General features: G+C 43.6%; 3 protein-coding genes and 1 pseudogene across 4 annotated transcripts; 2 read left to right on the plus strand and 2 right to left on the minus strand.

The window, feature by feature from the left end:
- Nucleotides 1-5,284: 5,284 nt before the first annotated feature.
- LOC306779819 (dynein axonemal assembly factor 4-like) lies at nucleotides 5,285-29,593 on the minus strand (annotated as a pseudogene). Its single transcript has 9 exons — nucleotides 29,468-29,593; nucleotides 12,211-12,407; nucleotides 10,508-10,655; nucleotides 8,565-8,695; nucleotides 8,026-8,451; nucleotides 6,368-6,451; nucleotides 6,143-6,296; nucleotides 5,651-5,756; nucleotides 5,285-5,447 (listed from the first exon to the last, which is right to left on the minus strand). The product of its transcript is annotated as a dynein axonemal assembly factor 4-like (transcript).
- On the plus strand, nucleotides 17,157-39,778 carry LOC306779811 (aminopeptidase N-like; the record flags this gene model as incomplete). Its single annotated transcript, XM_079271825.1, has 21 exons — nucleotides 17,157-17,457; nucleotides 18,899-19,205; nucleotides 20,569-20,711; nucleotides 20,972-21,108; nucleotides 24,442-24,568; nucleotides 25,301-25,455; nucleotides 25,848-25,961; nucleotides 26,052-26,195; nucleotides 26,334-26,399; nucleotides 26,860-26,925; nucleotides 27,051-27,223; nucleotides 27,617-27,693; nucleotides 32,069-32,202; nucleotides 32,278-32,333; nucleotides 32,557-32,704; nucleotides 32,835-32,926; nucleotides 36,833-36,940; nucleotides 37,058-37,225; nucleotides 37,337-37,477; nucleotides 38,442-38,523; nucleotides 39,487-39,778. 21 exons carry the CDS (start codon nucleotides 17,157-17,159, stop codon nucleotides 39,634-39,636), a joined length of 2,889 nt encoding a protein of 962 aa, XP_079127951.1. The 3' UTR covers nucleotides 39,637-39,778.
- A 3,584-nt stretch (nucleotides 39,779-43,362) lies between these two features.
- Nucleotides 43,363-63,004, plus strand: LOC306779801 (aminopeptidase N-like). The gene is made up of 23 exons (XM_079271811.1): nucleotides 43,363-43,573; nucleotides 45,323-45,420; nucleotides 46,425-46,541; nucleotides 47,711-47,897; nucleotides 48,011-48,153; nucleotides 50,734-50,870; nucleotides 52,693-52,819; nucleotides 53,525-53,679; nucleotides 53,759-53,872; nucleotides 53,978-54,121; nucleotides 54,283-54,348; nucleotides 54,466-54,531; nucleotides 55,439-55,611; nucleotides 55,782-55,861; nucleotides 55,998-56,128; nucleotides 56,266-56,321; nucleotides 56,649-56,796; nucleotides 56,934-57,025; nucleotides 58,648-58,758; nucleotides 58,841-59,008; nucleotides 60,042-60,182; nucleotides 61,957-62,038; nucleotides 62,115-63,004. The coding sequence occupies exons 1-23, from the start codon at nucleotides 43,431-43,433 to the stop codon at nucleotides 62,268-62,270; spliced, it is 2,835 nt and encodes a 944-aa protein (XP_079127937.1). The 5' UTR covers nucleotides 43,363-43,430; the 3' UTR covers nucleotides 62,271-63,004.
- A 3,650-nt stretch (nucleotides 63,005-66,654) lies between these two features.
- Nucleotides 66,655-100,675, minus strand: LOC306790402 (synaptic vesicle glycoprotein 2B-like; the record flags this gene model as incomplete). The annotated part of the gene is made up of 15 exons (XM_079286641.1): nucleotides 100,571-100,675; nucleotides 88,728-89,380; nucleotides 87,728-87,954; nucleotides 81,765-81,945; nucleotides 80,439-80,590; nucleotides 75,285-75,418; nucleotides 74,785-74,874; nucleotides 74,233-74,346; nucleotides 73,812-73,900; nucleotides 73,497-73,572; nucleotides 73,291-73,379; nucleotides 69,738-69,871; nucleotides 68,176-68,373; nucleotides 67,038-67,197; nucleotides 66,655-66,838 (listed from the first exon to the last, which is right to left on the minus strand). Exons 2-15 carry the CDS (start codon nucleotides 88,961-88,963, stop codon nucleotides 66,655-66,657), a joined length of 2,064 nt encoding a protein of 687 aa, XP_079142767.1. The 5' UTR covers nucleotides 88,964-89,380; nucleotides 100,571-100,675.
- Nucleotides 100,676-123,608: the final 22,933 nt, after the last annotated feature.

The following is a 123,608-nucleotide window of genomic DNA, read 5'->3' on the forward strand; positions in this document are numbered from 1 at the left end:
ACATTAACGTGAGACAACATCCGGTTTCTTCAGACGAACATAAGGTTTTCAGAAAAAGATGCCAACAAAGTATGAATTATATTCACATTAAGTATGAAACATGCTACCTGCATCTCGTGAACCAAATGTTATTGCCCTTTTGTTCATATAGCAGTACTTTAAAATAAAAGTGCGCAATACACTACTTTATAATTCATTGTTGAACTTTGCCATAACAATGCAATTAATCACAAAAAATCCATGCGATTAATCGCGATTAAATATTTTAAACGTTGCCCAGCACTAATATATATATATAATGATTTAGATATGCACTTGTGGTTCGGGACTATGCTAATATATGCTTTATAAACGCATATTAACACTGCAATTCATGATTAATTCAGGTAGATACTAGTCATTAGTTCACACCCACTCACACACTGCAGGAACAGCCTGTGTGAGACATGTGGGGTTAAGTCCAACTGGACACATGGACATGGACTAGAGGAGCCGGGGATTGGAGCACCGATCCTTTGACTAAAGGACGACCCGCTCAACCACCGAGTCACAGTAATGGAGTCAAACCTGCATAAATACAAATTTGTAAATATTATATAAAAAGAAGAAGAAATGTTTTGGTGTGGTGCCTCTGAGGGTAAAATACCACAGATAAGTCTTCTAGTAGATTCCCAGCATGCGCTCCATTCCAAAGACTTGCATTCATCTTTTGTCATAACACTTCAACGCTGTTGCTAGTCTGTGCCGGAATTGTGTTTATCCTTACAAACGCTCAGCCGAGCGATTCACGGACAGTCATTCACTGACTGCTCTGCCACAATGCAGCTCCACTACACATCACAGCCGCTCAATGATGCCGTTCTTTTGATGCTGAATTCTAACCATTCGTAATTCTTCGAGAAGCTTTTGGCACATTTGATTAGGAGATTAGAAAAAACAGAGCATTTTTGGAATAAGAAAAGCGGCTTTGCGGGGTGTTTACAGATTACAATTGTGTCCGCTGACAGAGGGCAGGGTGTGTGGTCGAGGTCCTCAAGTGCTACTTCACAGTCACACTCGCATGTTTGGCAGGATTGGAGCTCTGATCTTCTTGGATCAGTGGACTGACAAAAAACTCTTCTGTGGAGCCACATTTTTAAGATGGTAAATTCTGTTTTGTGGACTACTAACCTGCATTAAGTTATCAGTCTGTATCATTACATGTGACAGGAATTTAAAAAGGCTAGCATGTTAGAACCAGCAGCTAATAACAGAGCTAATATAGCATAAAACCACCGCTTCTTCCAGAATCATCTGGTGACTCACACCAGCCCTTCCATGACCCAGCAGCACTGGGTCCTGACCCACTGTGTGGTCTGAGCAGTTGACCTCAAATTGCACTTCAAATTCACAGCAAAAAAGGGCCGGAGTCTCCACAGCCTTCACAGAAAGTCTGTTCACAAAGAAGGTGTCAACTTTCTAATCCCTTCAATCTGAAATCAGTGTCGGAAAAGGCTGTAGATTGAGGAGGTAGAGTGAGGAAGTAGAGTGAGGAGGTAGAGTGAGGTAGAGTGAGTGTGGTAGAGTGAGTGGTAGAGTGAGTGAGGTAGAGTGAGGAGGTAGAGTGAGGAAGTAGAGTGAGGAGGTAGAGTGAGGAGGTAGAGTGAGGTAGAGTGAGTGTGGTAGAGTGAGGAGGTAGAGTGCGGAGGTAGAGTGAGTGGTAGAGTGAGTGGTAGAGTGAGTGAGGTAGAGTGAGGAGGTAGAGTGAGTGAGGTAGAGTGAGGAGGTAGAGTGAGGAGGTCGAGTGAGTGTGGTACAGTGAGTGTGGTACAGTGAGTGTGGTACAGTGATTGTGGTAGAGTGAGGAGGTAGAGTGAGGAGGTAGAGTGAGTGTGGTAGAGTGAGTGAGGTAGAGTGAGTGAGGTAGAGTGAGGAGGTAGAGTTAGTGAGGTAGAGTGAGTGTGGTAGATTGAGTGAGGTGGAGTGAGTGTGGTAGAGTGAGTGAGGTGGAGTGAGTGTGGTATAGTGAGTGGTAGAGTGAGTGTGGTAGAGTGAGGAGGTAGAGTGAGGAAGTAGAGTGAGGAGGTAGAGTGAGTGAGGTAGAGTGAGGAAGTGGAGTGAGTGAGGTAGAGTGAGTGTTGTAGAGTGAGTGGTAGAGAGAGGAGGTAGAGTGAGTGTGGTAGAGTGAGTGAGGTAGAGTGAGGAGGTAGAGTGAGTGAGGTAGAGTGAGTGTGGTAGAGTGAGTGGTAGAGTGAGGAAGTAGAGTGAGGAGGTACAGTGAGGTAGAGTGAGTGGTAGAGTGAGGAGGTAGAGTGAGTGGTAGAGTGAGGAGGTAGAGTGAGGAGGTAGAGTGAGTGAGGTAGAGTGAGGAAGTGGAGTGAGTGAGGTAGAGTGAGTGTGGTAGAGTGAGTGGTAGAGTGAGGCGGTAGAGTGAGTGTGGTAGAGTGAGTGAGGTAGAGTGAGGAGGTAGAGTGAGGAGGTCGAGTTAGTGTGGTACAGTGAGTGTGGTAGAATGAGTGTGGTAGAGTGAGGAGGTAGAGTGAGGAGGTAGAGTGAGGAGGTAGAGTGAGTGAGGTAGAGTGAGTGGTAGAGTGAGGAGGTAGAGTGAGTGGTAGAGTGAGGAGGTAGAGGGAGTGGTAGAGTGAGGAGGTAGAGTGAGTGAGGTAGAGTGAGTGGTAGAGTGAGGAGGTAGAGTGAGGAGGTAGAGTGAGTGGTAGAGTGAGGAGGTAGAGTGGACGAACTGATGTTAACTTCATAAAAGCCTCTGGTCAGGAGGGTTCGGTGAGCACGAACACAAATTATTGTCCAGATCTGTTAAGATCTTCTTTCGTCCCTCAACAACAACATTGTTATGCTTTGGGTGGAACAAGTCAGATCCTTTGGAAAAGTACCAAAAAAGTCATGTAAAAATACTCTAGCAGTTAATGTCCTGCATTCAAAATCATACGTAGTCAGTAAAAGTTCAGTATTATCATCAATATAAACAAGTCTAAAAAGAGAATGAAATATGGCTTCTGTGACTGATATTATCATATAGGACAATATAAGAATGTTGACTCTGAAGCATCAATACATAAGCAGCATTTCAGTGTTGTAGCTGCTTGAGGTAGAGATCATGTGAACTACTTTATATACAATCTGGTCCAGTGTGTCTTAGGAGGTGCCACTTCATCCAGCAATGCGGTGCAATGTTCATTAAAGGTTAGAAGGTGATAAGGGTCAGGACGACAGTCACAGGTGTCTTTGCTTACCGATGTCTCTGGCTAGCTCCGGCGAGAGCCCCGGGCAAAGTGACCATGGCTGAGACAGCGGAGGACAGCAACAAGATGTTATACGGTGGCCAGCTGAGCCTCACCCTGTGCGAGTGCTCAGTGAGATGAGCATGAGCCTGATCCTGATCAGATGATGTGTGGGCTGATGCCTACTGGAGAAAGGGCCTTTTGGGAGCAGCATGAATGCCTGACTTTGATCCAGGTGGAACTTCAGACATCTTCTTCTCCTTGTCCCCATGGACTCTGGTTATCGTAGCGGGATATCTGTGCTCTTAGTTTTCCAGGGCTGGAGCTCTGGGAAGGGAGGCCACAGTGGAGGACGTCTGGCTAGCGGCTCCTGCTGGTAGACTTAGTTATGAAATTACCTTTAAGCTAATTCTATGAGTATCCTTATCACAGAGTAAAGCTAATTAAATCAATTTAACATCCAATTCACACACTTCTGTTGAACATTGGCACAACTTTGATTTCACAATTACAATATAACCAACCAAAATAATTAAGAGCGCTCATATTTTCACAACAGAAACACACATAAAACATAAATTGAATCACTGATGCACTTTTAAAATGTATTTGTGAAAACAGCAATGCTGGAATTCACTGGCAAACCACATCTCAGTGAGCAGCTTAACTGCAGCACATTACGCAAATTGTGCAAGAGTGCATAAAACACAACAGACTTTCTTTATCCAACTGGTTCTTCCCTAGCTGCAGTGTGCACCAACAACCACCAGAGAGCATCCTCCTGCAGCCACATGACTCTCTGTTCAGAGCACACGGCTGAAGCCTCAGCAGGAGAGGACGAAAGCAACTCGGCGGATGTTTTACATGTATTTCTACGTTTAAAGAGCTGCAGCGGACTGTGGTTGTGATCGCTGGTCTGAACAACTGTGCTGACAGCGAGTGTGTCTGTTGAGTTAATGCTTCTAAGTTTAATAACCTATACACACAGTATTTGATGTTTCATAACTACCACGAGTCCTGCTCTCTGCCCTGATGAAGAGATGCAGAAAAGTAGAGAACAAATGATGGACATGAAAAAATGACACAGCTGTTAGTTCAGGAGCACATAACTGATATGATGTTTCAACCCCAGATGGTCTTCCTCGGGTCAAAGTGAAGAAGTGAACACACCTGTATCTAATGGGTCGTTAACGATGAAACATCACAGTGTTGTCTCCAAATGAGCCTGAACGAGTCCTCTGACATGAGACATGTTCAGGAAGACGAGAGACGGATTGGTCCACTTCACTGACCGTATTGTCTTCATCTGACTGGACACAGCTGGATGTGATCTGTGTCTGTCTGTGATGGGAACTATCGCTGTAATGATCAAAGTGTAAGGACACTGTGACATGTTGACAATTGTTCTATTTACTTTGACGTAACAGACACGATTTTCTGATTTACTTGGTAAATGATAATATAATATAAGAGACAACAAGCAAATCATGTCTAACTTCCTTTGTATACTTAATAGAGCATCAAGTATTGATTTCTTCTTTGTCTTAACCTCAAATAGATGACTGAGGTGACCTGATATTATCTATTAGCTGATACTGTGCATCACAACAGCACTGCAGTTTAAAAACTGGAATGGAGGCTGATCTAGATAAAGTTGAAAATGTATTGTGTTGCACACAATCCGTTTTCCCCGGCCCCACTCGTCCACGTCCATGTGTCCTTGGGCAACACACTGAACCCACTTTCACTTGCAAGCACCACACTCTCAAACAGAAGTGTTGAGCAGGTTCATTGAAGGTAAATGTGATTGAGACGCAAGACCTGAGCTTGGTGTAGCGCCTCCGGTTAGTTTAGTGGAACATTTGACCACGCGAGGGTGTTCTGCTCACACTGATGGAGCGTCTTCCATGCACTCTACATCTCATTCATCAGTAAACACACTGACACAGGTCTGTAGCCTTCACATGCTTGCAGCTTGAAGCCTGTAGCGTCATGGATACAGCAGGGATCAAACAGATATGCAGAGTCTTTGAGTCTTTGCTGTCATTTATTGAACCTTTGGGTAACAGACAGTAAACAGCCGTACACTATATGCACAGTAGGCTGTGCTTCACTGCGTCTCCAGAGTCGCTGCAGTGCCTTGAATAATGTCTCTGATGCTCTGTGTGTCCGCCTGCAGTGCTTTGTTGTGAGGGTCAGTCTGTAGAGCAGCTTGGTAGTCCTGTAGGCCTGAGGAAACACGCCACAGGTGGGTCAGCTGACAGCACAGAGCAGGTTCAGCCATTCACTTATCATTGTGAAAAGACATGCTTCATGTCTTGTTACTTTACTCTATGTCTTTAAACACAATACAAAAACTGTGTGTGTATCATTAAAACCAAGACATGAAGTTCAAAGATGTACAGTCACAGTGTCCCTGTGGCCTGTCAGACCTTCTGCATAGAGCTGCAGCTGGCAGAAAGCAGATCCTCGGCGGACATTGGCTCTAGCTCTGGCAGCTGCATTGGCAGCAACTGGTGGAGTCAACAGATCAAGCGCCTGCAGAGAAATGTGTGCAGATGTTTATTCCTACTGTACAGAATGACTTAATGCAGCTTTACTGTCTCAATGATTCGCCAAGTAAAGTACAAAGAACTCAAGCCGGTAGAAACTAAATCCGACTGATAACAGGGACTGTTCAACATGATCCAACTCAACATGATCAAACTCAACATGATCAAACTCAACATGACAACCACTCAACATGTGTCCAATCTGAAGAAGTGTATCGGCGGTGCAGAGGCTGCAGTGGTGGAATTACTTAGCTTCTCTCCTTGTACAGTTTCAAGACAGCAACATGTGCAGTGCAGCTCGACCTCAACGGACTCTGCCACATGCAGTCGAGTACAGATGAGCACAATGTGAAGCACCGGGATAGTACCGACCGTAGAGGAGTCCTCGATGGCCTTGTGAAGATGCTTTAGCTTCAGATGGCAGGCCGCCCTGTTTGAGTACAGAGCTGGGATCCTTCTGTTGAGCCTGAGAGCCAGGCTGTAGGCGTTCACTGCCCCCTGGTGGTCCCCAGTCACAAAACACTTGCTGAAGGAAAGAGTCGAGTTAGTGATCCCGTGGTTCACAACAACACATGCTGTGAAATAGACCTCACTTACTCCCCTTTGTCCTTGAGCCAGTCAGGGTTCCTCTCCTCCTCCTTCAGGTCCTCCAGCTCGTCAACGTCTGCGTTCACTGCACGCCTGTTGGTTCAATTGGTTCAATTGTAATTCCACTCAAAAAGCATACGGTGCATTCAAGCTCTACATATAACTTTGATACGAGGAACGTTATCTTCTGGGAATGTTTCATATTTAAAGGCATACGATACAGGAATTGTCGCTGACTGTGACATTTCAATGAAAGAGATAATCAAGGGCGTAGGACTTGGAAGCGATATCCAGCGGATGGTTCCTCGCAACAACTGTGATCAGAACATTTCAGTATAAGTCGAAGTAAAGACACAGTCCTTGTACCGACAGGACCTCTGGTGTCTGGTACTGATTCAGTTTCACCTCCAATGTGTTCAGAATATGTGGGATATGTTCTGAACATTGAACACATAAAAGCTATTGGAGTCCAGAGGTTAATAATGCATTGAAATGATTTACTGTGTCATTGAAGTGAATAAGTGCCACATGCACATTTAAAGGGACATTGGAAAGCTCAGCGGCTCGTCCACGAAACGAAAGATCGGCGGTTCGATCCCCGGCTCCTCCAGTCCGCGTGTCCAAGTGTCCTCTGGTAAGACACCGAGCCACAAATAGATCCCACAGGCTGTGTCATTGGTGTGTGAATGTGTGAATGTGTAGATCCTGAAGGCTGTGTGTGAATGTTTAGACCCTGAAGGCTGTGTGTGAATGTGTGAATGTGTGAATGTTTAGATCCTGAAGGCTGTGTGTGAATGTGTGAATGTTTAGATCCTGAAGGCTGTGTGTGAATGTGTGAATGTTTAGACCCTGAAGGCTGTGTGTGAATGTGTGAATGTGTGAATGTTTAGATCCTGAAGGCTGTGTGTGAATGTGTGAATGTGTGAATGTGTAGATCCTGAAGGCTGTGTGTGACTGTGTGAATGTGTAGCTCCTGAAGGCTGTGTGTGAATGTGTGAATGTTTAGATCCTGAAGGCTGTGTGTGAATGTGTGACTGTGTGAATGTTTAGATCCTGAAGGCTGTGTGTGAATGTGTGAATGTGTAGATCCTGAAGGCTGTGTGTGAATGTGAATGTTTAGATCCTGAAGGCTGTGAGTGAATGTGTGAATGTGTAGATCCTGAAGGCTGTGTGTGAATGTGAATGTTTAGATCCTGAAGGCTGTGAGTGAATGTGTGAATGTTTAGATCCTGAACGCTGTGTGTGAATGTGTGAATGTGTAGATCCTGAAGGCTGTGAGTGAATGTGTGAATGTTTAGATCCTGAACGCTGTGTGTGAATGTGTGAATGTTTAGATCCTGAAGGCTGTCTGTGAATGTGTGAATGTTTAGACCCTGAACGCTGTGTGTGAATGTGTGACTGTGTGAATGTTTAGATCCTGAAGGCTGTGTGTGAATGTGTGAATGTTTAGATCCTGAACGCTGTGTGTGAATGTGTGAATGTTTAGATCCTGAAGGCTGTGTGTGAATGTGTGACTGTGTGAATGTGTGAATGTTTAGACCCTGAACGCTGTGTGTGAATGTGTGAATGCCGGCACGTTGAGTACAGCACAGAGGAATCTCTACATTATGCTCACTGCTGTTTAACGACGAGGGAAACCCTGCAAATGACAGAAAGGAGGTCAGAACTTCTCACTCCTCACCTGTTCCTCCTCTGGCACTCTGGATTCTCTGAGGGCTGTTGGAAAGAGTCGCGGAGTGAATGTGACTTGAATGTTTCCAGCGAGTCTCGGAGCAGGCAGGTCCTCTGGTGTTCTCTTGCTCTTTCCTTCACTGTCGCCTCTTTGATCTAAATGCAGGAATGTGTTCATTAAAAGTGCAAAGAGCAGCTTGTGGGAGCAGATGGGATCACTCAGGGAAAGCCTTACCCAGCCTGACAGCTGAACATCCATTTCCCCGTTTGCTTGGACGGTCTCTGACTCTGTGGAGCTTGAGTTGTTCTTCTTGCTCTGCGTTGTCTTTCTGTCTCAGTTGCCATGCTGCCAGCTCTGCTGTGGTTCTCTCTCGCTCTTCGTCCTTGGTTTTCTGGATACTGTCTCTTTTCTCCTCTTCAAGCTGAGATCAGGTAGAACACACCATGAATAAGTGCTTCTAGATTCCACAGCAGATTTCCAACGGTCATCGTGGACCCTTGGTGATGTGATTCATGGTGTCACGGAGTTTGTTACCTTCATCATTTTCTGCAGCGCATACTTCTTCTCTGCATGCTCTTTCTTGGCCTTGGACGTGGACTGTGCAGAAAGCTTCTCCTGGTAGTTCAACAGAGCCCTCTCTCTGACCTCCTTCTTTTCTGTATCATCTGAAACATATGCAGTATGTTGGTGGATTCATTTTATGGATGCTATTGGAGACTTAAAATCTGATGATCTCTGGCTAAATATTGAATAGACTTCAAATCAGAATCAGAAACATTTATTGCCAAGGACGTTACACACATAAGGAGTTGACTTGGTGATCGGTGCATAAAAATATACACTGAACAATCGAGACATAATTAAAAAAATAGAAAAATATTAAAATGTACAATAAAATATGGCAAACAAACAAACAAACAGATAACAGTACGTTAAAACAAATGTATTATAAAAGTGGAAAGTGCATTTGAATGTAGACAGGGTGTGTAACAGTAGGACATGTCGGAGTCAGTCAGTGGTCCCGGCTTTGTTGATGAACCCAACTGCACAACTGAAGGAACTGTTCTTGTGGTGTGAGGTCTTGGTCCTTGTCTGCCTGCCTGTCTCTCTGTCTCTCTGTCTCTCTACTTATGTCCGTCCATCTGTCTGCCTGTCGCTCTGTCTGTCTGTCTCTCTGTCTCGCTGTCTCTCTACTTATGTCCGTCCATCTGTCTGTCTGTCGCTCTGTCTGTCTGTCTCTCTGTCTCGCTGTCTCTCTACTTATGTCCGTCCATCTGTTTGTCTGTCGCTCTGTCTGTCTGTCTCTCTGTCTCGCTGTTTCTCTACTTATGTCCGTCCATCTGTCTGTCTGTCTGTCTCTATGTCCATCTGTCTGTCTGTCGCTCTGTCTGTCTGTCTCTCTGTCTCGCTGTTTCTCTACTTATGTCCGTCCATCTGTCTGTCTGTCGCTCTGTCTGTCTGTCTCTCTGTCTTTCTGTCTCTCTACTTATGTCCGTCCATCTGTCTGTCTGTCTCTATGTCCATCTGTCTGTCTGTCTCTCTGTCCATCTGTCTGTCTGTGTACCTCTCTGTTTAGACACCCCTGACTAAATACTCAGAAACAGCAGTGTGCATCACTGCATAATGGCAGAATCGTTTAAAGCTCCATTCAGCATATCCAAACAGAATATGCTGTCTCATGACCCCGTATCAAATTCAGAATATTGTCATATTTGGAAAAGATATGATTGTGCATGAACATGTAGTCAGTGTGTCAGAAAGCTAAATGAAGCCACAGGTGCCGGCTCGTCCCTGGTAGAGATGATATTAATATGTGGTCATTTCAGTCTCAAACACATTTGTGAATCGAGCGACGTCAGAGAGTCTAGAAAGCCCAAACAGAGAAGTTCACACAGGACAGCATCTGTACAACAGTTTGTATATAAATGTAACGACAGCCAAATATCTTTTGATGAAACTCCTTTTAAAGACATACATTATTGGATTTCTATTCCTTTTATTAGAAACAATAGTATTTGTGTGTACATCAGAAACCACTGCTGTATTGTAGGATTGAATGAACACAACCAACACTCGTCTAATGTGGGTTGTATTCATTAGTGTCTGGACCACAATGGGCTGTAAGGCGTCCTCAAACACACGCCATCCAAACTAAAGAAGAGAGCCGATGTATGCTCAAATTATAAGAAACAAAGAAGACGCACCATACGATCTCTTCAAATACTAACGTCAACCCACCAAGCTGTCGGCCCACCTAGCAACAGCTGAGCTGCAGCGAGGTATACAGCAGCAACTCGTGGTCGTTCCATGAGCTGTGAGTGCACTTAGCTGTGTTAGCACTAGCTGCCCCGAAAGGTTCAGAGTAGTGAGGAGTCAGCGGGCAGGCAGTGGCAGCATCACAGGTTATAAAAGGTCTTCTGAGAACGTGTGAGTCTCTGGTACGTGAAATGACTACACGGTCAGCGAGATGCTCTTACTTGTTGTCCTCATCAGATGCTCCCACACTTTATTGGTCCTCTTTGGCAAACTGAAAACTGCGACTCCGTCTCCAACCTTTGCTGTGCTTCTGTCGTCATCAACGGGTTCACAGAGGAAGGCTTCGAACAGATATGGCGGGTAATGCACCTGTGCAGAAAATAACGTGGAAAACATTATTTACTGTTTGGGGAGAAACACCAAACATTACACATTATAAAATACAGCCGTGAAGTGGACTCCGGCTGTCTGAGAGGCAGCGGCACCAGTTGCATGTGGTGGGGCACCAGTGAACCAGTGAAGAGATGCCTTTACTCCACTGCACCTCCTCGTACAACACGTCATCATGTTTTCTCCATTTGAGGTCACCTGAGACTGCAGTTTAGACTAAGAAGTGAGCCTATGTTTTATGATTGATAATATGAAGTAGGCTACGTTTCAGCACTTTCAAAATTTCAATAAACTAATGTTAACTTACAGTAGTGGAGGAAATACTCAGATCTCTACTTAAGCAAAAGCAGTTACAGGTGCGGCAGGTAGATCTGCCGTTCGATCCCCAACTCCGACTCCTCCAGTCCTCGTCTATGTGTCCAACAGCTCACCATCGGTGTCTGGACGAGTGGGAGTGTGAGTTGGTTCAGTCCTGATGGGCAGGTGGCAGCTTGTAGCCCCATGCCATCAGTGTATGAGTTTGGGCTGTGCAAGACTATACATATTTATTACTATTGCAATCTTTTTTTCCACAATAGTGTGTCGACATTCCCAAGCATAGTATCAATGCATTTAAAAAAATAATAATTGTATTTTAAACAGATTTAAAATGTCCTTTAAATTCCATCAAATCCCTGTGTGTCAAACGTCCTGTTGATGTCACTTTCTCGTGCTCACGAAGCTAAGAGACATCAGAACATGGCGTCTCAACAGCATGACGGGTTATGTTGCTGTATATCACTTGACACCACGCAGCGTGGTAACACAGCCTACGAGCTCCCATCTACCGCCGCCGGCCCGAGGAGGTGGTGTATGTCATCTGCAGATGTTTGCGTGCGTATAATGTGGTTGAAATCCCGGGTGTCCTCTTGCTGCACTGGTTCTGTTCGGCGTGTTTGTCTTGCTGCTTGTATTATGAGCTTGTCTGAGACTGTGCTGCCTGGTGCTGATGTCTGCTACGTGTTAGTCTGCTTGTCTTCATGTAATGCTTGTGGTGTGTTGGAAAGGTTTGGACATGTTTTGCTGTCTTTTTAACTTCTGATTTGACTTAATTAAGCCCCGCCCCTTAAGGGACACAGTTGTAAACACAAATGTGTCAATATAACTCTGACTAACTCAAGTCACTATATGTGATAGCAGTTGTGAAGTATTCTGTTTCTACTCAATCTAAAACACAGTTGATAATTATACTACAGTTTTTGAGGTATCCATCTCATTTTCCCAATGATTAAGATATATGTGGTGTGATTAAGTGCCAGAGTGCATAAAAGAGCATCAAAATAGAGCTGGTTTACCCCCCCCCCCCCCCCCCCCCACACACACACACACACACACACACACACACACACGCACAGGGGCCGGTCTAAGCCCCGAATGTCCTCACATCCTGGAAACGCCCCTGTGAGTTACAACACCGTAGTAGAGTAAAGAAGCACGACGTGTGTTGCTGTCAGCTAGCATGAAAGGTACCGAACCTTACTTCCTGTAACCTTACCTTCAGGTATTCGTCCGTGGACAGGATGTCCACTTTACTCACTCTCGCTCCTTTGAGTGGAACACTGAGGCAGACCGTGGAGTCCGTCTGTGTCCACGAGTAGTCTGTTACTAACAGCGGCATCTTCCTCCTCTTCGTGTCCCGCTGCTGTTCGTGGTTGTGGTTCACCCCGATGCAGTCAGCGTCAACAGTAACTCCTGCGACAAGAGGAGAAGAGTCCTGAAGAGACAAATGCGGCTCTGCTGCCTCATGGCGTCCTGTTTCTATGGTGACCAGCATGCTGCCTTCACGTTTGGCGGAAAAATCCGTTCTAATAGTTTCAAATAGGCTAAAGCAGAAGTTCTCAACCGTGTGTAACTTAATAGTAGAGAATAAATCCCAAAGAAGGCAAGGCAAGTTTATTAGTGTCGCACATTTCAACAACAAGGTAATTCAAGGTGCTTCACATCAAACCATTAAAAGCATCAAAACACAAGGCAAAATAAAAAGAGATTTAAAAACAATTAATTAAGAACATTCATTAAAACATTAAAAACATTCATTAAAACATGAGAAAGCAGTGTACGAAATAAAATACAGTAGTAAAATGCAGAAAGTATTAATCTCCTTGAACCTGGTTTAATTAAAGGCAGCAGCAAACAGAAAAGTCTTCAGTCTTGATGTAAATGAGCTGAGGGTCTCAGCAGACCTGCAGCTTTCTGGACTTTGTTCCAGATATGTGGAGCAGAACAACTGAACGCTGCTTCTCCATGTTTAGTTCTGACTCTGGGAACAGGAAGTAGACCGGTCCCAGATGACCTGAGGGGTCGGGAAGGTTCATAAGGTAGCAGCAGATCAGAGATGTATTTTGGCCCTAAACCATTCAGTGCTTTAGAAACCAGAGGATTTTAAAGTCAATTCTTTGTTGACAGGAAGCTAGACCAAAGACCTCAGAACTGGAGTGATGTGATCCACCCTCCTGGTCTTAGTGAGGACTCGAGCTGCAGCGTTCTGAATCAGCTGCAGCTTTCTGACAGACTTGTTACAGAGACCTGTAAACACACCGTTGCAGTAGTCCAGTCTGCTGAAGATAAATGCATGGACAAAACTGTTTGCTTGTTGTGCGTTCAGCCTGGAATAAAGTATCGTTCCAACTATTCCGTGTGGCCGTCGTACTGCTTCTGGGTCCATACCACACCCGTTACACTTATATACAGAATATAGTGCTGGCTGCACTCGTTACCCTATTCTACTCCGGTCCTCCTCTACCCAGATCTATTCCTCTTCTACCCAGATCTATTCCTCTACTACCCAGATCTATTCCTATTCTACCCAGATCTATTCATCCTCTACCCAGATCTATTCCTCTTCTACCCAGATCTATTCCTCTTCTACCCAGATATATTCCTCTACTACCCAGATATATTCCTCTTCTACCCAGATCTATTCCTCTACTACCCAGATATATTCATCTTATACCCAGATCTATTCCTCAACTACCCAGATATATTCCTCTACTACCCAGATCTATTCCTCTTCTACCCAGATCTATTCCTCTTCTACCCAGATCGATTCATCTTCTACCCAGATCTATTCCTCTACTACCCAGATCTATTCCTCTTCTACCCAGATCTATTCCTCTTCTACCCAGATCGATTCATCTTCTACCCAGATCTATTCCTCTACTACCCAGATCGATTCCTCTTCTACCCAGATATATTCCTCTTCTACCCAGATATATTCCTCTACTACCCAGATATATTCCTCTTCTACCCAGATCTATTCCTCAACTACCCAGATCTATTCCTCTACTACCCAGATCTATTCCTCTTCTACCCAGATCTATTCCTCTTCTACCCAGATCGATTCATCTTCTACCCAGATCTATTCCTCTACTACCCAGATCTATTCCTCTTCTACCCAGATATATTCCTCTTCTACCCAGACATGGTCCTATTCTCATTGGATGACATGTTCTCACATAACCATGAATGCCACTGAAAATAGTCAGCCAATAGTGACAGTTGTGGTTTTGAGTCTATTGGATAAATTGACCTTAAATGTAGCTCAGCTGCTCATGGTTCTTAAGTTCTACTGTAATGACTGTGGTGATCCCCTGACTGTTCATCTAGTGTCCTCATCAGGTCCACATTTCAGTTTGTCCAATACTCTGCAATCTCAACACCTCATGGTAACAAATAAAGCAAACTCCTACGCAATTAATTTAGTGTCTCATTTGGACTGTGACCTGACGATCAAAGTCACTGATGCTTTTAGTTTTATCAGACCACAGATAAAAAGAACAAGGCCACAGATGGTATTACAATAGCCAAGGTGATCTTTTATAGACCTTTTTATTGTAACCCTGTCGATTCCAGCTCACTTACTGGATTCTATTGCAAACGCCGGCTTCATATCATGTTTCCTTCACAACTTGTAAAACTATTAAAACCCTCTGAAGCAGTGAACATAGTGTTCTCGGTAGGATGTTATGCAGTCTATCTCAAAGGAGAGTGAGTCATGGGGGAGAAACCTTTTAACATCTGTCCTTGTGCATTCTTAGTTTTATAGAACGTTGAGAATGTCCACATTTTCCTCACGTCTAAGGAAATGCTGCACATGGTAGCTTGTGCATTCATTGTTCCTGAGAGCCTGAACAGGACAATGAACTGCAGGTGACCCCGGTGTGCTCCTCGCTGTCACCACAGTAAAAGCCAGATGATATCTATTTTAGGGTTTTACAGTGCTGTGAAGGTGGTAGAAAATCTCTGGTTTCACAAACCAGAGTAACATGAAGAGGGATGATGATGTCATCGACATGTGACTCTGTGGCTTGGTGACTTGATAGACAGACAGACCACATGACTGTAGTTTGGTTTCTTAGCCTGCTTGTTCTCCATTGTTGTAAAGAGAGAGACTGATTATGCAACAGTAGCTTTATGTTGTTGTTGTTGTTGTTATTTCCCTTTCTGGAGCTATTGTATGGTGAAATCAATTCATTTTATTTTAGGAAAACGTTGTTTTAACAGCCCCATCAGTCACTTCCTTCTGATTGCTGGGCTGGGTGAAGACTTTTGTAATGTTACTGAATGCTCCCACATCAGCGGTATAGGCCTATATCTCTATAAGGACCCACAGTGACACTTTTAATATCCTGGAAAGTTATCCTTGATTTGAACTCTTGGAGTCCCAATGTGACACACAGGGAACGTCGTGGTGAGGTCATGTGACAGAGTTCGTTTAGGTACCCTTGCCATCACTTCCAAAATGGCTGCCCGGCTGGTCAGCAGATTTGACAGAACTAGCTCATTTCAAAAAAGCTTGTTTTTGTTGCTAAAGGTAAGTTTCAACACATTTAACAATTCTAATGCTTTCACATGTCCTACAATACATCTGAACCGTTCTAACCATGTTCATCCAACTCATTTATATACAAAACGTTATGAAAATATTGCTGTGACAGATACGTCACATCGGGTTTTTAAGTTATTGTCTCAGAAAAAACTATTTGACATATTTGTCACACTAACAAAAATATGAATGAGCTGCTTAATTGATTTAGCTGATTACATTTAAAAAAATTAAAATATGTTGTTGAATTCAAGACATTTGGTTAAACCGAACGAGAAACATTATCATTTTGATATGTGTTGTGGAAATGGAAATAAAAAGCATAACTTTGTTACTGAGAAAAAAAAGGCAAAGTTGATGGATTTTCAAATGAGGAATACATTTATATGTAAACGCCCATTGTGACATATATGTGACAGGATTTAGAAAATATTTTCAGAAGTGTGTTTCATGTGGTCCCTTTTATAACCCATATCATTGGTTTGGGTTCTTACGGGTTAAATACATCAGCACATTATTAAAGGGACATTTCAACCCAAACTCAAAACTACATATTTTGCCTGCAGTGCTATTTAGCAATCTAGAGAGTTTTGATGTGAGATGCCAAGTGTTGGAGATATCATAGAGACGTCTCCCTTCTCTCCAACATAATGGGACTAGATGGCACTATAGGCGGTCGGGCTCAAAGCGCCAAAGAAATACATTTAAAAACTCAACAGTGAAGTCTCTTTCTAGAAATCATAAGTCGGTTACTCAAGATAATCCTCTGACCTTGTGAACAGTTTCATGTAGGAACTAAATGACTCCTCCTGAACTACACCCAGCAAGCATATTACTGCGCAGAAGGACATCTATACTTGATGCTGCTAACTCACCTAGCACAACTGAGCTAGCCAACATTACAGTTCCGTTACAGCAAACTTTGAGCTAAAAACGACGCAATTATTGAACCAGTATTTATTTGTCATAGAGATCAGCAGCCTGTTGCAGCAGCTGATCATACGTGTGACTTGCCTCCTGTTGCCTCCTGTTGCTGCCTTCTTGGCCAGGTCATCATTGTAAATGAGAACTGGTTCTCAATTGACTTCTCTGGTTAAATTAAGGGAAATAACTATAACTCCCCACTCTGATCAGGTGCCCCTTCTCTACTTGACCTGTAAATCGACCGTATTACAAACATCGTCGCAGAAACACGTTTGGTGCTAAGCTAAGCTGACCGCTACATATTTTACATACAGGCATGAGCGTGGTATTAATTTCCTCGTTTAACTCTCGGCTAACTGTATTTCCCAAAATGTCAAACTATTGAAGAAAGTGCATTTTAGAAGAACTCCGTGAACACATGACGAGATATTCTAGTTCTTCCTCTGAAAACCTTATCTTTGCTTATACACTTGCATTTCTGAGCTTTTATTTTTAAGAAGTTAAGAGTAAAATTCAGTAATTATCAGTGTCAAGATATCTGACGGAACCAATTTTGCCATGACAAGGTGAGGCTGCTATTTACGATCCCTCTGTTAATGCATCACCTGGTTGAGTGTGGCTACATATAAAGGTTACACCTTCCACCCTTACATGAACTGTGACAGTGTAGGGCTCCAGTACAGGCAGACAACATGGGGAAAGGCTTCTTTATCAGTAAAGCTGTTGGGATAGTGGCTATCATCCTGTGTGCAGCGGCCCTGGCTGTGATCATCGCTCTATCTGTTGTCTACTCACAGGAAAAGGCAAAAAATAAGAATCAGGTCTCGCCAACGGATGGAGGATCAACATCCAACCCCCCTGTCACACCGTCCCCGTCCAATGAGCCTTGGGACAAGTATCGGCTGCCCAAGATCCTGGTGCCGGACCACTACAATGTCACCTTGTGGCCGCGTCTGACTGAAAATGTGACAACTGGACTCTACATCTTTACTGGTAAGGTGTTTTACCCATCTCTGATCCTCTGAAGGGAAATCACGTTCTTCATACAAATTAGTTTGTCTAGATTTCCTCAGTCAACAAGGATTAAGACCAGTAGGAGGTTGAAGGCATTGCTTTGAGAGGAAAAGGGATGGCAATAAAGACCGATGGACTACTGTCGCTGGGCAGGTAGGGCCGGTCGTCTTACATAATCAGAAGATCGGCGGTTTGGTCCCCGGCTTTAACAGTGAATGATGACCAGCACATTGTATGTGAGCTATTTATGTGAAGTCCATTAAGTGGTTGGAAGAATATAAAGACTTATATAAGACCGATATGTCACAGCTTTAAGAGGGTACATGTGAAAGAAAAGACACGAAGAAGAAGAAGAAACAGCCTCTGCTTGCTGGATAAGCGTGTAGAGAGGTTTAAACATCCTAAATAATGGTGTTTACATGTACACAGGCTTTACATTTGGGCTTAGACAATATCAACTAGACTCACAAACTTCTAAATGGATTGGATCAAGGTTGTTTCACACCACTTTTAACAACATATTTAGACCCTGCCTCTCTCGATGTCCATTTTAAAAGGAAAGCATAGAATACAAAACTCCCTTTCAGCTTGACCGTTCAATCTTGATCTTAGAAAGAGCAGTGGATTACACTGTGCGGGCATTAGTGTATATACAGTATATATATATATATATATATATATATATATATATATATATATATATATATATATATATATAAGTACAGCTTTACTGATAAATATATATATATATATATATATATATATATATATATATATATATATATATACTTTAGTGTTGCTGTCCTGTAAACATCAACTTGTCATGAACTGAGAAAAGGCATTCCTGTTTTCCAGCTTTGTGTGTTTCTGTTCGAGGTTTTCAATCGTTTAGCTCAAGAAGTAGAAGAATTGTCTCAACCCAAAAAGAAAACCTTCAAAAAAGTCAAAATCAGCATATTTGGAGATGGTTTTCACTGGAAAGTGACAACAGCTTTATTGTGGATTGATATGCGGGGGTCATTGTTTCTGAGGCGAAGCACAATCAACAGGATCCAACAGGATAAGAAAGCATTAAAAACTTTCCTCTAAGCTTTGTTCTTTCTTTGTAAATTACTGGATATCTTTTAGCTCTTTGAGATTTTGATGCATTTTCAAATAAAACAACTCATAACCAACTCACTTACATGCAACTAGTGCTGAGGGGTTCCGAGTGGACATGACTTTGTTTTGATGAGTCACGAGGCTGAAAAGGTTGGAAACTCTTCAGAGTGACCCAAATTGCCCTCAAAGATGATATTAAGAAATTAAAGCTTGGATTCTGATTTTCCAATTTCCAACAACTTGAAAATTTGAATTATAGTTTTGAGTTTGGCTTTTCATTACTGCTGATCACAGTTAACGTTATTTCATGCTGTTTTAGGTGATTCCAGCGTGGAGTTTGAGTGTGCTGAGGAGACTGACCTGATTCTTATCCACTCCAATAAGCTGAACTACACCAAGTTGGAGAATGACCACTTAGCGATGCTCACGTCAGTCAATAGTGGGGTCAAAGCTCCCTCAATCAAGTACTCCTGGCTCCAGAATGTGACTCAGTACCTGGTCCTACAGCTGGATGGTAAACTGAGTAAGGGCCACAGGTACCACCTCGTCACACAATTTACCGGAGAGCTGGCTGATGACCTGGGAGGCTTCTACAGAAGTGAATACATGGAGGATGGCGTAAAAAAGTATGTATTTGGTGTCAGATGATACACATGACTTGGATAAAAGTGAGCCTGAGAAGTTTTGGAACATGCACTAACCAGCAATGACCAACAAGAAGTTCTCACGCAAGACATTGGATTGCTCTTTTAGAGGAGTAGCCTGTCAAGTATCTGTCATATTAGAACTTACTACATCCATTTACGTTGGGTTCAGACTTCATAATATCAGCCAGCAGTCGTAGAGCGCTGGGTGGGATCGGAAACAACAATAGACTTTGTGCGTGACAATAGATTTTTACTGTTTTATCCTGTGTAGTGTGTCAACACATTCTCCCCCCTATGCATCAAATACCGCAGTTTGTTCAGTGCTCATACTCTTCCAGCTATGACACTCGTACCACTATTGCGTCGGTTTTGAAGGATTGTAGCCGACCCCTCCCACCCTGGACATAAACTGTTTGTGCCCCTTCCATCTGGTAGGAGGCTGAGGTCCATCAGGACCAAGACCTCACGACACATGAACAGTTTCTTCCCGTCGGCAGTCGGGCTCATTAACAGAGCCCGGGACCCCCACTGACTCTGTCATCCCCAGGACAATTTCCCATCGGTCACTCCCCCGCACATCCCTTCTATCACACTGGACACTTTCACACTACACTTCATCTCACTGGTTTATAGTCCTGTTACCTGTCCGCTTGTGCACTCGACTTCACTTTATTTTATCTTCCACTTTATTTATATTTCACTTTATTTATATTTTACTTTATCTTATATTTTCTGTAAATTGAATTAGTTTCTACTTTGCATTGTTGATTGTTGTTGATTGTTGTTAAATGTTATGCACCTCCCGTCATGTCAAATTCCTTGTATGTTCAACATACAATGGCAATAAACGGTTTCTGATTCTGATTATGATTCTGATAGAAGTTATGAGCTCTCAGTGTCCAGTTTTGGATGAAAATTCACACGTAGGTGGGACTTCATGTCCCACTGGGGTTAGTGTGAATCTTAACTCAAATCAGGCTGCTGACTATCCTGTAGGCATATGTAGGTCCCTTTGTTCAGACCACATGGTCCCAACAGTAAAGGTAGAGAGACAATCATATTTAAAAAGAGATAGCAGCAAGATGACAGGCTAACCATTGAATTGTTTCGTTGTGCTATTGGACAGAGGGGACCAGCTGATCTAAACAGCTGGTATCATAATTGACAGCCCCGAAATGATGAGTGAGCATGAGCGAGAAGTGAATGGCAGATGTATGAGAAATAAACTATACTCTTGCATGCCTAAGCCCGTAGTTTTCCTGACTGAATTTAGGCTGGAGCGTCATTTGGATGTTGGTTTGTTTCTTTAAACATCAAATTTCATTTGTTCATCTCCTGTCAGGGTTGTTGCTACTACTCAGATGCAGCCAACAGATGCCAGGAAGGCTTTTCCCTGTTTTGACGAGCCAGCTATGAAAGCTATTTTCTACATCACGTTGATCCACGACCATGGAACTGTAGCCTTGTCCAATGGCGAAGTGAAAGGTAAGTTGCACTGCAATAGTTTTTGGACAGGATTGTTTTAACAATTTCTGACAATATCAATAGAATATATGAGAAGGACAATGCTGGACCTTTTGTTTGTGGATATAACATAATTCTCAGGGTGGTCTAAGACTGTGGACAGCAGGGTGTGTTAGAGGGACATGTTATAGGAAAAAAGAAATTCAAACTAAGTTGAAGTGATTCAAAATGAATAAAGTAATAAACATGTTGGCCTATTCAATTTAAGTTCTCTCCTACAGACTCAAGCTATTTCCCCATTGAGGGTCACAATGTGCAGAAGACAATTTTTGAGCCAACTGAGAAAATGTCCACCTACCTGTTGGCGTTCATTGTCAGTGACTTTGCCTTCATCAATAATACCGTCGATGGAGTTTTGGTAAGTGACTTTAACTTTGACTTTTACCTAAATGATCATGTTCTGCGTGATCTGCACAATACCACAACAGTATCATGTTAGATCATTTTTCCTGGACTAGTTATCGATTTAAAATGTTTGTTCTCAATAGACCACCAATATTCCAGATGTTGCTCAGAGATTTTTTAGGAAACTGGAAGATAAATTGTATTTGTTGCACCCTAATAGTTGGTCTCCATTAATTAGTAACATGAGCAGTGTAATATCCCGATCACTGCAGCAACTCTCCAGCCCACCTTTTTAAAAATGGGAACCCCCCCCCAAGTCTGACAGACACTGTACCAGACCTCCATGTGACAATGAAGGGGCTTTTCAGCCAACAGAGCGTAACAATGTCCAGAGCATTCAGCATTTCAGGTTCAAAGTCTGGACATTATTGTTTGGGGTCAGGAGTTCCCCAAAGCGCTTTCCACAACCCAAAAATGTCCCCTGTCCGGGTCCGCAGTTCTCCCATTCTGAGTCGGCTTATGGTTTGCCAGAATTTCCATGAGGCCAACCAAAAGTCCTTCCCCATATTCTCCCCAGACTCCTCCCACACCCGGGTTTTTGCTCTGGCCACTGCTGCAGTTGCAGACCTTCTGGCAAACCAGTACGTCTGCTGCTTCTGGAGACCCAGGGGCCAGCCCAGCCCTAAAGGCCTCTTTCTTCAGCTTGATGGCCTTCTTCACCACTGGTGTCCACTATCAGGTTCTTAGGTTGCCGCCGCAGCAGGCACCAACAACCTTCCGAGCACATCTCCTAGCAGCCGCTTGGCGCACTCGGATTCCATAACCCCAGCTTCCCCCTGAATCCATCAAAAAATTGTGTCGCAGGTGGGAGTTGAAGACCTTGCAGACAGGGGCCTCAGTCAGATAGTATTGTTGGGGTCTGACCATATGGCTGCAACATGTGCTGTGAACAAAGAGAATCAGGCCTTCGCTTTTGCAAGCAAAGGTTTCATCCTGATTGTGGTTTGATGAGAGCAAACCTCCTCTGAAGGAATTTCACACTAGGGTGTGAATTTCTCCCCCCCCCCCCCCCAAAACTATGGTTCCTGAAGTCACCTGAATGCACCGCTGCAATCTCATTGGCCGAGAGCGAAGACAGCACCAGGACCCCTGTGGTTCAACCACTGTCCTACAAAACTGCCTGCAGCTCACACCTCATTGCTTTTTCCACCAATCCCTCCGGGGTAGAAGGAGGCACGCAAACGCTCTCTTCCCTCTGGACTTCGTCCTGGAACAAAAGATGCATCGGGCTCGTCTCTCCCCCACCCCCAGCACCACGCTGACGACGGAAGGCCATGAGGACCACAGGCCTCATCAAACCCTCCGGCAGGAAGACAAGGACGAACCTCCTCTCTCCGCCGATGATTTCCGGGAGGAACGAAACAACGTTACCTCACCTGACGTTAACCCACAGGCCTCATCAAACCCTCCGGCAGGAAGACAAGGACGAACCTCCTCTCTCCGCCGATGATTTCCGGGAGGAACGAAACGACGTTACCTCACCCGACGTTAACCCACAGGCCTCATCAATTCCTCCGGCAGGAAGACAAGGACGAACCCCCTTCGTCAGCCGATGATTACCGGGGGGTACGAACGACGTACCCCACCGACGTTAACCCACAGGCCTCCCCTCTGCAGTGAGGAGGCCTGCATCCACGCCAGCTCAAACGCCGCGCCGATGCCAGCCGAGACCTGCATCCGCGCCAGTGCCCAGCCGAGCCTGCATCCGCGCCAGCTCAACGCCGCGCCGATGTCCGCCGAGCCTGCGTCCACTCCAGAGCGAGCCACGCTACAGGCTGCGACCGACTCCTGAGGTCCGAGCTACTCACAGTCTGCGCCCGCTCCGAGAGCCGCGCTCCAGAGTCAACACTCGAGGACTGATCGATTCCCATCACGGGAACGAGCCCTATCGAACGAAGCTTCTCACAGTAAGATTCATTGCATCTGGGCTTAGCTTAGCATAGCTTAGCATAGCGTATTCATTTATGTGTTATTACTCCCGCATCCTGTTGGGTTAAATCACTGTCTTGTTACACCGCGCCATCGCGCAAACAACGCGGACCACGGACCCCCGCTATATTGTGTATTGCCTGCTATAACTGCCTGCATTTAGATCCGTCACTGCTAGTGAATGGGAGTTTGTGTATTATCACTGAAAGACTGAACCTATGGTGGCCAGACCTTCGTCTCGCCGACCGAGTTTCGGGGTGATAGGAAACAATGCTCTCATCTCACCGCAGTGATGAAGATCTGTTTTATTTGGGATTTATTTTCATTTGTTTTATCACACTCCGTGTGATATTCTCTCCTCATTAAATCAGCTCTGTGAGTGACATGTGGAATCTCGGCTATCGTACATAACTGCCGGCAGTTCTACCGACAGCGGCACTTTGTGTACGATACGGCCAGCGCTCTCCATTCTCACTACAACGCGGACCGCACACAGAGTTTGATCCATGACCCCCCTCCTCTCTCTCTCTCTCTTCGCTCCCTCTCTCTCACTAACCTGCACACACAGTCAGCAGCCCTTGGGTAACCCCGTGCCCTCGAGTGCCTCACACACACATATAGCTTTGAGCTAATCTAGCTACGTGCTGAACAGCCACCACATGTAGACGCCGGGTCGCCTGTTGGCTAACCACCATTTTGGGTCGCACGCATGAGAGACGTCACCACATCCTAACTACGTCACACGTCGCTGAGCTGTTCCCTCGTTCCCCCCCCCCCCTATTTGCTCACACACACACACACACACATCCTCATCCATTTTATTCATTTGACTTTAGGTATTAGGCATATAAGATTGTGTGATAACGTTTGTTGGTTGCAATATTAATTGATTTGATCATTTTCTATTTTGATTTAATAAACTCTGTTATACTTTAAGGAGCAGTCGTCTGTGATTACTTGTGCATATGTGCGTAATGAAACTGTATGTAGTAGCCTTGTGTACGAACTTAACCCTTCACTGTCACTGAATGTGTAGTCGCACCCGACTATTGACATTATGAGTGACCACTAATTATGAGACTTAGTTTTATCGTTTGGTTATTGGTCCCTGTTCGCAGGGTGGTGCCCCGTTGTTATTAATAATCATTAATAATTGTTACATACATTAATAATTCTATTGATGTCAAGAATTCAGTTTCTTAAATGCTGATAACCCAAACACGCTCCATTTAGTTCCCAACAGTATTGTTGATCTTATGCAATCAATGAGGTGACCGGTACATTCAAACTAACAACAATGTGCATAATGAGACTGGCTAATATGTTTTATTGTGTGTATTATGTGATGTGGTTTTAGATTCGCATCTTCGCCAGGAAGCCTGCTATTGCTGCTGGTCAAGGAGAGTATGCCCTTAACAAAACTGGACCCATCCTTAAGTTCTTTGAGAAGTATTACAATACCAGCTACCCTCTGCCAAAGTCCGGTATGTCCACCACACATGATGATATCAGGCAATGAGCAATATCCTCTTTTTTCATGTAACTTTGTTAAATGTATGCTGTCAAATTTGTTTTCTGGACCCTTTTTAGTTTTTGCTGTATTACGTATGCATAGTACACCTACCAAGGTCTTCGTCAATGTGACATCGAATCCAAATATGATTTAACTGTACCACTTCCTCAGTGGTCAGTAGTGAATGCAATCAGCTTCAGTATCATTGTGTGCGTTTTTGTGGTCAACCTCAAAAACCTCTATTTGTAGCCATTGGCTGCCACTTCCAATAAAACAGCAGTGCCAGTCATTCCGAGCACCATATCAAATGCTATCGCTTCATCTGTTCTTTTGTCTCGATGCAAAGACGTATGTGCTTATTTCAAGGATTGATTTTGCCTTTCAGTTTTGACATTGAATTCAGGGCTTTGGCAAGAAGATTGAGAAGATTACATACAGAATCAATTATTAAGAGATAGAACTTGATAACTTGAATGTTATACAGTCTTTCATGACAGTAATAATCTGTTATCATCCAATCTTTGTTGTCCAACTCATACAGTTCATTCCCTCATTTTGTTACATTGTTCCACATTTCTAATTCTGGGAAATCCTCCCTCCAGATCACATGTTTAAACACCGGGGCAGTTAGAGCTTACTTAGTCAACTTAAAAGCATTAACTCCACAGGTAATCAACCACTAATAATATATTGTACAATGCAGATCAGATAGCTCTACCAGACTTTAATGCTGGAGCCATGGAGAACTGGGGTCTGATCACATACAGAGAGACGGCACTGCTCTACGATGAAGAGTACTCCTCCAACTCCAACAAGCAAAGGATCGCGACCATCATCGCTCATGAACTGGCTCACATGGTTTGCATTTAACACTGGAAACTGTATCACTTCACAATGTCTATTGAATCTTGCATAACGGATCCAGTTCTTGACAAATTGATTCTCAATTAGCAAAATAGCTGAAGCTGAATTCAGAAAAGGCAAGCTACAAAGGAATTACAACCAGCACTGTGATCCACCATTCGTTGGAATGATTTTCTTCAAACGTGGCATGAGAACATCTCAATCAAATAGTCAGAAACTCTGATTAACGAAGCCAACTCACCAGACAAGTTTTCAAAACTTCATTTTTTGGATTATAGTGACTCAGTCCAACTCACAAGACTACAGGTCTGGGAACACATGTTCTATTTGTTTCCAGTTCTTTCTTGGCATAGCACTCACACCTTTTCTCTTTGCTGTACCATTAGTGGTTTGGTAATCTGGTGACCCTGAGGTGGTGGAATGACTTGTGGCTGAATGAAGGCTTTGCATCCTATGTTGAGTACCTGGGAGCACACGAGGCTGAACCCGACTGGAATGTGGTAAGAATTTCCTTCCCACCTCATGACCTCAAGAATGGCGACGTTGATCGGTGGAGTCTTGGCCTTACTGTCTTATTTGTCTGATAATAGAAAGACCTCATCGTGCTCAGTGACGTCCACAGGGTGTTTGCCATCGATGCTCTGGCCTCTTCTCACCCCCTGTCCTCTAAAGAAGAGGACATCCAGAAACCTGCACAGATCAGTGAGCTGTTCGATGCTATCTCATACAGCAAGGTAACCTCATACAGAACACTTTGTCCATCTCTGATCCTAACATCAAACAATTTAGGTTATGCATTTAATTTATCTGACAGATAAATCTATCTTTCAATGATGTTTAAAAGCATTTGAAATGTGTTTGCTCATTCTCAGGGAGCATCTGTTCTGAGGATGTTGTCGGACTTCCTAACTGAAGAAGTCTTCACAATGGGACTACGGGTATTGACTTCATGGAGACGTACAATCCAATATTTACCTGAAAGAATCCCTCATGCTACTGTGAAGCGTATTCCCCTTTTGTTTGACACAGTAAATAATCTGTTCTGGATGCACCCTTGACAGGGTTTGAGTAGACATGGTCTTGACAAATACATTTTTTATTAGAAACATGGTAGTGTGCATCTGATGACTTAGAAAAAATCAGAAAAAGCAAGTTATTACAGAATTTCAACCACCACGGTCCAGCCCAGTCAGTGGGGCGATGTTCCTCAAACATGGCCTGAAAACATAACCATCAATCTGTCAGTAATTGTAATTCAGTCAAACAACTCACCTTAAAAGGGTTATTGTCTGAATGAAAAATATATATAATTTGAAATGCTGTGTGAGCAGCAAAGCTTTCAGTTAGAAACGACACCAAAGTAAAAATAACACATTTTTTTCTCTGTCCAACCTGCAGACCTATCTGGGTGAATTTGCATTTGGGAATGCAAACTACACAGACCTATTGAATCATCTGCAGATGGTATGTTCATCTCTATGGACTTTCAAGTTTTGAATATTAAGCTAATGTGTTAACCAAAAGGATAAGTACCTGCAAACCTTCTGCTGGCTGTTACTTCATTTCTTCTTGTTTGTCTGCTTCCACAGGCTGTCATTGCTAATGGCACTCAACTTCCTAACACTGTCCAAAATATCATGAGCACGTGGATCCTGCAGATGGGCTTTCCTGTGGTTACCATAAATACCACGACTGGGGTTGTGTCCCAGCAGCACTTTCTCTTGGATCCAGACTCGGAGGTCACTGCTGTATCTCCCTTCAAGTATGTGCACTGCCTTTCTTCCATACTTCCCTTCCACTTGACCAATGAATTATGTGTTTCTTGTCGTTTTCTTGCTGCTATATACCATTACATCTGCAGTATAGGACTCAACTCAATTTGCTATACTTCGCTGCTACTCCTGCTTATATTACTAAACTAGTATTACCACTACATTTATAGTAGTACTGCTATCTTCAATACTATTATAAATTCTAGTATTGTCACAAAACAATTATGGAACTGAGACTTTTTTTCGACTCATAAATTCCTAATCATTTTTCATTTGAATATCATTATGATGAAAGGTGATAGAGTCCAGTTTTTGAAAGGCAAAGAAAAGAAAAGAAGAAGAATCTATATGTAGATGAAATGAAACCATTGTTTGTCCTGCAGCTATGAATGGATTGTTCCAATCAAGTGGATGAAAACTAAAGTTATCCAGGAACCGCAATGGCTGAAGAATAAATCAGGTAAGATGTACAGACACCAACAATAACATGCTGCTTTTGTGCTGACAAATGAATCGATTTCTGCTCACAGTAAGTGGAAAAAACAAACATTTTTGGAAATAAATGCAAAGTAACTGCATGCCTTAGTTGATGGTCAAGACAAGTCAGATTTAAGGACTTTAGAAACACCTTTTTCTCTATTTGACTGATTCAACTATCAGTCAAAATAATGCAATGCAGCAGTAGAAACACAACACTAAGCAGCAGACAGAGGATCGAAAAAAAGAACTAGCTACATAACCTAACCAAGCCTGGCAAGAAGAACAAACCTTAAACACACAGAAGATGAGGAAAACCCCTACGATGAGTGGGTGGGCCAAGCTATTGTTCATGACTGTATTGTATCTATGTGTCTGACAAATATGGTTTTTAAATACAGATCCAGAAATAACATTCAAAACAAAGTGTATTATTGACTGTAAGGTGCAGCAATATACTCGCTATATAGCTTTTAATCTAAAACAGCCTGTTGGGACTTCAGCAAGCCAAGGGGCACTGCCGAGGTGCTATTGAGCAAGGCATTGAACTCCTAACTGCTTGGAGCGCCGACTGGCAGCCCCATCGCCATCCACAACTACTGGATGTCGGCATGTAATGGAAAATAAAGTACTCTCTCTATTAAGCTGACTCTTTTATCCAAAATGACTTACAAGAATTGTATTCCCCTCTGTGGAGACAACCCGAAAATGAAAGCATCATGGAAGTACATCAACTTTGTCAAACAAGCTTTCTGATAAAAGCTGTTAACATTTCATCAGGAGAGACTTAATTAGATTTGAACAGTAATGTATTGCACTTGCATCAGAAGTGAATCGTGCAAAGTCTTTGACAGTTGGACTTGATCCTGAAGTAGGATAATAGAGGGATCGTGATGCTGAGGTCAGATAAGGCAGAATCTCCCCGGAGTCCAGATACTGGTGGTGGTGGTGATGAAGGGAGTTGCTGCAATCTGATGATGAGTGAGGAGCATGACTGTGATGCTGACTGGAGGTGACGGGGGTGGAGGAGGGTCAGATCTGATTATGTTGAAATGACAACTGACAGCAGCAGAGAGGAGAAGACTTTTAAAGTTTGACAGCAACGATGTGATTGGCTTCAAGAAAGCGTTCAGAATCTGGTTTGTTAATTTAAAGTGAACGCCCATAATCAGCTGATGGAGTAGTGACAGGGAGAGAGACTGAGAGATTATCAATGCAAAGGAGTGTACAGAAAGTCTTCCTGACTGAACTTATGCTAACGCGTCATGTCTGAGGATTTTACAACTCTAAATGCTTCAGAAACAGAAGGTCTTCAAAATCTGAGTTGATATTTGACCTGCCAAATAACAGTAGTCAAACTTTGTTCCTTTGTTATGCATTTAATACTCGATGTATCTCTTTACTGGGCTTGTATAAAGGCAATAAAGTAATCCATGAACATGAGATATGACTTTACAGTTCTGCACTGTGGAGGTGGGATGTTGGCTCTGTGCCGGGTACCGTGTTGTCTTCTTGTTTCTTAACACTACAGGCTGTTTGTACTCGCTCCGGGGTTTGGGAGAATAATGTAAGGAAGAGCGCGTTGAGCATGATGGTCTCTGTGCATGCTCATAGCTCGAGTGCCATCTGTGGAGGGTCTACACTACAGTGCCAAGTGCAAGCATGAGCAAAGCTTAAACAGTCCTGTGCGTAGACGTGTCCTGTTATGCTATGCTAATGCCAAGTTCAACAGTCATGTAGAGAGGGATGTTACTTACAGTGCCATTGGTTTTGGATGGATACATCAGTCTGCGAATGCAGTCTTTGCTGTGCTGTGTTCCGATGGTGCAGATTGAAGAAAACGGGTCGCTCCAGTCTTCCTTTGTTCTCCCTGCAGAGTGTAGTTATGTCTGCGCTAACTTGCTTGTTGCTCCTGTTGTTTACAGTCAGTGTGCAGACTGTGTCGTAGCTGCTACTAAACTTGTTTGCTCACTGTTAGCAAACCTTAGACAACGAAGGCCGTATTCAGGCAGGCTGCGTTGCTGCAGGAAAGGATTCCGGTGCGTAGTGTAGTCTGCCGATTGCTGGGCGGCGGTTATGCATCACCCAGTGACATCATGGGTCCTACCAGTGCCGGCTGGTCAATAGAGGGCGCTAGGGCGCCGCCCCACCTTGAGCCACAACAATTAATATAAAATAAATAACAATAATAATAAACTATACAAATTGTCAATATTTGTGTTTTAGAAATATGCAATCACCCAGTAATATGTGTAAAATATGATATCTGTGGTAAATATATGCTTTTCTTGCACATCCTCTCCGCCTGTCTGCACGTCTCAGCTGGCTGGTCTATGAAGCAGTTTATCCAATTGCTGATTAAATGTGTGACATACAATTTAGCCAATCAGCATCCTCAAATTGATTCAGCTAGGGGCAGAATCGATTCTGCCCCCAGCTGCGCGTTCCCGTCCGGACTAGTCTCTACAGGCGAGCGCGAGCACTGCTCCTCCAAGAGCCGTTTGAGAGGAGAACTTTGAGGACAACCTTCAGGCCAAAGAGCTGATATAAGATCAGCCTGACCTCACAATCAGACAGCAGACTAGTGGGAAAGGGAAGCAGTACATCCTGGGGTACTTCTGGCCCGATACGGGGCTACTTACTGACTCAGCTCTCTATTAAAAGATTGTCGAGCTGGTGTTCTTGCGAGGGAACTCGCCTGGCTCTGCTAACTGCCGTTACTCCCGACGTCTACCCTGCTTCCTCCGGTCTGAGTGCACTCGGTCGAGGGGCCACCCTGACCCCGGGCGCTCCTACCAGTCGCGTCGGTTATGGCAGCTTCCCTCTTCTGGATCCGTGCTCTTGGTAAATGCCAGGTTAGGTTTTAACGGCTAGGATTACTTCTAAAACCGTAAGGGATTGTTAAGTGGATTCGGTCTCTAGGATAACCTTACAGAACTCAGTTGTTAGACATACAATGGATTTAACTTTTTACTGCCACGAGGAACTTTTACTACTTGAGCAAATAAATGCACTTGAGAAATTTACTTTAAATGCAGATTAGATATTTATTGCAGGTTATATTTAGTTAGTTAGCAAGGGTTAAGCTACAGCTCACATAAAATGTTACTACACTTGATTCGTTACTTTAATTTTCTTCTTAGATTATACTCATTAGTTTTAGATGCCGAGACGGCTCGGTTGGAGCTTGATTTTCAATGGTGCGATTAAAAGGTTATTTTGGCGTTGTTAGGAGCGAAGGTCCGGCCAAACCCTCGGTCCTCCAGCTCCCGCAGCAGAGTCCGTTCAACAGTCCTCAAAGCTCAGTACAAAGTCTTTCTAGGACTGCCGCGTTCCTCCGTTGTTCAGTTGTTAAACTCGAGCAGTGGGGAGAGGAAAATCTCCATCTTTCAATCTTTGTCCACGAACAGCGGTCTTCTTTCCGTGAACAGAGACGAAGTCCTCGAATACTTCAGTTGCGATCGTCCGTATCTTGTCAGAGCGTCTGGACGGCTCGTGTAGAAATCCCAGCCTGCATATCGCAAGCATCTCCTTTTATCCTTGATTTGGGCTGTCTGTTCCCCCCCCCCTCCTATTGTGAACACATGATCTTTATCCCACCCATATGTGTGTGTGCTTATGTATGGAAAGTACCGGAGTTCTCCTCTTGCTTCTATGAGTCATCTCTTGCAACAGACTTTGCTACCGCGTGTCTGTTTTTCCGACCTACGCCCAAAACATCTGTTCCTGACTCACTTGTTTCTGGAAGGTTCCATATTTCCCCAAAACCTCTTTCATACACACACTTTTCATGTCTCAACTCTATTGCACAGATCATTATTATAATCCGTTTTTATATTTGTTAAATCACTCTATGCATTAAACATTTGTTATATAATGATCATAAACCTTATCTTTCGATTACACTTTAACTATTGATTTCTGAGTATATGCTTCGTGCTTTTATATCCTGACTTTCCCCTGAACGTGTATGCATGTTTTCGAGGTAGCTCTCGTGATCTCAACTCTTCTCGACAACGCACATTCCACATAAACATATATTTACAAATCCGAACAAGGTCTGGAATCTACAGGTAGCCTGCAGACCACATCTAACAGGACGTAACTGTTTCTTTGTCTTCCTGTGTATTCTTCGAAGGCAGCTGCAAACTGTCCGATTTGACCGCAGTTTGTTTTTAACATCCCCTGCTGCTGCCGCCTGCTGTCATCCCCTTTCCAGGCGAGGTGCAGTTCATCTCCAATGAGCCTGTTGAATCCACGAGCGAGAATTCTTGGAAACTGAGTTCAATGGCTCAGCCACCAATTTGAGTGCTAAGTGCCAACAACGATAATGACTCCAACCTCTTTTTCTTCTCTAGCCACAAACAATGAGATGAAGTTATCAGGGGCTGACTGGGTTCTGGCCAACCTCGACGTGGTGGGTTACTACAGAGTCAACTATGACACGGACAACTGGAACAGACTCGTAGATAATCTGAGAACCGATCATCAGGTATGTTTTAGGTTAACTTAGAGAAATGTGTGATCTCTGCTTTCCTGTGACAGGATAATGCTCTTGTTTTTCAAGCTTATTCCAGTTATCAACAGAGCTCAGTTGGTGGATGATGCCTTCAACCTAGCCAGGTAAGTCCTGTTATTATATGAGAATACATAGATGGTGTCAGTAATTGAGAGAATGATCATGTGCAGTACTGAGATGTAGAAAAAAGAAATCTAAATGATGTGTTACCTTCAGTAAAGCAGAAAGACTTATAGACTATTAAAGATGGTCCAAGCAAAAACACCATTTAACACTAGGTCGATGTTGGATATCCCATTCATTTTTACAATTGTGTAACCCCAAAAGAGCAAAGATCATCTCTACAGTCCTGGCCCTTGAGACCACCCAGTACCTGAACGAGGAGAGAGATTACATGCCCTGGGAGTCAGCCCTGAGCAACCTGGACTTCTTCTACCTGATGTTTGACCGCAGTGAGGTTTATGGTCCCATGCAGGTATGCTTCCTTCAGCCCAACATATCAGCATAAAGAGCAAAAGAGCAAAAACACAAATGAATTACTTCTATGATTCCAATCTTCATTGAATGATGAAATGTCCTGAGCTCTGTCTTGCTTTCTTTTGTAGGATTATCTGAGGAAGCAGGTCACCCCTCTGTTTGAATACTACAAGAACATCACTCTCAACTGGAGCAAAGTCCCTGACGGACACATGGACCAGTGAGTATTGGAAAACACAGGCATTTACTGTCCCGGAGATCATACTTCTTAAGAGAGGCAATAACTAAATATGACATTTGCAAACTAGCAAGTTAAACATTAAAGAACAGCGTTAGAGGTTGCAGCAACATTGAAGATCTCCAGCTCTTGAGCAACCATATCTGTAGTTCACTGCAGATTTACAGTTATGCAGTTATACAGTTACTCATGCTACTTTGGTAAACCATGTTCGTATAACTTTATTAACATTAGTCCCTTGTCAAATCTATCTGGCTTTAAACTATCCTATTCTAAACTTGCAAGCATTCACCGGCTAGTGTTGTGTTTGCTTTTAGTAGTTAATGTTAACAACAACTGTCTATCTATCAGGAGCGAGGAGTGGTAGATGGGTCAAAAAAACACAGGCTGTTCATCCAAGAGACTGATGCTCGTGTCCCATGCCAAAGTTAAAGTAAACGTTGACATTTTGTCATCAGTCACTAGTCACGTGACTTGCTAGTCCCTTGACTATTTTCACGATTAGACGGAGTCTTCAGTCACTTGGTAGCAGTGGGGGGGGCTGTGTATTTTATACCTGGGCCTTCACTGCTGTCGTACTACAGTTGAACCTCCTCCTAATAACCTCATTATGACACCACAGCTACGGTTATCATTTGTTTCGTGTAAAAATGAAGCTCAACACCTATAAATACTAACTGCAGAGTGCAGATACATGAACATGCGCATGATGGGATTTTGCGTCATTAACGGACAATGCATATCGTAAAATCAATCAGCAAAACTGCAGCAAAACACGCATTTCACCGCACACTAAAGAGCACGGGCCATTCAAATATTATTCACATCAGAGGGAACAATATACACCATAGACACATGAACACAGGAGTAACGCTGCTCTCACTCCCTCCAGGAAATACACCAAACCGTAGTTCTTGTTACTAACGGATTTATATTTATATTAAAGCTACTGCAGATGTAAAAACAAAAGCAGTTCACTTACCAGAGCTGCTGTTTACTATTTAAAGACAAAGTCCATCCTCCTTTCTTTGTTAACAAAGAGTTTAATCTCACGGTTGTTCAGATCATCCGTGTGTTTTAGTTCCAGTAAGAAGTCCTTCTCCATTCATGGATGCCAGTGAAGACAGTGGAGCCTCCTCAGTTGTATTTCTTGAATACGTTTTAATGCGTTTGAGGCTGAAAATGTCCGCTCGACAGATGCTGCATTCACACCAAACACGTCGCGAATTCATCGCGCCGCATATTCGCGTCCATCGCGACGCCGGTCAAAACGCCGGGGACCATTTGTGTTCATGTGTGAATCGCGCGAATCGCACAAATCGCGCTGGACGCGCCGGAGAGGGGGCGTCATGTCTGGTTCATAATATTGTCCAGAGGAGCTCCATGGATTTTATCGAGATGTATTCACTGTGTCTAGCAAGCCACACAAGTCCCTGTTTACTACAGCTGTACACACACACATGTACACATAGTTTGGTCCGGTATCTATTGATATGAGGTATCGTAGAGCTCTGGGTGAACACAGACGGCTACAGTGTTTATTTCCTGATTCAACAATGGCAGGAAGTCACTGATAACAGGGGGAGCAACTCAACACTGAAAGGCTATCGCGCCACAGCGTCACGCGACTATTTCGCAGAAGTTCAAATATTTCAACTCGCGCGTCGGGGCGATTTGGCGTTTGACGCGGATTCGCGTCCATCACGCCGCAAATTCGCGTCCATCGCGACGCGCTATCGCAGATTCGCACCGCGACAGTCTCATCGCGTCTGTGCATAGACTTTGTATGTAATCTAGATGCGCGAATCATTCGCAACACGTTTGGTGTGAACGCAGCAAGAGGCAGCAGATATTGGGATTGTCACCGCCCAACATATCAGATTTTTTAACCTAGAGACAACATAGGGGCTGAATCTGATTGGATAAAAGCTCTACTTAAAACAAGCTGTCCTGGAAGCAGAGCAACAGAGGAAGACAGGAGCTGTGCAATGAGAAAATAAGATCATGTAAAAAATTATTAGAACACATGTAGTGTATTTATGAAAAATGACGGCCCACCACTGTCTGGTAGTGACGTTAGTCTTTAGTCACTTAGTAGTGACGTGATTCTTTAGTCACTTAGTAGTGACGTTAGTCTTTAGTCACTTAGTAGTGACGTGAGTCTTTAGTCACTTAGTAGTGACGTTAGTCTTTTGTCACTTAGTAGTGACGTTAGTCTTTAGTCACTTAGTAGTGACGTGAGTCTTTAGTCACTTAGTAGTGACGTGAGTCTTTAGTCACTTAGTAGTGACGTGAGTCTTTAGTCACATAGTAGTGACGTGAGTCTTTAGTCACTTAGTAGTGGCGTTAGTCTTTAGTCACTTAGTAGTGACGTGAGTCTTTAGTCACTTAGTAGTGACGTTAGTCTTTAGTCACTTAGTAGTGACGTGAGTCTTTAGTCACTTAGTAGTGACGTTAGTCTTTAGTCACTTAGTAGTGACGTTAGTCTTTAGTCACTTAGTAGTGACGTGAGTCTTTAATCACTTAGTAGTGACGTTAGTCTTTAGTCACCTAGTAGTGACGTGAGTCTTCAGTCACTTGGTAGTGACGTTAGTCTTTAGTCACTTAGTAGTGACGTGAGTCTTTAGTCACTTGGTAGTGACGTGAGTCTTCAGTCACTTAGTAGTGACGTGAGTCTTTAGTCACTTGGTAGTGACGTGAGTCTTCAGTCACTTAGTAGTGACGTTAGTCTTTAGTCACTTAGTAGTGACGTGAGTCTTCAGTCACTTAGTAGTGACGTTAGTCTTTAGTCACTTAGTAGTGACGTGAGTCTTTAGTCACTTAGTAGTGACGTGAGTCTTCAGTCACTTAGTAGTGACGTTAGTCTTTAGTCACTGAGTAGTGACGTGAGTCTTCAGTCACTTAGTAGTGACGTTAGTCTTTAGTCACTTAGTAGTGACGTTAGTCCTTAGTCACTTAGTAGTGACGTGAGTCTTCAGTCACTTAGTAGTGACGTTAGTCTTTAGTCACTTAGTAGTGACGTGAGTCTTTAGTCACTTAGTAGTGACGTGAGTCTTCAGTCACTTAGTAGTGATGTTAGTCTTTAGTCACTTAGTAGTGACGTTAGTCTTTAGTCACTTAGTAGTGACGTTAGTCTTTAGTCACTGAGTAGTGACGTTAGTCTTCAGTCACTTAGTAGTGACGTTAGTCTTCAGTCACTTAGTAGTGACATTAGTCTTCAGTCACTTAGTAGTGATGTTAGTCTTTAGTCACTTAGTAGTGACGTTAGTCTTCAGTCACTTAGTAGTGATGTTAGTATTTAGTCACTTAGTAGTGACGTTAGTCTTTAGTCACTTAGTAGTGACGTTAGTCTTTAGTCACTGAGTAGTGACGTTAGTCTTTAGTCACTGAGTAGTGACGTTAGTCTTCAGTCACTTAGTAGTGACGTGAGTCTTCAGTCACTTAGTAGTGATGTTAGTCTTTAGTCACTTAGTAGTGACGTTAGTCTTCAGTCACTTAGTAGTGACGTTAGTCTTCAGTCACTTAGTAGTGACGTTAGTCTTCAGTCACTTAGTAGTGACGTTACTCTTTAGTCACTTAGTAGTGACGTGAGTCTTCAGTCACGGCCTTTTCCTAAACCAAACTAAGTTGTTTTGTTGCCTGGACCTAACTTCCTGTTAAGAGGGAAGTTTATTTATCAAGGACACTATACATGTAACTAACGTATATTGACATGCCATCATGTTGAAAATGTACACGAGAGGAGTACCTAGTGCTTTGATCTAGTATTTGATGAGTTTGGAGTGAGAATGTGTTGCAGTTGCTAGTATTCTTGCTACCTGTATTTGATGAATGCGTATTCAACCTGACTCTGTCCCTGTGCATCATCCTTGTTTCTCCGTACTGCAGGTATAACCAGGTGAATGCTATTAGCCTGGCTTGCAGGACAGGCCTTGAGGAGTGCCAAAATCTGGCCAAGACATGGTTCAATCAGTGGATGAACACTAATGAGAACAAGTGAGTGTATCCTCTCCCATTATGTGACATATTGTAGTTTCACTGATTTAATGATTCTTAACTGAATTTTTAGAGCTTTCTGTCCATCAACTATGTTGTACTGCCATCTTGTTTCAGGATCCACCCCAACCTGCGCTCCACTGTGTACTGTAATGCCATTGCAGCAGGTGGCGCTAAAGAGTGGGAGTTTGCTTGGTCACAGTTTGGTAATGCCACCATTGCTACTGAAGCTGAAAAACTCCGCTCTGCCCTGGCCTGCACGAAGGAACCCTGGCTGCTCAACAGGTCTGCTCACAGACAGCTTGTTAATACTGTAATACAGTGTACATCAGCGTATAACTGGCAATTACTGACTAGTACACACTTATATACTCTATTCTACTTTTACCCTTTCAGGTATCTGGAGTACACTCTGGATCCAGACATTATCCGAAAGCAGGATGCCACCTCCACTATCGTTTACATTGCTAACAATGTGGCTGGACAGTCTCTGGCGTGGGACTTTGTCAGGGCTCGATGGTCATACATTTTCACGGAGTGAGTACAACTCAGTACTTTTCAGTTGCAAACATCACTTTATTCCCATAAAACTTTATTCCCACGTGTCAATTTTAATGGCGCTAAAGTAGGCTTTATGGTTCTGAGTGAGTTTTGAATGCGGATAGGCTGAAGGATGTGTTAGGTAACATGTCTCTCTGACCTCTGATAGTCACATGCCCATGAAGCACAGCCACATAATAAAATATCAATCGTCACATAATCACTGAACAACAGGTAGGCAGTTTTACATTCAGGTTTATTATCAGCGATAGCTTTTATTGACGAGCATACTCGGTGTAATTCAAGCTCTGCCTCAGATGACCTTTGTTCTTCTCTCCTCATAAACCACGCACCCCCCCCCCCCCCCCCAGAGTTTGTAAGTAGGCTTTAGTGTACCCGAGTCGAATACTAAATGTAAAACAGAGCTATGACATTCCTTAAAAGTTTTAAGCCAAAAACACAACAACTCCCACACCAGACAACGCCGTGATAGAAACCTGTCAATCACAGTAGCCCCGCCCTAAAGCATCCCCTGCTTTATGGTCTGTTTGACTCTAAATGGACCATAATGTACTAAATGAACATCATGCTGTATTGAAGAAGACTTGAAACTAGAGATTGAGACCATAAACTCATGTTTACAATGTTTACTGAGGGAATAAATCAAGAGAGAAGTAGAGTCATTTTCTCATAGACTTCTATACAACCAGAGGAGTCGCCCCCTGCTGGACACTAGAGGGACATTAGAGCACTTTAAGACACTTCAGCATTAACTTCACTTTTTAGAACCGGAGGTTGTCTGAGATGTGTAACAAGTGTTTTGGTTGCATAGGTACATTTTGCAAAGACTACATTTCTGAAGAGTTTGGAAAAGTACATTCAGTATGAAGAAATATGTTTCACCAAAAGCTTTGATTTGCATACAAATTTACTTAATTATCTGTCATGTCTTGACTCACAGGTATGGTGGTGGATCATTCTCCTTCTCCAACCTCATCAACGGAGTCACCAAGCGCTTTTCCACTGACTTTGAGCTTCAGCAGGTTAGATGTTCTCTACCTTTTTGTCCACATTGTTTCTTTGAAATGGGTTATTTCATCTAGAATCAAACACATTTTTATCGATATTTTGAGGGATTTTTCAAGTTGAAGTGTCGAGATTGTGGTCTGCCTGGTACATTTTGTTACGTTATACGAGCATGTAGATTCAGCATATGTGACCAATAATCCTGAGTCTCACTTTAGTGGAATTTCTTTGTTTTATGGGTCGGTCGTTTAGTTCAAGGTCCTACTAGTTCGTTTAAGGTCAGTGAAACCCAAAGTTGTTTTTTACAAAATTCGATTGATAGTTTTAACTCAGCAAACGGAACTAGGCATGGCACTTCTGTCAGCCTTTGAAATTATTACATTAAATTTGCATGATAAAACAAAGCTAGGAATTTTTGTATGTCTAAATGTGTGAGCACAGTTTAAATGTGGCCATAGCAAATAATAAAGATAATTATTTACATCAATGAGATTAATATATCAGTAGATATTGATTAAAACTGCATCAAAATGATGAAAAAGGCGTTAAAGTTACTATCAGAAGTAATTAAACGATATTACAATAGATCCAGGTGAATAGTAGTCAATAAATATATTTCGACATAAATTGATGTTAAACAGTTTTGCTGAGCCATGTGACATCACTGTGCTAATGCTGTGCTGAGCCCACTGACATTACCAATTTAAAAAAAAATTGCCTTTTCTGATTGATTGTAAAAATACTCGAAGTTTCAAACTGTCCCTAAATCAAGTCAAGTACCAAGTACCTACCATGATGTCCTCACTCACACTGGCCTATGAGACATCTGACACTGTTCCTACGTCTGTGTTTAGGACACTTTCTGACCCGTGTCACAAACCAGCGTGATCCTGTGTTGTTATTTGCTGCTGACTCACCTCAGAGAGCTGCACCATCTCCTCTAACAACTCTCACCTGTGTTTCTGTCTTGTTTGTGACAGCTGAAGCAGTTCAAGGCAGACAACAGTGTGGTGGGTTTTGGCTCCGGGACGCTGGCAGTGGATCAGTCCATTGAGAGAACCATCAGCAACATGAAATGGATCACAGAGAACAAGCAGAATGTTCTGAATTGGTTTGATGATGCCGTGTAGCTCTGTATATACTTGTAAGACATGCAACTTAAAGACTTCAACGAAATGAATTAGACCAGAATGTGCTTGCTGAATCTTTGATGTAGCTGTTTGGTTAAACTGAAAAGAAGAAAATGATTCCTTGAAAGTAGAGCTACGTAGACAGAGCCAAGAGGACGTGGGTCAGGATGCTTTGTTGTTGTTGTTGTTGTTGTTGTTTGACACAGTAAAGAGTTTGTGTTGTTTCTTTGAGCGTACTTTCACAGCCTTCTTTTGTCGGCGTTTTGTTAGACGTTCCTGTTACGTCAGGATCAGGAGACTTTGCATGAAAAACATCATTATATTGTGATCATAACGTGATTATTTTATTCATGTCATTAACGGTAAAAACACAAAACATTATTAAATATAATTAAGATATCACTCTTTGGCCATCGTTCATATTAGCTGAAACAAACACAACACATAAAAATGCATTTATTTTTAATATTAGATGGATGGCAGCAAAGCAAAGGGCTGTCCTCGGGGGCTGACAGCCCTTTGACTCATTGACTGGCTGGTTCCGATCTATCGCACACTAAGAACAGAACATTCTGCTACTCCACAAAACCACCATTTGAAGACGATAGACATGTTGTTTCATGTCCCCGTTACCTTCTCTTCACCCAATGAGTGGAAGGAAACCTCATGTTTCAAGTGACAGAGTGTTCATCAGAATGGGCGCCGCCTTGTTGTACTGATGCATCTCGTAGAACGGACGGCGACAGACGTTAGATGAACAGAATATTACATAGAAGTGGAGCAACGTCTGGAGAATGTGTCAATAATTGGTTTTGTATATATTGTCAGTCAGAAGACTCCCACTCTTTCCTTCTCAAGTGCAAACATGTTTTAAATGAATGCAGCTTATTTAAAGGTGTGGTAGGTTCGTTACTGCTCTAGTTTTCTCAATCTGTTTGTTTTTAACATGTTTTTAATCCAGCATTCCTATCTGCTCTGGTTTTCCCCATATGTCAAGTAGTTTTATTGTTTTCTTATTTTATTTAATCATCGTGAAACATAAATCATATTGATTTATTTTGTCACCCTGGCTGTGCTATGAATTCATTTGAAAACCAGAGATCACTACAGCCAGCTCTGGTTCTTATAGTCTGCAGCAGCCCAGCTGCCTTTTCTGTTTTTATGACATTTTGTGGTTAAAAAAACAGATAACAGGTAATTATTGAATGTGACTTTAACATTCAAGTGGATGTTGATAATGATAGCCTTAGTACTGTGTTCATCACATTATTATTATTATAAATAGAAAATTGAATAGTCTTCCCGAACCCTCTTTTATTGGAAAATGACCTAATAACTTTTGAATTCTTACTACCGGATAATAATAATAGTACAGGTTATATATGCTTCCCATTGTTTTGTTTAGCTGTAAGCATCATTATCATCAAATACATCAAAGACTGCACACTACACATGAACAGGTATACTTTACATATCCATGTATATCTGTTCCCATACATAATTATTGACATGATATTTATACCTCGGATCCGTCATCTTAACGGTAAGAAAGGCAGAGTTCAAAGATGTGTGCAGGCCGATCAAGGCAGGTTGATTTCGCACAAGTCTTAATAACTTAATATCTTACTGCTAACTTAATAACTTTAAGCTATGAGACACCACAGGATTTCACTTTCAGGAGCTCAGCAACGAACCCAGAGCAGAAGGGAGATTAGATGTTCTTCACTTCACGGGTTTATCTGCATCACAGAGTACAAACAAACAGAGCTGTCCCAGGATCACGAACGTCACAGTAGAGATGCACACGTGACTTTATAGCTTTGCTTTGGCCCTGGTCTGGTGACTTATCTGTCCTGAGAGAACCCAGGGTTCCTGTCTACCTGTCCCGAGGCTAGACATTTACCACCATGTGTCTAATTAATCACCAGTCTCCTTCCCCAACCTTCTTCTTCTGATTCACACCGCAGAGCAGGTCATCGTGACCTGTTCACATTTCCCACATCTGCTCCTTGCCCTCTGCTATCCACCTGTGATTACCGGCCTAGTCCCATGAGAACAGCGAACCGTCTGGGACAGGTCTTGGTTGGCAAGAAAAGCTTTTGCGATGAGTTGTATGCGTTGTGCATGAGAACCTCGGGGTCCTGTCTCCTGACGGATCCCTTGGCAGCCATCTATCACAACCCTCTGTTTGCTTATGTCCTGGTTTCCTCTACAACAGTGGATGTTGCACAGACTGTAAAGGCCGAAGGGGAAAATGTATGATTTGTAAAATGTAGTTATGAATAAAGGTATTTCTGTTAGTAATAGCTTTGTTGTGTGAGAGTGTGTGAAGGCCACTTTCTTTTAGGTGGTTATGAAATGTTAATGCTCTTTTGAATGTTGATAGTTGGAGGGTAGTGTGCTAATTCTGCTCTGTGTGCACTATTTAGTGTTTTCAGTTGGATTTTTAGAATTTTGCATGCAGTCTCAACTTGGTATTCGTCCCATATCCTGGTTGGCAAGTGGACCCTAGACCTCACAACCATAAAGGGAAATAGGTTGTATAGAAAGTCCAATATTTGAAGTCAATTAGGTTCAGTGTGTCGTCCTTCTTGGTCTTTGCATAAATTGGAATCATGCCTTGAGGATGGGTACTTGGCACCAACATTTGGCTTCATTGCACACACACACTGGAGATGTGTGCATTTAGCCTTTGGTTGAAGGGGAGGTGGAATTCCCATCCTGTCATACCTCCCATTTGAGTCCACGAGGAGCTCAATTTAGGGACATTCTGTTGGGAAGAAAGCCCTTTCACAGGTCTCTCTCTCTCTCTCTCTCTTTTCTTTACTACAGCCGTGTATCAAGATCAGTGAACAGACGGATGCAGTCACATATAAAGGGACAGAGCGATATAAGTTGGGGACTATTTCTACGCTGTAACATTGTGTCTAAACTGTTTCACATGCATCTTGCTGGTACTTGGTAGCTTTTTTCTTCCTTTACAGACGTGGATTCCCATTCTATAGAAACCTCTTGAACATGAAATAATACAACCGAAACTCATCAACACATTGAAAGAATTACAAGTAACTTCATGTTCTATGTGATCTTTTTACAATCCAACTGCATCATCTTTAATCTCTGTCATTAATCATCCTACTATGTTTGTAGAAATGGATTCACAACAAGTATAACATCATACCTTTCAGCTTATATATCAAGTATACTGTCTAATGAACGAGCATGTCTCTAACTCTATTACTTCACTGACTGTCAGTGCCTTCATTATAAGATCTATAGATCTATGAAGAGAACCATCTGGAAATGAAGCTGTGTCATTAGCAGACGGTTTGACCTTTGGACACAAAGACAATAAATTCTTTCCGTCACACACGAGTGAACTCTCAGCAGACGTGCAGTGTTTTATGACTGCTATATGAACATCCACTCACATTATTGTAGGCAATCCATCACTCTTATCATTCACTTCTGAGCAGGTCAGCAACAGTCTCCACTTCCACATTCCATGAGAGCTGTTTGGTGCTAATATATCATCCATTAGGGGCTCAGCAGTTAAATGCTGACATTATCTTCTGTTTTTCATTCTGTGCAATCTGAAAGTAAGCGAACTGGACAGACTGAGTGTTAAGTACCATGTGCGTTGCAGCCGTCTGCCACTAAAGAGGGAAGTGCTTTCAGTCGGCTGGTGTCCTCACAGTGGTTCAGCACAGATCATCTGTGTTTCAGTCGGCTGGTGTCCTCACAGTGGTTCAGCACAGATCCATCTGTGGGACGTCTGTGCTGTTCTTCAGGCCATGGAGAAAAGCTTCAGAGTCAGCAAGCTCTGCATTGTGTCCGTGATCGTAGCCCTGGTCTCTGTGGCAACCATTGTCACGCTGTGGACTGTGGCCCTGACAGGAGGAGGCGACGGTGATGATGTCACAGCTCCTTGGGACAGGTAGGACGTTGATTCAGCGAACTGTTTGACACTTTAAGGATGATACAGAATACAGAATGTGCTGAAGGTTATAGTTAGTGCAGACAAATACAAAGATCCAATGTGCCTCGCAGGATGGTGAATAATGATGCAACACAAGATGAATGAGAAATATAATTGGATCAATAAATCCTAATCGAGCTTTATTTAATCCCTGTAGATGCAACACACAGTGATTGGTCATTGAATAACAGCCAAATGGTCTTTTGGTCCTTAGCATCAGTATTTCTCCATCACTAAGTGAGACAACATGAAGTCAGTATTATATTACTGTGATGTCTACTAAGTCTAAAAGACATAAGTTCAAAAATGCACGTCAGTTTATGAGGTACCGATATTTATAACAATGTGTCATTTGTGGTTCATCTTGTTTACAGATCATATGTACAGCATATACATTCTGTTATATTTTATATTTTATAGATTATATTTGTGCATACTATTGCACAATATGTATCTTACACTATCATGCAATATGGAAATACATCAAGATGTTTGTGTATTTCTTGTGTTTCTGCACCTTATATTAATCAACACCGAATAATGAAACATTTACTAAGATAATACGATACCATGATCTGAAGTGTAGCTGAGTTGATGGGGATGAAAAGCATTATAAAGTGAAAGTAAAATGTAATGTGAGAGAAGTGTGAGGGTCAGTACAGCAGCACGGCAGTGTGTTACCTGTTTACCAAACACCTGCATTCTGCTTGTAATATTATTCATTCATTATTTGCTTCTGTATTTATTGATAATCTGATTGTGATGCCATTATTTAATAACCCAGAATATGATTATGGTGTCTTTTGAACACTAGAAATTATTTATTCGGCAAAATGTTTTGTGGAAAACATGGCTGCTCAGAGATCCCTCCTCCCTCCTCCCTCCTCGATCCTCAGAGATCCCTCCTCCCTCCTCCCTCCTCGATCCTCAAAGATCCCTCCTCCTTCCTCCCTCCTCGATCCTCAGAGAATCCTCCTCCCTCCTCCCTCCTCGATCCTCAAAGATCCCTCCTCCTTCCTCCCTCCTCGATCCTCAGAGAATCCTCCTCCCTCCTCCCTCCTCGATCCTCAAAGATCCCTCCTCCCTCCTCCCTCCTCGATCCTCAGAGAACCCTCCTCCCTCCTCCCTGCTCGATCCTCAAAGATCCCTCCTCCCTCCTCCCTCCTTGATCCTCAAAGATCCCTCCTCCCTCCTCCCTCCTTGATCCTCAAAGATCCCTCCTCCCTCCTCGATCCTCAAAGATCCCTCCTCCCTCCTCCCTCCTCGATCCTCAGAGAACCCTCCTCCCTCCTCCCTGCTCGATCCTCAAAGATCCCTCCTCCCTCCTCCCTCCTCCCTCCTCGATCCTCAGAGATCCCTCCTCGATCCTCCCTCCTCCCTCCTCCCTCCTCAGAGCAGAAATAAGAGCTTTGGGACGGCCCTCATCATGGCGGACCAGAACTACTTTACGTGAGGATCGAGAAGTGAGAAAATGTCAAATAAGAGACTTGGGATGTGCTTTAGGAATAAGCAGGAGCACGGCCGTCACTGTGACAAAAAACAAGCCACATTCACACTGTCTTCACAGTGCTTTCCTAGTTGCATGAATTATGACTGTTGCTTGGCAATTCAAAAGGTGGACTTTGCGTGATGTTGTTATAGCACAAATACATTCAGTAAATACATGGTGTGATTCCTGTCAGTGACCTTAGAATGTGTCCCCTGCAGCTACCGGCTCCCCACTGATTTGCTCCCTGACTACTACAACGTGACCCTGTGGCCTCGTCTCAGCTGTGACCCAAACACTGGCCTCTACATCTTCACAGGTGATTAACGCTGCTTATTTACAGCAATGCTTGTGGAAGCATTGCTTTCGAGTCTTTAGCTGGACGTCAGCAACATTTAAACGTCTCATGATTTGAATAAAGATTAAGCAGTACAGTGTTTCATAGCATGAAACAACATCTCCCATTAGAGAAGCTCCACCCCCCCAATATTACACCAAAGGCTTGATGGCCGAGCCCACCCAGGAAAAAAGGCTTTTCATCTTCTTACAGTTTGTATTCATCACTGCAGCGCTGCAGCGATGCACAAACTAGCAGTACAATGCAGCGAGAAAGCTATCGTGGACGTTGGACTGATCATGCTTTATGCAGTGCTGCAGCAGCAGTACTGTACTTCATCATTACTGCAGTCGTATTTATTGCTAAGAATCATTCACAACAATGAAGCAGATTCCTGCAGCAGAATGCTACGGGGCCTGTGCCCATGGCCGAGTGCTTGTTGTCGGCCCCTCCAGTGTCCATGGAGCCCGGATGTGGAGCCTGACTGGCTCTGCAGGCCCTGGCTCTCCTCTCAGCTCCTCTTGATAGGAAATAAATGACTCTTCGGTTGGCAGATGGAAGGAATGACCTGATTCGCTAACCTTTCTATGTGCTCCTGTTCAGCGGCCGGGATCACAGCCATTGGTACCGTCCAGCTGAGACGGTGCATCTGTGCCGTGGGAGCTGCCACGGTTACATTCTCTTCTTGAAAGTTCGAGCAGCGGGGTGAAGCGCATGCTGCCCTGACAGTTGGTGTACGGAGGTGCTTCAGTCCTCTCAGTACAGTGGACACATGTTTTCTTACACTCTGGGGGTCTCCAGACACACCAGGGACACTCCATGAGAAGCCCCCGTCAAAGTGTTTTTGGGGGGAGTTTTTCCTTATCTGATGCACTGGTCTAGGGACAGATGTCGTTGCTAAACAGGGCTGTACAAATCCAATCAGATGTAATTGATGTTGAATGTAATGTAATGTAATGTCTTTGCTGATGCCATGCGTTCACCAGGCCAATCCACTGTGGAGTTTGAGTGTGTGAAAGAAACAGATATGATCCTGATCCACTCCAACAAACTCAACTACACCAAGCTGGACAACACACACTTTGCCAGGCTCATCGCTGCAGGTACAGTACAGACACACACACACACACACACACACACATACACGCGCGCACACACACACACACACACACACACAGAAAGACTAAAGCTAGCAAGGAAAACATGAACACAGGCAAGAAGCTCCTCAGTGGCGAAGAAGCAGGTGAGGATGAGTTCTGAGATGGAGCTCTGGACGTTGTTGGGCTGTCTCTGCTGACGCTCCTCTTCAGTGGAGGTCAGGAGCGTCACACTGCTCAGCCTGGATACTTTATTCCAGGTTGGTGGAAATGAGGGTGTGACTGATTGTCGAACCTCAGATTGAGGAGGAGCTATGCTGATTCCGTCCTGGCCCTGGTCCACTCAGTAAAGATATGAACTAAGTAAAAAAGTAAAAAATCCACAATAACTAAACAGAACATCCCCCCGTGGAGTCCAGACACTGGTGGTGGTGCTGAGGCTGATAGAATGATGAGTTGATGAAGATGATGGATCTGAGGAAGACTGGGTGGAGATGGGGAGGCGTACTGAAGATAGAGAGACAATCATATTTACAAGAGACAGCAGCAAGATGACAGGCCAACGATGTCATTGTGTTGTTGTGCTATTGGCTAGAGAGACCAGCTGATCTAAACAGCTGATATCATGATTGACAGGCATGCAAGAGTATAGTCTTCCTGACGGAATTTACGCTGGAGCTTCATTTCTACCCTCACACATGGTTATGAGCTTAGTGACCAGTGAGAGCATGGACTCAAGCAACCAACATGAGTTCCCTTCACAGCGTGGTTTGTCTCAGTCTCAGAGATGAGCTGAGGAGCTCAGACAAATCCTAACGGAGAAGATGAAGGGACGGATGGAGAGAGGGGTGGATGGAAGGCTGGACATCGCCTCATTCAGGCTTGTTGCTTTGAGATCTGACTAATTTTCAACAAAAAACTAAGATATTTTCAAGAAGAAATGTTTTTGTTATTGTCCTTCAACTCAATTTGATGTCACATGCATTGCGGCTCCTTGAAGCAACCTGCAAGTTCAACGAATTTTACGGTGAATCTGTCATGAACACAGCTTCAAGCAAGTAATGAATGTGCAAAACATACTCAGACAAAGTAAAAGAAAAAGTTATATTTGGGGGTTATTTTTGCATAATGATCCCATGTCACCTTTTTTCCCATCAATTGTATCTCTTCCCCAGGTGGTGGTTGGGCTCCCAGTATTACGTCCTCCTGGCTGCAGTCTGAGACTCAGTACCTGGTTATCCAGCTGAATAGTAAATTAACCCAAAAACAGAAGTATCAGCTGCACACTGAGTTCAGTGGAGAACTAGCTGATGACTTGGAAGGCTTCTACAGGAGTGAATATGAAGAAGGTGGAGTGCTAAAGTAAGTTCTCTGTTCTGTCTTCCTCATATCTATATTCTGTTTCAATAAACTCATTTCAAATCTGTACATTGTGTTGATGGGCACTGTGTTCAGAATGTTTTGCTGGTTTTCAGGATTGTTGCCACCTCTCAGATGCATCCAACTCACGCCAGAAAGACCTTCCCGTGTTTTGATGAGCCAGCAATAAAAGCAGTTTTCTATATAACTCTCATCCATCCCCCTGGAACTGTAGCCCTGTCCAATGGGATGGAAACAGGTTCGTGGAGTCCACATATATCAAAGCAGAGCTGGATTTGCATAAATCTACCGTTAAACATTTCAATCACTATTTTGCATGCAAACAGAAATGGAGCGATTAACTCCACAGAGATGTTTCCAGAGAGGTTGGATAACCAGCCATGATCACTTCAGGCAACTACAGCTCGGCCCCAGACCTCCTGCGGCCCTTAAGGCCGAGGTTACGGTCATGTTGGTCACTTCTTGGTCATTTAATAATATGCAGATTCTGGGGTGAATTTGCACCACTAAAGTATAATCACTAGATCCTGGATCCTGGGCTACTACCAGATCTCTTCAGTAGACGACAACTGCGTAAATCGAGCTGCACCATCTAATTTATTAAAGTTTTGTTTCATTTTCCTCCAAATGACTTTTCCTAATTTAATGGGAACAACTGGGTAAACATGAAATGAACATGATAATGTGTTTTCAGTGTCCTGTACACATGCTGTACGCATGCTGTACGCCTCGGTGTTCTTTGGGGTCTGTTTGACTCCAGGCTGTTTTAGCTGTAAAACATATAAGAAATATCAACATTCCACACACATTTGTTTTGGTTGTTTTGGATGATATTGAGGTCACTATAACATGCAATTTTATAATCTTCAGAAAGCTTTAGGGCCCTAACCTAACATAAGCACAACTGTAGTAGTGCGAGAACCACTGATAGTTCACAGGACATGGGGGCGGAGCAAACACTTGCACAGCAGCCTGCGAAACCATTTCTCTGTGTGCTCTGTGTGCTCTCTCTCTCTCTCTCTCTCTCTCTCTCTCTCTCTCTCTCTCTCTCTCTCTCTCTCTCTCTCTCTCTCTCTCTCTCTCTCTCTCTCTCTCTCTCTCTGAATGTCTGGTTGTGTTTCGTGGGCGCTGTCCCTTCATACTGAAATTGTGTTTGTTTTTCCTGGGGTCAAATTCCTTCCTTGCAAGTGAAAACCTGAATAACAACAACAATTTAATTCCGATTTTGCCTCAGAGGGCTTTACAATCTGTAGAGCAGACAACATCCTCGGTCTTTGGACCTTCACACCGGAACAGGAAAAACTCCCCAAAAGCACCTTTAACAGGAAATAAAGGAAGAACCCTCAGGAAGAGGTAGCAGTACTAGTAAGACACACATGACAAATAATAATTAGAATCATAGTAGCAGTGGGTGTCAGCAGAAGACACGACCACGGTCCAGTGTAACCATGATCCATTAAAAGCTGCAGAGCGAGAAAGCACAAAAACTGTGGGAAAGAAGCGCAGCTGAACTGAGAGTGGAAGTTGGTTCCACAGGAGAGGAGCATACGAGCTGAATACGAGCTGAAGGCTTTGACTCCCATCTTACTTGTTGAGACTCTTGGACCACAAGTAACCCTGCACTCTGGGAGCAGCTCTCTAGAGGAGCAATAGGGTACTAAGCTCCTGAAGATATGACGGTGCCACACCAATCAGGGTTTCCAGATGTTACAGGGAGCCAGTGCAGAGAAGCTAATACAGGAGTAACATCTTCTCTTTTCTTAGTTTCTGTTCGTACACGAGCTGCAGCATTCTGGTTCAACTTGAGAGATTTAAGAGACTCATTAGAGCAGCCTGATGATAAGGAGTTGCAGTAATCTAGTCTAGAGGTAACACATGCATGAACTCATTTCTCTGCATCGCTTTGAGACAGGATGTGCCTGATTTTTGAAATGTAATGTAGGTGAAATAGTCCTTGAAGTTTATTTTATCTGAGAGTTAAAGGACATATCCTGATCAAAGATAACTCTGAGATTATCTATGGTGCTGCTGGATGCAGCATCTAGAGAAACTACATCATCAGATGACTGATTTTGGTGTTCAGGGTCTAGCAGGATAACTTCATGTTCAGCATCAGGAAGTTATCGGTCAACCAGGTTTTTATGTCCTTAACAAGGATAATGCTGCCTCAAGGAAGCATATCTACGGTGGATAGAATTGGTACAAGCACTTCACTTGGAACTCTGCGACTAACTTTGGCCACATTCACCAGTACAAACTGGGATCTATGTGATGAATAGACTATAGATTAAATCAGCGTAATGCAGTTCCTTTGAAGCCCATTAAATGATCCAGCATTTCATGGTCAATGGTGTTGAATGCAGAAGTAAGATCTAAAGACAAGTGCTGAGACTAGTCCTTTGTCTGATGCGATCAGAAGGCCATTGGTATTTCTTACAGTGCTGTCTCTGTGCTGTGCTGCTCTCTAAATCCTAAAGGAACAGTCCTCAAATAAACTACTACACAAGTGAGAGGAAGGGAAGGTGAGAGAGCTGTTGAATAATATGTTTTACATTTCGGCTACTCGTCAGCAGGTGCATCACCTTACTTGTAGAAAGAGAACACATGTGTAGAGGAAGGCGCAGCAAAGAGCCAGATGAGCTCTGCTCTGTGTGCCAGCAGAGATACAGAGGACTGTCTGACAATCACAGACACAAACCAACGTTCATAAACTCTCATCTCCTGAAATCCCTTTTCCAAAATGTAACAGTGTTACTTTAATGTACATGCCGCTGCTATTTAAATAAATGGAGTCAGCTGTGTGTTTGTGTCTTTTCAGATATTGTAAACAGGACTGTGGATGGAGTAGCTGTGACACAGACCAGGTTTGAGCGTACAGAGAAAATGTCCACCTATCTGCTGGCCATGGTCATCTGTGACTACACACAGCTCAGTGCTACACAAGGAGACACTCTGGTAACTGTGATGCAGTGGTTCTACAACTGAAATCACAACGGCACTCTAACTCAAGTTCAATAAAGCTTCTCACAGCGGACATTATGACCAGTCAAGCATGTGCCTAACACTGGTATAAGTTTCTGCATTGCAGTGTATTATCTGCTGGAGCAGAGCTGTCACTTCTGTTATCAATCCCGCCTCTGCTTCTTTGCTGTGACTCGTCAAAAGGTTTGCTGTAAAAAAGGTCCACAAATCTGATTTGGTATCAAGAAAGATTCTTTTCTAAGTACAAGACGGACAGATGTCTGACAGGGAAAGACACACTGATGATGCTCACTGAGAGAACATGCCGGTCAAGTCCAAACGTTTGTAAGTTGGTGGTTCAGGCAAAGTTCAGGCAAACAAGCCACCAGAGTAATGAGGAATTCTCCTCTGGGGACCATGAGTATACCAAATTTCAATTTAACCTGCAGCAATCTGCCAGTGGTTGTTGATATATATTTCGCTCAAAGTGATGGACATATCAGGCAGACAGCTGACGGTCACTGCCAGCCTGATGACTCAATCAGTTGGAGCTGTATCACAAAGGCTCTTGATGTTAACAGAGGGGGACTTTGGCAATTATAACAAATGTGCTTGAACTCACAAACAATTTAAGAATCAAACTGTGAGCACTGCACAGGCTCCTCTTTTACATTGCAGGTCCCACTGTTTGGTACGTCTGTTATTAATATTACGTGTTGCTTGACTGCCATTAACTGTGTTCCAGTAGCCATTGAGCTGTAAGCCATTCCAAATGACGAGATGGTGACATCAGAGCTGTGAAAGGGATTTGAGGGCGTGGGAAAGAGGAAGTGACAGAGTAGATTTGTGAGAAAGAGGAAGTGACAGAGTAGATTTGTGAGAAAGAGGAAGTGACAGAGTAGATTTGTGAGAAAGAGGAAGTGACAGAGTAGATTTGTGGGAAAGAGGAAGTGACAGAGTAGATTTGTGAGAAAGAGGAAGTGACAGAGTAGATTTGTGAGAAAGAGGAAGTGACAGAGTAGATTTGTGAGAAAGAGGAAGTGACAGAGTAGATTTGTGGGAAAGAGGAAGTGACAGAGTAGATTTGTGGGAAAGAGGAAGTGACAGAGTAGATTTGTGGGAAAGAGGAAGTGACAGAGTAGATTTGTGGGAAAGAGGAAGTGACAGAGTAGATTTGTGGGGAAGAGGAAGTGACGGAGTAGATTTGTGGAAAAGAGGAAGTGACAGAGTAGATTTGTGGGAAAGAGGAAGTGACAGAGTAGATTTGTGAGAAAGAGGAAGTGACAGAGTAGATTTGTGGGAAAAAGGAAGTGACGGAGTAGATTTGTGGGAAAAAGGAAGTGACGGAGTAGATTTGTGGGAAAGAGGAAGTGACAGAGTAGATTTGTGGGGAAGAGGAAGTGACGGAGTAGATTTGTGGGAAAGAGGAAGTGACGGAGTAGATTTGTGGGAAAGAGGAAGTGACAGAGTAGAACAGGAACTGCCACGAGAAAGAAAAGAGGGAAGATATCTTTCTTATTGAATTTTCAGCAAAGCTTCATGTTGCGAAGCAAAGATGTATTTCATTATTAGAGTTGTAGAAATTTATATTTTTATTGTCAATATTGTGATGATTATTTTTTGAACCATGAATCATTTTTTTAATTTCTATAAAATGGTTGAAAATGGTAAAAAACGGCGATCACAACCTTCAGAGAGCCCCAAAGGTGTCGTCTGGTTTTGTCTGGTTAAGACACAAATATATTAACACGTCAGTCTCTTAAAACCTTTATGCAGGACAATACTTCATTTACATAACGTGCTGTTTTGTGTTCAGATCCGTATCTGGGCTCGCAGGACGGCCATTGAGCAGGGACAGGGGAGCTATGCTCTCAATGTGACCGGGCCCATACTGGACTTCTTCCAGTCGTACTATAACGTGTCCTACCCTCTCAGCAAAGCAGGTGAGTCTGCTTTTATCATCTACCTTCCAGGACCAAAATGGGCATTTTGAATTGTTGATTTTATATCTATTTCTTGCTTAATATGAGGGGGTTACCTAAACTAAGATAGTGAGCATGGTAGACACTTCTGCCTAACATCAGCACGTCAATACCGCCATCATGAGCATGTCAGCATGCTGCCGTTGGGGTTTAACTCTCAGGACTACCCATCAAGTACAGCCTCACAGAGCCGAGACAGGAAGAAGAGACAGGAGCAGACAAACACGTGAGATCTTGAATTCTTTTATAATGTGCACTACATTTGGATGGAAACTTGACTTGGTTGAGGAAGCTGATCACTGTTGGGTATACACTGCACTACATCCTTGTTCAACAATAAGGCTGAACATGTAAGAAGAGAGCAGGCATCCATTTTACATTTTAAATATCCTGCTGCTCAAAACAGCAGATATGATAGGGTATGCTGAGGTATCTCACATTGCAGGATGTTCCTCAACTCAAATGACAACATATTTCCCTGAGATCTCTGCTGCCACCGCAGGACAAAGGGGTTGATGGGATACTGCTGCTCGGCTCTCCCTGGATAGCTTGGTAACACTAGAGGGCAGTTAGGAAATGCTTTTTGTAATAATGAATGGATGAACCACATTTCTAGGGTTGTGGGGTATATTGGCGTTTAATCCACATTAAACCTGGTCTCTACAGATCAAATTGCTCTGCCAGACTTCTATTTTGGTGCGATGGAGAATTGGGGTTTGGTGACATACAGAGAAACCAACCTTCTCTATGACCCAGGGACCTCCTCCAGCAGGAATAAAGAGACCACTGCCACCATTATTGCTCATGAACTAGCACACATGGTGAAGAGATTTCCTTTTGAATTGTACCTGTTGATTGATGTCCTCATGAAGTAGTAACACTGATGTCGTCTCTGGTCAGTGGTTTGGTAACCTGGTCACTTTGCGCTGGTGGAACGAGGTCTGGCTGAACGAGGGCTTTGCGTCCTATGTGTCTTACCTGGGAGCCGACCATGCTGAGCCTGCATGGGATGTGGTGAGAACACAACGCTCCGTTGGCACTCGCTGGCCTACATACCTACATTTCTGTCATCACCCTGGCACATCATATGCCATCTTAATACATGTCTGTTTGCTGCAGAAAGACTTGATCATACTAGATGACGTCCACAAGGTGTTTGCAGTCGATGCCTTGACCTCCTCTCATCCCCTGTCTTCTGAAGAAGACAGTATTATCTTGCCAGGCCAAATCAGTGAGCAGTTTGATGCCATCTCATACAGCAAGGTACACAGACAACAGAAAAAGATTTGTATGTCATGTATGACAGCATGAACACGTCCACAGTGCCTTTCACAGGCTGCTGTACTAGTATTGTATATGTTACGCTGTACAAGAGAAGATACTTGTTGCTCTTGTAAGCTGATGTATCGTCTGTGGCTCCTCAGGGGGCAGCAGTGCTGAGGATGCTGTCCGACTTTCTCCCAGAGCCGGTCTTTGTCCAGGGACTCAGCGTACGTTTGTCTGTATTTGTGTTGGCTTAACGTGATCCAATGGGGCGGCTATGTGTTCGTGGGTGAGCGGGTTGTCTTGAACCACAGCCACAGATTGAGTTGTTCCTTTGTCTTCAGAGATACCTCCAACACTTCGCCTACAGCAACACAGTCGGGAATGACCTGTGGCATCATCTACAAATGGTGAGATGGAAGTCTTTTTATTATTTTGCTAAATGTTACTTGAAGTTTACACGTTTTTTATTACAATTGGCTGCAATGCAACATGTGCTCTGTTGTAGTATTGTGGGCCCATTGGCTTCGGTGTAGAATATTCAACTTGTGTTAAGAACCTTTTATCAAGAAAACACGTCGACAGACAGAACTGTATTGTCTGCGTGTGTTGCCATATGATTTTCAAAATCCCTCGGGGTGTGTTCCTCACAGTGAACGGAGCTTTCTGATGCCAAAGGCCGGAGAGATAATTCACTTCATTTGCAAAACATTCACAAATTGACTCTGCAGTCTTACAAAACTCATCTTACATCACTGACTCGCTGTAACGTGTCTTTATCAATTAATTATGCAAGCTTGACATTTACAAAATCTCTACATTTGAAACATCTACCGGTAAGTTTATAAAAACGATGTACAGATACATTCATGATAACTAACTCTGTTTACAATCATGTTAGTTTCCTGCCATATAAACTGGATGTTGATTGTCCTGCAACTTTTCTCTCAACCACAGCTGAGACCCGCCCCCCCCCCTACCTTGTCTCTCACCCAGAACACTGATTAGTGCTGGAATGTTGAGTTTAATCCTATCCATGTATTTATTATGCATATGGACACATCCATGTATATCTACATGGGTCTGTGTCATAATAACAATGTCTGTCTATAGACAGGAAAAACAATGTGTTCACATTCTGAGTCATTGTTTAAGTCATTGTATATTTTATGAACAACAGATGTTCTGGTCACACTCATGTGCATTTGGGCCTTTGAAGAATTGAAGTGTGTATTTGACACATTTGTTTATGTAATATAAATACCTTAAACTAATTACATGGAAGTATTTAATGTGTCCTGTCATCTTTGTCAACAGGCAGTGGAGACAAACGATGTTTCACTACCTGCTCCGGTTTGTACGATCATGGACCGCTGGGTGCTCCAGATGGGCTTCCCAGTGGTGACCCTGGACACCAGCACAGGACAGGTATCCCAGAAGCACTTCCTGCTGGATCCAGAGTCCGACATCACAGTCCAATCACCTTACAAGTACGCAACACTGGCTACAACGTTTCACTGCAACATGTTTGCAGGGATTATATAGTTACTTTACTTCAAGTGACTCAAAGTCGCATTACTCTTCAAACCTGAATGCATTTTGATGATGTACTGTATGTGGCAGTAATTGAGAGTGAATCAGAATGTATTGCCGGCCCTAGCTTTGAGTGGCTGATCCCTGTGAGGTGGATGAAGAGCGGCGAGGTGAAGAGAGATATCTGGTGGCTGCTGGAAAAAGAAGGTTTGTAATAACATGCTAGCATCCACACAAGTCATTGGCTGATACAGCTGGTTACACAGTTTGCACATGATGTGTATTAATACATAATGCATTTGTTCAATGAGACAATGTTTTACTGGTTCCATTCTTTTCTCAGCGGTAAACTTGGAGATGAGGAGAGGTGGTTTGTGGGTTCTGGCCAACATCAATGTAACCGGGTACTACCGGGTGAACTATGACCTGGGGAACTGGGAGAGGCTCTTAGCTCAGCTTCATTCAGAGCACCTGGTACAGTCAGGCTGCTCCGACACATCCCACACGCTGACACCTGTTGATCCTGTCTTAGTTTTCATTCTCTCTTCCATTACTTTGCTGAGTGTCTTCATAATGTTCATAATGGTTGACACGTACACTCTGTTGTGCAGCTGATACCGGTGATCAACAGAGCCCAGCTTGTGGATGATGCTTTCAATCTGGCCAGGTATGTCAGTGTGTCCAGCCCATCTCCATGCTCGGTCTCATCAGAGTCGAAGAGCTAGAACCCAAGTCAAACCAAGACACATATGTCTTCCTACTTGTTGCCGTGGTGAATAACAGAAAGGCCTGCCATCAGTGCACCTGCCTACAAAAGGAAACTGTTATGAATGTGGGCTAAGCATTTAAATATTTAAGGGTCAATTACCAAAAGACAGAAACAAAACAAAACCTTTTCACCTCCATCGTTACGGTGCAGGCAGTCAACTCATAGACCCATGGTCCCAATGTAACATTACATCATCTAACCCACACACATCTCATCTCTGTGCAGGGCTCAGATGGTCTCCACTACTCTCGCTCTGAACACAACCCTCTACCTGTCTGTGGAGGCGGAATACATGCCCTGGCAGTCTGCTCTGGATAATCTGGGCTATTACTACCTCATGCTGGACCGCACTGAAGTCTATCAGCCGATGCAGGTACACTATTATCTGTGTACCAGTGGCAAAGATTCTTCAACGTTTAGCTCACTTACAACATGTTCATTTACACAACCGTGGTGAGTCTGTCTGGAGGCAGAACCAGCATCCGTTACTCATGTGTGTGATGCTTCTAGGAGTACATCAAGAAGCTGGTGACGCCTCTCTTCCTGTACTTCAAAAGCATTACGTCAGACTGGACCCTTGTTCCTGACAGACACACTGACCAGTGAGTATACTCACCTGGATACAAAAGTATATGCATGAACAATATACTGTACGTATATGTACTAAAGCACTGATGGCTGATGGTGAATGTATTGGTCTGGGAAATGAGACTGTGCCTACAGCTCCTGTACATGACTTTTGTAAAAACAATGAAACCATAATTTACCAGCCGCTACATGTTGGATGTACTGTAGGCCCGCAGACCCCTGGTCCGCGTTCACCTAGGGGCCATAAAGGAGCCCATTAGATCACACTGTTTTCCTTTTTTTAACTTGAGTTTAACTTGACTGTTTTTATTTTATTTATTTTTTATTCAACACATTAAAAAAAAATAGATTTAACAATTATCCTGTGAGGAAAAAATATTGAAAACGATAATGCAGCGAGCTATGCATTCTGTCTGGTCCCTTCAATGGGCCCCTGACCTTGGTTTTGCTTTGCTGTTTGGATGGACTTGGTAAATTAGTCTCTTGAGTTCATTTTTGAAACACATTTTGAGAATATGTTTGATGTACAACTTCTGCAGTTGCTTCATGTCCTTCATGGCCATCTGTCCCAGCTGCATGTGCTGGCATGGTTCCCCAGAATGCCTTGCGGGTAGACCCGCCTCTACGATGCTAACTGCCACTCCGAAACTAGAGAGGCCGGAGAGGAGAGGCTGAGCCACAGCAACGCAGGTTCATGATCCCGAAGTCTGAAGGGAGGCTACCCGTCTGACAACGGGTGTTTTTATTCTTATCATTTTTTTTTGCTTTTCATTCAATTGACTTCTCCCCATTTTTGAAGGGAGGAATCGACTGTGTAGCAAGGGCCTGCAGAGCATGTTGGAGAAGCAGCGGGAGGGCAGGATGTGTCCATGCTTGCTGTCGGCCGGCCTCCGATGTCCACGCACCACTGGATGTCCAGTGTCCAACATGCTCTGTGGGCCCTGCCTCTCCAGCCCCAGCAGAGCCTCCAGACTTATACAAACAAACAAGAGCTCCATTTAGACTTATCTATCAGACACACTTGTAAAAATATTGATTATATGTATTATTATTATTGTACACATTCCCATATTTTTACATTTATTGGAGGCTACCATTATTATTATTAGTATTATCAATAATTTACAATAGTGTCAAACTGACAATATTCTGCACAGTTGATTTCTCGCCTCAAAAATGATCAGAAGTGAATGTAATGATATATACAAATTGTAAATAGCCTTCCTGCTGACTATGGGAACAAACAGCTGAGCTGCTGTGGCCAATCAGAGGCAGACTAGCAATGAGTCTACCCACAAGCCACACTGGGTAGGTGCTCCAGTACACGTGCAGAACAGATGTGGGGCAGCTGGGACAGAACAAATAGGCATCTTAGCCTTTACGTAATATATTTTGTAATCCACAGGCAGGAAATGTAGAGAGAGAGAGAGAGGCCGTGCAGTCAGACTCAATCAGGGTCTTAACAACCGTCGAGCCCCGAACCACTTAATATGTATTAACGTTTAAAGCAGACTGGGTCTTCTTCATCTTCTTCACCAGACCTGGAGCAGCAGGGGGACATACATTTAACTCTTTCTGTTGCAGTAACTAAATGTAGCACCGTATCATGTTGGAACATGTTTGTCTGTCCCTGCAGGTATAACCAGGTGAATGCCATCCGTATGGCCTGCAGGACTGGAGTAACCGAATGCCAGAACCTGACCACCACATGGTTCAAGCAATGGATGGAGACCCCTCAACACAATCTGTTGGTCTATTCTAGAGGTCATTTGATCGTGCCCCTTTCTTTAGAAAGTCAAACGTTTGGTTAACTCCAGCTCTCTTGGCAGGATCCATCCCAACCTGCGTTCAGCGGTGTACTGCAGTGCCATGGCAGCTGGTGATGAGGCAGAGTGGGAGTTCGGCTGGTCACAGTTCAGGAATGCTACTGTAGCCAGTGAGGCCAGCAAGCTCATGTCTGCACTGGCATGTAGCAACAACACACAACTGTTGCAGAGGTGTGTGTCCTCCCATCCTCTTCAAGATGAAGAAGACATTGCAGTCATAATCATGAGACAGCGCTTTAGTCCTGATCACACCTGCAGCGTGTCTCAGTCAGCTTCAGCAGGAGTCAGTGAGAGAGCTCAACGAGCTGATGATACAGCTTCGGCCTGAGCCAGCTACAGATGTTTGTGCACCCACTCACACTGTAGCCACAACCTACAGTTATGTCTCCTACATAATGCAGAATACAATGTCAAAATACAGCTACGCCTTGCTCTATGGATCATGCTAAACGTGTTGCGAGGTAATGCAAAATAACTCCCCCATCATCTCTCAGGGCTCCATTGAGAGGATGTAAAAGTATCGGCTACTTTCCTGAGATCTGCATCTGCTGAGTGATGAACTGAGGAGCTGTAGTATGTTTAGTGTCACCAGGTTTAAGGGGTTTAAATAGAGAGATAAGTCTCAAGTCTCTTATGTATTCAATGGACCTTCTATCATCTGAATGCCATCCTTTCTGCATCGATTATGAGTCAGCGTTGATCAGTTGTTTGCTACATGATCTCTTTAAACAGGATCTTGCAATACAATATGAAAAAAAACACATTGAAAAACGTTCCTAGTAAATAACTGTATTCTGTATTTAAAGGTACTCCCAGTAACAGGAAAGTACTGTTGTGCATGCAATAATAAGTATAGTGTGATTACACAACCATGTCCTCCCAGTGAACGCTTCCCTTCAGCCTCTCAAACACAGAGATGCTCACAGAGCCCTCTCTGACATCCTCTCTGACATCCAGGATTATTAAGTGACAGGATGCTGACAGAACAGCATCCTGTCACTTCAATCATTGCCCTTTCACTCATATGAAAGCCAAATTGGATTATTTTCAAAAATACTATTGTTTTACATAAAAGATATTAAATGTAAACATTTTTTTTAGGAAATCCTAAGCCCAAAGTTATATAACACCAATAGAACGAGAGCGGGATTGTTGAGCTGGACAGAGAAGAGTTAATACTCAGGTCTGTCGCTTCTGTTCACAGGTTGCTGTCGTACACGCTGAACCCAGCTCTGATCCGTAAACAGGACGCCACCTCTGTCATCACATCTGTCGCCAGCAACAGAGTGGGACAGAGTCTGGCATGGGACTTCGTCAGGGAACAGTGGGAACACATGTTCACAGAGTGAGTGCTCCACTTATAAAGATGTATGTGTACATGTGAGAAGAGATAGAATGATAACATCTTAGTTTTAGCCTACAAATGGGCTTTAAACATGAAATTAGATTCCATCTTAGTATTGTAACGGAAATAATAATGTATCCATGAAACTGATTGGTAAACTAAGCACTCGGTACTTGGGTACAGTAAAGGCTTCTCTGAAATACGTGCAAAACTCATTGTTTCTAAGTAACGTTACATTAATAAAGGTCCATCTCGTAGCTCTTGTGGAAGTACATGCAGAGGTTAACGAACAGGGGAGAATGTTGACGGAATCAATTTGAGAAGATGCCAACAGATGGAGCAGAGTGAAAACCATATTGTCTGGATGTGGGGTTGATATACATCTGTACAACTAAAATCAGACATGAGACCCTGAAATGCAGACACGTTTACGTGAGTGTAGCTTTGACGTAACTGAAAAACCTTCCGTCTCATCACCTCGAATTACACATGAGCAAGAGTTGGAAACCACTTCAGTAGAGATGAGATGAATGCAGTTGGATCACTTTCCTCCGCCAGGTTTATTACCGTATATTGTCACAGCGTGAGTGATCCTGGTATTGAGTGAGGCTAGCTTCCATACTGTACTTTTCTCATATTGTGTCTGTTAATAATGCTAAAGAGATCAAAACGTCTTAGCAGCCATCTTCTTTGTAGTTAACATTGATGCTGGTGATGCTGCTTGCTGTTTATAATGTAGACAGAACTAGTTGTTCAACAGGTCGCCTGTTATTTGTCACGTGTTATTTGTAATGTTGTTTGTGTTCCTGTTGTCGTGACAAAAAGGAGTTCCTCAAGTGTATATTTTGGGGCTTCTACTTTCTCTAATAATGAATAATGAACAGTGACCGGATGAAACACTCAACAGTCCACGTGTATGCTGATGATACAGTGCTGTATCTGTCCTGATCCTTCTTTTGAGACTTTGGCTGCAACTCACAGTCTGACTTTAACCCATAGCAGAAAACCTTTATTGGTTTTTGAATGCAAACAAACAGCTTTACTATTTCCAACCAGTAATACAATGGTTCCTTCCCTCTCTAGCAACATCCTTAGAGGTGTTGGTATTGAGTAATTACATAAATATACATATATGGGCATTTGTTGGAAATAAATCTTAATTTAAGTATCACATTGGAACTCTAACGAACTCAAGTTCACACAGTTTCTTTCTTTATAGATCAACGTCATGTTTAATAACGCCTGCTTATTCCTGTCTCAGCTCGACTGTGCTCATACCATTTACAGATGTATAAATGCATGACAAAATATTCGGAAAATAAAAAAGAAATAATTGTTGGTGTGCTCTTTTACCGTTATTGCTGCTACAACAAGCGTTGTTTGGAACTTACTTTGTTTTGCCCGCAGTGTAAATACAATGGACATCATGGACCTTCACATAGGGCTCTTTCTCCAAGAGGGAGGTCCTGGTGGAGATGGGAGGATGTGACCAATATGTTGAGATGCACTACAAACTATTATCTGTCAGGCATTCATTACTCAGACTCCTAAACCGAACGGTGACAGAGAAAGTTCACACATTTCTCTCAGTTAAGTTTATCAGAGATTCAATTTGAACTCTTTCAGTTGTTTTCTCCCAAAGTTGATCATCATCTCTTTAGATTAGCTGAAGAGTTTTGCTGCACCACGAAAGTGTATTGTTCAAGCTGAAACAGCTGCTGTAGTTCAGCATCATATCAGCTCTTGTTTGAGTTGAATACACTTGTTTTTGCAGATATGGCGTGGGCTCTTTCTCCTTTGCCTCTTTGATCAGCGGAGTCACTGCTCGGTTCTCTACACCTGCTGAACTACAACAGGTACGCCCTCACTAAGGAAGTGACCTTATTAACATCAAACTGTTGTCAGAACTCCTTCTCTTGTTTCCTGTGCTAGCTGGTGGAGTTTGAGGAGAAGCACAGAGCAGCAGGGTTTGGATCCGCCACCCTGGCTGTGGAGCAGGCCTTGGAGAGGACCAGAGCTAACATCAACTGGCTGCAACAGAACAAACGGGAGATCTTGGACTGGTTCAAAAGTCAGACTGGACATTAGATTCACTAACACGGGCAAAGCCAGAGAGCTGGGAGCAGCGACTCGTCCCCCAGAGGAAGAGATTCTCTGTATCTTTAAAAGCAGCCAGAGCAGCCAGAGTTCAGAGGGATCAGGTCAGAAAGACATAAAGAAGGAATATCATCGAGGAGAGTTGAGCAGCTACATTTCTATAGTAACAGTCAGATGTCACTCAAATGAACCTGGTTTGCATGAATCAGTAAAACAGCTGTTATTACCAAACATACCATGCGCTTTGTGGACAAGATAGCCAAAGATAGCCAAGTCCTCCCAGAAAGCCTCCGAGATGGAGTTCATCAAGAAGAAGTCCACACAGTAACATACTGCAATGTAGTGCATAGATTTAACTTCATAACCACTTGGAACCTGCGAAGTAGAATGTAGTCATTGAAATGCCATCGTAACAATGGTTAACGTGACTTAAGACCTTCAGTCACATGTAGCTGGTTTGATCTGCACACACACATAAGCAGCTTATTGGCTATGCAGCTGTTGCAACATGTTTTAATACACCTCCATTAAATCCTCAACCTCTCTGCATACTCTATGTTTCTCACCAAGGAAGTTGTAACATTTTGAATGTTTCAGATTTGCATCAAATTATGTATTTCTTTTGATTGTTGTGCAACAAAGCACTGATTGCAATGTTTATTTGTACATGATTGTAAGCTGTGTTCTTTACCTCCAGATAAAGACTTGGCTGATGAGAAAGATTACTTCGAGTTGTCTGACTGCTGGTGTTTCCTGTTGTTAGCCAGGTCCCAGATCTTACATTAGCCACGGCCCCACAAATAAACCCAGTTGTAACAAATCATAGCTTTACTTTAACACCAATGCTGTGCTTGTTGTGACACTTTGTCCAGCCTCCACCAATCATGTGGAGGCTGAAGTCAGACATAACTCTAAAGGTTGCTTTTGTTTCTCTCAAAGCACATGTCACCCATGACCAGTCCACATGTCTGTTCATCCTGCTGGGATGTGGTGCTGTGTTCCACTTGGGCTTTTTGGTTGTTGAAAAAAATATATTTGAGATATTTTATTGATTTTTATGTGCTTTGAAAAAATTCTGACAAATGTTGGTGAATTGATGAACTCATTTTATTGGTCTGATTTGTCAAAGCCACACAAACATAAAGTAACAAAGAGAAATGAAATCAGACAACAGAATTCTCCTCCAGCAATGAAAAGGAAGACGATGATTTAAATGATGCAGAGAGGAAATGTTGGCTTTGTTATCTCTGCTTTACAGCAATGTGACACACACACAAGTATGAATCAATACAATATGTTTATGAGCCATTTTACTGTTGTTAGAAAGGTGCTGGACTTCATCCTCATTCTGCAAAGAAGCTCAAAACCCAAAGAGCGTCTAATGTTGAAACTCTGGGGAGGTTGTTGGAGCACAAGAGGACAGAGTCTGTCTTCAGATGGAAGAGAATAAACTCACATGGGTCCAGCTCTGAAGGTCAGCTGGGTCCTTCACACTTCCAGTCATGTGTAACAAAATAGTGCAATGCAGCAAGCAGTGAGGTTTTATGTCAATTAAAGGAAACCTTGCCATTCACTTCTATTGAAGGGACTTGTTGATATTTTGAATTTGAACTCGGTTTCAGAGATCTGCAGGTCACTGAGCTTTAAGCTTGTAGAGGTGCCAGTGTGCTTCAGACTGAGGGCTGTCAGGTGGTCCAGCAGCAGGGGATCTCCTCCCTCCCCCTTCAATCGGGCTGAGGTGAGACATTTGAGAAGGTAGAATTTCCCTCCCAAGCGGCCTCTTTAATCTTTACACAACTTTTAGTTTGAGCAGCCGCATGCAAACCATGGATGGATCTACAGCACGGAAGCTCATCTGGACTGAATGGTTTCCTCCTGGTTTCTATGAAACACACTAAACCCACGTGTTGTTGCTCTGATGCAAGACATGTCAGTGAAGCAGGGAATGAATGTAAGTGTCAGTCGTGATATATGTTCAGCTTCAAGATGAAAGCCAAGCACAGAGCAGCAGATCCGCCTCATGTGGCCGGTAGCAGAACGTACTCCGTGTAAACTGAGACGGTCTCTTTGGAAGACATTGGACTCCGACCAACATCAGCTCCATCAGAGTCCAACCAGAGGTCACTTCTATCTGTATCTGATTCTTTTGCTTTGTAATAAAACACATTTTAAACGTACACATTATGTTGAAGAAACATTGAAACATTACACAAACATGCAGTCATCTACACAAGCCTCTGTAATAAATACATATTCAACATCAAACTGGACAAGAACAGATGAACACAGCCTTCATCCTGCATGGTCCTGCTGCTGCTGCTGCTGCTGATAAGAGGGCGGAGCCTCCGGGGTGGAGGTCAGTAAGACAAGATAAGCAGGGCCATAACTTCAATCAGAGAGCTTTGCATTAACTCATCAAAGCTCAGGTGAACATGATGGTGAGTGGATAATACAGCTGTGTGTGTTTGAGAGGATACATGTTGGTGTGACTTGGTTCCACAGCTCCATAATACATTATTAACTTTATTATTTAATATAATTCATCATTCATTTTTATGTTACTTGGCAAATGTAATTCCCATCACTGGTTGATGACTTCAACCTGCTTGTTTTATGAGACCAAACAGTCAAAAAGTATCAATTTACAATGATGAATAACACAACAAGCAAAACATGGACTTCAATCATCAATTATCAGAACTATCCTGAAGTATTCCATCCAACACTCCCTCTGAGTACCTCAGTCCTTTCACCAGTGATCGGTGAAAGACACACTTTTGTCAATTAGTTATTAAAGAATCTCCTTCTGACTTCATCACCTGGTTGTAATTCGCCTTCAGTTAACTTGATGTCCTCCACCTTCATATTAAATGGAGAAACGTTTTCATTATTTATTTCTGCTGTTCGTTCAAACATGAAGTCCAAATAAACTGCGACGTTCAGTTTCTTCCACCAGATGGTGCAATAATGTCAACACGTCACAAATGAGTTTCAGCATTCATTGCTATTATTAAGATGAACATGACGCAACTTAAGATTTCATCCTTTTAAAACAAGTGTATATATACATGTATGTATATCTCATATATATAGATATATATAGATATATCTATATATATCTATATATATACACACGTGGTGTGTATTCTTCGTGATGCACTTATTTGGTAAAAATAACCAAGAAGAAGAAACTGAAGTTGAATTTAATTCACTCGTGAAAAATGAATGCACGGATGTAAGTTTTGTGATGGTGACTGATGATGTTTGTAATGTAATTTAATTGGTACATCTGAGTGAGTGGACACTGACAGTAGTCCATCACTTGAGATCCGACGGGCACACGAGTGGACCAGCTGAGGAACAGGAGCTCAGGAGCACGAGTGGCTGTGAGCGGTGAGTCTGACCTTTAGTCAACAGCTGATAGAGTTAGACCCTCAAACACAACACGTACTAACGTACTAACGTACTAACTGAGTCCCACTTCACAAGAGCAATGTGCAGGCACCCTACCAGCACAACGGCTGCTCCCACATGTTCATTGTCTTAATTCTAACGGTACATAAACAACAACGCCTTATGGACGTGAAAAGGGTGAAAGAAACATTCTAGGCTTGAACACTCAGACACTGCTGCTGCAAATATGTACAAAAAAGATGAACAATGGGAAGGTGTTCACAATATTTGCAGTGTAATTAGTTATGCCCAAACAAAAAAGAGAATTACAATTGTAATTCCACTTTGAATAAGACTTTCCCAAACACACCAAATCATTTGAAGACATGTCCTTTCTTAAAATCCCAAATGATGATTCTTTAACTGACCACAGAATCATCATCAAGCCAGAACTAGAAGCTCAAGACAAAGACAACTGACAATCACATCTGTAAATACCAACACTGAAATAACATTGTTATCAAGAAGTGCAAGTAGAAGAAGAAGAAGAAGGGAACTTTAACTCCTTCAGAATTATAACACACAGACGTAACATTATTTGCTAAAAACAAAAAGCCACAGAAAACATCTGGCCGGGATCTGACATGAGTCCAATCATGCATGGACGTACTGAAGACCACATGCAGAGGACATGAAGGCCAGTTACATCTTCTGATTCAAGCCAAACAGAATCACATTACTCTACAGTCATATCATCATCATCATCACCATCATCATCATCATCATCATCATCACCATCATCATGTGGTTAGTAAGGATTTGTTGCATTGTTAAAGGATCACACTTTGAACATAAATAGCCGTCCCTCTCTGTACTAAATGAAACAATAATTGATATTATTAGGTATGAGCTTTTTGCATTCTTACTTTCTTCCAATGCAGAGAGAAGTCAGATCAATTGATTCCCCCCCCCCCCCCCGATCTCACTGGAGGACTTTCCCTCTGGTGTCGGGTAGTTTGAGGGCCACCAGGCCACCGCACACGAGGGCAGCGAAGGACAACAGGATGGGGACAGCTTTGGTTTTGCCCACAAAGCTGGTGAAGATGGAGCTGCCGAGCACCGCCGCCAGCTTACACAGAGCGTTCAGCAGGCCGAACGCGGTGGCCCTGAGAGACCGAGACACGACATCACATGACATGACATGACATCACCACTACTGGGATTCTGAAGGTCTTCAAACGTGATATTTCTGTCAGGTTGGCCAAGTTTGATCAATCCATGTGAACAATCAACAGAATTGTTTTCCTGCATCTTCATTATGACAATAAGGAATATCAAGACAGCTGCAACAGTAAAGGTTGGTACCTTTTAGAAGCAGGGTACAGCTCCACGGTCACCACCTCCATGCCGTTCCATGCAGCTACACTGACGCCACAGAACAGACACTGCAAGGCGATGATCGCTGATTGGCTGAAGCTCAGGAACAGGAAGACGGTGCAGCCTGCTGAAATGAGCATGGCGCCACCTGAGGAGATCACACAATGCCAGTATTAAACCACGTAGAGTCAATGGATGTACTTCCAGCTTCTCTCTTCATTGTTCTGGACTAATGCAAAAGAAAAGCAAAAACATAAGCTGGCAGAAATGAAGCAGCACCAACACCATGACAGACCAGACAAAGAGAGCGAACAGCTGGAAGAGATGAAGTCTCTATGAAGGCCAACAGCTGATCACTGAAACACAGCAGTGTGCTGAACCGTTAGCACTGAGATGAACCATGGAAACTCATCTCCAGCAGGGAGACATCAGAGGCAGGATTATTAATGATAATTACCAGTTGTTAAATCATCCCTCGCGTACTTTTGGCTCATTTGGACTGTTGATATGAACATTTGATCTGTTGTTTATGGTGAAATGTTCATCCATTAATACACTAATAGTGAGGGTGAGGTAGCTAGTTGTACTTGAGCAGACTGAGATGTTTTTGTGTGATTACAGAATGATAAATGTCCACAGTCACTTATAGAACAGCTCATTAAGCGACACTCTTTAAAGCAGCATCTAGCGATGAGGCTGCAGATCACAAGTGAAACTGGCCCTTTGAACAGAAAGCATCCTCCTGCATGTCTCCTTATCTAACAGTGACAACAGTCAGGAGAGTAAACCTGCTGAGGACCAGCTTCTCATAGTAAATGATGCTTCCTGGCTTCATCTGGTCCTTGGAAATGAATCCTGTGATACGTGAAGGCAGTGGCATGGAGGTTGAATTGTATATGTTATTGCCTCGTTACTGATTCAATCCCTGCATTTCAACTGACAGCATGTTCTACTGTTGGTCCAACATGCTCTGGACCAACAGATGAATCAATCGTCTGTTTTTAGTCTCAGAGCCAGACTAGTCAGGCTGGTCATCATCTCTTCTGAGAATGCATTGTTCATTAATAGTGAACATTTTCAGAATGTACGTATCAACAATCAACAGTCATCAGTAAATGATAACCACCTATAATCTTGGCTCTGCCAATCTTGTCCATGAAGAGGGCTGAGATGATGTTGCCTGGCAACACAGCCAGACTGCCCAGGAAGCTGACCAGGTAAATTAGAACGTCGTTCTCCTCCACCGTATCCAGGTGGCAGCCCTGTTTGTTGTGCTCAAAGGTGGTGTTCTCCATCTTACAGTCAATGAACTTCTCCCACAGGTCTACAGAGAACAGGGAGACCAGGAAACATGAGAGGAAACATACAGAACTCAACTGGTTGAACCTGGTTCAGCCAACCGCATGGCAAGGTTTCATTCAATTGGAATTTTATTACTGATCTTAGATTTGATTAATTAAAGGTATAATATGAAGGAATGTTCTGAAAAAGAATCCCTCTCTCATCACTTGTGAGCCAGATGAAGTGTGTGTGACGTCTGTATCTGCAGACTCTGCTCTCTGCATCCCGTTAACGCCACTCTGTCATGTCCCGGACGTGTGACACCGAGGCACCAGCATTATTACATCATGGGCTCATGGTCCCCTTTAGCTCTGTCAGATGCAAAGTGACCGTATTTCATCAATGACTTCAGTTGCCAACCAAATATATCAACATAGTTTAAAGATGTCTCTGAATTGATTAAATAATAAAACATAATTGGTATTTATGCTTCAAAACATTAAGAAAGAAAAGGTTCTAAACTGAGTCTAAATACAACGTTTTTAACTTGTATGGTGTGGACGGAAAGGAACAGTGAAAATGTAACGTAATGTTAGTAGAAAGTCAGAATTGTATTGGGCGATATTGCATGGTTTACGGTAACGGAGCTTGTGTTTCTAATGGGAGGAGGCTCAGGTGAATGTTAGGTTGGGACGATGAGTCTATGATGAAAAATGAGCCGCTATTGACAAAAACCTGGGACCACAACAACTAACGAGGCCCTATTGCATAAAAAAGATTGTGTATGCAATGAGAGGAGACCCAGGTGAAAATATATTCAGCTTAAATGTCATGAGAGGTGCATTTATTGGATCATGAGGTAAAACACCTGTGGAACACCAGTCATGCTTTATCCTGCATTGCACTTCTACCACTGAAGCCTTTTTAATGGTCTGTGGGGGGAGTCCTTTGACCATAAAGGAGCACCGGATCCTTGTATCCTGTAATACATGATCTTCATAATCCAATGTAGATGTGTGTTGTGGTGAAAGATGAAACAAGCTTGGTTAGATTACTGTATATTATAGTTATATCGTTTCACAGTATCTGCATTCCTAATTCCTACAGTACAATGCTACTCAGTATCTAATACATTTATGTTAAAAGTACCTCACTGTTCTAACTACAGACTCTCTGCCTGACGATGATGGCTCATACGGGGCACACTTGTTTCCCACATAGACAACCTTACAGACAAACAAGGTCTAGATCGAGCCAGCTCACAGCGTGTTGGTTCAGGTGTGGTCCGTGTTACCCCACACTGACCTGAGAGTAAAGCTTTTGGTTCAACCCCCTCATATTTAAGCTGTAACCGTAATTCACTCTTATTCTCTGGGTTCTTCCCAGCCCTGCTGCAGCTGGACCTACCTGTGTTATAGAAGACAGTGGAACGGATGGTGCAGTTCTCAAACACAGTGTCTGTGGACTTGATGTCTTCAAAGTGACAGTCTTCAAACAGTGAGCTCTCAAACTTCACTGACTTCATCTCTATACTGATGAACCTATGGGAATGGGATGGGACACAAACACCAACAGACAGAAAGCATGGACTCTCACTTCTACTGCTGTGGCAGCACAGAATCAGGATGCTAGGAATGGGTTCAACTGTGCTAAATCCAAGATGGCTACCACTGTTAATACTGCCATGGAGATAGACAGATAGACACACTGTCAGAGGCAAAGTAGTGGAATGATGATCTCCATGGCAATATGATATATTCAATGGCAGCCTGTATATTTATACTATTCATGCTTGATTGACAGTTAAAGCCCATTCTGTTTCAATTCTGCAAAAAGCATAGAAGTTAAATAATATACAGTAGTGCAACATACTGTATATATCTGTACTGGGAAAGGTGCACTCTCTCATTGTGTTAAAGAACCCAACAGCAACCCCAGGTTCACAAGTGTCCTCCCAGCTCATCATTCTGAGATTCAGCTGTCGAGGTGATGCAATCTGTGTGCAAAAGCTTTGCTCAGAGTGAACACAGCTCTATAGAGCTATAGAGGTAAAAATGTATGCAAAGTAAATTGAAAGAACAGAATAGAAACCACAAGGATAAACCTTAGATACCATTAACGTAGGCTATATTTCAAATCTAAAATACATGCGGCGCACCCCTTACACACAGCACAATGTCTGTGCTGTCAGTAGATCCACTGATTATAGACAATTATACGAAAGACTAAAACATATAAACTTCCCATTCAGTCTGAATGAACCCTGAGGTCATAAACATACGTCACCAAAGTATATCAGTTAAAGAACAAAATATAACGTCTATCAAGACAGGATGTGTATGACTGCATTATATCAGTCAGGCACTGAATCGACAGAAAGACGGGTTAAAACCATCGGCTGTGTAGAAGAAGTGGGCGTAATCGTTGTGACGTCACCTATTGGTGACTGCCGGTTTGAAGCCTCTAGCTCAGTATTTTGAACATTGCTATCTTTGGATATAACCAGAAGTGACACGAGAGGGTGGAGCTAAGTGCAACCCAACACTGAATAAGACATTTTTAGAGACCAAAATGTTGCAATTAACTTTCACGAAGTGAAACATACTATGGAAGGGTTAAAGATGTAAAACAGAAACACTGACTACTCGCAGACCGGAAAACTTTGTGGTAGAGATCTGTCAATCATAAGATAGACCCGCCCTAAAGCATCCCCTGCTTTATGGCCTGTTTGACTCTAAATGGACCATAATGTACTAAATGAACATCATGCTGTATTGAAGAAGACTTGAAACTAAGTCTCTCTTTATAGATGTCACAGTGAACCTGGAGATTAGTTTTTCGCCACCTGCGCTCAGCTTTCCAACACTCTCGTTTCTCTATTTTGACCAGCATAGCATTTCTCCAAGGAGATCTTTGCTTACCCGAGACAACCTTCACTTTAGTGGGTGCAATGGCATCAATAATATTTTTTACTTTAAAATTGAAGCCATCTACAAGCTCATTGACTGAGAGGCAATACACAGAGCACTACACAGTCAGACTGTGAACATCATGCTGTATTGAAGAAGACTTGAAACTAGAGATTGAGACCATAAACTCATGTTTACAATGTTTACTGAGGTAATAAATCAAGAGAGAAGTAGAGTCATTTTCTATAGACTTCTATACAACCAGAGGAGTCGCCCCCTGGTGGACACTAGAGTGAATGCAGCTTTAACACATGAAGCACTGACTTCACTTTATAGAACTGGAGAATTTAAAAAACAAGATCACGAAGGTCTGCATGCATTAAATCCTTTCTTCCCTTTCATCCATCTTGTATTACAGGTTATGTCATGCGCCGGTGTGATCTCATTGGTTGCGCACGGACATATCAGAAAAAAACAAGGTCAAAACTGAAACCTATTGAAGATTTACAACCTGATCTCACAGAAATACGTGACATGACCACGACCTCTTAGCAGTGCACTACATGGTGGTGGCACAACATGTGTTGAAAAACAGAAAATAGTAAGTCAATTAGGATCCTTTGTCCCGGAGGACATGCGATTTAGACGCATCCACATGATTATGCAACACATGTTTCACATTATTTTGGCCTTTGTCTTCAAGATGCAACACCAGTTGTGTGAAATACAGATAAAAACATAATTCAAAGCGGTAATAAGGTTTTCTTCCATGACTTCTAATCACCACAGCAAACATTAAAGTAACCGGAGCAAAGTAACACAAGACAATACATCCAGTCTGTGACTGTCAGAAAGGACTCCAACATGTCACACTGTAACACACGGCTCAAGAGACTAACACACAAGATAATGAATGATATTAATATTGGATTAAAGAATACACACTATTTATTTTTCCTATTTGCTCCCAAGTCTGTTTCTCACCACTGGGTTTCAGCTGAAAGGAAAAGGCTAAAATATTGTCCTACAAAAACATGAGAATACATCTGCAGCATTTTAATTGACCAATATTCACACATGTAGTTATGGTCAGATCTGTCGTGCTCTAGATGAGACATATTATAAATCTGTTCATTTACACATTCACCCAGTCTGAGATGTATTGCCAGCTAGCCTTTTCTTGCATGTGTCAGTTTAAACTCTTGTAGTCTGGATTATGACTTGTTAATATTATTTGTGTAACATTAATTTACGATCCTCACACCGAGCTCTGATTGGTCAGTAGGCTGCTCTTATTCAAGTCGATCTCTTGTCTTCAACACAACCTGCTCTAGATTAAGTCAGGTGTTCAGCGTTAGTTGTCATGGCGATGTACCGTCATTCAGTTAAGCCTGAAGTTAGTTTGGTACTGGAGTTGTCACCTTTTTCACAGGTTCATGTATTTTAGTTCATTCAAGAACACATTTAAGCAGCATTCTGTCCTGTCACTGCTGCATACACTTTCACGCTATACTGAGTTCTCAAACGTTCAGCTACAGGAAGCGATGGATTCGTGGGGTTGTAACAACACTGTTGGTGTATCTGTACTAACTTCACCTGTACGGAGAGTCAACCTCTGGCATGTACACAACACACAACTCTCTTGTTTATAGGATCTGAAAAGAGTGATACAATAAAAGCATGAAGCCTTCATAAACCGGTCAAGGTTTACTGTCTTTAATGTCTTTGTTCTGTCTATGAGCATATTGCTAATGTTTTATGAGCTCCAGGGCATCACATACAACACATACAACACAAGTCAGCATGCAAAGCACAGTTTCTGATAAGAACATAACTGAGAATGAAATGATTGATTGAGATAATAATAACTCCGATGTTGACTAGGGGGAGGTTTCCAAGCAGTAAATGGAAAGTATCTGTCTCAGAGGACACGGCTATGACTGTTCAAACAAACACGTCTTCACACTGGTCATCAGTCAAAGCAGTATAGACCTCACACCGAGTGAATCTCTGTTTGCTTTGTGTCCAGGAGGTAATACAGCGAGACTTACTTGTCGTGGATGTATTCTCCTTCTTCGTGGATCTGGTTCTCCAAAGAAAAGTTAAAGTGGAAGTTCTCCACTCGCTCTCTATGGAACACCTGAACAGACACAAAGCAGGTATTTAAAACCAAACAATGTTAATTCAAACCATGGACACATTCAGAATGTCTCGCTGTCACAAGAGCAGGAGAAAGTGATCGGTGCTGCTTCGTTACCTTGACTCTGGACTCGTACTCCTCATGCTGAAGGTGTTTGATCATGTCAGGGAACCAAACGGACAGACCATAGTAACTGTGATAGAGAGGAGGCTGGATCAGTGAAAGGTGCATAAAACAAGTGCAACCAGGTCAGAAAGGACTGCTCCTCTGCTTCATCATGTCAATATGGCCTTGCTCTCTGGGCGTCCTTGTGGACCTAAAGACTGCATTTACACGGTTCTGTTGGGTTGATTTTTCTGTTATCGGCATTCACTGCTACACACACCCATACATACATCTCAGGACTGACAACACATGACATCATGAACTAACCTGAAGGCCATGCAGAACCAGATGATGGCCATCAAGAGTGTAGCAGACCTCAGTTGGGCAGACAGGAGTGATGCCACATTCTTCACCACCTGGGACATATGAGAAGTAGAAGAAGTGCTGCTGGCTATATGCTCCATATACACACAAGCATCAAAGTGCTGCATCGACTTCCGTCAGTCACAGAATTTGATTTCTCGATGTGATAATAATAATCATGGCAATTGCCAAACCTGTTCAATCAATGAGTTAGCAGTCAGTCTGTATAACGTAATGTTTACTTCTCTTGGTTGGTTTGTAAAAAGTCGGTGTGAACAGAAACTGGACCAGAACTAAAGTGATTCTGGAGGGAATCCCTCCTCTGAGCCTCGGCCTCCATCACTGAGCTCCAGTCTCTTCTTGCATTGGGTGTGTTGCTACGTACCAGCTTACTGAGTGTTAGTGAGCGTACAGCCCATCGCTGTACAGCTGTTCCTGTAGCACTCTGGATCTCAATAAGCTCATCCTCTGCTGTCTTAGGCGTCTTGATGTGAGTCACCTGAAAAGAGAGGGACATTTTAAAAAGAACATTTGATCTTTGTCTCAACAGCTTCTCCTGAATGTAACACGGACACATTATTTCAACATCAGTATGAGAATTGGTTCACAATTGAATTCCGCCCCTTCTGTTTCACTCACATCCCAGTGAAAGAAAGAAATCTATGACTATGATACATGGACCCACACATGGGACTTTAACAGATCATTGGATGGGCCACGTTCTGTGTATTGTCTTGTGGGGCTTTGTGCTGTGCTGAAGGGGGGCCGAGAGGTAGAGTTGACATCTTGCATGAGTATCTTATTGTGTTGTTTGAGTCACCTCAGCGTTGTTTGAGTCACCTCAGCGTGCCGTGAGTACGTACATTTCATTTGATTGTGGTTTGTGTGCAGTGGTTTATTCATAATTTGATATGCATTGTCAATACGAAGTACTCACAGTAAAGACTTTCTCTGGCTGTCCTTTGGCCCTCCAGTTGGTGTCATGGACCAGTTTCAGGATCATCCATGCCTCATCATGTTTGGCATTCTGCTCAACACACACACAAACACACGCATACAAGCATGCACACAGCAATGTAAAAATAATCCAGTCACTAAATTGCAATGTCGTCACCATAAACTCAAACCAACATCAGGTAGAAGCAGTGAGCAGTGGACCTGCATGGGGTTAGTGCATCTCAGGTATATGCAAGGCCCCAAAGATGAAAGCACTCCCATCAAGTATCAAGTTGAATCGGCTCCTTTGTTGATTTGTTCACCATCAGAGGGGTCATGTGTTCCGGGTCTAAATCACAAGCACTTTAATTTGCATTTAGATGATTTAGTTCCGATGGTTGAGGTTTAATGAAGCGCTCAGAGACATTTGAACAGTGAAGTGCTCGTCCTTTGCATTAGTGTTGGAGTAGAAGTGCACTATAAACATGTGTGCAGTCTCACCTCCAGGAGGAAGCGGGGACTCTCAGGCATGAAGGTGAGTCCAACCAGAGAGCCGATAGCAGGAAGAGCCGCAACCAGGACAAACACCCGCCAGCTGTGGAACTGGAACTCTGTGCCCATGCTGAACCCCCAACCTGTACAACACACACACACACACACACACACACACACTGGGATTGTTTACCGTAACTAATAAGGTGCTTTTATTCATTTGAACTATCAATTTCTTTGCAGCATTTATTTATACCATTGTACTTTTTCAAGTAGGAGGTGGGACATTTCTTTGTTCCAAAATGTTGCATAATTCTACAGTTTACTGTATAATACACACGACTACAACAGCATACTATGATCATTAGTTCGTTTAGAGAAAACTCAACATACTTAACTAATTTATGAGAACAGAAAATGAGTGCATGTGTGGGTCAGGTGTCCATCAAACTGAGACTTTTCACTGCAACTTAAACGTAGCCTTTTCCCGCCTACTCTCAAGACTTTATGTCAACAAAGTGATAGTTAAGACCCCAGGAGGCGGAGCTTCCCACAAGCAGATGACATAGCCTCCCCCACATCAAGCGTCAGATGCGAGTAAGCTGACAAAGTGGAATCAATAAGAGCTTTGTAATCCTGATCCTCGAGACTCGTTGTTTTTCGTGAGGCCGCCAGGAGGATGCCCAAGGTGCCCATACGAGTTAACTGCGCAGCACTAATCGAGCAGGAAATCACCTGGGGCAGTGAAGATGAGTAGAGAAACGGGCTGACTAGTGCTGTCCATATAGCTATTACCAATATACTGGTGACATGTCCCCAAATAAGCATGAGGGCCATTGTCGATGCTGATCCCAGGGTCCAGCCCAGACTGAAAAAGCACTGAGAAGTCATGATGCCCCCAACAAAGCAGGTTAAGGCCACAACTCAACATCGCAGCCTGCGTACTGTAACCGTAAAAAATGTTTTTATATGGTCTTTGCAATAGTCTGTAAGATGTGTCACAATGGCCTAAGAGGAAGCACCTGCTGTGTGTTAAAACGGTTTCCTGTAAGCTGTGGACAAAGGTATCTGCAACAGGAGATAAAGCACCTTCCTGTTTTCTTAAGGAAATTTACCAAGGCTCAGATGATGACTTGCCCCCTTTCATTGTCTCCTTTCTGTATTCTTGCCAGCTAAGCTTGCCGAGAAGAGTTGAGCCCACAGAGCTGCCTCGGATACATGCTTGCACATTCAAGGGAGAGTCAGGATATAAAAGCACAAAGTATGTACTCAGAAATCAATAGTTAAAGTGTAATCAAAAGATAAGGTTTATGATCATTATATAAAAAAATGTTTAATGAATATGTAACGAATGTTTAATGCATAGAGTGATTTAACAAATGTAAAAACTGATTATAATAATATTCTGTGTGACCGGAACCGAGATGTGGGAAGAGTGTTTTGTCATGATGAGTCAGCAGAAAGAGTGAAGTTAGGAACAGATGTTTTTGGGTGTGGATCGGAAAAGACTGTTGCAAGAGATGAGTCATAGAGGCATAATATATATAATATAGGATACGTCTGAACTTGTCTGGACTTGTCTGGACGTGTCCAGAACCAAACGCCCACTCAAGTGAGTGGGGGAATGAGATCATGTGTTGGATAGGAGGGGGCAGAACAGACAGCCCAAATCATGAATAAAAGGAGACGCTTGCAAGCTGCAAACTGGGATTTCTACACGAGAGCCGTCCAAGTGCTCTGAGAAGAAGATACGGACGATCGCAACTGAAGTATCCGAGGACTTCGTCTCTGTTCACGGAAAGAAGACCGCAGTTCGTGGACAAAGAATTGAAAGACGGAGATTTTCCTCTCCCCACTGCTCGCCGTTAACAACTGAACAACGGAGAAGACGCAGCAGCCCTAGAAAGACTTTGTACTGAGTTTTGTGGACTGTTGGCCGAACTTCGCTGCGAGAGCAGGAGGAGCCCGAGGGTCCAGCTCCAACCGAGCCGTCTCGGCATCTAAAACTAATGAGTATAATCTGAAGAAGAATCAAGTGTAGTAACGTTTAATGAGAGCTGTAGCTTAACCCTTGCAAACTAACTAAATATAACCTGCAATAAATATCTAATCTGTATTTAAAGTAAATTTCTCAAGTGCATTCATTTGCTCAATTAGTAAAAAGTTCCTCGTGGCAGTAAAAAGTTAAAGCCATTGTATGTCTAACAACTGAGTTCTGTAAGGTTATCCTAGAGACCGAATCCACTTAACAATCCCTTACGGTTTTAGAAAGAAGAGATCCTAGCCGTTAAAACCTAACCTGGCATTTACCAAGAGCACGGATCCATAAGAGGGAAGCTGCCATAACCGACGCGACTGGTAGGAGCGCCCGGGGTCAGGGTGGCCCCTCGACCGAGTGCACTCAGACCGGAGGAAGCAGGGTAGATGTCGGGAGTGACGGCAGTTAGAAGAGCCAGGCGAGTTCCCTCGCAAGAACACCAGCTCGACAATCTTTTAATAGAGAGCTGAGTCAGTAAGTAGCCCCGTATCGGGCCAGAAGTACCCCAGGATCTAACAAGCTGAAAAAAGAGGAAGCTGTCTGGGTATAAATGACCATGCATTGAGACTGTTTAGTTAGAGCACTCACACAGGTTACTGCGATGTGTCTGTGGGACTGCTCTCTTTGCCTGCAGGCAAATAAATTGACATCACAACTTTGATCTTTCATCAGACTCTGTTTTATTTGATATTGACTGAAAACCTTCACTTTCTTCTCACGAATAGTCATAGAAATATTCCACAACAGTACAGGGCTGCAGTAAAGGGAAATCAAGCCCACACAAAGAAACTAGCGCGCACTGGTACCTGATACCCAGTGGGCACAACACTTAACCTCACCAACTGTGAAAATAGGGGCTGTTTCACTGGTAGAAAACCTGAAATTAACAGAAATGACCACAGACACTCTGGAGCCAGCTAGCATGCTAGTAAAAGTAGCCTCTGGCTAATAACAAACAATGCAATGGTCAGCTAAGCACTACCATGTAGCAATGTAGCCTATACAACAAACACCTGCACCACGTGAGTGATTAATTGAATCTTTGCTTAGGAAGGTTCCTAACTGAGTGAAATGACCCAGAAGTATCTAAGAGGCCGCCATGATAAGAGCTGTTCCAATTCTCTAAATGCTAAGGAAAGGTGCTTCAATGCTTCCTTTATTAGCTCCTTTAGCATAGGAAACACTGCACCATCGTGTACCAAAGGGAAGGAGATAATTCCGTCCCACAATTCCTTGCGGCAGCAACATTTAAAGTGACGCCCCATTCAGCCGTCCATGAAAACAAACGATGTGCTTATCTAACACAGGTTTAACAATATACTCATAGTCATAAAGTAATAGGATTCATGTTGATGAATATGAATAGGCTGTGACAATCCTTGTGTTTCATCTCCTATGTATTTATTCACTTTGAACATGAATAAGTACAAAAAAAAGAATACGGAATTGTTTCTATTGAAGCCGTGTTGCTTGTTAGTGTGACATCAGCAGGATATCGGTTCTCTCCTTCACACCCCGAGTGAAGCAGCCTCTCACAAAATAAGCTCTTTATACAGCCTGCATGCATGCAAGTAATAGTTTTCATGGCGTAATGTTTTAGTTGCGCTTTTTGTAGTCCTTCATTGTAGTTTCGCCACAGCAGACCTATGTCAGTGACATCCCCCATGCATTATAATTACCTAGCCACAGTTGTCTTTTCCTAACTCCTCATGAACTCTCTTTCACATCTCTCCTTGACCTCATGACGTTTTCCATAGAGGTCAAGGAAAAGTGGTTAGGAATCGACGGTAGGAGGTACTTTTTTGTCTTTTCGACCACAGACCTGGTCTCTGAGCAAAAGGGCAAAGCCAGAAGTTGACCCCGCAGTTATAGAAGCTCTACCTCATGGGGTTCTGGGATTTACTCGGTTTGCATTGGGACTTAAAAGTAGGCGGAACGAAGGCTATCATTCTGTCAAGATCAAAGTGACGGTCAGAGTGAGGTCAAAACAATTCTACCTTCGCAAAAGGGCAACATATTTCAGAGCAGATGTGTTTGAGTAGGAATGCCCCCAAAACCCTGTTTTAAACGGGAACCGGTTCTAAATTAGTAAAAAAACAAAGTATTGATGCGGTCCGGAGTTAACGGTTCTGCTATTGATACTTTAGAAGTTCCGGAGTGAGATGTCCTCTTCTCAAACCTCCTCTCTCTGTCTCTTTGTCTTCGTGTTTTACTCTGACACACACACACACCGACTCCGGCTCAGTACAGCGTGAGACTCACATCATGGCAGAGAGAAGAAAACTGTCCAAAGTCTGTCTACATTTTACTCCAGGAGAGGCTGAGAACTCTCGTTGTCATAAATGCAATAAAACTGGTATCTCCCTCAGCAGTCTATTGGAACATCTGACAAACAAGCAAAACAACAATGTGCAGAAATGCTCAGTTTTCTACTGTTTGTCAAGCAGCCGTCTGTCCTCGTCCACTGCAGGTAACGTTAGTGATGCCATACAGAGTTTGATCATAAGAACAGGATAATCAATGAAAGCTAATCGCTAAGCTAACTGTTTAGCTGCTGATATGATTTACAGATTTTGGAAATTCCTCCCACCTATTGCTTTCACCCTCCCTACCTCTCAATATACGGCACACCTCTCAGAGTCTCAGATCTTCCACAGTTAGTCTCTTTGCATGCCTGTATACAACAACTTTCAATACGTTTTGCAAGGGATCAGGTTCCTTGTATTAAGAGAGTTTGTCCATTGGACAGTGAGAAAACAGCGTCTCACATGTGTGACACGTATTCCTCAGTGGCAGTAAACACAACACACGCTGTGCTATATTGAGAGCTTAAGATGTTTAGGCTTGGTAAACAATGACATTGATTGTGATTATATGTGAATAATTATATATTTTTAACATATTTATCTATATTTTTTCTTAGTTTAAAAATTCTCATCTTCATCAAAAGTCAATATATCAATTATAGAAATCTCCTTCATTCCTGTCTGTAGATAAAGTGACTCCACACAGGGTTCTACCCCAGCATTATTATTGGACGTTGCAATGACCCACTTTCCCCACAAGCAGCATTACAGGAATGCTGTACAGTGCTCTATCTTAACTGACGTCTTTTGGGCTCTTACCGTATCTGGGTATAATTCCCCAGGCAGTGAACGAAGCATAGATCCCACCGATCATCCAGAACATGCACAACCAGGACAGGTGCTCTCCTCTCTTGTCCATCTGAAGAAACTCAGAGAAGTACGAGTACACGATCGGCACTGTGCCACCAATACTGAGAGGAGAGAGGGATGATGAGAAGATAATGAAGGACAAAGAGAGTTATAATTCCAAAGCCAGTGTGGCTCCCTGTGGACGACAGTAACTCTGCTGTCACTGCAATGAAACACTAACCAGACTCTGCATATGGACTGTATGAAGCTTGATTTAATGTATGTGCTCTATATTAAAAAACTGTATTGATGGCTGAAAACATCCTATGGTACTTCTACTGTGGCTAAGTAGCAGGGCCGTCCTTCAATCAGAGGATCGGCGGTTCGATCCCCAGCTCCGGCTCCACTAGTCGCATGTCGATGTGTCTTAAGCAAGACACTTAACCCCAATTGCTCCTGTAGCTGTGCCTAGAAATGTGATAGAATCTGAATTGTAAGTCGCTTTGGATAAAAGCATTAATGTAATGAAACATTAATGGAATGAAAAGGCTTTCAAAGAGCAGTTGAATACAAATAATGCTGCAAATGAATGCTACACATTGGTGGCTCCTAATGACAGTGAAAGGGAACTCCAGTACCCAGACATCCATAGCACACAAGAACATTCTGCAGGTTTATACCAAACCGTTTTGTTTTGGAATGTTTGAACCTGTATCGTTGGTGTGTCTAAAACCCTGTCTACAGTATGTTGGTGGCTCAGTCTTGGATTCCTCATCTAAAGTCTCGTAGTTTTTCAATCCCTGTGGTTTGATGTGTGTTAATTTCTCCAAACTGTATTTTGTGTATGTTTGGGAATGTTGTATGAATGTTAGTTAAAGTCCTGTCATCAGTGTATGAATGTGTGAATGATGACATGTAGTGTTAAAGCGCTTTGAGTGGTCAGAAGACTAGAAAAGAACTATAAAAGTAGAGTCCATTTACCATTTAACAGCATAATATGGCAACAAATTGGAGAAACAGGAGCAGATCAGAAAAGAGGGAAGCTTCACACTTAAACATGACCAGTTATACTTATCAAACAGAGTGAATGAGAGATATCAGTCTGAATTTCAGGTTAATAAACAGCAGAACAGAAACACTGTCACACCTATTCATTATGAAAGAGCAACGACCAACACTCGACTGACCAACGGCGTAACTTCTTCACTCAGTCACTCAGGGATAAATATTCACTGTTATAGGGCCTAACTTTATCACCTGACTAAAAGGAAGAGTGTGTGTTTTTGTGAACGTTACCCAACGCCAGACAGCAGCCTGAAGAAGAGGAAGAAGCCGTAGCCCTGGGCGAACGAAGACAGGAAGCCAAAGACACAGTTTATTGCTAATGCCACAATCAGACAGCGCCGACGCCCAACTTTGTCTGCCAGACCGCCCCACAAGAACGCTCCCACCATCATGCTCAGAAAGACGGTCAGACCTGCACAGATGGAGAGAAATAGACACATCAGTCACCTAAAGTAACAAAGTAATACCATGTTCATGACATTCTGAAGACAACATTGTTTTAGAGTTCAGTAGAAACGTATGTAAAGATGTGACTAAACTAGGTCAAGAGTTAGTGTTCCGCTGCTTACTAATTGCTATTGACTTGATGGTAATGCAGGGAGCATGTTCCTCTTCTGGTTGGATTCAAAGCTACCAACCTACTGTGGATTCTTTCAATATCATCCTGGATCTCATATGAGTCCACAGCATAACAACTTATTCTGCTGTTGGCCACTGTACTGCCAAATACGAGCTGTTATTAACATTAATCTTGCACAGCCGATCCGACATCTCGTGAGCTTAGTTATCACAACAAAACAACTGGAACTATTATAACTAGTTCACAGTTCAAAGTGTCTTTGTTGTCCTTTCCAGTGAATTTGTGTGTAGCCAGGTCTCAAACAAAACACAGAAAACCCTGAACACTGATGGACAGCAGCAACAAACAACAGGACATAGTATACAGAGTGGTTCAGTATGAGTTTCGGAAGTACAAGGTTAAGGAATCAGAATCAGAATCAGCTTTATTGGCCATGTATGCGTACGCATACAAGGAATTTGACACCGTTTTTTGTACAATATACAAATAAACAAATAAATACAAGGACAACAAAGTAGAACAGAGGTAAGCATGCACATTTCACTAGTATCTAAAATGTAAAAATATATCCAAAAGTATATATATGAACATAAAGAACAACAACAATGACACTAGATTTGAGGTAGTAGTGCAGAATGGTGGTAATAGTGCAAACAGAGGTAGTCCCTGTGTCTGGTGGTTTTGGCGTACAGAGCTCTGTAGCGCCTACCTCAATGTGGGGAAAACAAAGGAGATTGTTGTTGACTTCAGGAGGAGAACCCACTCCCAACCCCCCCTCCCTCTGACCATCAATGGTGCTGCTGTGGAACAGGTGAGCAGCACCAAATTCCTGGGTGTGACAATCACAGATGACCTCACCTGGAACAGCAACACCACTGCACTGGCAAAGAAGGCCCAGCAACGCCTGTACTTCATCAGGAAGCTCAAGCGAGCAGGAGCCCCCCCCCCCATCATGCTCTCATTCTACCGAGGCGCCACTGAGAGCATCCTCAGCAGCTGCATCACGCTGTGGTTCGGAAGCTGCACCGCCTCCAACCGCAAGAGCCTGCAGCGCATTGTGAACTCTGCCCAGAGGATCATCGGAGTCTCACTCCCTACACTACAGGACATTTACAACACCCGCCTCACCCGCAAAGCACTCGGCATTGCGGGTGACCCCACCCACCCCTCCAACAGCCTCTTCAGCCTCCTGCCTTCAGGGAGAAGGTTCCGCAGTCTCCGTTCGAGCTCTACCCGGCTGAGGAACAGCTTCTTCCACCAGGCGGTCAGGATGCTGAACTCTCTCCCTCCCTCTCTCCTCTCGCTCCCCCTCTCTCCCCCCCTGCCATCTCTCCCCTGACCTCTCTACCCTCCCCCTCACCCACCTTTCCCCTCTGCCTCAAATGGAACATACCAGGACATCTACTCCCCCTCACACCCCTTCCCTCATCCAGCACCAGTCACTTTTTATCAGCACCAGTCACTTTTTATCAGCACCAGTCACTTTTTATCAGCACCAGTCACTTTTTATTCTCTGCTGCTACTTGTTTAATCCTTTATCTAGGCCCTTATGTTCTTAACTTTATTCTATTTTATTCTATTATATGTTATATGTTCATGTCTATATTACACTGTGGGACTGCGAGAAACGGCATTTCGAAATTTCTGTATGCATAACACATGTGGAAACTTTGACAATAAAGTGAACTTTGAACTTTGAACTTGAACTTGAGTTGGAACTGGTTAGGTCGAGGGTGTGAAGGGTCTGCAGGGCATCTTTCCTGCCCGTTTCCTGACTCTGGAGGTGTACAAGTCCAGGATGGAGGGCAGGCTGGAACTAATGATTCTCTCTGCAGACCTCGATGTTGGGAGCCCACTTCAGGTCCTGGGAGATTGTGGATCCCAGAAACTTGAAGGTCTCCACAGCAGACACAGTGTTGTTGAGTATGGTGAGGGGGGGCAGTGTTGGGGGGCTCCTCCTGAAGTCCACTGTCATCTTCAGATTTCAGTATTGGAACATACACACATGGAGTATTTAACGTAACATGTTAATAATTGGGAAAATGAATGATACACACAAACCAACACATTCTCACTCCCAACTGGTGAAATCTGCATAGTGTCTTTTCAAAATAAATGGAAGTTAGGTTTAAGAAAAGAGCTGGTTGATGTTAACTTGACTGACGAGCAACTCTTATGACAAAATGTCGACGCACCTCCCCTTCCTCTTTGATACTACGTGCGTTGCTCTAAGCGTGTGATAGATAAAACAACCTCTTGGACCCCCACCAGTCCGGGTTCAAAGTGGGTCACTCGACTGAGACAGCCCTCCTTGCAGTGACGGAGTCGCTTCACACAGCAAGAGCGAACTCTCTCTCCTCTGTCCTGATTCTCCTGGACCTGTCTGCGGCGTTTGACACGGTGAACCACCAGATCCTCCTCTCCACCCTCGAGGGGATGGGCATCTCAGGCTCTGCACTCTCCCTGTTTGCATCCTACCTGACAGGTCGATCCTACCAGGTGACGTGGAGGGGGGCCGTGTCGGAACCACGCATGCTGACTACGGGGGTTCCACAAGGCTCAGTCCTGGGCCCTCTTCTCTTCTCGCTCTACACTACATCTCTGGGTTCTGTTGTTCGCTCACATGACTTCTCTTACCATTGTTATGCCGATGACACCCAGCTGGTCTTGTCATTTCCCCCCAGGGACACTCAAGTGGAGGCACGCATTTCTGCATGCTTGGCTGACATCTCGAAGTGGATGACGACACACCACCTCAAGCTCAACCTGGACAAAACCGAGCTACTGTTCCTCCCGGGAAAGGGTTGCCCACACCGAGACCTGTCCATCACCATTGATGATACCGTGGTGACGCCAACTCGAACTGCGAGAAACCTGGGTGTGACCCTGGATGACCAACTCTCGTTCTCAGCAAACATTGCATCGGTTACACGCTCTTGCAGATTCCTGCTCGACAACATCAGGAGGATTCACCCCTTCCTCACTGAGGAGATGGCGCAGGTGATCATCCAGGCTCTTGTCATCTCCCGCCTGGACTACTGCAACTCACTACTTGCCGGAGCCCCGGCGTCGGCCATCAGACCTCTAGAGCTTGTCCTGAAAGCTGCAGCTCGCCTGGTGTTCAATCGCCCCAAGTTCTCCCACACAACTTCCCTTATCCATTCTCTACACTGGCTCCCTGTAAGAGCTCACATCCAGTGTAAGACTCTGGTGCTAGCATACAGGGCAGTGAAAGGAACAGCTCCTTCCTATCTCCAGGCCACGGTCAAGCCCTACACCCCCGCCCGACCTCTTCACTCTGCTGCCTCGGGGAGACTGGTCGCCCCGTCGCTCAGAGGTCCCTGCGGCCGATCATTTGTTTCTGCACTGTACGTTGGCGCTGGTTTATGCTCTTAGATGCTTGTTTGAGGAAAGGAGATGCACTTATGACTTCTGGTGACTAGTTGTTCTCTCGAAAACCGATTTGAATACACTTATTGTAAGTCGCTTTGGATAAAAGCGTCTGCTAAATGACTGTAATGTAATGTAATGCAATGAGATGCGGGCGTGTTAACATTTAAGTTGGTTGAAAGTGAGGAGCATCAGTTCCAGACTGCGAGGGGCACTGACCAACTGTCAGTATTTGACGGGTTGGCAGAGAACAAAGACTAACTTTTCATTCTGTGCTTGCATGTAGCTGACTGAGGCTTCATAATTCATGAAGTATTAGTCTGAATGTGTGGAGGTTCTTATCTCCTTCCACAACAGTCAGTCTCCCTTTTCTCTCCTCTTTTTTGTTTTCTTTATATCTTCTCTCCACTCTACTAGTCTGATACTTGTTTTCCCTTCCACTTGTTCCCTGGCCTCTTCTTTCCTCCCCTCTCTCTGCTCTCCTAACAACTCCACATATTTTCTTTTTCCTTCTCCTGTTCAACTAAAAGACAATATATACTGCACACCTTGCAGAGGTATAGCACACACACCATTCAACGTTACCATATAAACACACATGTTCACACTCCCTCACACACTGCACAAAGCGGAGCCTCCTAAATGTAAACGCAGTATATTCAGACAAAACACCAACGCATCTCGCTGACTCATTCCTGCCTCCTCAGAGCCCATTAGCTGATTAGACTGCAGGGCCATGAGGGTTTACTGAGAAGCTTCAGGAAATCATTCACTCCCCAAGACTGTGTGTGTGTGTGTGTGTGTGTGTGTGTGTGTGTGTGTGTGTGTGTGTGTGTGTGTGTGTGTGTGTGTGTGTGCGTGTGTGTTGAATTCATGTGTTGCAGATGTATTCTGATGGTGTGTGTGACAATATTTTAGTCTTATTGTTTCATCTGAAACCCCAACGATGTGAAACAGACTTGGGAGCAAATACAAACAAATATTATTATTATTATTCATTCATATCATATATTCACTTATGTGTGGTAGCTCCGGTTACTTTTATGTTTGCTGTGGTGATTATGGAAGGAAACCTGATCATTTTCTTTTTGATTTATGAAAGATATTTTTTAAATATTGTCATATTATAATATCATATTGTCATAGATGAATAAAGTATCCTCTATTCTTTAAGATAACATCAAAGCAAAACTTAACGCTATACACATGTAGTTATAGTCAGATCAACCATGCTGTAGATGAAGCAGTGATATTATAAATCTGTTCATTTAATAAACACATTCACACAGTCGCTGATTTATTACCAGCTGTCCTTCCTGTATTTGGCAGCTTAAACTGTGCTAAGTTGTAATTTATCCAATGAGGTCCATTTCCTCATGCAAAGGTTCAGAACATCACAAACAATTCTAACTTGCGCTATGATTTAGTTACATATATATTGAATTAGCCTAGCAGATGTATTGAAAGCAATTCATTTTAGAAAAACAAACTGAACTGAATTCACCCTGAGCTTTAAATTCAGTTCATTCAGCTGTGAAGTGATGTCAACCAAAAAAGCCACGATATTATATGTAGAGAACTTTGTGTGCATGGACTTTCTCTGTTGTTATTAAACCACTTGTTTCAGCTCTATACTCTCTGTTAACATCTTTGTTGCAGTGAATTCATGTGTTAGGATTCTGATCATATTGAGCTGTTAGATTATTTATTATCTGTGACTTCATTTCAGATGTGAGTGGGTACGTTTGTTAAAAAGATTTGTGCTTTGTCTCGTAGTGATGCTTCACATTGCCGATTTTAATAATCTTCACGGCCTTTGAACATATGAGACATACTGGTTTTAAACTGAACACGTGAGACGTACTGGTTTTAAACTGTCCGTGGGAAGAATGAACATATGAGAGTCTGTCCATTCTTGGTGAAAGTCTCTGGTCTCTTTGGTCTCACTGTCCACTTTTCTCTTTTTGGAGAACGTCATGTGGAATAACTTCTCTGACTCATGTACTTCTTCGACTGTTGGCTCTCTCTCCCCGTCTCTCCTGTGTTTGTCTAAATCTCACTGGAGCTGTGGTGCTTATCAGAATTGGCTGTGCAGCATCACATGATGTAAAATGCATGTTATTGATCGGTGTGTTTCCTGGACCGGTGAACATATAAAGGCTAGAAAAGGCTGTGCCGGATATAAAACACTGTAATCAACAGTAAATCAGTAATCAGCCCTTACCCAACATTCCTTTCTCTGCGTTGGAGAGACACAGATCCTTCTCTGCAGATGGAAGAACAAATGCGACCACAAAACATTCCACTCCATCAGCCATCAGAGCCAGGCCCAGCACCATGAACAGCGTCCACTGGAACTTCCCATGGCCACAGTCCTCCATGATGTCCTCGTATTGTTCAGATAACTCTTCTAGTTCAGAGACTACACTGCCGGCTGATCGAGCTTTAGCCCTGGGACACAGAAAGAGATGGAAAGTAAAAAGTCATACAGATGGCAAGAACATGCGTCTGTGTTTATTAATCAGATTCATTTTACACCTTTAAATGTCTAGTAGAAAGATGTTGGTTTCTGGTGATGTTAGTCAGATCAAATGATCAAGCCCTTAACAGGAAGATCACTGTGTTGGGTTTGCTCTGAAGAATCACATACTGAGCCTCTCACCATTGGACCAGGACGGGTTCTCTAGTTCAAGCAGCATGTCTTCACCTCATCGTGAGCTTTCCCAGATGCTCTCTCTGTTTTCAAACAGGCTTTATTTTTTCATTGCCAAAAACTAGATGCACCTTTAGATGGGGCACCTTGGCTTGCCCGGATCCAGCAGGTGTGTCAGTCAAGCAGTGAGGTACTGTAAAAGCACTGCAAGAGTTCAGGTGCAGCCTGTAGTGATATTACAATTGTTTGAATGTCCCCGTCATCTGTTTACTTTTACAAAGAACATTTCATCTTCTTTCATCAACTCAGTCCTAAACGAGAATCGGTTCCAAATTAGTAAGACACCCCAATATCGTTAACGGTTCTGCTGTAGGTACTGGAACAGTTACGGAGTGAGAACTCAGCGTCGTAAACCTCCTCTCTCTGTCTCTTTGTCTTTATGTAGTTTTTACTTTTCCAGAGTGAATACACTACATATTCAAAACCTCCTTAGAATTGGTACATCTGCAGCTAAACTGCTGCACATTTTCTGGTACATTTACACAAGAACAAGAAGAACAAACGTGCTCACCGTGCAGCTCTTTGTGCAGCCTTCTCCTCGTCAGGATGCGGGATACCTTGATATTCTCCCTCGTACGTCTGATCCTCTTCATCATGTCCTTCGGTTACGTCGCTCGCTGCATCCTCTTCCTGGGGAGGGAAGTCTTCCCGGTAACCATATCCATCATGGCCACCACCTTCTCCATAAGACCCATAGCTGTCCCCCCCTCCTTGGTGGTGGATGTTGTTCTGATAGGGGTCCGCCATCTAGGCTTGCTAGGCCAACAGCTAATTTCACAGCAAGTTTGGACCGTTTTTGGCTTATTAGTGATGTCTACTCTGGTATTAAATTTCAGAAATAAGTGATTGAGATCAACTTGATTTTGATCTTTAGTTAAACATGATGAGTCATTTGGCCTAAAAATGCTTCACATTTAGTCATTGGTCTCAGTGACTGTGTTCCTTTTACTGGCTTTTAAAGTTGATAGTAAATAATGGTGTTCACTAATTCATCCACTTTGCTGGCCGGTGTAGCTCATTCAGTTAATATTTACTAGATAAGAGAAGATATTCTGAACGTAAATTAGCTGAAGATGGAATGAATCTGTGTAGTAATGTGTGTCCGTCTCAGCTCCTGGTCTTAGTTTCTGTGGTGGTTTCAAATCGATTCTTCAATTTTCATTCCTGAAAACAGAAAAACTCAAGATGAATGTGTCTTCATTGCAAATTGTAGCACACACGTGGACACCTGCAATATTCTCTACATTCACAAAGATGGTTATAGGGAAATTTGCCAACCTGGCAAGCGAAGTAAATCTCTTAAAACAAGTAGTTAAATGTGTATTTGTTCTAACAGTGTGGGGGGAGACAGTAACATGGAGTAAATATGGACTCCTGTTATAGCTCTTCTGGCCTTTATGAATTATCAATTAGTTATTGACCTCATAAAGATGATCCTGTGAGTCCACTATCCCTACGGTTATTTTACGGTTCTGACTTCTGACTTTAATGTTTCAGCTGATTGAATGTTTCAGCTGTCTTTAGTCTCATAGATATGGATTAGAAGAACATCGGCGCCACCAGGACTCCATGCGGCAACCAGTCGCCATATTAAATTAGCTCCACAGGACAGTTCTGGCTCCTCGCTGCCTATTAATTGCTCCATTTCTCCACTATTTCTTACCCCATGTAACATTCCTTTATCTAAAACGTGGTTAACTAGAATTTGGAGGTTATCCTCACCAGAATCAACTCATTCACGTTCTACCCTTAAATTTTCTCTCATGACTAATTTTCGATTTTCTTAGGAAATTCACTACAGCAGTAGGAAAGGTATTTATTTATTCAGATAAAATAAATGTCTTTGGGGGATTAGGCCTGTTGGACCTCAGTATCCCTACCCTCGCTGATAGTACTTCAGGATGGAGTCCAATCGCCAAAGACTTTGCACTTTTCTTATTTGACGCATGTATAATAAATCATTGTTAAATTACAAAAGAAGTCTCTCCTGATTGAAATGTGCTTATTTGCTTCCTTGCTGAGAATACGATGACGAGATCAATATTAGTCTCATGCCTCCGCATGAAGTACCGAGCTGGGCCAGGAGGCGATTAGTGATTAGCTTAGTCTCTGCAGACTAGCTGTTAAAATATACCCAAACCTTGAACTAACACTAATGAACACTTAAAGATAAGCGAGTTATGCAGTGTTCCGGTTTGTTATTCACCATTAACCAGTCACAACACATAACCGCCCTGTAAAACCACGAACTGTTTTGTTTCTGGATAAAACAAATGAGACACAACTCTGGTAATTAGTGAGCTTTAGAGGTGTTTGGAACTTTACACAGCCAGATGTTCACCCTGCTTCCACTCTTAATGCTAAGTTAAGCTACAGTACGTGCCTCCTGGCTATGGCTCCATAGTTTTCATTTGCTTTTGAAATGATGTGCTGCAGGGATTTCAGCAGCATTTTAAGATGGACACCATCTGCTGTTTGGGGCATTTTGAGTGCTGTATATATGTGCTTTGTGCCTCCTGTGTAGAAACATGTTCTCTGCAGTCCGGGCGGCCTTTAGCTCAATGATTATTGAAGCCTGCTTCAACTCCAACTGCTGATGCACAATAGATTCACAGCATTCAACCTGCACGTGTTCCCGTATATATAGAATTAAAACTACATTTTTGAACTTCATGCAGATGAAAATGATACAGCTTTTGCTCGGATCCAGCAATGGCCCGGCTGAAAGTGCAGAGAAATAACGGCAAGAAATGTTCGGTGCATGTACACAGAAGAAGCATTAGCCCTGTCAGTACCTGGTAACACAGCCACAAAAGGTAGGTAATACCATTGGTTGCTGATAGTTAAACTGGCAGCATACAGAACTTAGGATAACATTAAAATCAAGTGTGTCACATTTGACATGTATGTGTTCACATTTGGCCACAAATGCACTAAATCATGCACTTATCCAATGAGATGTATGATGGCAACAGCAGAGGCTTTGACTCCAGAAAGACTACAAGTTGTGAAGTGTAGTATTTGATTACTTAGACTCTGTGAGACACTGCTGAGGTTTGGTCAGTGGCGGCTGGTCAATAGAGGGCCATGGGGCATGGCCCCACCATGAGCCACACAAAAAAGAAAAGAAAAAAAAAGAATTATAATAATCATAAATTATACAAATTGTCAATATTTGTGTTTTTGAACTATGGAATGTACCCAGTAATGTGTGTAAAATATGATATCTGCGCAAAATATATGCTTTTCCTGCTCGTCCTCTTCGCCTGTGTGCTCGCCTGCTCGTGGTCTCTGTCTGTGTGCACGACACTCTGAGAACGCGCAGCTTGGGGGGCCTGATCGTTTTGGCCCAAAAGAGGCGGGTCTATGAAGCAGTTTAGCCAATTGCTGATTCAAGATATAAATGAGTGACATACAATTTAGCCAATCAGCGCCCTCAAATAGATTCAGCTTGGGGCCAGAACGATCAGGCCCCCCTCGCTGCGTGTTCTCGTCAGGAGAAGTCTCTACAGGCGCCCGCGCCAGCGCGAGCACTCCTCCAAGACCCGTTTGAGAGGAGAACTTTGGCGGAGATTCTGCAGCTAAAGAGCTGATATCAGATCAGCCTGACCTCACAATCAGACAGCAGACTCGCGGGAAAGGGAAGCAGTACATGTGAAGCTTCACTAGCTGTACACCAGACAGGTTTGGCTAGCTGGATGACGTCATGCTAATCATTTATTTCGCTTTTTAAAACAACGGGGACGGATCCAGCACGGACAGTTACGGGAGTGAGGGATGAGGAGGTAAGGAAACATGAGAACACCAGGGTAGGGAGTGAGGGATGAGGAGGTAAGGAAACATGAGAACACCAGGACACACATGAGAACTCTGTCAAGCTACATATTAGGCAAATTGAACATCTTTTCTTCTACATAGTTGTCCTCAGTCTCATCTGCTTAACTTGGTCATGGAGGCATCAACATGTAATAGAGATGTTAAATTAACAGTGAAAACTCATCATAGCTTAATTTAACGTCAGTATTCAGAATTACACTTCATGTTTACTTCTCCTGATCTTTACCTCCTATAACAAGGGCATAGGGGCATCGCAATAAATAAACATGTTATATTATATTATATAAGTGTTATTTACTGATTGTTTTTGTGTTGGAATACATATTTAACTGCCAAGTAATAATGCGTGTTTGATACTTACATTTTTTTTGCATTCAATCATACTGGGATGTTAGCTGAAATTGATAGGATGGCCCTACCTAGAACATTTTCCACCAGCCGCCACTGGGTTTGGTAGCTGGCCATAGTTGCAGTACCAGTCCAATATACCTGCATCCACTTAATTCAATCATGTACATTGAAACGTGAGGGTATTCCACTTTTTGTTTATCGGTCATTATGGCTACGAAAACAGATACCTGTGAGACAAAAAGAAGTGCCCTGTTTGTCTTGTCTGTTTTTTGTGGTTTCCTCTGCCTCTGATGCTCTGGATGAAGGGAAACCATTACTCCATTAGGCTAACAGCAGTACACCATTAGTGGTTTGGCTGGATTTACTGCTCAACTTTGTTCTACACAATTCAGTTTATGTTCCATTGCTTTATTCAACTGTTGCTTTGTCAATCCCCTCTGTTGTACTTTAGTTAACTCTGCTGTGATACTTATACAGCAAGATATTCCATCTTAATCAATAAAAACCCTGGCAACTCTCAACAGCTTTTTTCAACCATAAACCATCTCCTGAAGCCACAACCATCCTCTTCAACTGAGGCTACAGAGGAGCAATGCAACAGCTTCATTGACTTTTTCAGATCCAAGGTCAACAACATTCACTCTCTGATGTCCAGCTCTCCATCTCTGACACCAACACCTTATCTGCGAGTGTGCTGTCTCCTCTACATCTCGCTGAGGTTCAGGAGAGCCATGTTAAAGAAATCCTCAGAACAATGAAATCCTGTACCTGTACCCTGGACCCCATTCCTACTGCTCTGCTCAAATCACATATCCCCACTCTCAGTCCTTTGATCACCAAAGCTGTTAACCTTTCCCTTCAGTCTGGCTGTGTCCCACCTGCTCTCAAGGTTGCTGTCATCCGTGCCCCTCTCAAGAAGCCCACCCTGGACCCGGAGGTTCTAGCCAACTACAGGCCTATCTCCAACCTCGCCTTCCTGTCCAAAGTGTTAGAGAAGGTAGTTGCTTCTCAACTTCAGGACCACCTCAAACACAACCACTTGTTTGAAACATTTCAGTCAGGATTTCGTTCAGCCCCCAGCACTGAAACAGCTTTGCTCAGGGTGACGAACGACCTGCTGATGACAGCGCCGATGCAGGATCGCCCATACTCCTCATCCTCCTGGACCTGACTGCTGCATTTGACACAGTGGATCACATTATCCTCCTAGAGCGCCTCCACACCACCATTGGACTATCAGACTCTGCACTCAAGTGGTTTCAGTCCTACCTTTCAGGCAGAACTGAATATGTGTCACTGGGAAGATGCAAGTCCAGACCGCTCCCTATCTCCTGTGGTGTTCCGCAAGGGTCGGTCCTCGGCCCCATCCTCTTCATTACTTGCATGCTCCCCCTCGGTCGTGTCATCGGCAGACATAGGATGTCTTTCCACTGTTATGCCAACGATACACAGCTCTACATCAAAGCTGCCCCAAGCCCCTCTGCAGCCATGTCATGTCTCACCTCCTGTCTTGGGGAGATAAAGGCGTGGATGAGCAACAACTTTCTCCAGTTAAACCGAAGCCCTTCTTGTTGGCACTCCGCACCAGTTCAGTCATCCTCCATAACTCATCTCACCTTCGACGGTCAGGTCATCCCCCTCTCCTCCACAGTCACCAATCTGGGAGTTAGGTTTGACCCACACCTGACCTTTAATGACCATATAAAACACCTGTGCAAAACCTTGTTTTATCATCTCAAAAACATCTCCAAACTCCGCCCCACTTTAACCCTGTCAGATGCAGAGAAGCTCGTCCACGCCTTTATCTCCTCAAGACTGGACTACTGCAACTCACTATTCACTGGGATCACTGCCAAGAACATCCAGAAGCTGCAATACATCCAAAACAGCGCTGCCAGGATCCTGATGAGAGTCCGGAGGTATGAGCACATAACACCCATTCTGCACTCCCTACACTGGCTCCCTGTCTCATTCCGGATTGACTACAAAGTCCTACTACTCACACATAAATGCATAAATGGACAAGCACCTCCCTACCTACAAGACCTCATCACACCCCAAATCTCCACCCGCACCCTCAGATCATCAAACAGCTCGCTCCTCCGGGTCCCCAATATCAAGCTCCGCACCATGGGCGACCAGGCCTTTGGCTCGGCAGCTCCACGATATGGACCAGTCTCCCTGACCACCTAAGGGCAACACAGACACTGGTCTCTTTTAAAACTGGCCTAAAAACCTTTCTATTCAGGAAAGTGTTTCTGACCTAAATCACTGTCAGTTATTTATTTAGTGTTTCTGTTCATTCACTGTTTTTTTATGCTTACTACTTCATTTATTATGTTTTAACTATGTTTTTACTATGTTTTTACTATGTACTGGCTCTGTGGCACTCTGAGATTTTTTTAATGAAAAGTGCGTTCCAAATAAAATGCATTATTATTATTTAAACCAACCAATGGTTTGTTAGTTTCCCCAGCCTACTCAATGATGTGTTAATGAGATGGTAATGTCAATCGTAGGTGAGAATACATTAAATCAAAAGCGTGAAACAACATGAATGAGAAGGAAAGAAACCCAGAATGAGATAGAGAGGAAAAGAGATGGTCTGATATGACTCAGCATATTAACAGCTGAATGGTGACAAGGTTGTTTTTTTACTGATAGCTGGCCAGCAGGAAATTTAAATGTGGACTGACCGAGTTTGGCTGTCCCACAGGCTGTGGCGGCTGATGGAACATGTTCTAGGTAGGGCCATCCTATCATCAGCAAACATCCCAGAATGATTTAATGCAAAAATATTAAGGTATCAAACACGCATTACTACTTTGCAGTTAAATATTTAACATTTATTCCAACACGAAAAAAACCAGTAAATAACACTTTGATAAACACGTCAGCACATCTTATTTTAGTCTCAGTATAATATAATAATATATATATCATATAATAATATTCTGTATGATATATAACACACACACACACATATATATATATACAGTATATATATAAAATATAGTATAATATAACATGTTTATTTATTGAGATGCCCCTATGGACCTTGTTATAGGAGGTAAAGATCAGGAGAAGTAAACATGAAGTGTAATTATGAATACTGATGTTAAATTAAGCTATGATGAGTTTTCACTGTTAATTTAACATCTCTATTACATGTTGATGCCTCCATGACCAAGTTAAGCAGATGAGACTGAGGACAACTATGTGGAAGAAAAGATGTTCACTTTGTCTAATATGTAGCTTGACAGAGTTCTCCATGTGTGTCCTGGTGTTCTCATGTTTCCTTACCTCCTCATCCCTCACTCCCTACCCTGGTGTTCTCATGTTTCCTTACCTCCTCATCGCTCACTGTCCGTGCTGGATCCGTCCCCGTTGTTTAAAAAAGCTAAATAAGTTATTAGCATGACGTCATCCAGCTAGCCAAACCTGTCTGGTGTACAGCTAGTACAGAAGCTTTGCATGTACTGCTTCCCTTTCCGCGAGTCTGCTGTCTGATTGTGAGGTCAGGCTGATCTGATATCAGCTCTTTAACCTGCAGTTTATCCTCAAAGTTCTCCTCTCAAACGGGTCTTGGAGGAGTAGTGCTCGCGCTCGCCTGTAGAGACTTATCCTGACGAGGACACGCAGCTAGGGGCCAAACGACTTTGGCCCCTAGCTGAATCTATTTGAGGGCGCTGATTGGCTATATTGTATGTCTCTCATTTATATCTTTAATCAGTAATTGGCTAAACTGCTTCATAGACCCGCCTCCTGTGGGCCATTTCTCCATGGCCCCAGCTGCTGAGACATGCAGACAGGCAGAGAGGACGAGCAGGAAAAGCATATATTTTGCGCAGATATCATATTTTACACACATTACTGGGTACATTCCATAGTTCAAAAACACAAATATTGATAATTTGTATAATTTATTCTAGCTGGCCTACAAGTACGTCAGCATTAACGTGCAGCTCAGTTTCCAGGTGCAGCTCTGCAGTGAGGTGCAGCGTGCGCTGTGATTGGTCACTGGGCGAGCACGTGACTATCGTGAAATTAAACTTAAAGTAGCCATCAGAGGCTTAGTCGGAGTAGTAAGAGTTCAAATTGAAAGATATGGAAGATATTATGACATTTTTTGCGTTTTGCTTGGTGTAGATCAGCGGTTCCCAAACTTTTTAGGCCGCGCACCCCCTTCTACATCCCGACCGGGTTCGCGCATAATAAAAATTAAAAAAGCAACAGAGCCTAAAAATAAAATCGGACCAATGAGAGAACAGTTTGCCCGCGCGTGCCGTTTGGTTACAATATTTAGTCCGCTGTTAAATGTTGCAGTGTGAACACAAACCGAACAAAGGGGAAACTGCAACATTGTATCATATTAATCCCTGAATCAGAACAAAGCAAACGAACTGAAGGTGTGAAAACGCCCTGAAACACTGCAACAAAGTTCCAATAACTTTCAGTGACACAAGGCGTCACTTTTAAAGAGCAATACGGATGCGAGCACACGCACAGGCTCAGAGGCAGATTATCACATTTAATTTACAATTAATGAGCGACTAATGTAGCCAGGATGTCTTCGGACAAAGCATCGATGCGGCGCGACACAGTGTTGTTGGACACCGGGATCATGTCCAACTTTTTTGCTTCTTTCTCCCCAATCATACATTCCAACATCTCTCTATTATATTTACCATCCACGTTGTTTTCCCTTGTTCAAAAATCCCAAATCTATGAAAAGGCAAAGAAATGGGGGATTGCAGACCATCAAATGAAAATTCACAGCTTTAGCGTGACTTTCACCTGTTTTCCGGTTTGCGTTTCTCATTTTAACACACACACAGTGAGAGAAGGCCAGAAAAGAAAGGATGGACAAGTGCAAATAGATGTTTTCTGTCAAATAATCTGCTCCAAAAGTGTACAAGTCTCGTCTTGATCTCATCTCCTGTTGACTCCTGAATGTGCTTCGACATAATTAGCGTCACAAACAAAGCTAGACCAGAACAACAGACGCCTGCTCTGTGCTCGTTACGCTGTCTACAGTTCACTATCATCTGTTGGGAGTAACTGCTGTGAAGCTTGTTTGCTGAGGTTAAACCAACTGTTACGTCTTTTCATTCAAAATAATTATTGAGAGCAGCTGAACAGCGACTGTGTAGCCGACATAGATTATCAGTCCGGTGGCCCTGAGAGCTCAACACACTGTACATGAAGAACAGACACAATACAGGAGCATGAGAAGACATCTCCAAGTCAGAAACACATTGCAGCAAATAGAGAAAACAATGAAGTCACATGACAACGGAAACTGTTTCCAGGGGAAACATTTCAAAGTGATGCACATGCGGAGACACACCTGCTGCCGTGGTCTCTTGGCTCATGTAGTCATTGAACCGGCTATTTGTCAGCAGTGTTGGATAATGAGCTAAAGATATCTGCTGTTACCTAGCATTAGCCTTTTTACTCATAATTAACCTGAGAATTTAAATAATATGACGCAATACACAGAGTTCATTATGAAACAAGCTGATGTTATAGTTCTTTATTTGTCATAATGCACAACTGAACTGAGAGGAAATGGGAGGAGAGATGCTTCTACCTCTTATTTGGCATGAAGTCTGTTTTCATGACGACCTTTCCAACATATTGATTTTGGAAAGAAGCTGATGGGGCCAACTGTGACTGTGTGAGCAACAACCATGCTCAGACCCATGATGAATGTGAGTCAGCCCATCATTTAGACAAAATGAATAATGCATCACGTTCCACAGCAGGAAGAGCCCTCACACACACTTACACACTAAGGTACAGTGCAGTCAACTGTATCAAAAGGCAGCAGAAGGAAGCTGCACTCTGGCAAAGCAGCATCATCAAATATGAACTATCAGCTGGATTTAAGGAACATGCCATTGCTTTTTTCTTATCTACCACAAATCCTCCAGTTTCCTGTTGAAAAGGAAAGACTTCTTTGCCGGCACACAGAACGTGCCTGCATTCACTTCAGTGAGTTGAAGGCCTACTTGTCTTGCATTGAAATGCAGGTGCAGGTCTGTCCTGCATTACTGTGACTGTGACCGAGCCAGCAGAGAGCTCGACCAGGTACTCTGACAGGTCAAAAGAGTGAAGCCGCCGCCATAACAACGAATACACTCAATGAGTCGACTGAGTTCAGAGTCAAATTCTCACTTTATTTCTCAGCCTCAGAACAAGAGGGTGTCCCTTCAGCCCAGGTGGGTCAACAAATGGAGACAGAGTCAAAGGACAATTTATTCTGAGTCAGAGAAAATGTTTAAATGCCATTCTTGATCCGATAAGAACTGCTTATATTTGTCACAAGTGATTTAATATAAAGGCATCAAGCCAAGCAATAACTGAAATTGGGTTCCTTCCCTTCCTGAAACGCTCTCACAGTCAGTGGTTAAGCTGAAAATTATGAAGGTATATTTGTGTCTTTATTACGCAAACAAAAAAATGTTTTAAAAGAAAATTTCTCGCACTGCAATCAAAAATCAAGTTTGTAAGTGAAAATATATAAACTGAGAATAATTTATTCGTTAGTTTTGCTTATGAAACTAGAATTTTTCGTTAAAAAAATTAAATCTTTGGTTGAAAAAAAAAAGCTTTGGTTTCAAAACGAAAAGCTTTGGTTTTGAAACGAAAAGCTGAGTTGGGTGTAGTGGCGGGGCATACGCTGCTGAATGTGCCGGGAGTTTCTAGTGGTCGGTTTGACTTGTCTCTCGGTATCTGCATCATCTCAACACGGACGGGAGGTTACTGTGACATGGAGGTAAGTTGACTGCTCTGTTTTGTCAAAATGATTTTAAATATAGCAGCATTTCACTTTGTTCTCATGTTGTTAGTGTCGTGCACTAGTATTATTCAAATGTATTGTTCGGTTCGTAAGCCTCGTACTGAACGGGTTAATGCGAATACGTGTATTGTTACGCTAATAGAAACAAATAATAACCGTAGCTGTGGCTCACATGAGGTTTTTAGGAGATGGTTCAGCTGCAGGACAGCACTGAAGGCCCAGGTATACAATGCACGGTATATATATATTATACTGAATTCCCTGTGAGGGAGACTAAAATAAGATGTCCTGACGTGTTTATCAAAGTGTTATTTACTGCTTTTTTTGGTGTTGGAATAAAGGTTAAATATTTAACTGCACAGTAGTAATGCGTGTTGTATACCTCAATGTTTTTGCATTAAATCATTGTGGGATGTTTGCTGAGATTGATTTGTTGGCCCTACCTCGAACATGTTCCACCAGCCACTACTGATTGCGACTCATTTTGAAGGAAAACAATCACAAATTGACCTCTGAAGGAAATGATTTCCTTTTTGAGATAGACTTAAGGTAAGAGGGTGCGTGGGGCATGTCTGCCACACGGACAGATGTACACTTTGGGTGACTATCACTTTACAAGATGCTTTGTCATAGATCAGTTATGGAAGCCCCAGAGACCAGCCCAGCTTCTTCATCTGCTATAGTTCACCTTTAGGTCAAGGCCATGTTACAGAGCAACTGAGTCAACAGGGACATAATAGAGGTCCTTAACCCATTGTAGAGATGCTATTAAATGGAGTACATATTGCAAGAGAAAGAATGTAACGAGAGATGTGTGTGTGTGTGTGTGTGTGTGTGTGTGTGTGTGTGTGTGTGTGTGTGTGTGTGTGTGTGTGTGTGTGCATTGATTACATAATGCTGTTGGTAAGCAATCCCTGCTAAATAGAAGCTTTGGTGCTTCCTGCTTGTTATAATAGAAGTCTGTCTCCATTCACGTTGATCCTTGTTCAGGACTCTAAACTCCTCACAATGCTTCTTCTTCTCACTCTCTGTTCTCTCTGCATTACAGACAGCACCAGCTGTGTACTGTACACACAGCTGGTCATCTTCATCGGAGCTAAAGTTCTGTTGTCTGATCTGATGATGCTCAAACGTTAGATTATCTGCTCTGCTCAGATAAATCACTTCCACATGTTAATGCTGCATTTTATCTGAGAATTACACTTATTAAAACCATAGAACAACATCAAAATAACAATTTTAAATATCTGCCCGTGCTCCGACATCTTAAAAGGTACTTTTTGGGTTGAGAATCAATTCATTCCCCAAAAATCAAATACGAGACAAACAACTTAAACTGCATTGAAAATCACTTCTCTTACCAGAACAGATCCAACTGTTTACATCCAATCGATGGCGTCCAGAAGGCTCAAAACATCGTTCTTAATATTCTGGTGTGAAGTTTCTACTGTATCTGTAACGAGCATCATCACAACAGACTGGGCTGAGGGATTAGGACAGGAAAGGACAGTGCCAGCCTCTCTCTCTCCCCCCCTCCCTCTCTGCAGCACTCCTCCCTTGCTGCCACTCACCCACCACATGCACAATGGTACGGTCCGCTTCTGTGCTGCAGTACATGCAAGAACATGCCATCTGTCTGACTGGTCAGGGGAGAAGGGGTCGGGGTAGGGGGGGGCCTTGTAATAAAAGAGACATATGGGCGGCCGGTGGGAGGGGGATGGATGGCTGGAAGGGCGCAGGAAGGGAGGGTGGATAGATGGAGTGGGAGGTGCAGTAGGGGAGTGACAGATGCGATGGCTTGGAGAGCAGAGATTGGTGATGAGGTGCTTTTTCTACAATGATGGAAAAGTCCTGCATCTTTGCACAGATACTGTAATGATGACCCCCTGTCTGCATGTTTCAGCTCCATTAGATGTGCATGTACTGTGTCTCTCTCTTCTCTTCTCTTTTGGGATACTACAGCAATGCCATTTCTATGCATTTGCCATTTTTACAGAGATTCTGCAATGAAGCAGATCTGTCGTTACGCTGGCTTCCCTTCCTTTAAACTGAACCAACCAGCGGCATAATGCTGCCCAGGTGTGTGACTTCATACGCATGCTGGCGATACGATGAACACAGCATGCAATGCCTGGTGTGTGTGTGTGTGTGTGTGTGTAGGTGTGTGTGTGTGTGTGTGTGTGCACGTGGTACCGCTGTCCGCTCTGTCACTACCTCTGCTGCCCCCACATTCCCTGTTATACAGAAACTAACATGGAATAACGGATCAACAGTCCTGCCTTGAACAGGCTGTGTGAGAATACAGAGCAGAGAGAGACAGAGAGAGACAGAGAGAGACAGAGAGAGACAGAGAGAGACAGAGAGAGACAGAGATAGACAGAGATGGCGATAGACAGAGACAGACAGTGAGAGACAGAGATAGACAGAGACAGACAGAGATAGCGACAGACAGAGACAAACAGAGACAGACAGAGAGAGACAGAGATAGACAGAGATAGACAGACAGAGACAGACAGAGACAGACAGAGAGAGACGGCGATAGACAGAGATAGACAGAGATAGACAGAGAGAGATAGAGATAGACAGAGACAGACAGAGACAGACAGAGACAGACAGAGACAGACAGAGACAGACAGAGACAGACAGAGATAGACAGAGATAGACAGAGACAGACAGACAGAGACAGACAGAGACAGACAGAGAGAGACGGCGATAGACAGAGACAGACAGAGATGGCGATAGACAGAGATAGAGATAGACAGAGACAGACAGAGACAGACAGAGACAGACAGAGACAGACAGAGACAGACAGAGATAGACAGAGATAGACAGAGACAGACAGAGAGAGACAGAGATGGCGATAGACAGAGATAGACAGAGATAGACAGAGACAGACAGAGAGAGACAGAGACGGCGATAGACAGAGATAGACAGAGACAGACAGAGAGAGACAGAGACGGCGATAGACAGAGATAGACAGAGACAGACAGAGAGAGACAGAGATAGAAAGAGAGAGAACAGAGATAGACAGAGAGAGAAAGAGAGGTTTAACTATATCTTTATTTGTTTGTGTTAAGTTCCATTTACAGAGTTTTACTGTTACTCAAAACAAACCGAATTATTTTCTGAACACGATACGTTATCATTTAAAACGGTTAAACAAATAAGGTCCAACAAACATAAACGTGTCTTTAATTGTCTGTAGGCTGAGATCCGACTCTCACTTAGCGCCATCTTTGCCCAGTTCTTTGTTCACTTTGTGAACTATTTTCTTTAGTCTGAAGCCTTCCTGCTTTGTGAGACCTCTGTCCTTGCTCCTCATGTGAGATCTGGCAGAGCTGGAGAGCTGCTCTTTGTCAGAGAGGTAGTCCTCCACTCTGGCTCCTCTCACGTTCTTACTCCTCCTCAGAAACTCCTTTATCTCCTCCACGCTGTAGCCTCCAGAGCTCCTACAGCTGCCAGCACCATGTTTAGAGGGCTCACTGTTTACAGCAGAGTTCTCCTCCTGACTGGACTCAGGGTCCTCTTCCGGCCTGGACTCACACTCGGCTGCTCCTCCACTTTCTGTCGTTGCCACTTTCTTCGCCTGTGAGCTTCCTCTGTCTCCTCGCTGTTTCCTCTTCAGCTGAGGGGCCTTGAGCTGCTCCTCGTCTGCGTCCATGTCCACCTCCCTACCTGCCTCCACCTGTCCTCCAGTACTCTCCCTGACCTGCTGGACCTCACTTGCCCCGTCCTTCCTCACCTCTTGTCCCCCCCTTGTCCTCTCTTCTCTCACCTCCTGTACCCCACCCGTCTCCTCCACTCTCACCTCCTGAGCCCCACCCGTCTCCTCCACCCTCGCCTCCTGTGCTCCACTTGTTCCCTCTTGTCCGTCCTGCTTGTCCCCTCTGTCCTCAGTACCTCTCTGGTTCTGGTCTTTGTTTGAGCCGTGTTCCCCAGGACAAGCTCTGCTCAGATGTCCTTCTCTCCCACAGCTGTAACATTTAAAATCGTTCGTCTTTGCAAAGATGATGTAGTCAAAGTCGTCCACAGTGATCTTGAAGCTGAGGTTGACCACTCTGCTCCTGTTGCTGGGGATCATGAAGACATGTCTCCTGTGAGACACCACGTGCTGCAACAGCGGAGACTGAAATCCAGAGGACACCCTCCTAACCGGAGACACCACCTTCCCATGTTTGGACAGCTCTTTGATGATGGCATCGTTCCTAATGAATGGCGGCACGTTGGACACAGTGACTTTCACCTCCGGTGAGGCGAGAGCATACGTGGGCAGGAAGCGTTCACCCACGGAGATCCCGTGCATCAACACCACTTCCGCAGTTTCTATGCTGTCCAGAAAGATGACCACAGCGCTGTTCATCCGCGCTGCGGACTTCACGTGGCTGTGGCCGACAAGCTCACCCACTCCCAGGCTGATCTCCTCCACCCAACACCCGAACAGCGGCGGGATCTTCACGCCGTGTTCCCTGGTTAGCTCCGTCAGGCGCATGCTGGCGTTTAGCACGCCTACAGCACCTGCTGCCCGGCTCAAAAAGACCCAAAAAACAGATAAAAGTACACAAAAAGAACCCCGTGAACCCTGCACACCCCACTACACTATCATACCCAACCTTACCCAGTGAAGTAAAAGATCGGAAAATCGCTATTTTAACGCTCTCAATCACGCGCCGCTAACTCCCCGCTCCTGCCACTCAGAGAGAGAGAGAGACAAAGAGAGAGACAAAGAGAGAACAGAGAGAGAACAGAGAGAGACAGAAAGAGACAGAGATAGACAGAGATAGACAGAGAGAGAACAGAGAGAGACAGAGAGAGACAGAGATAGACAGAGAGAGACAGAGAGAGACAGAGAGAGACAGAGATAGACAGAGAGAGACAGAGAGAGACGGAGATAGACAGAGAGAGACGGAGAGAGACGGAGATAGACGGAGAGAGACAGAGATAGACAGAGAGAGACAGAGAGAGACAGAGAGAGACAGAGAGAGACAGAGATAGACAGAGATAGACAGAGAGAGACAGAGATAGACAGAGAGAGACAGAGATAGACAGAGAGAGACAGAGATAGACAGAGAGAGACAGAGAGAGACAGAGAGAGACAGAGAGAGACAGAGAGAGACAGAGAGAGACAGAGATAGACAGAGATAGACAGAGAGAGACAGACATAGACAGAGAGAGACAGAGATAGACAGAGAGAGACAGAGAGAGACAGAGATAGACAGAGATAGACAGAGAGAGACAGAGATAGACAGAGAGAGACAGCGATAGACAAAGAGAGACAGAGAGAGACAGAGAGAGACAGAGATAGACAGAGATAGACAGAGAGAGACAGAGAGAGACAGAGATAGACAGAGAGAGACAGAGATAGACAGAGAGAGACAGAGAGAGAGACAGAGATAGACAGAGATAGACAGAGATAGACAGAGATAGACAGAGAGAGACAGAGATAGACAGAGAGAGACAGACATAGACAGAGACAGACAGAGATAGACAGAGAGAGACAGAGAGAGACAGAGAGAGACAGAGATAGACAGAGAGAGACAGAGAGAGACAGAGATAGACAGAGAGAGACAGCGATAGACAAAGAGAGACAGAGAGAGACAGAGAGAGACAGAGATAGACAGAGATAGACAGAGAGAGACAGAGAGAGACAGAGATAGACAGAGAGAGACAGAGATAGACAGAGAGAGACAGAGAGAGAGACAGAGATAGACAGAGATAGACAGAGAGAGACAGAGAGAGACAGAGATAGACAGAGAGAGACAGAGAGAGAGACAGAGAGAGACAGAGAGAGACAGAGATAGACAGAGATAGACAGAGAGAGACAGAGATAGACAGAGAGAGACAGAGATAGACAGAGAGAGACAGAGATAGACAGAGAGAGACAGAGATAGACAGAGATAGACAGAGAGAGACAGAGAGAGACAGAGATAGACAGAGAGAGACAGAGAGAGACAGAGAGAGACAGAGATAGACAGAGATAGACAGAGAGAGACAGAGAGAGACAGCGATAGACAGAGAGAGACAGAGATAGACAGAGAGAGACAGAGAGAGACAGAGATAGACAGAGAGAGACAGAGATAGACAGAGATAGACAGAGAGAGACAGACATAGACAGAGAGAGACAGAGAGAGACAGAGATAGACAGAGATAGACAGAGAGAGACAGAGAGAGACAGAGATAGACAGAGATAGACAGAGAGAGACAGAGATAGACAGAGATAGACAGAGAGAGACAGAGAGAGACAGAGATAGACAGAGATAGACAGAGAGAGACAGAGAGAGACAGAGAGAGACAGAGAGAGACAGAGATAGACAGAGAGAGACAGAGAGAGACAGAGATAGACAGAGATAGACAGAGAGAGACAGAGATAGACAGAGAGAGACAGAGAGAGACAGAGATAGACAGAGATAGACAGAGAGAGACAGAGAGAGACAGCGATAGACAGAGAGAGACAGAGAGAGACAGAGATAGACAGAGAGAGACAGAGAGAGACAGAGATAGACAGAGATAGACAGAGAGAGACAGACATAGACAGAGAGAGACAGAGATAGACAGAGATAGACAGAGAGAGACAGAGATAGACAGAGATATACAGAGAGAGACAGAGAGAGACAGAGATAGACAGAGATAGACAGAGATAGACAGAGAGAGACAGAGAGAGACAGTGATAGACAGAGAGAGACAGAGATAGACAGAGAGAGACAGAGATAGACAGAGAGAGACAGAGATAGACAGAGAGAGACAGAGAGAGACAGAGATAGACAGAGATAGACAGAGAGAGACAGAGAGAGACAGAGATAGACAGAGATATACAGAGATAGACAGAGATAGACAGAGATAGACAGAGAGAGACAGAGATAGACAGAGATAGACAGAGAGAGACAGAGAGAGACAGAGAGAGAACAGAGAGAGACAGAGAGAGACAGAGAGAGACAGAGAGAGACAGAGATAGACAGAGATAGACAGAGAGAGACAGAGAGAGACAGAGAGAGAACAGAGAGAGACAGAGAGAGACAGAGAGAGACAGAGAGAGACAGAGATAGACAGAGAGAGACAGAGATAGACAGAGATAGACAGAGAGAGACAGACATAGACAGAGAGAGACAGAGAGAGACAGAGATAGACAGAGATAGACAGAGAGAGACAGAGAGAGACAGAGATAGACAGAGATAGACAGAGAGAGACAGAGATAGACAGAGATAGACAGAGAGAGACAGAGAGAGACAGAGATAGACAGAGATAGACAGAGAGAGACAGAGAGAGACAGAGAGAGACAGAGAGAGACAGAGATAGACAGAGAGAGACAGAGAGAGACAGAGATAGACAGAGATAGACAGAGAGAGACAGAGATAGACAGAGAGAGACAGAGAGAGACAGAGAGAGACAGCGATAGACAGAGAGAGACAGAGAGAGACAGAGATAGACAGAGAGAGACAGAGATAGACAGAGATAGACAGAGAGAGACAGACATAGACAGAGAGAGACAGAGAGAGACAGAGATAGACAGAGATAGACAGAGAGAGACAGAGATAGACAGAGATATACAGAGAGAGACAGAGAGAGACAGAGATAGACAGAGATAGACAGAGAGAGACAGAGAGAGACAGAGATAGACAGAGATAGACAGAGAGAGACAGAGAGAGACAGCGATAGACAGAGAGAGACAGAGATAGACAGAGAGAGACAGAGATAGACAGAGATAGACAGAGAGAGACAGAGATAGACAGAGATAGACAGAGAGAGACAGAGAGAGACAGAGATAGACAGAGATAGACAGAGAGAGACAGAGAGAGACAGAGAGAGACAGAGATAGACAGAGATATACAGAGAGAGACAGAGAGAGACAGAGATAGACAGAGATAGACAGAGAGAGACAGAGATAGACAGAGATAGACAGAGAGAGACAGAGAGAGAACAGAGAGAGACAGAGAGAGACAGAGAGAGACAGAGAGAGACAGAGAGAGAACAGAGAGAGACAGAGAGAGACAGAGAGAGACAGAGAGAGACAGAGATAGACGGGCTCACCAATGTTTAGTGGCTTGTTTCTCCTCGGGATTTCTTCTTAAATTAAATCAATTTTGTAAAAAACTTGTTTAATTCACACAAAAAGGCAGATCTTTTTTATTATTATTGTCTCTCCCAGGAGGAAATGAGATCGGCCAAGTATGTGTGTGCGTGAATGTTTGTGTGCATATGTGAGTGACTGCAAGTGCATCCCTGTCTGTCCATGGCTTTGGGGCATCAACCTCAACAAAACCTGTGTGCATGTGTGTGTGTACTGCACCAGAGGCAGACCATGCAGCACTTATTGTGTGCTCATTAGTAGTTCAAGCTTGGAGGGAAACAGCCGAGTCATGCACACAAACACACTTACACACACACATACACACACACACACACACACATACAGATGAGCCTAATGTTTCTGGTGTTTACTTTCCTTTAGGCAAAGAGAGGGAAGAACTCCTTTGCAATAACTGTATCATGTTTATCGTCAGGCTCCTCATTTGTCAGTATTAGTTGTTGAATAACCAACTCGTTTTTTTTTCTTTCATGGTGCAATCCATAATAATAAGAGACTTGCTTCACTTCTAAACAAACTTTCTAAACTTGCAGCAGCAGCCTGAACACACCCACTAACAGTTAAATAACTAAATAATTTGGCATTTTCATAACTACTGCCTATTGCCCACTAGCTAACTGTGAAGCCGATGCTGATGCGATATTTAACTCATTTCAATCAGTACAACACCCCGTCAACAGCTCATAGATCTGCAAAACAAGTGCGAATACAGCAGTTCTTCATCCAAGCACATCTCTTCAGGTTAGTTATAGGCTACTGCTACACACAGTCCAGCACTGAAGCGCTCGCGTAAGTTCAGTCAGGAAGACAACACTCTTGCATGCCAAGGCTTGTAGTATATTTCTCATACATTAGCCAATCACTTACGCATTCTCACTCATCATTTCATTGCTGTCATTGTTCGGGGCTGTCGATCATGATATGACATGCTGTTTAGATCAGCTGGTCTCTTCTATCCAATAGCACAACTATTGAAAGGAGCTTATGAACAACTGGTTTTGCTACTTGACAACATTTCTATGATTTATAATGTCATTCAGGGTCTGAGTTGACAATCAAAGTTTCTCAGATACAAATTAAAGAGAATACCAAAGTGAGAAAAGCTGAGATTCCAGATCTCGTCCCTCCAAAAGAAAAATGATATCCGCAAAGAGGTGATTAAGATCAGCATCATTGGTCCACTGACAACGGAGGAGATCAAGAGTTCAGTTGATACGTTGCAAAAAAGGGCAGTTCATCTGATCAAGCTATGCAGATCATCATTCAGTTATCCTTAAGGACCATGTGCAGTAAATCTGCAAATATTAGGTCTGCTAAGGGCAACTATTACGACTACACTGGCTTGTTAGATTGAGAATGATATTTGTATTTTAATATTAACTAGCTCAGAGTGCAGTGCAACAAAACATATATTTCCAATATGAACCTGAGGTGTAGAATGGAAAAACAAGCCTCCGATATACACATGGTTTGAACCAGCTGGCCTTAATCCCCTTCCTTCACATCGAAGTTACAGCAGCAGGTGGGTTGGGTTTGATCTGTGGTCAGTAGATCAGGAGAAGAAAGCAACAGACATCCACACACTCACACATGCAGGGAATGATCCTGAATCCCAGAGGCAGCATAAAGCTGATAGCAGAGGATTATATCTGACATTATTGGTCAACCAGGCAGTCAGCCTGAGAAGCTGGAGACACACTTCACCATTTAAAACCTGACTTTAATATGATGAAGAGTCTCCAGTGATCTACACAACATAACACCGGCCAACATGTCATCTCACAGTGTCAAGGACCTACAGTCAGACCTGACATCATCAAGCCATCACATCTAAAATCTTAAACCTGAACACAACAGACAACTGAGCCTCGTGTGTTTTCCTGCTCAGGTTTACATTGACTGCAGCAGACAATTAAAAACTGAGCTAACCCGACCCATCGGCTGCAGGTTGGGTTCAAGGCCAGTTTCCTTTCATGGATCAGAACATTTTTTATACATCATGTCAAGTCATGCATGCAGGAGTGATACAATGCACGCACACTCACAGGGAGCACTTTGGGCTTCAGTTTCTTGCCAAAGGACCCTTTTAGACAGCAGGGGGCTGGGATCCAACCCCTTTATGATTTACCTTCACATTCACACTTGGCTTCTTGCTCTTTTCATTTGTAAATACTTTTTTTTACTAATTTCTCCTTTCCTGTAAAATACCCCGTAGGTACCCAGTACTTACTAAAATACTTACAGTATCAATCATTTATCCTGTCCTCTAAAGTTCACAATCGTTAATACCTTGTTCCGCTACATGTAGGTACCAGATGAAGCCGGTAAGTATTTTACATGTTCATACGACAATATTACACCAGAAGTTGAAAAGACCTTCCCCTCTTGGGTCGGGTCCTCAGACTGTAAGCTGCGGGCTGTATTATGAAGCATTACCCACTCAGGGTGACTAACGGTCCTCTTCTGCTTCACACTATAACTCTGCATTTGCTACAAGTATGTTGTCATGAAGTTGCCCCAGTGGAGCTGACATGCGTCGACGTCTTCTCATTATCATTGAAAAGCAAAAGCACAAAAATCTGATTTTAACAGGACACTGTGTCACGGCTCCGCTGTCGCCCCTCTGTTCTGTGTGTGTGTGTGTGTGTGTGTGTGTGTGTGTGTGTGGCATGGGCGCGGCTTCAATCATCCGGCACCTGGGCTCATCTCCACATCTGCCAACAATCAGACCGTCATCACAGACAGCTCAAGTACCCCGGCTTCCTTGAGTCTCATCGGCAGGTTGTTTCTTCAGCTACAGCCTCGGCCCCTCTGAGCTGTTACTTCTTCTCAGGAGTTAGTTCGTTTAATTTTCTCGATCTGCAACTAACTTGTGTTTTTCTTGTGCTTGAAGATTCCTGTGCCACGTCGACGCCCATCCGCCGCCACTCACACCCCACACCTTCCCACCTGCATGTTCCACCGGCTCCACCAACAACAAAATAGAACCTTTCGATTCACCTGCCCTGTTGTCCCGGTGTCTGCGTATGGGTCCAGAACAACCGACCGTAACACACTGCATGGATGACTCAGCAAATGACTCTCTGACATGGATCCAGAAGGTTGGCGTTTTGGAGATTGATCTGCCTGGTCTGGCTCAACATAACAAAATAGATTGGATTAGATTGGACTGCCAAAGTGGAGTGCCTGCTGAGATACAGTCTGAGTAGACTTAAGCAAATACTAAATAATGAAAAGGATTTTGATTAATATATGACCCCCATTCTATGACAGAATTCCGCAGCATTCCTTTAAGCACGTCCAGAGATAAGATTTCTTTAATTTAACTTATTCTTTCATCCGGTCTCCAGTCTTGTTGATGATTTGTCTTTGTTGACTTTCTTGGTCAACATTGCTCACGAACGAACTGACAGTGACTTCTGTTGAAAATGGAAAGTATAATAATTGATTTGTCTGTCATTCCTACAACAGCAAATCTGAGTTATGGAATGAACTGATACAATCATACATTACAAAATGCTGTGTTCTGAATATCAGTTACACTGAGGCTGAAAATCACCTCCACGTGAAACAACTGGTCTGCTGATCAGGTGTGTGTGTGTGTGAAAGACATCCCCGTGGTTTTAAAACATCCTACCAACAAAACCCATGCCAAACCTCAAGCACACACACACACACACACACATGCATGCATTTAGTCACCCGCAGCCTGAAACAGCTCCACATGAAAAACCACAGAACGTCCAGATTGACAGGCCTCTTTTTCTCCTCCATCATCACTGTACTCCCTCTCTTCTCTTCCTTCCAGCCTCTCTATTACACCTCCTGCCTGCTTTATAAATTAGGCTGAAAGCAAGTAGCACTATATTGCAGTCTGTCGTCTTGTCGGCTTGTTCAATTTATGCTTCATGAATTCATTGGGGAGTTCTTTAACTCAGTGGCAGGTATATACACTGCATCAATTGTAGAAATGGGTTTTGAGCATTTCTCAGGATAATCTATGACCCTTCAGAGGGCTGACAAAGGCTTCTTTTCACTTTTGGTATTAGACTGTCTAGAGTGATCAGCTTGGAATCAGAGAGCAAACACATGCAGCGAGTACAACATTGTAAGTGTAGCCTCACAGAAGCTAACCGTGATGCTGATAGCTGCTCTTACACAGTTTATCATATTCTGTCAGTATTTTAAAGGTAAAATGTTATCACAGACTGGTTTATGAAAATGAGTATTGCAGGGCATCAGTTGAAATGAAGTGTAAGTCAAGACCAGCTCTGCTGACTTGAGTTACCCTGACTTGGCTACAACTGTCAACAGGACTAACCACACCCACCCTTCTGAAATCCATAATATGCTGAGTTTGTGCCAGATTGGCATAGCTTCCGTCCATCCATCCATCCATCCATCCATCCATCCATTTTCCTCCGCTTATCCGGGGTCGGGTCGCGGTGGCAGCAGGCCAAGCAGGCTGACCCAGACTTCCCTCTCACCGGCAACATGTTCCAGCTCATTCTGGGGGATCCCGAGGCGTTCCCAGGCCAGCTGGGAGATGTAATCCCTCCAGCGTGTTCTGGGTCTTCCCCGGGGTCTCTTCCCAGTTGGACGTGCCTGGAAAACCTCCAGTGGGAGGCGTCCAGGAGGCATCCTGATTAGATGCTGAACCACCTCAGCTGATTCCTTTCGACATGAAGGAGTAGCGGCTCGACTCCAAGCTCCCGCCTGATGACCGAGCTCCTTACCCTATCTCCAAGGCTGAGCCCGGCCAGCCTACGGAGGAAACTCATTTCGGCCGCTTGTAGCCGCGACCTTGTCCTTTCGGTCACGACCCAGAGTTGGTGACCATAGGTGAGGGTAGGAACGTAGACCGAGTGGTAAATTGAGAGCTTTGCCTTCCGGCTCAGCTCCCTCTTTACCAAGATGGTCCGGTGCAGCGCCTGCTTTACTGCTGCAGCCGCACCGATCCGCCTGTCGATCTCCCGCTCCATCTTACCCTCACTCGTGAACAAGACCCCGAGATACTTGAATTCCTTCGCTTTAGGTAGGCACTCCGTCCCCACCTGGAGGGAGCAATCCACCGGTTTCCGGCAGAGCACCATGGCCTCAGATTTGGAGGTGCTAACTCTCATCGCCGCCGCTTCACACTCGGCTGCAAACCGCCCCAGTGAATGCTGGAGGTCACGATCCGAGGAGGCTAACAGGACCACATCATCTGCAAACAGCAGAGAGGCGATCCCGAGACCCCCAAACCTGACATTCTCCACCCCCCAGCTGAGCCTAGATATCCTGTCCATGAAAGTCACGAACAGGACCGGTGACAAAGGGCAGCCCTGGTGGAGGCCAACACCCACCGGGAACGTGTCTGACTTATTGCCGAGAATGCGGACACAGCTCCGACTGCAGTCGTGAAAAAAAAAAAAATGATGACCCGATTATCTCTCAGCTTTAAAAGGGAAACTGTAGAAGCCACAGTATACTACCAGCAAGCAGCAGACACAATCAGCGACTAGCTGGTGAGATCTGTATTTTTGATCAGGAGTTGGTGGGAATATTAGCTTTATATTCATCAGGTGGCCCAAAAACATTATCGTTATTACGTTTCCTCTGTCAACTTTATGATTGGGGTGGAGCTGAATCTGAACACGATATTTGAGAAAGCACAAATGATGATCCACCTGCTTGTGCTGGTGGATCAAGCGTGACAGGCACAGCCTTAGGGAGCAACTTGGTGTTCAGTATCGTGCCAAAGGACACTTTGACATACGGACTGGTGGAGACGGGGATCAAACTGCTGATTAGTGAATACCAGCTGTACCTCTGAGCCATAGTTACCCCTATGAACCACTGTACATGGATCAGCTATGTTCACCCTCCTCTCACTCACAATGGCTTTGGACCCCTTTCATTTTCATTTGTTGTTATTCAGCCATATACAGGATATTCCCACAACAGAATTCCACTGCAATTTCACAATTTACACACTAAACTAATTTTAGGGTTAGGGTTTTAGTTGCAGTGATGATACAAGTGCAATTCATTTCAGAAGCTTTACCAGTTGAAGAAAGAAATGTGGGAGCTGTAATGGGACTTTAATAGTCCACTGTCAGAGGATTTCCCTCAGCTCTGTCTTTCCCTTTGTGAATGCTGGAGAACCCCAAGCATTGATGCAGAGAGAGAGGGGGGATCCTTGAAGCAGACTAGACAAGTTCTGAATACTTACCAGTGTTTGTGTATCTGTCTCTCTGTGTGTGTGGGAGGGGGTATGAGGGCAGGTTTCTTGATGCAGTCTAGACAAGATCTGGATGCTAATCAGCTTTATGCTTTAACTTGTCAGCCACACGTGCACATGCATACAGTGTTAACACAAACCCTCAGTCAGCATGTCTGCTGTACATCCATTTCTCTAGGACAGGGGTGTCAAACATACGGCCCGCGGGCCGGACCCGGCCCACCACGTCATTTTATGTGGCCCACGAATCCGCCAGCAAAAAAAAAAAAATAATAATTTTTTTTTTTTTTTTTTTTTTTTTTTTTACAAAAATTTAAAGTTAGATGTGAAAATAAAAATATCCCCATGGTCGAAATTATGAGATAGAAAGTCGAAGTGATGAGATGGCATGTTGTCTGTGTGCCGACATTAAAACTATCACAACAGGTGGACAGGAGATGCAACAGCCCATAAAGAGGATTTCCAACAAGTTTCTCAACATGCGTACTTCTCTGTACTGAAACGTCATCAGTCTCAGCCCAAGTACTGTTCCAATTCAAAGTTCACATCGAGCCAAGCACGGCCCTAATGCCCGGATGTGGCTCGCTCTGCCCATTTTACCCGGGATGCATCGGAGGTGACTTGTCTGTACTTGGGACAGCCAAATATCCCAGAATGCATTTTGCACCAGCAACAGGAAACAATGGCGGAGGAGAAATCACACAACTGGAAGTACGTGTTGTGGAAGTCACAGATATCCCGGGAAACTAAACTAACTATGTTAGGAGTACCGTAGTTACATTTACACCGTCTTACATTTACAACCGGCCCTTTGAGGGCGACCGTGATGCTGATGTGGCCCCAGAGTGAAAATGAGTTTGACACCCCTGCTCTAGGACAATATGTACATGGGGAGCACCATATGTGAAACTGCTGACCCCGTATACACTAAAGGAGACTGGTTCATAGAGGCAGAAGACACTAGTCCTCCTCTGTCTTTCAGAGGCAAGACTTTGACTTGGAAAGTCAAAAAAGTAAGAAAGAAAGTCAAACTATATTAAAAATTGTGATTGGTTGCCATAACCCATTTTTAAATCTCAGGAGTGTTTATAAAATATTTTTCTCATCTTCGGAAAAAACAATCTTGAAATTCTGAGTAAAATGTTTCAACAGCCTCAGCTAAAGAGCATGAAAGTGGTGGTGGGGGGCAGAAGAGGATGGGCTCCGTCGTTAATCCCTTACACTACCAGTGTGAGCAGCGCATTTGCATTGCGGAACCTCTTGCTTGTTATTTAGATACCGATGTTAACAGCAAGCAGCAACCTCTGGTTCTCAAGAGTGAAGCCAATGCGTAAGTATTACTGACCAATAGAGGGCGACTCCTCTGGTTGCAAGAAGAAGTCTGATTGCATGGAAGTCTATGCGTCAACCTCTCACTTGATTTATTACCTCAGTAAACATCATTCATTAGTTGCAAAATAGCCAAGGTAGAGACAGCCGTAACCCAAGATGGCCAAACTCAAGGCTTCAAAATGGAAGTCCACAAACCAATGGTTGACGTCACGATGACTAAGCCACTTCTTATATACAGTCTATGGTTAACAACTGCCAGCGTGAGCAGTGTGGCCCAGGTGCGGCTGAGCATCAGCTGCGTCTCTTCACAGCAGGAAGTGAAAATGATCTTTTGACAGAATATTGCCATCATACCAGAACACTTCCTGTTTCCATTTCAAAGCCCTCGATAGTGTCTTTCTGTGGACAGTGTTGGGGTCTGGCGCCACCTCCTGGCTGGCTGAGCCCCTCACATGTGTCCTTCCTCTTAAGCCTGACCTGAGATCTGCTTCAACTCTACAAAATGACCACACCTCCAGCCCCGGCCAAAAACCGGAGGCTGGCCCTCCATTGGCCAAGAAAATGCCCCCCGCTGTTTGTGAGACCTGGTTTATAAGCGCTAACACAGCGAGATTGTGCCTCTTCGCGCCGGACTCGTCCAGGCCACAAGAAGGTCCATCAGCCTCTTCCTCCAGCATCACGCTGGCAACCGAAGGCCACGAGGAACCCGCGGCCTCATCAAATCCTGTCAGGTCACATGTTACATTCGCTGGTCGAAAACAGACTGTGTTTTATTTTGAGTTCTGGATCCGAGTGCGAGGATGGATAGCTTCTATCCCGTATCCCCACCCTTTTTGTGTACACAGCCGGCAGGATGACGACTAACCCTCTTCCCTCCACCGATGATTACCGGGAGCGCCGACCACGTCGCCTCAGCCGAAGTTAAATTGTCCTCTCTGCAACGAGGACAGATTGAATCTGCGTCTGCTCCAGAGAGAGCCACGCCACGCACAGATCGCGTCTGCGTCTGCTCCAGAGAGAGAGCCACGCCACAAACGGGCCGTGTCCGCGCCAGCGCAAACGCCACGCCGCGCCGACCCGCAGCCCCACTCCTCGAGGAACAAGCGATTCCCCCACGGAGACTGACCTTTTTTCCGAAGCTTCTCAAAGTAAGGTTCATGGTATCTGGGCATAGCTCAGCTTAATTTAGCCTTAGTTTAATCTAGGTTATTCATTTATGTGTTGTCATTCCCGTATCTTGTTGTGGTAAGTCACTGTCGCGTTATACTGAGGTATTGGGCAATCATCGCGGACCAGGAGCTCCGCTATATTGTGTATTCCCTGCTGTAACTGTCTGCATTAGATCCGTCGCTGCTAGTGAATGTAGAGTTTGTGTATTATCACTTGAAAGATGTGACAAGGAAGCAATACGCTCATCTCACCGGAGTGATAAAGGTCTGTTTTGTTTGGGGATTATTTTATTTCTCTATTTTCCTTAAATAGACTCTGTGAGTGAAGTGTAGAGTCGCGGCTATCGTGCATAAGCGCCGTCAGTTCACAACCGACAACGGCAGACTTGTGCAGGATACGATCAGCGGTTCTCATTCTCACTACAACGTGGACCGCACGCAGAAGCTTTAATCTCTCTCTCTATCCCTTTTTATTTCTCTTTCCCTTAACCCACACACATAGAGCTGCTGATTGTGGGCGAACCTCTCGCCCGCTATTGTCCCAACACACGTGCTGCGCCGCCACACGTGATTACACACAGAACCTCTCCGCCATTTTGTCTAGGTCACTCGTGTCCGCCATCCTGCTTTGTAGTTCTAAGCTGTAGTTCTAAGGCCCCTCCTCTTTTCATCACTGATGGAATAGGTTACGCCCCCTCGTTTCACACACATAGTTCCTCACACACACACACACACACATACTTACATAGATCCTTCCCCATTTTATTCATTTGACTTTAGGTAGTAGACATAAAATTGTGTGATAGCGTTTGTTGGTTGCAATATTAATTGATCTGATCATTTATTATTTTGATTTAATAAACTCTGTTATACTTTAAAGAGCAGTCGTCTGTGATTACTTGTGCATATGTGTGTAATGAAACTGGATGTAGTAGCCCTGAGTTCGAACTTAAACCTTCACTGTCACTGAAAGTGTAGTCATACGCAGACTATTGACATTATGAGTGACTACTAATTATGAGACTTAGTTTTATCGTTTGGTTATTGGTCCCTGTTCGCAGGGTGGTGCCCCGTTGTTATTAATAATCATTAATAATTGTTACTTACATTAATAATTATATTGATGTCAAGAATTCAGTTTCTTAAATGCTGATAACCAAAACACGCTCCTCTACCTTCCCAACAACAGAATACCTTCATTTGAAAATAATATATATATATTTTTCCTAGCAGTGAGTGATAACCAACAGGAAATCTCAAGCTCTTCTTTTACTTGGTTCTTTGAGTTATCTTCCACTGAACAGAAAGAGAGGCCGTTCAGTCTGAGGCAGAGTCTTTCAGTCTGCACTGGACTGATTGGAGACGAGCTACAGCTGGTTCTCAACATCATTGAAGCATGTGGCGGGGAGGTTGATTACCTATTACTATCCCCAGCTGGGACCTGTTCCTACAGTGTAACTGACACGGTGTCCCGGAAACGTCCAGAACTGACGCTAGGGATACCTTTGGAAAGTTTGAAACTTAGGGCCACAGACCAAGTGATTGTATTTGGTGAGTTGGGAGTGAGATGGGTTGGTGAAAATGCAATAATGAAATCAGTTCATCAAAGCAGAACCAGAATAGGTCCACAGTCACTCTGCACTGTAGACTGTCAGCCCCTACATTTGTGAAAGAGAATGAGGGGAAAAAAGAGAAATGGAGCTAAGGACAGCATTAATTCAATCAGGAGAGACTTGTTTAGAATTTAACAATGATTTATTATACAAGCATAAAACATGAATTGTGCAGTCTTTGGTGATTGGACTCCATCCTGAAGTCACCGAGGGTAGAGATACTGAGGTCCAATAGGCCTAATCCCCCAAAATAAATTAATTTTATATGAATAAATAAAATAAATACCTTTCCTACTGCCATAGTGAATTCCAAAGCAAAATAGAAAATTATTCATGAGAGAAAATTTAAGGCTAGAACTTGTTCGGGTGAGATTGCATGAGTTGATGTTAAACCAGAGTTAAGAGGTCAAGTCAATCAAAGCAAAGGATAGAGGAATGTCTGGATGGACCGCAGACCAGGATACGGGGGTCTCGATAGACCGCAGAAACAGGATAGTGCGGGTCTAGATAGACCCTAATAAAGTATGGTAGAATTTCAACAGATCCCGAAATTCATAGAGGGGTCTCGACAGACCGCAGGACAGGATAGGGGAGGGTCAAGTTAGACAACGATAGGTTGGGGTCATGTTAGACCACAGAACAGAATAGTCGGGTTCAAGTGAGAACGCAGAACAGATTAGTTGGGGGTCACCATGCCTCAACTAGACCAAGTTTGCGCAGACCAGCAAACTAGAAATGATGTCATCTTGAAGGGTCAACTCTGACCTGTAAATTTGAAAATTTGGGCAACTCAGACCTTCTTTTCCTTTAGGGAATGGAAAACGGTCATGTTACACCAGGAAACAGTCACATTAAGCCAGGGCACGTTAAGCCAGGAAAACCAGTCACGTTAAGCCAGGTCACGTCAACCTAGTAAAAACCAGTCACGTTAAGCCAGGTCACGTTAACCTAGTAAAAACCAGTCACGTTAAGCCAGGTCACGTTAACCTACTAAAAACCAGTCACGTTAAGCCAGGTCACGTTAACCTAGTAAAAACCAGTCACGTTAAGCCAGGTCACGTGAGACCAGGAGATTGAGAAACGGCGTTAGACCAGTAGACTGGAGAACATGGTCACGTTAGACGAGAGACATAGAGTACGGTAAACGCAGAGCCGGGAGGGCACAGCATTATACCGTGATGAGAGGATATCCATTTGCACACTAGAAATGCGATAAATATCTTTAGTGTTATTATAAGGAACATTTCAAGAATGATGTAATTCTGTCCCCTGCTGTGACACAAAAAATATGACCTACCAATAATGCAAGGCTTCAATGATCTTTAATCATTGAGTATTGTGTTGAGGTTGGGGCGGATGTAGGATGTGAAGGCAGAGGATGACCAATGTCCCAATTTTTGTAGGGTTATAGCTAGTGGTGTAACGGATCACGGATTGATCCGTGATCGGTTCGGATCACTTGTGAGCCGCGGATCAATTGAGTATCTTTTTTACAGTTTAATCATCATAGTGTGTAATAAAGTTGTACTGCTGCTGTTCCTTTTCAAATAGCAAGTCCCCGAATTACTACTGTAGCATAACATGTTACTGTCTAACCTTACCTGCATTGTTTTCTTCTGTCATCTCTTCCACTTTACTATTTGTTTTCTCAGAACACTACCAGTATAAAACCTTCTTGAGTTGTAGAAACCCTCTCCAAACAACGTGATGTCAGTGATTAGAGTAGATTCTGGCATCACCATGGAGATAGGTCTGAACATGGACTTGTTGTTGGAGTGTAGTTATATCAACCAGTTAATAAGGCTGTTCATTTGTTGACTGGGATACCCTACTGCTGCCCGAAAACGCTGAGAATAAACAGCCGAATAAACAGCCGTCTCTCCTCTCCAACCTACCAAGCTGCAGGTCTGTCTGCTATTCTATTATATATAGTCTAATATTGTTAGTGACAGTGTGGGGAGATAGGTATGCATTACTGGGTGCATTGCTATACAAATGTATCTTAGTTAGGAGGTCCATCTAGTGGTTTGAACGTGTAGCTGCCTGTAATAAACTGTGGATAGCCCGTGTTAAAAGTAATTATTTAATAATCCAGAATACGATTATGGTGTCTTTTTAATATTGTAAGTTATTTATCAGGCAAAATATTTCGTGGACATTTTTAATTATTTAACTCATCAATCAGTTTAGCTGCAGCATCCAATCAAATTACTGATATCCAATGAGGGTGCGTGTCGGCCGTTAAAAGACTTCCTGGAAGTCTGTTCTCGTTGGTCCTTGCTCATGGCTGCTCAGAGATCCCTCCTCCCTCCTCCCTCCTCGCTCCTCAGAGCAGAAATAAGAGCTTTGGGACGGCCCTCATCATGGCGGACCAGAATAACTTCAAGCGAGGAAATGTCAAATAGGACTTAGGATGTATCCAGAGACTTGGGATGTACCCTTTGTCTCTCCTTGTCTGTGTGTGGGCATGGCTTTCCTGTCTCTCCTAGCTACCGACTTTCCTTACAGTCCTCATCAGATCATTGTCTCTGCTGACATGGTAGTTCATGCTTGAGGCCTCAGCAGTTCCAGTGTCTTCCGTGAGTATAATTCCCTGTATTATTTTTTTTATTTGCCTGCCTGCCACTTCAGCCTGCAGACGCCACTCTCCAGTCTGTCTTCCACCATCGCCCCTCTGCCTCCAACCCACTTCCCTTCCCTGTGGTCTCACAATAAATCCTCTTCAACTTGGCCTACATCTTGTCATTGTCCTGTGTTGAGGTCCAACACCCAGCCCATCCTAACATGATAAGTACTGCATCAGGTTATCAGGTCTATCAAATAGTAAATAGACTTGTATTTGTACAGTGCCTTTCTAGTCTTCTAGTCTTCCAACCTTTCGACCAACTTCCCACACATTCATACACTGATGGCAGGGGGAGAGATGCAATCCATGCAATACTTTAATGAATTAAACAGTGGTGTGCATTAGTCGAACATGTATGCATCAGTGGCGGGCCGTGCATTTTATACCTGGGCCTTCACTGCTGGTCCTGCAGCTGAAATACCACCTTATAACCACATTGTGGCGCCACAGCTCATTTTTAAGGCTGTAACTATTGTTGGGAACGTAAAGGAGCGTGTTTGGGTTATCAGCATTTAAGAAACTGAATTATTGACATCAATAGAATTATTGATGTATGTAACAATTATTAATGATTATTAATAACAACGGGGCACCACCCTGCGAACAGGGACCAATAACCAAACGATAAAACTAAGTCTCATAATTAGTGGCCACTCGTAATGTCAATAGTCGGGTGCGACTACACATTCGAAGTGACAGTGAAGGGTTAAGTTCGTACACAAGGCTACTACATACAGTTTTATTACACACATATGCACAAGTAATCACAGACGACTGCTCCTTAAAGTATAACAGAGTTTATTAAATCAAAATAGTAAATGATCAAATCAATTAATATTGCAACCAACAAACGTTATCATACAATTTTATATGCCTAATACCTAAAGAAAAGAATAAAATGGATGAGGGTGTATGTCTGTGTGTGTGTGTGTGTGTGTGTGTGTGTGGGTCTGTGGGTGAAAAGGAAGGGGGGTCTTACAGCAACTGCTAAAGACTACAAAGATGGCGTCGTCGAGTGACGCGGACAAAAGGGGAGGGGCCTTAAGATACTACAGCTAAACTACCACCAGATGGCGGAGTCGAGTGACTCGGACAAAATGGCGGTGAGACTGCTGTATGTAATCACGTGTGCCGATGCACACGTGTCTTGTGAGGCGATCGTTTGAACGGGGTTTCCCCCAGGGGCAGAGATAGGAGCTGTGTGTGTGCGTGTTACGTGAGAGGAGGAAGAAAAGAAAAAAGGAGCGAGAACTCGACGTGAATCACACTTCGGCGTGCGATGTTGTAGGGAGCCTGAGTTTGCTGGTTCTATCACGCATAAGTATACCGCTGTCGTCTTTGAACTGCCGGTAACTTATGCCGTGATAAGCCACGACCCTCAGCTCACTCACAGAGTCGAGTTAATGAAGAGAGAAATCCCACACGGAGTGGAATACAATGAATGAAAGTAATCCCCAAACGACAGTCATAGCAGTTAATACACAAATACAGCGGCACTTCTCTGGTCTGTAATAATTGCGGATGTTTCGGTCGTTGTGGCGTGGCTCTGGAAGCACACGCAGACGTGATCTCTCCTCGCTGCAGGGAGGATGATCTAACTTCGGCTGACGGCGTGGTCCGTGCGTCTTACCGGGAATCGTCGGTGAAGAGGAGTGAGGCTTCGTCGAGCTCCTCTTGCCGGTTTGTGCACAAAAGAGAAAGAAAAGCAAAAGGCGGAGAACGGATCGCTGAAGCGGATTCGTTATCGCTGGATACGGGCCTTAACTCAGCGTGGAACACTGTCTTTTCGTCCAGCGAAATGGCGTGTGACCTGTCAGGGTTTGATGAGGGTTGTAGGCCGCGTGCTTCCTCGTGGCCTGCGTGGCCAGCGTCGCGCTGGCGGGGAAAGCTGGATCTTCTGTGTGCCTGGACGGGGGTCCGAGCGAAGAGGGCGATTTTAGCTGTGTTGGTGCTTATAAGCGGGCCTCTGCGCACCGCGGGAGGCTGCTTTTCGGCCAATGGAGAGTTGGTGTCAGGTTTGGCCGGAGGCTGGAGGTGCGGTCATCTCAAGGGGGCAAGGATCAGACTTCAGGTCAGGGAGGAAAGCATGTGAGGAGCTCAGCCAGCCAGGAGGTGGCGCCAGACCCCAACACTATGTACGTCTTCGTATTAAACCGTTCGGTACAAGTCGTTTGATTAACGCTCGAGCATTTAGAGAATGCAAAAGCCTAAATCCAGGAAAATATAATGTTCTCAGCTGGTCTGGCTGTGGGATCCACTGTCATTCCTTAACGACAAGCCACGACCCAAAGAGATTATCATGGAATTTTACTTTCACAACTTGAACGTTGAACGTACTGCTCTGCAGTGTCTTTCCTCCTCACAGCACCCTCTGTCATGGTGCAGCTCACTCAGTCAGAATGCATTTTGATTGGCTGAACTGCATCACGTGATGTGATTCACTACCCATCAGCCTCTGCTGGCTGTTAAGTTTCGCTTCACGATAGTCACGTGCTCGCCCACTGACCAATCACAGCACACTCTGCACCTAGCGGGAAAGCTACAGATGAACACTGAGCGACACGTAATGCTGACGTCAATGTAGGCCGGCTAGCAGGCGCTGACACATCAAAGAATACGCCCAACATGTCAAACTAAAGATCTGATTGGTTGAACACTATGACAATCAACAATATTGTCCCCATTCACTTTAATCTGCACTGGCTGCAGGTGAGACTCTGCAGGCCTCGGGCTCTGTTATTACCTAGAGACACAGAGGTGAGATCTGAATGGATAAAAGCTCTACTTAAAACAAGCTGCACTGGAAGCAGAGCAACTGAGGAAGACAGGAGCTGTGCAATGAGAACATAAGATAATGGGGAGAATATTATTATAAATTATAATACATGTAGTGTATTTAAGAAAAATTATTAAATTATAAAATAGATTTTTTTTCTTTTTTAAATTTTTTGTTTAACATAGCTTTGTGATTCTGTTTAGGCCAGCAGAGAAGGCCTTGCAGGCCCTGACGGCCCACCACTGGTATGCACTGTGAATGCCAATGACCACATTAGCCATATCCTTTTCCAAACCCAATATGGGCACCACTCTGCCAAGTAAAAGCTGCTTTTAACGCTATTCTTTTACGGATCATTGGATTGCTTTTATCCTATTGTGTTGTTGTTTTTTGTGCGATCATGGATTTATAATTGGACTCTAAAATAGTATGGCTGTGTGTGGGGACTGCAAACTTGCTTACTCACAGTTAAGGGGTGACATTCACCACCTGAAGGCTGATCTACGAACAAGAGAAAAGCAGATCAACAGCTTTATATCTGTAGCGGCTGCCCAGGCAAAGCATATTTCGTATATGCAGT

Source organism: Melanostigma gelatinosum (genome assembly GCF_949748355.1).
Source record: "Melanostigma gelatinosum genome assembly, chromosome: 1".
Classification (NCBI taxonomy): Eukaryota; Metazoa; Chordata; class Actinopteri; order Perciformes; family Zoarcidae; genus Melanostigma; species Melanostigma gelatinosum.

Bases quoted from the DNA above. Each gene is read 5' to 3' on its own strand.
- LOC306779801 (XM_079271811.1), top strand. From the start codon at position 43,431: ATGGAGAAAAGCTTCAGAGTCAGCAAGCTCTGCATTGTGTCCGTGATC. The intron at 56,129-56,265 runs GTACAGTCAGGC...TCTGTTGTGCAG, and splicing joins AGCTTCATTCAGAGCACCTG to CTGATACCGGTGATCAACAG. The intron at 56,322-56,648 runs GTATGTCAGTGT...ATCTCTGTGCAG, and splicing joins GATGCTTTCAATCTGGCCAG to GGCTCAGATGGTCTCCACTA.